The sequence below is a fragment of the Pipistrellus kuhlii genome, unplaced genomic scaffold (genome assembly GCF_014108245.1).
Source record: "Pipistrellus kuhlii isolate mPipKuh1 unplaced genomic scaffold, mPipKuh1.p scaffold_m20_p_8, whole genome shotgun sequence".
Classification (NCBI taxonomy): domain Eukaryota; kingdom Metazoa; phylum Chordata; class Mammalia; order Chiroptera; family Vespertilionidae; genus Pipistrellus; species Pipistrellus kuhlii.
Genome location: NW_023425584.1, coordinates 17,516,540 through 17,660,072, shown reverse-complemented (window position 1 = coordinate 17,660,072; position 143,533 = coordinate 17,516,540). Strand labels below are relative to the sequence as shown.

The 143,533-nt window shown below is 44.2% G+C and overlaps 3 protein-coding genes and 1 long non-coding RNA gene across 9 annotated transcripts; 2 read left to right on the top strand and 2 right to left on the bottom strand.

The window, feature by feature from the left end:
* Positions 1–3,236: 3,236 nt before the first annotated feature.
* On the bottom strand, positions 3,237–18,394 carry ATOX1 (antioxidant 1 copper chaperone). Of its 3 annotated transcripts, none has more exons than XM_045576589.1 (4): positions 18,281–18,394; positions 11,950–12,025; positions 8,990–9,159; positions 3,237–3,794 (listed from the first exon to the last, which is right to left on the bottom strand). In XM_045576589.1, exons 1-3 carry the CDS (start codon positions 18,284–18,286, stop codon positions 9,032–9,034), a joined length of 210 nt encoding a protein of 69 aa, XP_045432545.1. In that variant the 5' UTR covers positions 18,287–18,394; the 3' UTR covers positions 3,237–3,794; positions 8,990–9,031. The 3 variants fall into 3 exon arrangements, with proteins under 3 accessions (XP_045432545.1, XP_036279277.1, XP_036279278.1); XM_036423384.2 differs by lacking the exon at positions 3,237–3,794 and adding an exon at positions 6,311–6,446; XM_036423385.2 differs by lacking the exon at positions 3,237–3,794 and adding an exon at positions 6,311–6,420.
* Positions 18,395–25,103: 6,709 nt separating this feature from the next.
* G3BP1 (G3BP stress granule assembly factor 1) lies at positions 25,104–57,469 on the top strand. 3 transcript variants are annotated; one of them, XM_036423377.2, is made up of 12 exons: positions 25,104–25,258; positions 34,945–35,057; positions 39,170–39,251; positions 41,179–41,352; positions 45,853–45,943; positions 46,793–46,886; positions 48,400–48,601; positions 49,811–49,912; positions 50,117–50,228; positions 50,431–50,559; positions 50,868–50,977; positions 56,350–57,469. In XM_036423377.2, the coding sequence occupies exons 2-12, from the start codon at positions 34,963–34,965 to the stop codon at positions 56,554–56,556; spliced, it is 1,398 nt and encodes a 465-aa protein (XP_036279270.1). In that variant the 5' UTR covers positions 25,104–25,258; positions 34,945–34,962; the 3' UTR covers positions 56,557–57,469. The 3 variants fall into 3 exon arrangements, with proteins under 3 accessions (XP_036279270.1, XP_045432541.1, XP_036279269.1); XM_045576585.1 differs by lacking the exon at positions 25,104–25,258 and adding an exon at positions 25,948–25,966; XM_036423376.2 differs by lacking the exon at positions 25,104–25,258 and adding an exon at positions 26,094–26,328.
* Positions 57,470–58,079: 610 nt separating this feature from the next.
* Positions 58,080–63,501, top strand: LOC123651768. Its single transcript, XR_006740675.1, has 2 exons — positions 58,080–62,814; positions 63,230–63,501. It is a non-coding gene; the product is annotated as an uncharacterized LOC123651768 (long non-coding RNA).
* A 13,410-nt stretch (positions 63,502–76,911) lies between these two features.
* GLRA1 (glycine receptor alpha 1) lies at positions 76,912–138,488 on the bottom strand. Of its 2 annotated transcripts, none has more exons than XM_036423378.2 (9): positions 137,562–138,488; positions 107,185–107,312; positions 102,168–102,235; positions 90,152–90,375; positions 87,243–87,325; positions 85,949–86,086; positions 84,867–85,081; positions 80,659–80,805; positions 76,912–77,383 (listed from the first exon to the last, which is right to left on the bottom strand). In XM_036423378.2, exons 1-9 carry the CDS (start codon positions 137,615–137,617, stop codon positions 77,069–77,071), a joined length of 1,374 nt encoding a protein of 457 aa, XP_036279271.1. In that variant the 5' UTR covers positions 137,618–138,488; the 3' UTR covers positions 76,912–77,068. The 2 variants fall into 2 exon arrangements, with proteins under 2 accessions (XP_036279271.1, XP_036279272.1); XM_036423379.1 differs by having other exon boundaries at positions 76,912–77,359.
* Between the last annotated feature and the right edge of the window lie 5,045 nt (positions 138,489–143,533).

Genomic DNA, 143,533 nt, shown 5'->3' with positions numbered 1-143,533 from the left:
GTGGTAAGAGGGGACATCCTTGTCTGGTACCTGATCTTAGTGGGAACGCTTTTTAGTTTTTCTGAAAATATTCTCTATCAAGTGAGGATGTTGCCCTCTTTTCCAAGTTTACCAAGAGTTTTAACCATGATTGTATGATTCTTCTGGTTTAGCTTATGTAATGGATTACAGTAATTTATTTTCAAATGGTGAACAGCTTTGCATACTGAGAATAAATCCTACTTAGTTGGGTATACAATTCTTTTTAGAGGTTGTTGGATTTGATTTGCTAATTTTTGTTGAGAACTTTTGCGTGTATGTTCACAAGGGACATTGGTCCGTAGTTTTCTTGTAATGTCGGTCTGGTTTTGGTTTTAGGATCATGCTGGCCTCATAGTATGAGTTGGGAAGTATTCCCTCTGCTTCTGGTCTCTAAGAGAGATTGTAGAGAATTGCCATAATTTCTTAAGTGTTTGGTGGAACAATTAGTTAATTTGGATGAATAAGAGGATCAATCTTGGTAGGAAGGTGCTGGGAGCCTGGATTCCACCATCTACTTCTCTCTTTTCACTGAGATACATGTATGGTTTCCACAGAACATACAGGTAGTTTGAAATCACTGACCTAGACTACAGATCAACAGAATTTTCTGTAGAGGTCTGGATGGTAAACATTTTAGGCTTTGGGCCACATGGTGTCTTTGCACCATCAACTGAGCCACTGTAGTGCACAAGCAGGTGCAGATAACACACGCGTGTGAGATGAAAGTGAGCCCTTGAAATATTCAACAAAAGAAGCCAGTTACAAATATCAATACTAGTAAAATAGTTCATGCTTATTGAGATGTCTATGTGCAAGGCCCTGTGTCCAGTGATTTCTGCGCATTATCTGATTTACTTCTCAGAACCACTCTAAGATATAAATGCAATGATCTCCAACTTACTGGTGGGGAAAACAGCAGCTCAGATAGTTTAAATGCCTCACCAGTAAGATCTGGAGCAAGGACCTGAAACCACGCAGTCTAGCACCAGAGCCTGAACTTTGAAACGCTAAGCTGCATTGCCTTTTATGTTTACCTCTATATGTTGCATAAGCCTGAGAAGGATCTGGAAGAACATCCACCAAAAAGCAAAAGGATTTTCTTTGTTGTGTGAAGAATGGGGGAGGGGTGATTTATATAAAAGGTTATAAAATTGTTTATAATTCTTCTGTATCATCAGAAGGTAACTACCCGTGTTTCCCCGAAAATAAGACATCTTCCGAAAATAAGACCTAGCGCATGGAAAGATAAGACATCCCCTGAAAATAAGACCTAGTGCAACTTTGGGAGAAAAAATTAATATAAGACACTATCTTATTTTCAGGGAAACAGGGTACTTCCATTAATAATAACACCAACAAATGAGGTACTAGGTCTTCTTATTTAGAAAGACCTGTCCAGTTCTAACATTCTAGACTTCCTCTAGCACCTGCTGTCTCTGGAGGTATCTGGTCTGAGGAAGAGGTGAGGGTGGGAGGACCTGAGGGGGTCTCGGGCCAGGAAGGGGAGTTTGGAGATCTTAGTGACTCCAGGTTGCTCCTCCTACTTTAGCCTTGACCCCTCCCTCCAGCCCTTCCTACCCTCTCCCTGGCTTCTCTGGCCTCTCTAATTACTAGGAACCTAGAGGGAATCATAGCTTCTGTTGAGACAAAGAAACAAAACAAAACAGAAGTTATACACCCACAAACGGCGACCTCAGTGAAGGCTTTTTCCAACTTGGGCCATGGGAGGGGCAGGGACAGCAGAGCAGGGGTCTGGTCTGATGTTGGGTGCGGCCTTGCTGCGGTCCTTTCTCAAAGTGGCAGGGTTCAGAGACCCCTTCTCAAACAGTAAGAGAGAGTGCGGCCCGGCCTGGGCAGCCTGTGCTGGGTGCTCTGTGCCTGGGAAGCAGGCCTGTCAGGAAGCAGATGAGTGGCCTGCCCAGCTTCCTCTGTCGGTGACCTTGACCCCTGGACTGGTCCGGCTCGTCCATGCTGAGTCAGGAACCGTGTGAGCTGGTCAGTGGGTGCCCAGAACTGCTTGCCCTTTGCCCAGTTTTCTCGGCTCCCACCATCTAAAGAGCCTCGACAAAGAGGCCAGTGATCAGCCTCCAGCTCAGCCCCTGAGGGAGGGCTGAGGAGGGCATTTGGGGATTCCTTGTGGCGTAGAGCAGAGAGGGAGGTGGGAGAGGAAAGGGAAGGCTGTTTGGCCTCCAAGGAACCACCATGGGGAAGGGCTAGACCAGTGGTCGGCAAACTCATTAGCCACCAGAGACAAATATCAACAGTACAACGATGAAAATTTCTTTGGAGAGACAAATTTTTTCAACTTAAACTTCTTCTAACGCCACTTCTTCAAAATAGACTCGCCCAGGCCGTGGTATTTTGTGGAAGAGCCACACTCAAGGGGTCAAAGAGCCGCATGTGGCTTGAGAGCCGCAGTTTGCTGACCCCGGGACTAGGCAGATGCCCCATGTGTCACGACAATCCCAGCCCAGTCGTGAGAAGTACCAGAGAGACGGGTGAGTTCAACACCAGCATCTTCCCTCACAGGGGTGCCCAGGGTAGAGCAAGCTGCTCCTGGCATGCTCTCAGGAGTGGCGTGCAGGTCAAGACTGAGGGCTGCTGAAACCGGTTTGGCTCAGTGGATAGAGCGTCGGCCTGCGGACTGAAAGGTCCCAGGTTCGATTCCAGTCAAGGGCATGTACCTTGGTTGTGGGCACATCCCCAGTAGGGGGTGTGCAAGAGGCAGCTGATCTGATTTTCTCTCATCGATGTTTCTAACTCTCTATCCCTTTCTCTTCCTCTCTAAAAAAAAAAAAAAATCAATAAAAATATATATATTTTAAAAAAAGACTGAGAGCCTCCAGCGGAGGGAGGGCTGTGCACGTTGGGCTGGGTGACCAGCTAGGTCTTCTTCGTCTCTAAGGTTCTGTAATGATAAGGACGATAGCCAAGTCGGGCACCCCTGTGTGCACACGTTCTCTCACTTGAATCTGAGAAGGCCTCGCTGCTATTGTTCCTATTTTACGGTGGAGCAAACAAGACCCTAGACAGGGAAGCAATGTGCCCAATCTCACACGGCTGGTGCCCGGCGGGCCGGGCTGACCCTCAGCCTCCAGAGCTTCATTCCTACCCAGGACACAGTCTGCCTCCCGCGGGGCTCTCCAGTGCTGAGGGATTAGGATGCTTGGAGCCCACAATAAGGAGACCAGTGGGAGATAACGTCCCCACTCCCCGAGGCTTTGATGTTTTATTTCAAGGCTGCCCTGGGCGGTCATGAGCTTCGCAGACCTTCCCCTCGCAGGAAGCAGATGGGAAACGTCCACTCAAACTATGTGGCCACCGCCCCTAACGCATTCTAAAAGCAGCTTGGAGGGACACACCCCAGAAATTACAGACTTGGGCTTTTCAAGAGACTGGCACCAATTAAAGGAGAATGCCACCAGAGGGCCACGTCCCGAACAACAACCGCTCACCTCCCACTAGACGCCCGAGGTTCCATTTTTACTTTTCAGTTTGCCAGGGTTGAACGGATCGAGATTTGAACGTTTCTGTTTTCAAACTTGATGCATGGAATGCCACCATCAAGCTGGAGGCAGGCGATGGCTCTTCAGTCGAGGTAGTCACCTGGGATCGCGATCGTTATGATCCCGGTTTACAGATGAGGAAACTGAGTTGCACAAAGGAATCGGTGACTTTCCCAAGGTCACGTCATTAAGTGGTGAAAACAGACCGAATACAGATGTGCTGACCTCGGAGCATGGCTTAGTGTCTCGGGGCCAGTCCACTGTCTCCTGGGGACCAGAGAGGATGAATGAGATTAATGCGAGGGCTCGAGGGACAAATGTCCTCCAAAGGCAGTTACTGCACAGACATCAAATGTTCCCTCAGGGCTGTTCTGTGGGCTGAGGGACTAGGCGCCTGGCCTGATCCTTGAAGACAGAAAAAACACGTGGACCGAGAGCTTTGCCACAACACAAGCTGGTGGGCCGAGTGCTGTGAGGGCTGAGAGGAAAGATAAATTACTTCCAGTTGTGGAGAGTTTCTCGGAGGCCGTGGCATGTAAGGGAGGGAAAGGAATCTGCACACAGAGACAAGGCTGAGGCCGAGGCGGGAGGCGGACGGAGGGCATCATTCCATACAGTGGGGCAGCGTGAACAAAAGGCAGACACCTGGGAAACACACAAGGGGGCGGGAGATGGGCTGGGTCCGTGCTGGGGGAGCACACATCTGCTCCCACTCCCACCCCTACCCCTGCCGAGGCGCCCGTCCTGCTGTGATCTCACGTGCTCTGCAGACAGCCCGCTGGGCGGCTGCCAGGCGTGGGAGCACCCCCAGCTCCTCTGGGGCCTCTGCTGGGAACTTGGACTCCAAGAGCCAGAGGGAAGGAGCTCCTCCCAAGACCACTCGCCCCAAGAGGCACCAGTGTCTCAACCCTCAGAGTTCCCAACGGGCCAGCTGGCCAGCCAGCCTGAACCGGGTCTCCGGGGGAAGCTGTGAAAATGGAAACTGCCCCAGTTCCTGTTCCCAGAGCCTGCAGGAACAGGCTTCTCCAAGGACGTATAAATCCAGAGGACACTGCCATCCTGTGGCCCAGAAACCCAGACACCAGGAAAGCTGGGAAAGGCCCTGTGCCCCTGAGGGATCACAAAGCTGGAAATGGCGGGGACTGAATTTCATAATGAAACCAAAGTAACGTGGGCATACATTTCAGTCAAAACCAAGTCCCGTTTCTGGCTGCCAGGTTCCCGAGGTGCAGGGGTTGTGTATTGTGCAGATGAGGAAACTGCCTCCTGGAGAGATTAGGTGACTGGGCCAAGGTCACATGTGGCCAAGTACATAGCCAGGTCTTACCACAGGGTCCCAAGTCTCTGCCCAATAAATGGTTAATGGTTAAAGCCGTGATTCTCAACATGTGGTCCCCAAGACCTTCCAGAAGATACAGGAGGTAAAAACCATTTCCATAAGATACCTTCTTCTCTCCTACAATCATACAGTGAAATTTCCAGAATAGACTAGTAAGTGCTGTGCAGTGACCTCATCTTGTCCCAGTCGCTGATGGGATGTGTGCTCATGTTCTCTTGTGTTTCAAAAGCTCCTGTTTTAATTTCTAATATAGCATAGCTCATATATAACCAAGAGCCCTCGGAGAGAATAATTTTGAAGAATATGAATGGGCTTTAGGATAAAAAAGTTTGGCTCAGTAGATAGAGCGTTGGCCTGTGGACTGAGGGGTCCTGGGTTCTAATCCAGCCAAGGGCAAGGGAGGGGGGTGCAGGAGACAGCAGATGGATGTCTCTCTCATTGATGTTTCTAACTCTCTAGCCCTCTCTCTTCCTCTCTGTAAAAAAAATCAATAAAATATATATTAAAAAAAAAAAGTTTGAGAACTGCTGGTTTAAAGAAATATTTCAAAAAAATAAAGTTACCCAAACTGAAATATCCCTTGTTTTGATCTAGATTAGGGGTGTCGAACTCAATCAGAGAAGGGGCCAAAATCTAAAATCCAGCCTAAATCGCGGGCTGAATGGTTTACTGAACAGTCATAAACTGTCATTGTTATGGAAACGCAGCGGAGTGCAGTGATGACAGCGAGGTGCGGGCCACATTGCAAGGCCTGGCGGGACGGATTTGGCCCGCGGGCCTTGTGTTTGACACATGTGATCTAGATGAAACAACTTTATGCTGCGAGGCACTGATTTTTAGGTTGATCCTAATCCTTAGGCTGATTTACATTGTAACTAACATTTCTACAGATTAATGAAACACACAAAAATACATATGTGAGTAGAGAATGGTTACTGAGTGACTTCTAAAGGGCAGGGTCTTCTCTAAGTGATCTATATGTGTTCCTTCATCTAATCTCCACCCACCATCTGCAGGAGATGCTATTATCACATTTTATCCTGTGGACACTGAGGGGCTGAGTGGCCCAGCTGAGGAGTACATATGTTTGGAATCTGTCCCAGGCAGTCTTCACTGCCTCTTCCCCCTTTTTTCTGTATTAAAATTTGACATTCACTTGATAGGACAAAAGATTTTCAAAAAATGGAATCCAAGGAAGCAGTGAAAAGAAATACGATCACCAATCTGACCCAACACCTTCACTTTATACATGAGAAAAAGCGAAGGTCAGAGAGGGTAAGTGACTTGTAAAATATCACACAGCAAAGCATCCAAATCCACTGGGTTTCTTACTTCCAGGGAGGAGCTCTCAGAAGTAAACACTGCAGTTACCTCCTTCATAGCAGCGTGAGCATCACAGCACAGCGTGTAAGCAAGTGACACCAGGACTACATCCGAGACAACATCAACAAAAGCAGTTTGACTTTATTGCAGGGAAGCTAGGGAGGAGCAGAGCAGTGAGGGTCTCCGCAGGAACTCCCAACGTGGGGCAGGATTGCCAGGTTCCAGACCTGTCTGGAAGGCAGGAGAGGAGCAGGGTCCTGGAAAAGACGAGACGTTAGTTGGGACAAGGGCGCCATCTGCTGTGCACGTGGATGCATTGCAGAAGTAGTCAAGTTATGGGAGGGGATGTGGGAAACCAGGTGCTGGACAAGACCCAAAAGCCCAGTGTCTAGCTCTGCTCACTGCTCCTTATCTGTGGTTTCCAGCTTGACTGGAGCCCAGTGACCTTGCTAAGCCAATCACAGCCGAGGCCTCTTCTGGGGACCTCTGGGAGCTGTTGGGACAGCACTCCCTGTCCCGCTTCAACTTACACTGGGAAGGCAATGAACGGCATCTGGGGCAAACAAACCCGCCAAGAGATGGTCACGGTGACTTCATAACCAGCTCTTGTTCCCAAACCTGAAGTCAGTCACTGGGGGCCCTCAAGCAGACTCTCAAGCAGACTCAGACAGACGGGATGCTGCCTGGGTGCGTAGGGCAAAACGCTTGATGGGCGATTCTCACCCAGTGCCATGAACCGAATCTCAGGGAGCCTTCCTGTACTACACACGGTTACTGACCTACGTGGGACCGTATAGGCGGGGGGCGCACAGATGAAATAATAATAGCAGTGACTGGACAATGGCTGGATCTGGGTGATGGGCACATGGGGATTCATTTTTACAACTTTGCTCGTAGGTGTGTGACACTTCTTACAATTTTAAAAATATAATAAAAAATCCAAAATAAATAAGAACTATGAGCATTCCCCAGCCACAGAAAGGAATGAAACACTGACCCATGCTACGCTTGAATAAATCTTGAAAACATGGTGCTAAGTGTAAGAAACAATACACAAAAGGTCACGCATTGTATGATTCCTTTTCTATGACATGTCCAGAATAGGTGAATCCAGAGGTGGAAAGGCTAGTGATTGCCAGGAGCTGGGGTGAGGAGAGGGCAGTGCGGAGAGATTGCTTAATGGGTACAGGGAATTTTTCTGGGGTGATGAAAAACTCTGAATCTAGGGAGATGTGGTGATTATATGACATTATGAATACACTAAATGCTGATGAATGATACACTTGAAAATGGTTAATGGCATGTCATGTGAATTTCACATCAATTTTTAAAAATACTATGAGAATGCCGAAACCGGTTTGGCTCAGTGGAAAGAGAGTCCGCCTGCAGATTGAGGGGTTCCAGGTTCGATTCCAGTCGGGTGCATGTACCTTGGTTGCGGGCACATCCCCAGTGGGGGGTGTGCAGGAAGCAGCTGATTGATGATTCTCTCTCATTGATGTTTCTAACTCTATCCCTCTCTCTTCCACTCTGTAAAAAATCAATAAAATATATTTTTAAAAAAATACTATGAAAAAAAAAACATTAAGCCAAGCATGGTTTACAACTGGCAGGTATTAAAAAATTCACATAATGAACCAGGCCGGGAGGTTCCAATTCAGTGTGGGCACTGGGGCTCCCCGTGTGTTTGACCAGCTCAGGAAGCTTTTGTCTTCCCTCCCTCCGTCCATCCCTCAGCCCCCCACAGAACCTTAAGGATGCAGGGATAACACGACACTGGTCCGCAGCACCTGGAGCTGCCAGTCTCTTTGAGAGATTTCACAGTAACCCCTGCCAGGCAGGAAAGCAGCAGAGAGCTGTGGCCCCGTTTTACAGAAGGGAAGACCGAGTCTCGGCATGTAAGCAGAAGTGTCCAAAGTCACGGTGTGCAATGAGGGTGGGGCTGGAATCAGAATCCTGGGATTCTGACCATTCATCCTGTGCTCATCCTGAATGTGGGTTGTAGCCATCAGCATGAGGTCACTATATTCACAGGACACTGCTCTGGCCCAGATCCCAATGGGCACCTTTAGGAAGGAGGCTGTGCCCTCGGGGACGGACGTGGCCCACCGGTCCGCTGTGGCTGGCCGCCTCTACCTGGGGGGCTCTCCACAGGCCACTTGGGACAATGCCATCAGCCATTACAGATCTCGGGTTGAGGATTCTTGGCTCCCATCCTGCCTCTGCCATTCACCTGGATGGGGCTTTCGTCACGCCACTTCCCTTCTGCTGGCCTCACTTTCCTCAGCCACAGTGAGCGCAGGGATGTGGCAATCACCGCCATTCCCGCAGCCCACGCACTACGTGGGGAGTGACAGCCGGGAGGCTGTGCCGTGTAGGGCTCTGAGGCTGTGGCTGGGCGCAGAGGGCATGCTGGGTGGACCAGTGCTGTCTGCCCTGGTTCCCTAGTGAGGAGCGCTGGCACAGTGCCTCTTACTGGCCTCATGGATTTCAGAAAATCAGCGGGAATATCCACGCCACTGTTCTGCATCCGTCTGCATACCTTCCTGGTGAGCACACAGAGAGCACAAGGCCCAGGGCACCTCTGATGGACAGGCAGCTTATCAAAGCAGAAAGCACGCTGCTCAGGGTCACTGCTACTTAGACCTGGCTGATTGTGAAATGCATCCGTGTCATACAGGCGGCTCTGGGAGACGTGGCCCAGGGCAACCTCTACTCACAGGCGCTGCGAGGGTTCCCTGGACACGTGATGTGCATTAGATAATGAGCTATTCTGGCAGAGTGCCGGGGCCTCACCCACCTGCCCACTCTGGTCCATCCTGTGGGCTGGGGGCCCAGGCCCTCACTCTTTGGGGCCGATGTAGTTAACAGTCTTCCCTGTTTTCTTCAGCGTCTCCAGCAGAGTGTCCACGCTGTGCTCAGAGTCGATGACAACCTTCTTGTTGGGCAGGTCGATCTCAAACTCAACTCCTGCAGGAAGAGGAAGAAAGAGAGTTCAGGCTCTGAAATTCTTACTCACAACCACTCTTCCCCTTTCCGCCAGAGCAGGGGTTGGGGAAACTCCCTGTAAGGCTGCAGTTTGCCAATCCCTGCTCTAGACCAGGGCTTCTTTTAAATGTCTTTTTAACTGCAAAAGTAGTAGAGACAGCCTGACTGGTGTGCTCATTGGTTAGAGCATTGGCCCGGCACCCAAGGGTCATAGGTTCAATTCCTGGTCAAGGGCATGTACTTCGGTTGCAGGTTCACTACCTGTCCCAGTCCAGGTGCATGCACCTGGCAACCAATCAATGTGTCTCCTCAGTCCCCTGCTGAAGGACACTGACATTGCCTCTAGCTCCTCACTGTTACCACAACAGGGTAAACGTAGGTGAACGTGTCTTATAAAACCTTCGAAAGTATTTCTGTCCCGTGCCTTCACAGAATCGAAATCGTTTGCAACCTGGCACGATGGTAACTGCTATTGCAAAACTGCCCTCTTCAAGGGCTTCAAGCCCCCGAGCGGCACATGGGAGTAAGCAGAACGGGTCTTGTTGAGACAACAGAACGCAGAGGGAGGGCCCCTGGCAGGTTCTAGGTGTGGCTTCACCACTGACTTGCTGGGTCCTGCCCAGGATAGTCCTCAGTTTCCCCATCTGTACTGAAGGAGCTGGGTTGGCCAGCCCCAATGGTCTTTTCGAGTTCAGGTATGCTGTTCGTCTGTGATTCCTCAGGGCCCCAACTAACTTGTAACCTTTCTGATCCATCTCAAAAGGCTGCCCAAATGAGGGAAAGTAGTAAAAAGTGGGGAGAAACCTGCCCAAATTCAAGAGCAGATCCCCAAGCCTCGGACAAAGGGCCCTGACCATCACATGGCACAAGGCTGAGTGATTAGGTACAAATTCCTAATGACACTGGGAGGGAGTGCTATAATGTATCCGTGCTCCACTCTGGGCTTTTTCTTTTGGTTCAGAAGTGTCTCCCTCCTCTTTGGAATAAGGTTTGGGGTGTGATAGAGCTGGGAGAAGCCCTGGGACCATCTAACACAGGGGGTTTCAAATCTGCCGCCCCGGTTCCTGGGCAGGTGTCCTCATGTGCAGAGTGGCCCCCTCGTCTCATCCAGGCCGAGCCACTCTGTCTAGGTATAGGGGTGTTGAACTCAATCAGAGACGGGGCCGAAATCTAAAATCCAGCCTAAATCGCGGGCCGAATGGTTTACTGAACAGTCATAAACTGTCATTGTGATGGAAACGCAGCGGAGTGCAGTGATGACAGCGCGGTGCGGGCCACATTGCAAGGCCTGGCGGGACGGATTTGGCCCGCGGGCCTTGTGTTTGACACATGTGGTCTAGGAGGCGCTTCTGAGCAGAAGCTCACTCCGAGAATCCACAGCAAAAGCAGACACAGGCTGACATCCCCATATTGCAGTCGGGGAAACTCAGGCCGGTGGGAGAAGAGGCCAGTCATGTGACAGGTCAGCAGCCAGGTTCTTTCCACCGTTTCTTTCAGATCCTAGTTACCAGGGCTAGAAACCAGCCAGCGACTCACTGGGAATCTGGGCAAGTCCCTTCCCCTTGGGGCACTGGCGTCAACAGCCCCATTCCACAGAAGGAATGCACCGCTCCGAGGACCTGCTGCAAGTGCTGCCCAGAGCCCACCCACGCGGAAGCCCCTTGGGAAGGGGGTGTTATCATCATCTAGCCCAGTGGTCGGCGAACTCATTAGTCCACAGAGCCAAATATCAACAGTACAGTGATTGAAATTTCTCTTGAGAGCCACATTTTTTAAACTTCAACTTCTTCTAACGCCACTTTTTCAAAACAGACTCACCCAGGCCAGTGGTATTTTGTGGAAGAGCCACACTCAAGGAGCCACATGTAGCTCAAGAGCCGCAGTTTGCCGACCATGGATCTAGGGTTTTAAAAGTGAAAATCTTGGAAGAAGGACTGCCACAGCACTACTGGAATTCTGTTCGCAGCTCGGCCATTACTTCCTGGAGCCCCAGGGCCAGCCCTCAGCACTCCCTGGGCCTCAGTTTCCCCAGCTCAGAGTGGAAGGAGCTGAATGAGAACAAAGATTTTCTAAATATGTCCCAAAGAGGTGCTTTAGGAGTTCTACACATGACTTTTTCTAAGTTTACTTTTTAAATTGTTACCATTTAAAAAATCTTAATAGAAACGGGCACTCAAATGTGTCATATGACAAAAGCGATCCCACTGGAGATCACCAACGTACTGACTCATACCGACAGGGCTCCGGAGCAGGACGGAATGGCCAAATCCCAGCTCTGCCACTTACTGGCTACAGGCTGTGTGATCCCAGTCAAGTTACTCAACCTCTCTGAACTTCAGTTCCCTCCTGCTATCACGGAGATAGTCTAAGAAGCTACCTAGCCCTATCCCGTTTGGCTCAGGAGATAGAGCATTGCCTGGATTGCAGTCTTGGTCCCTGTACGAGTCAACTAATCCATGTGTTTCTCTCTCTTTTTGTCTCTTCCCCCTCCCTCCCACTCTCTCTCTTAAAAAAAAAAAAAATCAATGGAAAAATATCCTTGGGTGAGGATTAACCAAATCAAAAAAGAACTGCCTAAATGGTGGTGAGGATTAAATGAAAGCCAGTAAGAAGAGTACCTGGCACATGCTAAGCACCCAATACGTCTGAGTTGTGCTGTTATTATCACCTTCAACCCAAACTCCTCCTGCTCCATGTCTGCAAGCATTTGGACACAATATGAAGTGTACTGGCCACCCCCACCTCAGCCCCAACCAAGGGCCATTCACTCACCTCCTAGCTTGTTGAGGACCCGAGCGACAGCGTTAGAACAGCCTTCACAAGTCATCTCTACACAGAACTCGTGCTTCTGAAATAAACAAAGGGGACCATGAGCCAAGACCTGCAGGCAGACCCACATACCCCACCAGCACGCAGGCCCACTCAAGGGCAAGGACAAGGTCTGGCTGTCGTCAGATTCACCCGTAGCCTGTTTCTGGGCCCCACTCTCTTCAAAATGGAGTAACTAAGGATTTCTGTTATCTCACAGGCTGCTGCACTAGGTGAGATAATCCCTACAGCTCCTTTAGCAGTGTCTGGCACTCAATAGTTCAATCAGCTGGGAAGCTAGTTTAGTGTTGGTTTCTGCCCGAGCTGGTTTGGCTCAGTGGAGAGAGCATTGGCCTGCACACTGAAGGATCCTGGGTTCGATTCCAATCAAGGGCACATGTCCAGGTTGCATGCTTGATCCCCAGTTGGGGGCATACAAGAGGCAGCTAATCAATGCTTCTCTCTCATCATTGATGTTTCTCTTTCTCTTCCCCCCCTCACATCCTCTCTGAAACCAATAAAAAAATATGTATTTTTTTTAATGTTAGTTTCTAGTCTCACCTTCAAAATCCTGATTCTTTTGTATGTATATATATATATATATATATATTATTTGATATTTTACAGAGAGGAAGGGAGAGAGATAGAGAGCTAGAAACATCGACGAGAGAGAAACATCGACCAGCTGCCTCTTGCACACCCCCCATTGGGGATGTACCCGCAACCAAGGTACATGCCCTTGACCGGAATCGAACCCGGGACCCTTCAGTCCGCAGACCGACGCTCTACCACTGAGCCAAACTGGTTTCGGCAAAATCCTGATTCTTGAGGTCTTATACCCAAGGTATGGGCAAGTGGTTTTTTTTTTTTTTTTTTTTTTTTTAATATATTTTATTGATTTTTAACAGAGAGAAAGGGAAAGAGATAGAGAGTTAGAAATGTCAATGAGAGAGAAGCATCGACCAGCTGCCTCCTGCACACCCCCTACCAGGTAGGTGCCCGCAACCAAGGTACATGTCCCTGACCGGAATTGAACCTGGGACCTTTCAGTCCGCAGACCGAGGCTCTACCACTGAGCCAAACCAGTTTCGGAGCAAGTGGGTTTTTAATATCCAAGTCCAGACTAGTACCAGGAATGCTCAGGCCCTTCTCAAGAAGGCAAATAATCCTCTCCACTAATACACACATGATAAAATAAGATAGTTGTCAGAGTGTTGAGTTTGACAGTTGAATAGTAGCCAGCTTCTCAGAGGAAATTAAATTGGCTAATGGAAATAAGCGACTATTCTATAAAAACTGATTTCCGGTCAAGGGCATGTACCTTGCTTGAGGGCACATTCCCCAGTGGGGGGTATGCAAGAGGCAGCTGATTGATGTTCTCTCCCATCCATATTTCTAACTCTCTATCCTCTCTTCCTCTTTGTAAAAAATTAATAAAATATATAAAAAGAAAAAGACTACATTATAAAATTTCCAAAAGCCTCCTATTATTTAAATTAAAAAAGGGGGTGACAGTGGAAAAATAACATGTAAGAAAAAATATCCTGCGAGTAAATTACATCTAGAAAATTTGTACTTTAGAAAATTAACCTTCATTTGAAATGCTAAGAGTAAGATACTCAAGAAAATACACACCATGTCAAAACAAGCCAGAGAAAAATCATTTGGGGGAGAAAAAAAAGAAAAAAAGAAAAAGGATCCCAAGTCAAATTTATAGAAAATATCCCTTTATTAACTCTTGGTCGAGAATATGTTTGTATATTTTCAGAAAACAACTCCAAGACCATCTGGATTCCTGCAACAGAAAGGAATTGACAGGAGTGCTCCAGCCATGAAGAGAGAAGAGAAACAGTTCAGAGATGGAAGACGTTGACAATGCCTCGCCATACTAGCAGTCAGCAGCTGTGTGTCACTGAAGGATGCCCAGGACCAAACCAGAGACGGTTGGACCTACATCACCTCCATTTGTCCACCAACCAGATCTGAAATATCATGGCTGACATGTACCCATAAGGAACTGTTTGACATTGAAATTGGGACTCAGAAGAACTGTTGGCCCAGAAAGGAACTCACTACAGACTGATTCATTTGCCTCTCAGGATAATCATTATGGCTTATTCAGTTTCGGTTCTTACAAGGGTATTTCTTAGAGATCACATGATCTCACACATCTAGAGGAAATAAAGAACAACAGAAACTGATGAACAAAAACAGACCCAGAAAAAGAGAAGCAACGATCAGGCTCTCAAACCTCAGAGGGAAGGTAGGGGAGGGTGGGGGTAAAGGGGAGTGATCAACCAAAGGACTTGTGTGCATGCATATAAGCCTATCCTCCTATTATTTAAATTAAAATGGCCTAAGTGGCCATGGACAACAGGGGGGTGAGGGCATATGTGGGGAGGGGTGTGGGATGGGAATGGGGGGATGAGGACAATTATGTGATACCATAATCAATAAATAAAAAAACAAACAAAACAAAACAAAAAAACACCAACAACAAAAATCCTGATTCTTGAGCTATGGGGCTACCTCAGGACCACCGAATGTGACATGGTTGGACGCCCATCCTCGGAGCCATGCTGGTCTGGTTGTCTTATTTATGCATCGCAGATCAGCTGCATTAGAATCACCAGGGAGCTTGCAAAAACTATAGGTTCTGATGAGCAAGTGTAGGCTGGGGTATGTACAAGGGCAAGGAAGCTTCCCTGGTGATTTTGATATACAGTGACCACTGCTCTCATCCAAACGCCTCATTCTCAGAGGCAGCCCTAATGCCTGAGAAAAGAGTGGGTTTGCATGGGAAGCCAGGCTCCTGGTCTCTTCCTGCAGGCCTGATACCCACAGTCTCCATGATCTCCAACACACTGAGCTCCCAGAAGACAGAGACTTGGTCCACGTCATTGCTGCATCTCCAACAGGGGCACAGCTCGGAGACAGTGCAAGTTTGACGCCAGACCACCACAGCCCGACGGGTATCGCAATAAAGCAAGTTGCAATCTTTGCCTGGAAAGGGAGATGGTCACCTTACTTTACTCAGGAGGAAACTGAGGTCCCAGGGGTTCAACTGCCCACAGTCCTGTGGCAGGCATGTGCTGAGGCTGGGATGTGAACCCAGGCTTTCCTGGCTCCGGGGACATCTTGTTGGTTCTGGACCAGCAATCAGCACTGCCACCTACCATCCCTCCCCCAACTCTGACCCGTGGCAGGAGCTCTGTGAGTGAGCACACCTCATGAGGTAGCATGGGTTTCTGCTGCTGAGGGTCTAAATCATCAGCTACCTGCAGCTTTCTTCTGCAGACTACAGACAGGCCTCCTTCCATCCTCACAGTGCGGCGGCCGAAGCCAGCAGGAGGCTTCTGGGTGGCAAACATTACAGTCCAATGTTCTCCCCCTCCACTTGAAGTGCAAAAGCAAATTTGGGGGTGGTGGAAAAATCTACTTGATGGACAGCATACGACCTTCTTCACAGAGAATCCCAAGACCGGCCCACTGCCCAACACTTGACTTTACGCAGCTCCAGCCCTTCAAAGCCTCTGATCTGTCACCTGAAAATGGGTCCTTTAAAGTCGATGAAAAAATCCAGGAAGCTGTACAACTCTATCACAGGATCTCAGAACTGGGAAGGCGGGACTAGAGTGGGGTCACATGGTCCAGAAGGGATTCTCTCAACTCTCCAAGACAGTTGGGTTTTGAACACCCGGAATACTGGGAGGTTACTACTGGTAATGTTTGAGTGCCTCCTCGGTGCCAAACTTTTGTTCTCTAAGCGCCTTCCGTGAATTACACTGTTTAATCATCACAACAACCCCATGAGTTAATCACTGTAATTATCCCTTCTTGACAAATAAGAAAATGGAAGTTCAGAAGTTTGGCCACTCACTCAGTGTGACAGAGCTAGTGAGTAGCAGGGCCTAGGCCGGACCTAGTCTCCAAAGCCTGAACTCTTAATCACTGTGGTCTTTGTGCTAAAATGAGGTTTGAAATCTGCCTGCCTATAGTTCTACCCTACTTGTTCTAAACACAGGAGCTACCATTTCCTGTGGGCTGGCTATGTCAGTGGCTGTGCCAAACATGTTAGTGGCATTTTTCCAGTTAACACTAACAACAGTCCCGAGAGGTCAGTTTTTGTTGTTATTGTTGTTTGTTGCTTTTTAATATATATATTTTTATTGATTTCAAAGAAGGAGAGGGAGAGAGAGAGAGACAGAAACATCAATTATGAGAGAGAATCATCCATCGGCTGTCTCCTGCACACCTCCCACTGGGGATCAGGCCCACAACCCGGGCATGTGCCTTAGACTGGAATCGAACCTAGGACCCTTCAGTCCGTAGGCTGATGCTCTATCCACCGAGCCAAACCAGCTAGGGTCTGGGACGTCAGTTTTTATCAGATGAGGAAATCAAGGTGCAGCTTAACTGAAGTCATGTGGTTGGCAAGCAGAAGCACAGATTTTTCAAAAAGGTTTTTGAGATTCCAAGTGCCTGGGAAACCTCTCCGGTGACATTCCTCCCCCTCCTTCCTTCAGCTGTTCATTTCGTAACATAGCACCAAGTGCCCTCCACACACGTCATCCCTCTGAAGGGTCTTTTGTTTGTCAAAATCCCCAGAAGTGAGCACAGAACAGTGATCCCCCAGCTGGCCTTCCTCTCACCACCACGCCCCACAAAAACCTGGTGGCCTCCATCACCCGGGTCCCAGGGCGATTAATGCCGTTCTGTAACATTTGCTCAACTGGGAGGGCAGATCCTGTCAGGTTCTTAGTCCCTACTTTGCGTTGCCTGAGGATTTGTCTCAAGGCACCTGCCAAGACCCAAGGGAAATGACACCTGAGATGTTTGTGGCTTGACCCAGGGGGCCTCTGGCTCACCCGCCAGCTTCCCCAAAGCTAGGCTGCTAAGACACAGGGCACCGGTGAGACACCTCTGAGTACTCACTGGGGGCAGAGCTGAAAAGGAGGCACCATGGGGGGGTGGAAGTTCTATACACCACGTGACCCAACCAGGATCTCTAGGATGCAACTGGGAGCAAAGGTTCCTCCCTAGCCAGTGTGACTACTTCTGTCTGCGCATGGCCAGGCCAGAAGAGACGGGAAGTCTGAAGATAAGGGGATTAAGGCTGGCTCCATCCAACTCTCAAGACCTTAAGTAAATTATGCTTTGGTTTTTGTTTTCTTGTATTTGCAAAAGGCTTTAATTCCTTTTTTTTTTTTCCCTTCAAATTATAATAGAAAGTTAGAGGTAATGTAAGTGAGCCAGCTGGGCTTCTAAAACAAGTTACAGAAGCAAAAGAAGGGCCCTTGGAGCTTAGGAGAATGGTAAGGAGGGGGAGGGGGGGTTGCCGGGAGGATGAAGAAAAGGATGGGAAAGGCAGGGAGTGTGCTCTGGAGAGAGGGAAAGTGAGCCAAAAGGCCTTAAATTGATTTTGAAAGAGAGGAAGAAGAGGGAGAGTGAAACATCAATGTGATAGCGATATGTCAATCGGCTACCTGGGATAAGCCTGCAACCGCACGTGCCCTGATCAGTAATGGAACCGGCAATCTTTTGGTGCCAGGGAGTCGCTCAACCTACTACGTAAGCCAAACCAGCCAGGGCATGATCTTAATTTCTTATCTACAAAATGAGGCCGGGAGCAACCAGAAATATGCAGAAAGGCTGACTGGGCTGCACAGACCAACGAAGACCTGCTCATGCCTTCCCAAACTCTGCCAATGGGCAACTGGAGACTTTGGGCAGGTCCCTGAACCTCTCCGGGGCTCATTGGTTCAAGTTCAGCAAGTGGCCGGGGAAAGTCCTGGGTCCATTCAGTGACTCCCTGGACAGAGTGGGCGGGGAAGGGAAGAAAAACACGGACCTCTGAAAACCTACCTAGTCCGAAAGGCAATAGCCACCCTCCTCCCCCCACCGCCCGCCCCTCTCTCCCAGCCCGCTCCCCGGACCGGCGTGTCCAGGTGGAGGGGACCCGGACAGGGACAGGGACCGGGACCAGGTCCGGCTCGCCACCCACTCCCGGGTGAGCTTGGGCTGCTCTTCTCCCGGCACCCCCTCGTCTCTGCAGGGAAGGACTGGGCTTGTAATCGCTGGAGGCCTTGCAGTTTCGATGCTTTGGAGCCTGACTTCAACATAAAAACCCCTTTCAGCATTCGGTTTTCCCGAGCGGCGGCGAAGCAGGGGCTGGTGGGGAGGGCTGGGAAGAGGGGCGATGGCTCTGGCTGCGCCCGAGCCCTGGATGAGCAGCATCTGGCCATGCAGACGTGCAGCCGCGGGCTGCATGGGGCCGGGGCGGGCGGCCACTTACCGGCATGACCGAGGGTGTCGGTGGGCGGCGGCGTGGACGCTTCTCTGGGTTCTGTCCGCTGGCGCTGCTGAGCTTCCGGGCGAGCGTGCTGGGCAGCCGCCCGCAGGCCAGGCCCCGCCCCCGCCCCTCCCCTGGCAGTTAGGCCCCGCCCCACCCTGAGCTACCGGCCCGGTTGGCCCTTCCGCCTCCTTCTGGTGGGCGTGGCTGGGACACCCGCCACTTGTGAGGGAGGCTGCGAGCTGGACTGGCCCCAGCCTCCTGCTGGCCTTTCTTAGAAAGCTTGTTTCCTTTCAGGGTTGTTTTAGGGGCTGGAATATAGGGCCCCTGAGTTAGTGCCCAGGACAGATCCCGGTTTTTCCCTAAAGCCGAGGTCTGCAAACTCATTAGTCAACAGAGCCAAATATCAATAGTACAACGATTGAAATTTCTTTGGAGAGCCAAATTTTTTCAATTTAAACTTCTAATGCCACTTCTTCAAAATAGACTCGCCCAGGCTGTGGTACTTCTGTGGAAGAGCCACATTCAAAGGGCCAGATAGCTGCATGTGGCTCGCGAGCTGCAGTTTGCCAACCACAGCCCTAAAGGGACAGCCTCATGTGTTCACTAAGTCACTATTAAGAGTGAGTCACAATGCAGAAGTGGAAAAGCAGGGAGCCAAGGAAGCGTGTGAAATTGCAGTGTTAACGGAGTCGTGTCATGGGAGCAGGAAAGGCTTACTCAGACTGGAGTGTGGGTGGTGGGGGCCTGGGAGGAGTAGGGGGTTCTGGAAGAGAGCAGACTTGTGCAGGAGGGATATCTGAGCTTAGGAAGAGTGAGTGCACCTTCATCTGGTCTGGGGGTGGAAGAGCCTTTCCCCCACTTCCAAGGTGCTTTCTGCTGGTCTAATAATTGCGTTGTCATGAGGCAGATTAATGAGAGGAAATAACCCAATTTAGTAACATATCAATGTATGGGAACCCAACGTACCTGAGAGAGCCGGAGACCCCATGTCCAAGAGAGTTCTGAGAGACAGGAAATGACGAATCTATGGCATTCTGAGCTAAGGATGAGGTCAAGTACTCAGAGCTTCAAAGGCAAGGAAGGTCATTCTCAGAATAAGAAGAGCAGGAAGAAAAAAAAAAAGAGCAGAAGTTTAGTAATTAGAAATTTGCCCTAACATACAGATAGGTCATAGAAAGTTATTTCTGGTCATAAATCTTATTTTGGGCAAAGTCCCTCATTTAAATTCTTCTAGGTAGTAGGGGGGTGGGGGGACGTGGAGGCACACAAGTTTCTCCTGAGTGTAACAGGGCTCAGTTGTCTTTAGCAGAAAATAATCCACATATCCAAGAGGCTCATCTTGGGGTAACTGATTGTGAGGCCCTACATGATGAAAGTAGATGAGAAATTTGGGAAGGAGGGAGGCAGACAAAATAACAAGTACAAAACTGGGAAGACAAGTGTGAGCATGGTTTGAGAGGTGGAGATATTCAGACTGAGAGGCAGACACAGGGAGATGGGTGTTGTGGGGTTGAACCCTGGGTTCAAAATAAGACCACTGGAGGATGAAGATTAATTAAAAAAGCAGGCAAGGGTTTATTGAAAAACTGGCCAGGATGGCGGCGGGAGCACCACATGCGGGTGGGCCCCACAGGATGGCACTGATCCAGGTGTAGGCAATCCCTTTTAAAGCTTCAAACAACAGGAATTTCCCTTTGTTCTAAATTCTAAAGGCTGGGAACATTGGAATGTGGCCCTATCTTGCCCACAATACAAAAGCAGAACTCAGAGGTTAATCTCTAAAGCTTATCTATAGTTTCTACCCCTGAAGCTACTGAGTCAGTGGGAATCAATCTCCTTAACTACCCTATTGTTTAAGCAAGTAATCGAAGGTCAAAGTCAGATAGCAAGATTAAAATTCAAACAACATTTTTTACCCAAGTATGATTGCTACCATATTTCAATGGGAAAATGAAACAACAGCCATAGGTGAAGGCAGATGGAGGCAGATGCTGTAGGTCACTTCCAGAGAAACAGACATGCCAACATTTCGAACTTCAGACACACACACACACACACACACACATACATACATACATACACATACACACACACAAAACACACACAAAAAAACCTTAGATTGAGCCCTTGCTGGGTAGCCAGTTGGTTAGAGCATCATCTTGATATGCCACAGTTGCAGGTGCAATCCCTGTCAAGGCACGTACAAGAATCAACCATTGCCTGACCAGCACGGCTCAGTGGTTGAGCGTCAACTTATGAACCAGGAGGTCATGGTTGGATTCCAGGTCAGGGCATATGTTGGGGTTGTAGGTTCAATCTCTATTGGGGGGCATGCAGGAGGCGACCAATGGATGATTCTTTCTCATCATTGATGTTTCCATCTCTCTCTTTCTCTTCCTCAATGAAAATATTTCTAAAATTATTTTTTTAAAAGAATCAACCAATGAATAAATATGTATAATAAATCAATCTCTTTCTTTCTCCCATCCTCTCTCTCAAATCAATTAAACATACAACACACACACACACACACACACACACACACACACACACACCAAAAAACCTCAGATTTCTAGCCCTGGTTGGGTAGCTTAGTTGGTTAGAGCACTGTCCCAATACACCAAAGTTGCAGGTTTGATCCCTGGTCAGGGCACATATAAGAATCAACCAATGAATGTATAAACAAGGGGAATAACAAATCAATGATCTTTCGCTCTCTCAATTCAATATATAAAACTTAAAAACAAACAAACAAAAAAAAAACACCCTCAGATTTCTAGGCCTCAGCCTGGTTACATTGCCTCTGAATTTCTAGGCCTACTTTTAGTCCCCCAACCCCCTCCTTTTGGCTTGGGGAACCACTGGATTTAGAAAACTATAATCTTAACACATGAAACCTTTTTGTGATAGTGTGCTGGTTATTATCTCTCAGCTCCAATTCATCCTTTTTGCCTACTCTGTGAAAATGCATCTGGACCATTACATGTTTTTCCTTTGCCCGCTGGCAGGATGTTGAGCTTCCTCAGTCAAGTTTTTGTAGAGACACTGGGAGGGGAAAGGTTTTCCTTCCTGGTCTCTGTAGAGGGCCCCTTGGGAATGCACATGGATAACCTTTAAATTAATGTCAGCTAAGTCCGAGGCGACTGGCGAGGCCGTCCAGGAAACAGCCTCCCAAAATGTTATGAATACAGATTTCTTATCTTTATCCCTGTGCTTTGAATGAGGAACGAATAGGACCTTGACTTACCCAGGACTTGATATGCTAAATCCCAGGAATGAGGGAATGAATAGGACCTGGGCACACCCAAAACTTCTTTGTCCTTAAACCCCCCTCTGGAAATCAATAATAAATGTGCTGTGTTGTCTGTGGTGGGTGTTGAACTGTCCCTCCATCAGAGTGACAGCCTCCACCCGGAACCCAGCTTGATGAATCTACTTCTGCCTCTTGTCTCTTTCTTTCTTTTATTTCTTAATCCCCAGCTCCTCCACTCAGGAACCCATCCTTCTCCCTTTCTGTGCAGGAGAAGCACCCCACCTGCAGTCTCAGTGTGCTCTCCTAGGCGTGTGTGGCTGCCCCAGGCCCAGCTTGAGGGTGGCTTCTCCAGCTCCAGGCTCCTGCTGACTGGGGGACCAGCAGCACCTAGCAGCCAGCAGCCCAAACCCCCTCCCCCCATCGCCAGTACCTACCCCCTGTGTGCTTTCGTAGTAGAGTGCCTCCAGTGAGATGCCTCTTTCTATGAAGAACCTCTTCCAGCATCCTTGCAGGTGGTTTTCCAGCCCACAGCGTGGGTGTCTAGCAAGTTCCACCACCAGGGAGCTCAGTGGACCAAGCCTGGATCTCAACCTAGGGGTGGCGGTGGGGTTAGGTGGGGGGAATTCTTGTAGGGAACGGTTATAGGGTTAAGCCTCAGACTGAACTGCTGGCAAAATCGCAAACAAGTTTGTAAACTGAAGAGCAATTACTTTTCCAGTTCAAATAGTCTGTGGAAGAAAGCAAAGTGTTGGGAAACCCCTAGCATAAAAAGTAGAATGATTGAAGCTACTTAGGTGAGTGTAGGAACAATTAACATGATAAAGAAGGAATTTGAGGCATCTGTCCTGGTGCCCACCACATTAGGTTGTGCCCCAGGGGCTCCAAAAAAAGGGAAGTTACAAGTTACCCAGATATCTCACAGATATGTTATCTTAGAGGAGAAAAGGCAAATGGGCTCAGGAAAGATCTAAGTTGATCTTTGTCAGGGAAAATATCGGCCTAGGACATGACTACCCACTATAACCTGTTTGTAGTTTAAATATTTAATTTCCAAACCATCTTTTGTGGTTATTTTAGGTCTCAGAGTTTGCAAGACTGCCATGCAGGCCTCCCCTGAGCTTGTCAGGTTAGCCTGTGGCTCCTTTTGTTCACACCTCCAAATGGTTAGAAATATGGCAAGCCCCCAAATACGGGGTCCTGGTAGAATACAAAACACTCAGGATACAGGCAGCAAGGCAAACATATTTACTTCTATGTAGAAGGGTGCACACACATGGTCTGGGAGCACGTGCACACCGAGCTGACTGGCTGCTTGGCTTTATAATTCCTGAGGCACATGAACTGTCCTTTGCTCTTGATTGGAGCTCAGGCGTACAGTCTTTCTCAATTGGCTAGTTCAAAGGGAGGGGTTGGCCTTTGCTATTTCAAGATGGCGGCCCCAGGGAAGCTGCAAGCCATGCCAAGTCACCAGGTCCAAAATGGCGCCTGTCATTGACAGAACAGAAGACTTGTTTATTCTCACAAAATGAAATTAAGAATAGCCTTAACCCTTATCACAGACCACTTGGGTTAATTGACCAACCTGTGAATTTAAAGTTGCGCCAATTTGCTCTCATTAGTGTTTTAATTTGGAGGGTCATCTTGTAAAATACAAATTTCTTAGTCCAACTTTTAAAAAATATTTTAATTTTTTACAGAGAGGAAGGGAGAGGGATAGAGAGCTATTAACATTGATGCGAAACATCAACCAGCTGCCTCCTGCACACACACACACACACCCCCCCCCCACCGGGGATGTGCCCACAACCGAGGTACATGCCCTTGACCGGAATCAATCCCGGGACCCTTCAGTCCGCAGGCCTACTCTCTATCCAACTGAGCCAAACCGGTTTCAGCCTTAGTTCAACTTTAAGAAACATTTCAGTAGCTCTCCACTGCTTTCAGAATAAGGTTCAAATTCCTGAGCATGGCTAACATGACCCAGGAGGCCCCTTCCTCCAGAAAACCTTCTCTCCTCTGGGCTGAGTTGCCTCCAGGTGTCTTCCTAGCCTCAAGACACCTGTCCCCGGTCTGGGGGGGCGCCGGGCCCAGCACAGCACCCTGGTCTGTTGAAAGGGGCGACAGCATCTAGATAGCCCTGACTACAGCCCTTGCAGCTCAATAAATGCTGAAGGAGCGAGGCCGCTGCTGGAGTGAGGCCTGGGATGGAGTGGGGTGGGGGCAGAGGGGCGCTCTCACTTTGCTTCAGGCCCCCGTTGGGGAGCGAACTGGGACGCGAACGGATGCCACCCAGTGGCTGCCCGCGCCCCTTTCTCCCCAGAGTCGCTCCACACGCTTCCCTTGCACGCATCTCTGCAAAACTCGTCGGGAGCCCCCTCCCGCGGGGTCACGTGCCTGCAAGGAGAACGGCCCCAGGCGTGGCTTTGTGTTTCCATAGAAAATGCGCTTGGTAACCGACAGAGGGCCTGGCGGCGCACTCAGAGCCGTGGACCGGACCGGCACAGCCCGAGCGCCGCTCAGCCGCGGAACCGTGTGGGCAAGTCTTGGGGTGTCCACATGGGAGTTTGACAAATTACCTTTTAAAGACGGAATGGCCTGGGGAAAGGAGCACTCCCCCCTCCCCAGAGATTAGAAAACCGAATGACAATGGCCGTGAAGCACAGGGCGTTGCATTGGAAGCCCAAGCGGATCGGAGTTTGCAAACCACCGCACCGCGGCCACAGCAGAGGGGAAACCTCGGCCAACACGGCGCCTTCGGACCCGACCCAACGGCCGGGCTGAATTGCGTGTTCTCCAGCTCAACAGCAGCCTTTACGCGCGACTTTTTTTTTTTTTTTTTTTTTTTACTTCTTTCGCGGGAGTAACTTTCTCCTTGGCTTTCCCTAAATAGTTGTCCGCGCTAGTTGGGGGGGGGGGGGGGAAGAAGCCAGCAAGTGCCCTTCGGCATGGAAATAAAAAGTTGTCCTCAGAAGAAACAAACAAGGAGAAAGTTTACCACTTGGTTTCCCTGGTACCGATTAGCCGAAAAGGAGGGAGAGGGGCTGCAGGGGCCGGATCTAACAAGGGAGGGAAAGAAGGAAAAAGGAACCCGCCCCACACTGGGGAGGCTCAGAACCGCCCCTGGAGGCACGGCGGCCCCAGGGCTAGGTCTCCTTGATGAGTCCAACCTCCCCGTGTCAATCAGCTCTTTCTTGCGTTGCGATTGGCCGAGGCCTTCCCTGGTTCCCACCTCCTAGTTGCTTGGGGTTTACTTCCCCAAAGTACACGGGCCCCACCTTGTGGAGCAACCGCTCATGCGATGGAAAACGGATCTCCGCCCAGGGTGAGACGTTCCAACGAATGGTAGCGGCCCCAAGCATTTATTGGCCATTGTGGGCATCGGTCAATAAACGTCCCACCCTCCTTCCCACCTTCCCTTTAAGTAATTGGTCCTTCTCTGTGCCAATCCGTTACTAGGGAAACGAGATCCGCACAGTCTCATAGGCATGAGTCAAAGCCAATCAAGAGTCACGCCTTCACTCCGAGTCGATATCCAATGGCTGCTCGAGGAGCCCAGAGGACGCAGTCAGGATTGGTCGCCAGCCGCCGCAACAAGTTAGGCTGCGTGCGCCATTATATAGACCCGGCGACGGAGCACGCGTGTGCGGACGCAGTTGCGTGAGGGCTTTTTCTCCTTCCTCCGAGCGGTGGAGCAAAGCTTGTTCCTCTCCGTCTCAGCCGCGCAGGTACGCCGGGGTATGGGCGGCGCTGGGCGGCTCGAGGTCGAGGAAGAGCGGCAGAGGCTGTGAGAGGGAGGAGAAGAAGACGGAGCGTCGCCGGTGTGAGGCGCGCCCCCCCTTTCAACGGCCGCAGGCGGGCGCACGGGCGCGCGGAGGCTCTCCGCCCCTCCGCCCCCCCCCCTCCCCGGGCCGGCGCGCGTGGCCGGGTTCGCCGCGTGCGCGTGCCGCGCCCAACTGCCACGCGGGGCGAGAGCCAGCCGCGGCCGCCGCCCGGGGTCCCGGGGCGATCTCCAGGGTTCGCCCGCCTTTCCCGCCCGCCTCCCCACGCGCCCGCTGGTCTTCCCTCCGCTGGCGAGGGGGCTCCGGCGTGGCCTGGGCCGGAGGAGGCGGCTTTCATTCGGGGCTGGGAGCGTCACGAAAGTGCGATAAGAGGATTTTGCGACCGGGAAGCAGAAGTGCTGCTGCTGTTGGGCTTTCCAGGGACTTCAGGAGGAGCTGTGGGTAGCTGTGGGTGCATGCATGGGTCATGAGCGTTAATAACGAATTCTTTCCAAACCCTTATTGTGTGCCAGGCACGGTGTCGAGCCAATTGTGTGCCTCTCATTGACCCCCCATAGCCTGGGGAGGTAGGTCCGATGATTTTCCTCATGTTACAGCAGACTCAGAGGACCAGGACCCGCCGTGTGTGACATGGTCCGAGGCATGCAGGCGACGGTAAGGGGCAGGTGCTTGTTTGCACCCAAGGTTGCCTGACTCCCTAGTCCCCGAGCCTATTTTAAATATTTCTTTTATTTTAGCGCCCCATGTGACCCCAGGGCACCTTGGCCCCCTAGGGCATCGGTAGTCCCCTGCGGGCAGCATCCGCCCCGAAAAGCCGCCCTGCTGCTGCGGAGGCTGCGGCGGCTGCATTTGTCCTGGAGCCGCTCCTGGGCTTCCAGGGAGACCAGGGTTGGACGTGGGCTGAAGACAAAGGAAGAGAGAGAGAGCGTTTGGGCTTCCTTTCTGTTTGTATTCGCGTAGGTAGCCGCTGGGTGTGCTGCCCTAAAAGCGCCTGGGAAAAGTATCCGATGAAACGAGTAAGTGCAAGGGAACGTGTACAGTGTTCCTCAGAGTCTGATTTGAAACTCACAGTGTGATGATGGGAAATTCCCGCCAGCAGGAAGTTAGGCAGACTTTTGAGAGGGACCTTCGAGAACATCGCTTAACTTCCTCGTTCTTTATCATTGAAGAAAATGAGGGTCAGAACCATGAGATGAGGTTCAGACCTCGCCAGCATGTGTGGGTTAACACTTGAAGTAGGAATGGGAAGGAGGGTGCTCAGTTACAGTGTAAGTTGACCTTTGCGGAGCTTATGCTGGGTAAGAGGTGAGTGGGAAAACTTCACCTCTGTTGGTAGTTGGGGTCTTTTGTGGATAGCAGCTTATCCCCATTCAGTTCATTATTTAGCATTTACTCTTAGGCTCCTGTGTATATGCAGACATAGACGACACTTTCAAAGACTTGAGTGAATCTTTTTCTAGTAAAGTTATATTTTAGTTTTTTGAAAGCCAGTATACTCCCTGTCTTCATGAAATAATAAATGTTCCTGTGTTGCAGGTCCAAGTCATTACACCACAGATGTCTCTACTTGAGATAAAAGTACAGTAAAAGATTTGAGACTTAATCCATTTGAATTTTGATTGGGATGGCTTTCAACTTTTTTTTTTAAGAATGTGCCTATTTTGAGTATATGGACACTACTGTGTTTTCCCGAAAATAGGACATCATCCGAAAATAAGACCTAGCGCAACTTTGGGAGAAAAAATTAATATAAGACACTGTCTTATTTTCGGGGAAACAAGGTATTTACGATTGATCTTGATTTGTTTTTTTTTGCAGTCAGCAAGAACACATAATTTAATCCTTGTAAGTAAATTTTAAAACTATCAGGAAGCTTAATATTTGTAAGTGTGTCCATTTACCCAATACTTCCCATGTTTCTTAACAGAAAGTAGCAAATATAGGATGGAAATTTTGTATTGAAAAGCTGTAGGTGTGTTGGTGTTGCCATAAATAACAGATTGCCTTAGAATATAACTTTGTTTTACTTGGAACTTGCTTTCCTGTAGCAGTGCCACTTACCTGCGGTTAGACACCCGTTAACTATTGAATTAGCATTTTAAGTTAGCAAATGTTAAAACACTATAATGATCTGCATTTAAACTGACTTTGAGTCCAGCTAATTTTATTATTGCTTGAGGTAAGACACATCAATGAAATTATCTTATGCATTAATTGAGGAAATTGTTACTTTCCCCTCCAAATTCTTTTTTTAAGGAAAAAAACAACAACAACCCTGTTCTTGGCCTCAGGCAAATGTTATTAGTTAGTTGAGCAAGAATATGGAAACTGGTATTTCCCAAATTGGTAGACCAGTATGTATTCATTTATCAAGAACAAGTGATTTTTGAAGAAAAATTGTAATTATATAAGACTTAGGCCGAGACTGGTTTGGCTCCTTGGATAGAGTGTCGGCCTGCAGACTAAAAGATCCTAGGTTCGATTCTGGTCAAGGGCATGTACCATGGTTGCGGGCACATCCCCAGTAGGGGGTGCACAAGAGGCAGCTGATCGATGAATCTCATCGATGTTTCTAACTCTATCCCTCTCTCTTCCTCTCTGTAAAAAAATAAATAAAATATATTAAAAAAAAAACATAAACGACTTAGGTGCCACCTTGATAACCAGCCAAGTCAAAGGTTACTTTTGATATTGTTAAACCCTTTAAATATAAACTTTTGTGTCTTTTATTTTTTTATTATTTATTTATTTAAAAAATATATTTTATTGAGTTTTTACAGAGAGGAAGAGAGAGGGATAGAAAAACATGGATCAGCTGCCTCCTGCACACCCCCCACTGGAGATGTGCCAGCAACCAAGGTACAGGTCCTTGACCAGAATCGAACCTGGGACTTTTTAGTCCGCATGCTGACGATCTACCCACTGAGCCAAACCAGTTTCGGCTGTGCCTCTTAACTGGTAGCAAAGTAGGCAGTTCTTTGTTCTTTATTTAATTCAGTTTGCAGTTCTCAGCTGACAGTTTGCTAAGGAACATCAGGAGATGTGGAAATGTTGGTGACCTACTTTGCAGCAGTTTTTTGTAATTTACATTTTATTTTACTTGTTTTAGTACTTTGAATAGAGAATAAAGGGCAGAGGTTAGCTTTAAATTTATTGATTTCAGAGAGGAAGAGCGAGGGAGAGAGAAGAAACATAAATGAAGAGAGAGAATCGTCGATCAGCTGCCTCCTGCACATCTCCCACTGAAGATGGAGCCTGCAACTTGGGCATGTGTCTTGACCAGAATTGAAACCCGGGACCCTTCATTCCGCAGGTCGATGCTCTATCCACTGAGCCAAATCAGCTAGGGTTTTTGAATTGCATATGGCTTTTAGGATGGATAAGGAAACGTTTTATTAAAAGATGAAATTTAAGCCGAAACCTGTTTGGCTCAGTGGATAGAGCATCCGCCTGTGGACTGAAAGGTGTCCCGGGTTCAATTCCGGTCAGGGGCATGTACCTTGGTTGTGGGCACATCCCTAGTGGTGGGTGTGCAAGAGGCAGCTGATAGATGATTCTCTCTCATTGATGTTTTTAACTATCCCTCTCTTCCGCTCTTTAAAAAATCAATAAAATATAGATTTAAAAAGATGAAATTTAATATAAAGCCTGAATTTGTGACCTAATAAATTTTTTCTTTTTGCCAGTTTAATAAAATGAATCACTTGACCTTTCAGCAAAGATATATTTTTTAAAGGTAATATTTCAGAATTTATATATGTGCATTGTATGTTCATTTAGTTGTGCTTTAAGACTGCTTTGGAGCTCTGGCTGGTGTGGCTCAGTTGGTTAGGCGTTACCCTGTGCACTGAAGGGTTGCCATTTCCATTCCTGGTGAGAATACATGCTCCAGTTTCAGCTCTATCCGACAGGAGGCAGCTGATTGATGTTTTGCCCTCATATTGATGTTTCTCTCTAAATATCAATAAAAAAAAATCTTTAAGAGCCCTGGTTTGGCTGGTTTGGCCCAGTGGATAGAGGGTTGGCTTGTGGACTGTTTTTCTCAAGGGAAATATTCCTGATGACTATGATGAGTAAACATTGTTTCAGAAATACTAATTTTATTCAGCAAACTAATTTTCCTAGCATAAGAATAAATTATTTAGCAGTGTTTAACAGAAAAGTAAAACTTAATGTGTGTGCATATATATATATATATGTGTATATATATATGTGTATATATATATATATATATATATATATTTTTTTTTTTTTTTTTAAGAGTGCAAGGGAGTGGTAGAGACAGAGACATGACGGGCTCAATTGAAACTGGGACCCTTCAGTCTGCAGATTGATGCTCCACCCACTGAGCCAAACCTGCTAGGGCTAATGTTAATTTTTTTTAAAGACAGAAATTTTTATACCTAACATGGTTAAACATACCTAAAACTACTGTAGTTCTAAGATGCATGTTTTAAAAGTTAAGATATTAAGATATGTACTTGATTTAGGTTTAGATTTAAAGTTTGACTGAACAGTTATATTCTGTGGGGACACAGACAAGACTTCCTACATAGCATTAGTATGGGTGGACCACTGCAGTCTTAAAGTCACCCTAAAAGTTTCTTAAAAGGTCAAGTTTTACATTAAATGTTTGGGCTTCTGTATTTCAGGGTACATTACTAAAATTCTTCTCATAGGACATATGCATTTTTATTTTCCTAGCAGAATACATAAGTAGTCTTATAAGTGACAGAAAAGGATGGGATATAGAAATGCTTTCTTTTATCATAGTTAATAATTATAATACTAATAGTACTGAAAGCTAACATTCAGTACTTACTGTCTTCCAGACAATTTTTATAATTAGGATTTTAATTTAACAGATGAAAAAACTGAGGGGCACAGATAGCAAGTTACTAGCCCATGAGCACAGCTAGTGAATGGAGTTGAGGATTTTCCCCAGTGAAAGCATTAAAGAAAATTTGGGGGTACCTTTGGTTGTATTTTCAATACTCATTTACTATTTTTAAAAGAGCACTCAATTTCCAAGTTTTGTCATATTTTACTTCTCTTAATCATTTCTAAGTGGTCAGTTTTGTCTTTAGTTCTTGGGGTAAAGAACTATTCCCTTTTCCTAACCGAGCACCTTTTTAGAAAATATATATATTTTTAATATATTTTATTGATTTTTTACAGAGAGGAAGGGAAAGAAATAGAGAGCTAGAAACGTCGATGAGAGAGAAACATCGACCAGCTGCCTCTTGCACACACCCAACCGGGGATGTGCCCGCAACCAATGTCCATGCCCTTGCCCAGAATCGAACCTGGGACCTTTCAGTCCGCAGACCGACGCTTTACCACTGAGCCAAACCGGCATCAGCTTTAGAAAATATTTCTAAGGAAAATTTCAGAAAAATATTTTAAGGGAAAATATAATATTTAAAAAATATATATTTCCTTTTCCTTTTCATTGAGTATAATTTTGAGATATCATGACATTCACAAATACTGGGAATATTAAAACTTAGATATAAAATTAGTAGAAAGTGAACTTCCTTTAGTGAAAAATGAATGCTACTCTTTTATTCCCAAGTCCTGTTTCTTTCATCTCTGATCTTCCTAGTCTATAATGATTTCAGTTTATATCCTTCTTAGTAATATTATTTAATTTATTTATTTATATTTTATTTTATTGTTTAAAGTATTACAAATAGCTGAAACCAGTTTGGCTCAGTGGTGGAGCGTCGGTCCGCGGACTGAAAGGTCCTAGGTTCTATTCCAGTCAGGGGCATGTACGTGGGTGTGTGCAAGAGGCAGCTGGTCGATGTTTCTCTCTCATTGACGTTTCTCTCCCTTCCTCTCTGTAAAAAATCAATAAAATATATTTAAAAAAATCTTTTTAAAAAGTTCTTTAAAGTATTACAAATAGTAGTACATATAACCTTGTCCTGGCCTCCCCTGCACATGCCTTCACTCCACCACCCAGTGTCTTGTGTCCATTGGTTATGCTTATATGCATGCAAATAAGTCCTTCGGTTGATCTCTAACCTTCCCCGCCACCCCCAACACTCCCCAGCCTTCCAGCTATAATTTGACAGTCTGTTCCATGCTTCTCTGCCTCTGTATCTATCTTTTTATTCATTAAGTTATAATGTTTATCATCCATAAATGAGTGAGATCCTGTGGTATTTTTTTTTTCACTGCCTGGCTTATTTCACTAAGCATAATGCTCTCCTCCTTTCCATCCATTACTGCTGCAAATGTTAAGAATTCCTTTTTTATAGCAGTCTAGTATTCCATTGTATAGATGTACCATAGTTTTCTAATGCACTCATCTGCTGATGGGCACTTAGGCTGTTTCCAAATCTTAGCCCTTGTAAATTGTGATGCTATGAACATATGGGTGTATGTATTCTTTTTGATTGGTGTTTCTCTTTTCTTGGGATATATTCCTAGAAGTGGGATTACTGGGTCATATGGTAGTTCCATTTTTGCGGAAACGCTACACTGTTTTCCACAATGGGTACACCAGTCTGCATTCCCATCAGAGTGAAGGAGGGTTTCTTTTTCTCCACATCCTCTCCAGTACTGGTGATTTGTTGATTTGTTGATGATAGTCATTCTGACAGGTGTGAAGTGGTACTTCCTTGTTGTTTTGATTTATATGTCTTGGATAATTAATGACTTTGAGCATGTTTCATGTTTCTCTTGGCTTTTTGAATGTCCTCTTTCAAAAAGTGTCTATTAAGGTCCTTTGCCCATTTTTTGATTGGATTGTTTATTTTCCTTTTGTTAAGTTGTATGAGTTCCCTGTCAATATTGGAGATTAAACCCTTATTGGAAATAACACTGGCCAATGTGTTTTCCCATGCAGTGGGCTTTCTTACTGTTTTGTTGATGGTTTCTTTCTTTTTTTTCCACTTTAAAAAAATATTTTATTGATTTTTTTACAGAGAGGAAGGTAGAGAGATAGAGATCTAGAGAGAGAAACACCCACCAGCCGCCTCTTGCACACCCCCCATCGGGTATATGCCTGCAACCAACGTACATGCCCTTGACCGGAATCGAACCCGACACCTCAGTCCGCAGAACAACCTCTACCACTGAGCCAAACCGGTTTCGGCAGCCTTTGATATTTTAATTTTGAAATCAGCCCCTTTTTTGAACAGTGAAGCAATATAGTTGCTTTCTACTAAAATATATATTTTAGTCACATGGACATAATTTTCCTCCAGTTTTATTGAGAAATAATTGCCAAGAATATTATTTTTAAATACTGCTAGTTTCCCTTGGGTTCATTGTTCAATGTTTATTATAGAAGTGCTTAAAGGAGAGACTTCAAGAGCCAAAGCTTTCATTTTAATGGGACCACAACTGCCCTCTCCTGCAGGCCTGGTCCCTCCCAACTACCTTTTCCTGCTGGCTATCTTGTGGTGGCCATCTTGGGTCCACAGGGGGGCTGCCATCTTGTATGTTGGAGTGATGGTCAATTTGAATATTACCTCTATATTATATAGGATTGTTCTTGTTAATTCTCACCTGAGGATATTTTTTCATTGATATATATATTTTTTTTTAAGCAAAAATGGAAGAGAGAGGGAAGGACAGGAACATTGATATGAGAGAAGCATCCATTGGTTGCCTTCTGCAGGACTCCTGACCAGGACCAGGGCGGAGCCTACAACCAAGGAATTTGCCCTTGATGGAATTGAACCCAGGACCCTTTGGTCTGCAGGTTGATGCTCTATTAACTGAGCCAAACCAGCTAGTGTGAGAAGCTAAGACCTTTTAAGAAAGGAAAATTTACATAAGAACTCTAATATATAAAGTGTAGTCATTCTGATCTAATTAAGTAATGGGAAGTCTTAGAACTCAGAAATTATAGCTAGGTGACTATTAAGAACCTTTAATATCCAACTGTAATCTGTAAGTACTGAAGAATCTAGGATCAGTAAAAACATCTGGAATTATCTTTTTCTGGACCAAAACCCAGGGGAAAAAATACAACAATTTCACATTCTGCCTCAGGTTAGTCTACTTTAAGTTTATTATTTTAAGATTTGGGATCCAGATTCTTGTTACTGATAACCTCATAAACATGCCTGCAGGCAAACTACTCTTCAGTATGACTGGGAAGCTATTTCACAGTGGCTGTAATTTGGGGAAAATGCAGAACAGGCCTTCAACTAATTTCTTACATTTTTGTGAAACAAGTAAGTGGGACAGATTTAAGAATAATAAGGATGAGGACATCTGTAATGTCAACACTAAAAATAAAGTTTAAAAAAAAGGAAAAGAAAAAAAAAATGAGGAAATGGAGTGGGTGAGGATAAATATATCTCCACAAACTGCTTATTCATGAATTGACAAACCAAACTCAGTCCACTTTGCCTATCTTTTTTTATTTAGGTTTTTTATTTTTAATGTATTATATATAAATTTCAGAGAGAAAGGGAGAGGAAGAGAGACAGAAACATCAATGATGAGATGGAAACTTTGATTGGCTGCCTCTTGCACGCCCCCCCCCCCTGCCGCCCCACTGGGGACTGAGCCTTTCAGTTCCCAGACCGGCGCTCTCTACCACTGAGCCAAACCGGTTTCGGCTTGAAATTTTTTTTTTCAATAACAGTTTACTTTCAATATTACTTTGTATTAGTTTCAGATGTACAGTAGAATGATTAGAAAATAATATCCTTAAAGTTCTTTTAAAATAATAACTGACAATAATTGAGGACTTAGTATCTGTCATGTGCCTTTCTTAATGCTCAAAGGTACTAACTTTAAATCATAATGATAATTTTGAGGTGATAGGGATTATTTTGTTGAGTAAAAACATCTTAACTTTTTTTACCCACATTATTTTTAGATTATTTTTGGTCCCATTATAGAATAAATTGAGCATATTTAGAATTTGTTTTTAAAGATACCAAATATTTCTCTGACTTAGTTTGATTAAAAATGTGATAGTAGGTGCCCATATATCTTAAGCTGTATTTGTTTGATTTTATCATCCTCAAATGAAATAGTTCCATAAATAAGAATATGTTTTTATTTTATAACTCAAATACTCTGGATTAAATTAATTTGGAAAATTGCGGTAGGATGGAAATATGTGTCTTTGAGTTTCTTATATTCAGTTAAAAAATTGAATATTGGGAATAATGATGAATTATATATATTAATTTTTTTTACAGAGAGGAAGGGAGAGGGATAGAGAGTTAGAAACATCAATGGGAGAGATAAAACATCGATCAGCTGCCTCCTGCACACCCCTTATTGGAGATGTGCCCTCAACCAAAATACATGCCTTAGACCAAACCGAACCTGGGACCCTGGGACCCTTCAGTCTGTAGGCCAATACTCTATCCACTGAGCCAAACTGCTTAGGGCAATGAATTCTTTATAGTGATTTTTCCCCCCTTCCCAGTATTTCTCTGATTACAATAAATTTCAATGTATAAAATATCACCTGGTCTGTGTGTTGTTTTTATAATACCGGTAATTATTTCTTTTTAAAACCAAGAATTTCTGAAGTAATCTTGTCTTTACTTTTGAGTTGGTTTTAGCTAAATGATTATCTTCTCCCCTGCTACTTTTTCCTTTTGTACTTGACCTTTCCGGTTGAACAAATTTAACTGTTTTTTTTCCAGGTTGAATTGACCAAAGCAATGGTTATGGAGAAGCCTAGTCCCCTGCTGGTCGGGCGGGAATTCGTGAGACAGTATTACACTCTGCTGAACCAGGCCCCAGACATGCTGCACAGGTAAAAGTTCTTCAAATGCTGTATTTCAGTATGTGGTTATTTACCCTCGAAATTCTCTTATTCACCTGTAGGGTTGTTGCATAATAGTGCTTTCTTTTCATTGAACTTATTGGGGTGATATGGGTTAATGAAATTATATGGGTTTCAGGTATATAATTCTACAATGCATCATCTGTATATTGTATTGTGTGCTTATCATCCCAAGTCAGAATGTCTAATGGTGCTTTTTATATAAGTGCCAATAAATTGTGGTTGTTAAAATGATACCATTTTAAATAGGATATATAAATATTACTAGAGGCCCGGTGCATGGATTTGTGCACCAGTGGGGTCCTTGGCATAGCCTGCGGGCATTAACCAAAATGGGCAGTTTAGTGCCACCTCTTGCAGTTCCTCCCCCCGGCCAGCAATCACCCCCCATGGCCCCAATTGGGGTGCCAGCCGGCCAACCTCCTATGACCCCTCTGCCCCCTGTCCAATCAACCTCCTGCAGTTCCTCCCCCTACCTAGACCCCCCATAGACTTTGATCATCAGTCAGGCTGAGGGACCCCACCTGTGCATAATTTGTGCACCAGGCCCCTAGCATATTGATAATTTTTTAATCGTCATCCAAGGATATTTTTTTCCATTTATTTCTAGAGAGAGTGAAATAAGGGAGGCGGGGTACTAGAGAGAGATAGAAACAACTTGAAAGAGACATATCAATTGGTTGCTTCTTAGTGTTGCTATGCTTTTAAAAATTAGGGCCTCTTTTTAGTGGAAATAATACATACTTATAAATCAAAACATGAAATAAACATGGAAGTAAAACCATGCTAATAATTTTAAGGATTTAAAAAAATTCATATATTTTATTGATTTTTCAGAGAGAGGAAGGGAGAGGGACAGAGAGTTAGAAACATTGATGAGAGAGAATCATCGATCAGCTGCCTCTTGCACACTCCCTACTAGGGATGTGCCCACAACCAAGGTACATGCCCTTGACCGGAATCGAACCTGGGACCTCTGTCCATTGAGCCAAACCAGTTTCAGCTTATTTATTTATTTATTTATTATTTATTTATTTATTTATTTATTTATTTTAAATATATTTTATTGATTTTGTACAGAGAGGAAGGGAGAGAGATAGTTAGAAACATCGATGAGAGAGTCATCGATTAGCTGCCTCTTGCACACCCCCTACTGGGGATATGCCCGCAACCAAGGTACATGCCTTTGACTGGAATCGAACCCAGGACCTTTCAGTCCCCAAGCTGACACTCTATCCATTGAGCCAAACTGGTTTTGACTCAACACTTTTATTTATTTATTTATTTATTTATTTTTAAATAAATCTTTATTCAGATTACTACAAATGTGATCCTCTTTCCCCCCTCAATTGCTCCCCTTCACCAGGTTCCCACCCCACCCTCTGTCCTTTCCCCATCCCCCATTGTCCTCATCCATAGGTGCACCCCCACTCCCCTTTTCCCGCACCTCCACTCCCCTTTTCCCTGAGAATTGTCAGTCCACTCCCCTTCCATACCTCTGATTCTATTATATTCACCAGTTAATATTGTTCATCAGATTTTTGAATTCCCTTGGTTTTTAGATTCACTTGTTGATAGCTACGTATTTGTTGATCATAATTTTTATCTTTATCTTCTTCCTCTTCCTAAATAACCTCCTTCAGCAATTCATATAATTCTGGTTTGGTGGTGATGAACTCTTAGCTTTTTTTTATTTGTGAAGCTCTTTATCTGTCCTTTGATTCTGAGTGATAGCTTTGCTGGGTAGATTATTTTTGGCTGTAGGTTCTTGTTATTCATCACCTTGAATATTTCTTGCCATTCCCGTCTGGCCTGCATGGTTTCTTTTGAGAAATCAGCTGACAATCTTATGGGTGCTCCTTTATAGGTCACTACCTGCTTTTCTCTTGCTGCTTTTAATATTCTCTCTTTGTCTTTTGCTCTTGGAATTTTAATTATGATATGTCTTGGTGTGGTCCTCCTTGGATTCCTTTTGTTTGGGGTTCTGTGGGCTTCCTGGACCTGTAAGTCTATTTCTTTCCCCAGGTGGGGGAAGTTTTCTGTCACTATTTCTTCTAGTACTCTTTCGGTATCTTGCTCTCTCTCTTCTGGAATCCCCATAATTCTGATGTTGGTTCGCTTGAAATTGTCCCAGAGGTTTCTTACACTATCTTCAACTTTCTGGATTCTTTTATCTTCTCCCTTCTGCAGAGGAGTGTCCTCTGGCTCTTTGTGTTCTAAATCTTTGTCTTGATTCTTGCGATCTTCCAGTCTGTTTTTAGGACTTTGTATAGTATTTTTTATTTCATACAGTGTTTTCTTCATTTCTTGTTGATCCCTTATTATTTCTAGTTGCTCCCTTTACATATCCTCATAGGTCTCATTTATTTTATCGGCCTTTTTTAGGATATTGTTGAATAACCTTATAACTGTAGTTTTGAACTCAATGTCCAATCTTTTCTTTTCCTCCATCTCCTTCCTTTGTGTCCTTCTTGTCTGCATTTTAGTTGTTTCCCTGATTTGATAGAATAGCTTTGTGTGCGAGGTGTTCTGGTAGAGCCCAGTAGCACAGCCTTCCCAGTTACCTGCAGTGGACAGTCTTGGTGTAGCCCTTTGTGGGCTGTGAGGATCAGCAGTGACTCAGCTAGGAGGGTTTCCCTACTCTGCTTGAATAGGGCGGGGTCTCGGGGTGGCGCAGACAATCTTTGGTTCCCTGTCAGTCTCGCCTTAGAAAAGTCCTTCACAGTTCCTGAGGTTCAGCGTGCCTTCTCTCTCCTTCCCAGATGGCAGAGCCTCCTCTCAGCCAGCTGTCTGGCGCTTCAGGGCAATGCCTCCCCTGTTTTTCAGTTCTAAATTCAAATTTGTTGTGGTAGGCTGCATTCGGGTGTCTACCCTATGCCGCCATCTTGGTTTCTCCTATTTATTTATTTTTAATGTTTTTAGAGACAGAGGAAAGGAAAGGGAGATAGAAACATCAATGAGAGCTAACATCAATTGGCTGCCTCTTGCATGCCCCTCGCAGGAGATCAAGCCCAAAACCCGGGTATGTGCCCTCACCAAGAATCAAATTGTCAACCACTCTTGGTACATGGGTCCACCCTCAATCACTGAGCAATACTGGCTGGGCCTTTTGTTGTGTTTTAGGTCAAAATTTCATTCTGTACCCTTAGAAGTTAGGTAAATTTGAATTTAAGAAGCAGGAGTTGAAAGAAACTAACCAAGAACATTCATATATTTCTTATCAATATTGATATTGATTGATTCTAAGACATCCTTTTTTTCACATTTTATTTCTGAGATAGGAACAGTGGCTTACCAGCAGTGAATTGATTTCACTGGCTGACATGCAACTTTTTAAATAACTAACAATTATAAGGTATACTTGGGGTCTTGTGGGCTCAGATCTTTCCCCTTTAGGGGGTGGGGGAGGTAGAGTCAAGATGTAGAATGGCACATGATGGACTCATTTGTGAAAAATTATTTATATATAAAGTACAGATATTAAGAAATCCTTATAGGGTGGTTAACCGTGGGATGACTTTCCTGATCCAGTATAGTATTGTAATGAGACACAGCAGTCAAGGATAGAGAAAAATAAAAAAGCTATGGAAATTAAAATCTACAACTTGTAGTGCATCAGCAAACATTACTAAAAACTACTAAAACACACTTGCATGATGAGTTTAATGGGAATTTCTCACCTGCATTCTTGGATATAAAAGGACTATCCAAGTCTAGGGAGAGTATAGATGTCCTCATCTATTTAAAAACTGCCTAATTTCTTCTTGAGTGAAAGCAGGGACTTTTGTTTTAAGTGCCTTTCCTGACATTAACTCCAAGATCCTTCTCAACATGATCATCCTACTCTGAAACCTGGAAGGTGTGACTTGTAATATAAGTGTTCACCTCATTGAACAAATTCATTCCCATTCAGCAGTGTTTACTGACATGGAGGGGATGGATCTATGATTGTATACAAAAATGAAAAAGAAAGCACATTCTTGCTTCCAAGAATCTGCCGCTGAGGCAGTTAGGTACCAAACATGAAAAATTATTACCTGTTCTTAGGAAGATGACAAGTAAATTATATTTCTGTTTGACAGGTTTTATGGAAAGAACTCTTCTTATGTCCACGGGGGATTGGATTCAAATGGAAAGCCAGCAGATGCAGTCTATGGACAGAAAGTAAGAATGCCAAGCTTTATGTAGGTGGTTTAGCAGCTAGAAAATAATCCCTAAAATTGAAGTAGATGCATGCTTAATAGATTTGCTGATAATGAGAGATCAAATATGTCGTTTTAAAAAAATTGAGGTATTTAATAATTGTTTGGTTAATACAGTAGTTATTGAAATGCTTATGATGTCACATTGCTCATTTTGTATTATATATTGTGAAGTTTTTTAACCTGTTAACCAGGGAGTTCCCTTTTTAATGACCTGTAATGGGCGCATACTCTTTCATTAGGACGTGTCAGTATGTCATGCCCGGAGGATGTAATTTCATATTATTTTTTTAAATTTATACTTAATGAAAATAAATAAATATATATATATATATATATATATATATATATATATATATATATATTTGTTTATTTATATATATAAAGCACAAAGGGAAATACAAAATTACAAAGAAAAATAGAAAAGAATACCGACAAAAATAAATGGGCACGTCGAATTAAAAAATTATAAATTTTACAAACAAAGATAAAGATTACAAAAAGATAGCCGAAACCGGTTTGGCTCAGTGGATAGAGCGTCGGCCTGCGGACCTAAAGGTCCCGGGTTCGATTCCGGTCAAGGGCATGTACTTTGGTTGCCGGCACATCCCCAGTGGGGGGTGTGCAAGAGGCAGCTGATCGATGTTTCTCTCTCATCTCATCGATATTTCTAACTCTCTATCCCTCTCCTTCCTCTCTGTAAAAAAGTCAATAAAATATTAAAAAAAAAAGATATATACCGTTCCTCTAGGGGCGCAACATATATTTCAAAGACGTATTCATATGTCTTACCTGTTCCCGATATTGTTTACGTTTGACGTATTTATAGGTCCCCCTTGGTTAACAGGTTAATATATGAGATGATTGGTTTTAGCATGGGGTCATCTATTATAAACTTTACATATTTTTTAAAACTATTTTTATTGATTTTAGAGAGGAAGGGATGGAGGGAGAGAGAGAGAAACATCAGTGATGAGAAAGAATCATTGATTGCCTTCTGCATGCTCCTCACTGGGCAACTGGGCATGTGCCCTTAACCAGACTCAAACCTAGGACCCTTTAGTCCCCAGGCTTATGCTCTATCCACTGAGCTAAACTGGCAAGGGCTGTAAATATTTTTAGGTTTGTTCAAGACAATAATTCAGAAGGCTGGGTGGTCACGAGGAATCTATATAATCTATATACTCAAAGCCTAAGTGACCTTTATGGCAGAATGACTGGTTGCTTTGTTGCATATTGACCACCAGGGGGCAGATGCTCAACGCAGGAGCTGCCCCTTGGCGGTCAGCCCCCACTCAGCCAGAAAATGGGTTTTATGGCGCTCTGTGGTGGTGTGGGGAGCCTCTCCCACTTCTGCAGCAGTGCTAAGAAGCAGCGAGCCGAGAGGTAAGGAGTGAAGGGTCCTGGACTGTAAGGGGGCTCAGGCCAGGCTGAGGGACCCCCTCTTCCTTCTTCACCTCTCCCCAATGCAAGCATTTTGTGTACTGGGCCTCTAAGATACTATATTAAAGCAAATTATGGGGGAGCATTTGACATCTTGCTGCCTGGCATATGTCATCAGTTTGGCTCAAGCTGTTACATATAAAAAAAAGACAAATCAGAATAGGGCCTGTATAGTTTGTAATTTTAAAAAAAGTATATATCTTATTGAGATAGAGAGGAAGGAAGAGGGATAGAGAGTTAGAAACATCGATGAGAGAGAAATATGGATCAGCTGCCTCCTAACCTGGGACCCTTAAGTCCTCAGGCCAAAGCTCTATCCAATGAACCAAACCGGCTGGTTTGTAATTTAAACATGTAAATTTTCTTTACTTGCGTTATGTGGGAAATTTTTTGATGTTGGAGATTGTGTAAGTTTTAAGGCATTAACCTATGCTTTCATTCCTTAGGAAATCCATAGGAAAGTGATGTCACAAAACTTCACCAATTGCCACACTAAGATTCGCCATGTTGATGCTCATGCCACTTTGAATGATGGTGTAGTGGTCCAGGTGATGGGATTGCTCTCCAATAACAACCAGGCTTTGAGGAGATTCATGCAGACATTTGTCCTTGCTCCTGAGGTATGAAAAAAGAAAGTGAATGCTTGTGCATCTCTTAAAAAAAGTTCATTTTGAAGTTTTCAATTTAAAGAAGAGTTATAAGAACAGTATAATAACTCCTACATACTTCTTCTTACCTAGAGCCACTGTCAATACTTGTCCGTACATTTGGAATTCTTTTTTCTATTAACCTATCATTTTATATTCTAAACCATTTGATAGTAAGTTAGAAATATGCCTAGTCATCTTCAAATACTTAAGTGAAAATTTCATAACCATAGTATAGTTATCAAATTCATGAAATATTAATGTAATATAGTTATTAATCTATAGTCCATATTTAAATTTTGGTTATCTTCCCAATAATGTCCTTTTTATAATCCTCATCCACCTCCTCGACCCAAGATTGAGTATAGGAATGCACATTTTATATAGCTTTGATGTCTCTTTAGTTTACTTTTTTTTTTTTTTTTTTCAAATATATTTTATTGATTTTTTTAACAGAGAGGAAGGGAGAGGTAGAGAAATAGACTTAGACATCAATGAGAGAGAAACACCAATCAGTCGCCTCCTGCACACTCCCCATCGGGGATGTGCCACAACCAAGGTACATGCCCTTGACCGGAATCGAACCTGGGACTTTTCAGTCTGCAGGTTGATGCTCTATCCACGGTTTCGGCTCTTTAGTTTACTTTTTTATTTTTTGTTTTTTGGTGGCATTGACATTTTGGAAGAGTATGATCAAGTTACTTTGTAAAATGCCTCAGTTTGAATTGTCTGATACTTGTGATTAGATTAAAGTTAAACACATAGGTTCTTTATTGCCTCATATTAGGGAGGCTCTTGATTTCCTTTAATCCTCTTAGTGATGTTAACTTTTGCCACTTAAGGCAATGGTCAACAGGTTTCACCACTCAGATGATTTACTTTGCTCATTTATAAATAAACTAGGGACCCGGTGTATGAAATTTGTGCATGAGTGATGGGATATTCCTCAGCCCGGCCTGCACCCTCTCTAATCTGGGACCCCTTGAAGGACGTCCTGCTGGTTTACAGGGATCGGGCCTAAACCGACAGTTGGACATCCCTCTCACAATCCAGGACTGCTGGTTCCAGCCGCTCACCTGCCTTCCTGTCTGATTGTCCCTAACCACTCTGTTACCCATAACCACTCTACCTGCCAGCCTGCTTGCTCCCAGCTGCCCCCTGCCACTAGCCTGCTCACCCCCATCTTCCCTTCCCAGTGGCCTGCTCACCCCCAACTACTCCCCTGCTGGCCTGCTCACTCCACAAACTGCCCACCCCCCACTGATGGCCTGCTTACCCCTAATTTGCTCCCCTGGGTGTCTGCTGAAGCCCAATGGCCCCTGCTGTCCTATCACCCTGCTGGCCTGATATCTCTCTCTCTGTGTGTCTCTCTCTCTCTCTCTCTCTCTCTCTCTCTCACACACACACACACACACACACACACACACACACACACACACACTGCGACCCAAGGTCCCAGCCCCTCCTTCTCCTCCCCCCCTCCCCCCAGCACCTCCTTGAGCAGAGGCCAGGGCCAGCTGGAAGCAAGTATCTAGGATATATTTATCTTCTATAATTGAAACTTTGTAGCCTTGAGCTGAGGCCAGGGCTGGCCAGGTTGGGAAGCTTGGCTTCCTCCATTGCCAGGGCAACCCAATCCCCTGCTTGCTTCAGCTCTGTGGCTGGCTGCCACCTTGGTTGGGTTAATTTGCATACTTGCTCCTGATTGACTGGTGGGTGTGGCTTGTGGGTATAGCAGAGTGATAGTTACTTTGCTTGTTTCTCTTTTATTAGTGTAGATTGTGCATGGTTTTTTGAGACTGCAAATATCTCTTTTAAAAATATTTTTTTTCATTTCAGAAAGGAAGGTGGCGGGGGGAATATCAGTGATGAGAATCATTGATTGGCTGCCTTCTGCAGCATAGCACCCACCCACCCCCGGCCCCCCTGCACTAGGTTTAGAGCCCGTAACCCAGGCATGAACTCTTGACCAGAATCGAACCCAGGACCCTTCAGTCCCCAGCCCAATGCTCTGTTCACTGAGCCAAACCAGTTAGGGCCAAATACCCTGTTCTTCATCAAACTTATATACTAGGTTTTTGGTTTTTTTCTTTTCTTTTTAATAAATTTTAATTGTTCATATTATTATTTTATTTATTTATTTTTTAAATTTAAAAAAAATATATATTTTATTGATTTTGTACAGAGAGGAAGGGAGAGAGAGAGAGTCAGAAACATTGATGAGAGAGAGTCATTGATCAGCTGCCTCTTGCACACCCCCTACTGGGGATATGCCCACAACCAAAGTACATGCCCTTGACCAGAATTGAACCCGGGACCTTTCAGTCCCCAAGCCTATGCTCTATCCATTGAGCCAAACCCTATCCATTGAGCCAAACCGGTCCCGGCTATTGTTCATATTATTACAAATGTTCCCCTCCCCCCTCATTGCTCTCCTCCACCAGGTTCCCGCCCCACCCTCTGCTCTTTTCCCACCCCCCATTGTCCTCATCCATAGGTGCACAGTTTATGTTGTCTCTTCCCACATCCCCCTCTCCCCTTTACCCCAAGAATCGTCAGTTCACTCCCCTTCCATAGTTCACGCCCCTTCCATACCTCTCATTCTATTATATTGAACAGTTAATATTGTTCATCAGATTTTTTTTTTTTAAATTTCCTTGGTTTTTAGATTCACTTGTTGATAGTTACGTATTTGTTGTTCATAATTTTTTCTTTATTTCTATTCCGAAAGAACTCCCTTCAGCAATTCATATAATTCTGGTTTGGTGGTGATGAACTCCTTTAGCTTTTTTTTATTAGTGAAGCTCTTTATCTGGCCTTCGATTCTGAGTGATAGCTTTGCTGGGTAGATTACCTTTGGCTGTAGGTTCTTACTATTCATCACCTTGAATATTTCTTGCCATTCCCGTCTGGCCTGCATGGTTTCTGTTGAGAAATCAGTGACAATCTTATGGGTGCTCCTTTATAGGTAACTACCTGCTTTTCTCTTGCTGCTTTTAATATTCTCTCTTTGTCTTTTGCTCTTGACATTTTAATTATGATTTTCTTGGTGTGGTCCTCTTTGGATTCCTTTTGTTTGGAGTTCTGTGTGCTTCCTGGACTTGTAAGTCTAATTCTTTCACCAGTGGGGGAAGTTTTCTGTCACTATTTCTTGCAGTATGTTTTCGATATCTTGCTCTCTCTCATCTTCTGGGACCCCCATAATTCTGATGTTGGTTTGCTTGAAGTTGTCCCAGAGGTTTCTTACATTATTTTCAATTTTCTGGATTCTCTTGCCTCCTTGCTTCTGCAGAGGAGTGTCTTCTGGCTCTTTATGTTCCAAATCTTTGACTTGATTCTTGCGATCTTCCATTCTATTTTTAGGACTCTGTATAATATTTTTTATTTCAGACAATATTCTTTATTTCTTGTTGATCCGTTATCATTTATTGTTGATTCTTTGTTAATTCTAGTTGACCCCTGAATTATTTTATGTTCAAACAGTAAAATAATAGGGGGCTCTCTCTCTCTCTCTCCTTTCCTCTCTGTAAAAAATCAGTAAAATATATTAAAAAAAAGAAAAGGAAAAAAAAGCGAACGTCTATGTCATTTAATACTGAAAGCTCTAAGGTATATGATTTTATAGATGAGGAAACAGTCTTAGAGGTTGAATAGTAGTTGACATAGTTGAATTTAGACTCAAGTATCTTAATCTATTGTAGTAGGCAAACTTTTTCAGCTACCCCACTCGTGAGTGCTTGTATCAATAGTCTTGGGTATAGAATTAGGGAATTTAAAATATCTGCTGAAGTTGGCAATAGGTATTTGTTGTTCAAGAAATGATTTGAGATGAGGGCTGTGGCATCTTAACATCCTTAAAGCTTTATCACATTTTGGGCATCCAACTGTTGGTATGTAAAGCAAACCATATATTTGAGGCTCTAGCACTTGGGTGCATGCCAGGCGCCTTTCCCTTCCCCTTCTCCACTCCCCCCACTCTTCCCCCATTTCCCCCCAGGCACATTACCTTTGCCTTTCTCTCTCCTAAGCTCTAAGGGCTCTTCCTGCCTCTGTAACTTGATTCCTGAGCTTATGCAGCCCAGCTGGTTCACTTCTAGTACCTATGTAGCTTTCTAAATAAACTTTTTCTTATAATTAAAAAAATTAAAACAGCAAGCCATGTATTTGAGTGTTGTTTTTAGCAGCCATAATGTAGAATAGGGTTTTACAACCTTGGCACAGTTAATATTTTAGGCCAATAAGTCTTTGTTGTGGCTGGCTGTTCTGTGCATTGAAGGATGCTTAGCAGCATCCCTGTCTTCTATTCAGTTGTCAGTTGCACTCCCCATGTGAGAACGGAAATGCCTGCAGGTATTATTGCCAAGTAGGTCCTTGGCGGGGCAATAATGCCTTTAGTTGAGAACTGCCAGTGTAGGGAGATTTGGTTTTTTAAAAGTCTGCTGTGTAAGTAAAAACTTTTTGTTGGTGTTGCAGGGCTCTGTTGCAAATAAGTTCTATGTTCACAACGATATCTTCAGATACCAAGATGAGGTCTTTGGTGGCTTTGTCACTGAACCTCAGGAGGGTAAGTTACTTGCCTAAATTTTTTTGATGGCATTAATTGACCTGAAAGAATATGGGTTTCATAAATGTTTTCATTATACTCTGTATTTTTTATTAACAACTTGTAATTGTCAAGATGTTTGAATATTGGTAGAAGTCAGAAGTAGACAGGCTATTATAGCAAAAACAAGTAGCATTTTTTTTTTTTGTCACACTTTCCACAGAACATGGAAGTCCAAATGATACCTGCATTGTAATGAGATGCATTATAAGAATGGAACCTTAAGTTTAGGGAATCCAGATCTTTTAGAATGGACAGTAAACATGCCTGCCTTTGTATCTGGAAGGAGACACTTTTCTGAAGTTATGAGCTCTGTAAATGTTCTTAACAGATAGTATGGAACAAAGGATAGCCATTGCCTCAATTCTAAGATGTGTAGAGACACAAGAGACATATGGAGAATTGTCTCATAATTTCTGTATGGCTGAGAGGATTCTAAGTGCTTTATATTTATTATGTAATCCTATAGCCTTTTAGATAAGTATTTTAGGCACTGTTGTTCCCATTTAATAGATTAGGGCACTGCAATAAAGACAGGTAATTTTCCCGATGGCATATTGCTGCTTTGGTGGTACAGTCTGTATTGGATTACTGGCAATATGACTTCAGATTCCATATTCTTAACCCGACACTACAGTGTCCTTAAAACCTATGCTATGATTTTACTAAATTGCCTTATTTTCTTGACTTTTTAAATATATATCTGCTTTTCTTAAGTCTCCCTTTTTTTATTATGATGAACATTGTGCAAGAGAATTTATTTGTGAATTAAGTAAGCACAAAGTGCTTCACATTTCTTTTCTCACTTAGAATCTGAGGAAGAAGTAGAGGAACCTGAAGAAAGACAGCAAACACCAGAAGTGGTACCTGATGATGGTGGAACTTTCTATGATCAGGCTGTCAGGTAAGGAAAACCTTTTCTGTCCAGAGCTGCTTGAGAATTGGGGTTGTTTGGTCTTTCCCTTTGTTAGAGGGCAGTCATGTAATCTCAGAATTACCTCAGAAAATAGTGATAATTTCCCAAAAGAAAGGTTTTACTTTTGGTACCTTTGAGCTTCCAAAAGTCTATAATGTGTTCAATATACTTTGCATTATGAGGACTATTTAAATAGTATCTACCAGTTGCTTTTTGGCTTAGTTTTTTTCTGGGCAGAAGTATAAAAGAGTTGGATACATCCTAGCAAGCCACTGCATTAATTGCTTTGGGGAAGAGGATGGCTATAAAGTTACTAGGACTTGTTTAGAGATTAGGCATAAATAGAAATTCAGACATGATTTGTAGCAGTAAAGAATATCAATAATTAACTGAGACAATAAATGTGCTACTGTATCTTATGTGTTTTTTTTAAATCTGCAACCAGAACAGAAATGTGTTCGATAGGAATAGAAATTACTACAATATTTATGTGTTCCCACGTGATACCAGTAATGTTAATATTCAGTGCTTAAAGGATATTTTCATATGTTTCTTAAGGTGCACTGATGAACTTATCACAGTACTCACCTGTGTTGCTGGTTGAAAATGACTTATTCTACCACAAACCTACTGAGTTAGAATTTCAGGGGAGAAAACACCTACAGCTTTAACAAACTAATTTATGTGAAAGTTAAAGAACTATTATTCTGAATCATAACTAATGCCTTTTTTTTTTTTTTAACCTATTTTATTATGAGAAGTTGTATTTGTGTGGTAAAATCACATAACAAAATTTACCTTCTTAACCATTTTAAGTGTAATGTATAGTAGTGTTAACTATATGCACATGGTTGTACAACACATTTCTGGGAACTTTTCATCCTATAAAACAAATTATCTATTGAACAGCTCAACTACCCTTGCTCTCTCCTCATAACCTATTAGAGTTGTGTGATTGGAAAATTGCAATACTAGTTTTAATCCATTTTGATGCATTTGCTTATGAGAATTGAGCCAATCTAATTGTAGTTAAGGTTTGCTCATTGAGTGCTTTTCTGTTTGTTGTTTTTAAAAATAAATATTTTAATTTCAGAGGGGAAGGGAGAGGGAGGGAGGGAGGGAGGGAGGGAGGGAGGGAGGGAGAGAGAGAGAGAGAGAGAGAGAGAGAGAGAGAGAGATATCAGTTATGAGAGAGAATTATTGATTGGCTGCTTTCTGCACACCCCTTCCCACCCCCACCCCAGCCTCTGGGGATTGAGCCTGCAACTTGGGAATTGAACTGTGACCTCCTGATTCATAGGTTGACACTCAACCACGGGAGCCACACTGGCCGGATTCATTGAGTGTTTTTCTTAAAAAATTTGCCTCAATACTCAGACATGAATTTCTTACTTTTTTTTTTTTTTTGGTTCAGGTCTCTATAGTTAGTTAATAAATACTTGGGAATTTTTTGCTAAATCCGTGTAGTAAGAATGATAGTTCTCAAATTTTTCTGTGAAAGCAATGACTTGGAAGAACATTTAGAGGAACCTGTTGCTGAACCTGAGCCTGATCCTGAACCAGAACCGGAGCAAGAACCTGTATCTGAAATCCAAGAGGAGAAGTGTGAGCCAGTATTGGAGGAAACTGCTCCTGAGGATGCTCAGAAGAGTTCTTCCCCAGCACCCACAGACATCGCTCAGACAGCGCAGGAAGACTTGAGGGTGTGTAGCATGTCTTTATTTTTTCCCCTCATTTACTTTATAAATCTCTGTCTTGTTATGCTTGGTTGACTTCTGTATGTGCATTTTCATATTGGTGGCTCAGGGAAATTTCTTACACATTGAGCCATGCTTTAGATAAGAGATATATATTGCTTTATAAAAAATTCAAAAGTAGCCAAAACTGGTTTGGCTCAGTGGTAGAGCGTCGGTCTGCGGACTGAAAGGTCCCGGGTTCAATTCCAGTCAAGGGCATGTACGTTGGCTGTGGGCACATCCCCAGTAGGGGATGTGCAAGAGCGGGTGGTCGATGTTTGTCTCGCATCGACATTTCTGGCTCTCTAGCTCTCCTCCTTCCTCTCTGTAAAAAATGAATAAAATATATTTAAAAAAAAAATCAAAAGTAACTTTTCTTTCCCATCTAAGGAATCTTGAGTACTTTTTGTACCAGAAATTTCAGGTGTTATTTTATCACCATATCAACAACCCCTCATCTTTTTAACACTTCATCTTTTAAATTGCAGTTTATTATAATAAACAAGTAGTTATGTATCTTAAAAAAAAAATCTAACAATAGATTTTCCTCCCCCATTTTTGATGAAATATAATTGAGTATACTTTATGGTAGGAGTAGAAGCAAACTGTTGAAATGTAACTACTTTTCTGATGAGAAACCTGATTTCAAAATATTGAAACTTTTCAGTAACTCCTGCCACATCAGGATGATGATAACAACTCCTAGAACCTTTGCATTTGGTACTCTGTGAAGAAATCTGTTTTTAGTGCCTTGCAGGTAGAAAGTAGGTTGGTTGGATTGAGAATGAATGATCATTTGTTAGGTGGCTGTTGTATTAATTCTGGAGAGAGAGAAAATGAATGATATTTTGGACTAGGGTTATGGCAATGGAAATGGAAAGAAGATAATTAGAAAGAAATGAGTTAAATAACAGGATTTGGTGATTTTTATATGGATAGAAAAAGGGTTTAAGATAATTCTAAAATTGATAACATTGGATCAGTGTTTGTATCATAGCATTTCTAAGAAATTTTAGTACTAAATTTGTGAATGGGGAAGGTAATCTCAAGATACTTATAAACTACCCTGCCTATGAAAATATGACTCCTATGATGTACAAGAAATCAAGAACTAATGGCTTTTATATTGCTTTAATATATGGTATAATTAGCTGGTATTGGTGTTTGTTATTTTAGACATTTTCTTGGGCATCTGTGACCAGTAAGAACCTTCCACCCAGTGGTGCTGTTCCGGTTACTGGGATACCACCTCATGTTGTTAAAGTACCAGCTTCACAGGTAAATTTCTAATTCAGCTTGCATATTAAGGCGAATCTATTTTAAGACCAGAGGAGAAGGGTAAAAGATAGTTTTTAATGATTTTTGTGTGTGAGAGAGAATTGTCATATTCTAGTTTAAACCTTATTGTTAGCTAAGAAACCTCACAAGAAAAAAATAAGCATGCTTTGTTTTTACACAAAAGTTAACTTACAAATGTTTCAGCCTCGCCCAGAGTCTAAGCCTGAATCTCAGATTCCACCGCAGAGGCCTCAGAGGGATCAAAGAGTTCGAGAACAACGGATAAATATCCCTCCCCAGAGGGGACCTAGACCAAGTAAGAGCTCAGAAGGATGACTTTCTAGTTTGGGGGATTTTGATGTGGGTACCTTGTTTTTTTTTTTTTTTTGGGTGGTGGGGTGGGTGGGTGTTGTACTCAATATTTTCTTAGATTTAAAATATTACCTGAGAGTTGAAAACACTTGTATGGTATAGTTACTGAAAGGTGTCTTCCCTTGTTGCTTTTGTTTTCTCTTAAGTCCGTGAGGCTGGTGAGCAAGGTGATGTTGAACCCCGAAGAATCGTGAGACACCCTGACAGTCACCAACTCTTCATTGGCAATCTGCCTCATGAGGTCGACAAATCAGAGCTTAAAGATTTCTTTCAAAGTAAGTGATTGAGTTTTAAACACTAGATTCATCTAAGGCAGCATTGCTCAATAGAAATAGAAGATGAGCCATATATGTAATTATTTAACACAAAGTAAGCTGTCATTTCAACATATAAAAATATGTAAGAGATAGTATACATTTTTCTATTCTCAGTCTTCAGAGTCATATGTTTTTACCCTTAATACATGTCTTATTTTGAACAAGCCACATTTCATGTACTCTGTAGACATGTCATATTGATAGTGTGTGTGTATTTAAAAGAAATGTCCTAATAGGTTATTTGAGAATTTGTATTTCACTTTCAGATTATGGGAATGTGGTGGAGCTGCGCATTAACAGTGGTGGGAAATTACCCAATTTTGGTTTTGTTGTGTTTGATGATTCTGAGCCTGTCCAAAAGGTTCTTAGCAACAGGGTAAGCATCATTTTTTGTTTGTTTATAAGCATGTGTATTGGCTCTTGGAATATTTATACTTATAACTATGTCTGATATGTAAAATGCAATTTATTCCAACACGTTTGTGTAATATATTCTATGGTGTTCAACCCTTCGTATCAGAGGAACTGCCTGAGAGTTTAGAAAAACAAAGCTTCTGTCTAAATAACTTAGTTTTTCAATAAGTGAATGATGAGAATAATTCCAAATTCACTGAGTTATACAAATTCCTTTTCTTGGTGGTGGCTTCTGGTGTAGAACATGAAATGCAATGTTGCATTTAGCTAAGATAGCTTAAGAGCCTGTTTGCCCTGGGTAGTCTTGGAATAAAACTGCTGCTTGGTTATAAGTAGGAGGAGCTTTGCCTTTTATTGTATAAATTGTCTTGGTTTGGAGTCACATTACCTGAAACCACTTTTACTAAAATTCTGTTAGTCTGCCCTAGCCAGTTTGACTCAGTGGATAGATTGTCAGGCTGCGGACTGAAGGGTTCCTCAGTTTATTTCCCTGTTAGGGCCCATGCCAGTATTGTGGGCTCAATACCCAGTGTGGGGTGTGCAGGAGGTAGCTGTTTTCTCATTAATGTTTCTCCCTCTCTCCCTCTTTTCCTCTCTGAAATCAATAAAAAAATATTTTTTAAAAAAATCACTGTCTAATTACAGAGGGATTTGTAGAAACCAAATTGTCTGTATAGTTCTAAAGAACTTTTCCCTTCCCCTACATCTTTCATTAGTAGCAAAAAATACTTCTTGTAGCACTAGTAGTACCCTGTTTCCCTGAAAATAAGAAGTGTCTTATATTAATTTTTTCTCCCAAAGTTGCTCTAGGTCTTATTTTCAGGGGATGTCTTATCTTTCCATGCGCTAGGTCTTATTTTCGGAGGGTGTCTTATTTTCGGGGAAACACGGTAGTAGAGAAGAACAAAGATAATTGTTAACTTTCTGAGATGGGTATGGGAACTTATAAACATCACTTTTTAAAATTTGAGGTAAAATTCACAAAGCAAAATTAGTCTTACTTAAAAAATATTTTTATTGATTTTTAGAGAGAGAGAAAAGTAGAGGAAGAGCGAGAAAGAGAAACATCAATGTTTGAAAGGAACATTGATCAGCTGCTTCCTGAAGGCCCCCTCCTGGGGATCCAGCCAACAGCCAGGCATGTGCTCTGATGGTGAATCGAACCACCAACCTTCAAATCATCAACCTTTTGGTGCACGGAGCAATGTTGAACCACCTGAGCCACACTGGCTCATCTTAGTTTTATCTTTATTTACTTATTTTTAAATATATTTTTATTGATTTCAGAGATGAAGGGAAAGGGAGATAGAAACATCAGTGATGAGAGGGAATCATGGATTGGCTTCCTCCTGCATGCCCCACACTGGGAATCAATCTCACAACCGGGGCAGTACCCCTGACTGGAATTGAACCTGGGACCCCTCAGTCCACAGGCCAATGCTCTATCCACTGAGCCAAACCAGCTAAGGCTTATTTGTTTCTTTTAAAAAATTATTGCTATTATAATTGACATTCAATATGAGGTGTGCAGCATAGTGGTTAGACATTTATATAATTTACAAGGTACCCCCTATAACTTTATTATAGTACAGTAACATTTTTTAACACCTATTTACTTTCAAAACATCTTCATCAGCTCTAGCTAGTTTGGCTTAATGGGTTGAGCGTCAGCCTGTGGACTGAAGGGTGTCTGGTTTGAGTCCCGTTAAGGGCACATGCTCATGTTGCAGGCTCTATCCCTAGTAGAGGGTGTGCAGGAGGCAGCCAGTCAGATTCTCATCATTGATGTTTATCTCTCATCCTCTTCCTTCCTCTCTGAAATTAAAAAAAGGGAAGAAATCAGATAAAAACATACACACAAAAACAAAAAAGTTCAATCATTTTCATCAATAGTAAGTCCCTTACCCATTAAGCAGTCTCTTCGCTTATCCTCTCTACCTAGCCTCTGGCAACCTAAAATCTGCTTTCAATCTCTGCAAGTTAAAACTACAAGTTTTATTAACCATGTAATAGGAATGTTGTACATCATTTCCCAGAGGTTCTCCAGAATGTTAATGGCTATATGCTGCAAAGTTTGAAGTAGTCATAATATTGTGTGAGCCTTAACCTCTAGGTGTGCATTATCTTGAGTGCCAGTGAGATGTGTACATTGAATCTACTATTTTGTGAAGCATCTCCTGCATAACTTTGAGAAGTGAGAAAACTAGCTTATTATCTCAAGGCCACAGAATATTGAACCTATCTTGTTTCCCTGAAAATAAGACATCCTCTGAAAATAAGACCTAGCGCAACTTTGGGAGAAAAAATTAATATAAGACACTGTCTTATTTTCGGGGAAACAGGGTAGAAATCTCCAGTAGGCTTTGTGGCTAAATCCATCATCGAGCATACAATAGGTCTAGTGGTGCAGCCTTTAATTCTTTGTTTCCTTACAGCAGGGGTGGGGAACATTTGGCTCGTGGGCCGTATAAGGCTCGCAAAATTATTTGGTTTGGCTCTGCCAAGACATTAGGGGTGAGTTAATTAAATTTTTGACTAAATATAGCAGCCTGATTTATAAGTTGGTAATTTTAAAAAATATATATTTTATTGATATTTTGCAGAGAGGAAGGGAGAGAGCTAGAAAGGTCGATGAGAGAGAAACATCGACCAGCTGCCTCTTGCACACCCCCTATGTACATGCCCTTGACCGGAATCAAACCTGGGACCTTTCAGTCCGCAGACCGATGCTCTACCACTGAGCCAAACCGGTTTCGGCTATAAGTTGGTAATTTTGTATGGCCTGTGAACGATGTTATAAATACTCAACTGGCCTTTAGCAGAAAAACGATTCCTCACCCCCGCCTTGCAGGGTATGATATTCCCAGTGGGCCAAAGGATGTCAGACTTGATAACTGGCTTTCTAGTTAATTGCCCAAGATAGGGATTTGTTTCTTTTAATGAATGTGTTTAAGCCTGGGTATCTTTATGTATAAGAATAGTTTATTTAAATTGTCTCAGGAAAGGGTCGTATATCTGATACCTTTTCATTCAGATTGCTTCTACCCTATAACTCCCAGCGATGTTTTCCATAACTATGTTTCAAAATATTCCAGCGCAAACCTCTGTCCCTTTAATCTTTCAGACTTTAATAAGATTTTATTTTCCCATTGTATCTAGAAGGTTGCCTGGAACCAGTGCTTCAGATTGCGTGTGAAGTGTTTTATATAAAAGTATTTGTTATTTATCTTAAGTGTTAAAATATAAATGTACAAATATAAATATATGTTTAATCAGAATTTAAAGTATAAATTAGAATTCAGAAAAGCCTTTTTTTAACTTTATACTTTCAGATTATGCCTTTGTAGTTTGGGAACTTCAACTGTGTCTTGATTTTTCCCTCATCTTACTGTATTGGTAGATATCCCTTCAGTAATTTTTTATGAGTATAGAAGTAGCTTATATAAGCCTCATGACCATGATAATTGACATGCTCTTGTGTAGCATAGTGGTTCAAAGCTTATACTTTCCAGTCCGGACGGCTTCGTTTACAGTCCTCTCCCATCACTCACTAATGCTGTGGCCCATGAGGTGAGGGTTTCTCAACTTTCCTGGCCCTTAGTTTGCTGGCCCCTAAAATAGGTATAACAACAATCCTTCGAGTGTTGTGACGGTCAAATGAGAGAATACATGTGAAGTATGTAGAACACATCTGCAGAGCAAGTACTGTTAGATATTTATTTTTAAAAATATTTCAGCAAATAGGATTGCTAATGAAATGTGTATATTGAATTCATTAGAATCTGGAGTAACACTTTGTTCCTTCTTTAGCTCTATTAAGTGAAAAGGAAAGCCAAAGTCTTAGCGTGTATATATTTCTTTTTTCCTTTTAATAAGATAATGTTACCTTTATTGTCCTCAGTATTTTCAAAATTCTAAGGCAAATAGCATTTTGTGAAAATTTTATATAAAAGGCTAAGTGTTGGTCAGTCCTATGGGTAACTCTGACGCATTGACTCTGAGGGCACAGACACTCAACACAGGAGCTGCCATAATGTACACTGGCCATTTAAAAATAAGAGACACCAAGGACCTGTGCCGGACAAACCCAACACTTGGCTTCCCCCAATGGGACACAGGCCTACCACCACCCTGGAGTGACACCCCACCAAATTGCAGCCAACGCTGCTAAGACCTCATGGCGCCAAATGCGGCCCACAGCCCAGCCCAGCCTGGAAACGGTGGCTATGGTAACATAAGTAATATAGCAGTACCCGGCTTCCTCTCCCTAGAGATTAGCCTCCTTGGAGTTTCTTCAGCCCAGGAGACTTGCTTTATAGCTGGGTGCAAACATTTTACAGTTTAACCAAATGTTTGTAAAGCGTTTTCCCATGCCACATCTCATTTGATCCTTAACAGAAGTCCTAGAATAGTTAGGTAGGAGACTTGGTAGAATCCTATTTTCTTTTCTTTCTTTAAAAAAAAAAAAAAAAAAAAAAAAAATATATATATATATATATACACACACACACACACACACACACACACATACACACACATATTTTTTTAATTGATATTTTACAGAGAGGAGGAGAGAGGGATAGAGAGTTAGAAACATCCGATGAGAGAGAATCATCGATCAGCTGCCTCTTGCACACCCCCCACTGGGGATGTGCCCACCACCAAGGTACATGCACTTACCAGAATCGAATCCGGGACCTTTCAGTCTGCAGGCCAATGCTCTTTCCACTGGGCCAAACCGGCTTCGGCCCTATTTTCTTTTTATTAGCAAGACACGAATATTAAATATTAAATATTAGATATTAAATATTTAATATTAGATATTAAATATTTCTCCTAATTAATTTCTTCTAATTAATTTCCTTTCAGTGTGCACTAATCCGTGTTTGGGGACACTAGTATTTAAATAAAATTAATGCTTTTGAGATGTTTATGTATTTTGTATAAACATGTGCAGCACAATCTTCCACATTTGGTAATGGGGTTTTCTTCTCTTAAGCCTTGAAATTCATAGCGAAGATGAAATATTCTACTTATGTAATTCTTTGGGAAAATAAGATCTACTTTAATAAAGTACAATTAAAGAGTTACTTGTGCTCCTATGCTGTTTAAATGGACATTTTTGAACTTGCCTGCATACTCCTGCATATCAGATCACCTTTCTTTGTTTTTGTTAATGGGAACATTATGTATTCTGAATTTAAAAGTAAAACTAAACTGTGAGGATGTAGGTGATTTGTAAGCTGCTGGTTCTGTATAATAGCTTTGTTTTAACCTTGCCAGTTGGTCGCTGGTCAGCACTGTGTGTAAGTCTTCTCACCTTGACTCTTACAGCCCATCATGTTCAGGGGTGAAGTCCGTCTGAATGTGGAAGAGAAGAAGAATCGAGCTGCCCGGGAAGGAGACCGACGAGATAACCGCCTGCGGGGACCTGGAGGCCCTCGAGGTGGGCTGGGTGGCGGAATGAGAGGCCCTCCCCGAGGAGGCATGGTGCAGAAACCAGGATTTGGAATGGGAAGGGGAATTGCTCCAAGGCAGTGAAGTGCTCTTCACTGATTGATCTTCACGCAGCAGTACAAACCCTGTTCCTGCAGAATGGTGATTTCTTCAACCATCCTTTGGTATCTTGCAGTATGACCCTGGTCTCTTATAAACTGCTTAAGTTTGTACAATTTTACTTTTTGTGTTAATGGTGTGTGTGCCCTCCCTTTCTCTTTTCTCTCCTCACCTATTATTCCTTCACTTCCAATTTTGTGGAATGATATTTTAGGAAAAATGGATTTTTAAAGAAGAAAAGAAAAAAAAGACTGAATTTTCTTGCTTTACTTTGCATATACAGACTGGATTTTTTTTTTTTTTTTTTTTAAACAGCCATTTCCCCAAAGGAATGTGTTGCTTATTACTGACATTTGGTATGTTTCATTCGTGGGATATTTCTTACTTATTTTCTACATGTTTCAAAAGCCTTTGAGAAATACAGGATTTGATAAACATTTTGAAGGCAGGAAAACCCCCAAAATTGTTTCCTTTGAGAGTCATGACTACCTTCTGGTGTGGAGAAACTGCCATTGGAAAATTTAACAATTTTGATTCTCTCTGATATGGATAAAAACTGAATAAAAGATGTTAGTGAAGTTTTTTCTTTTGATATGTGATCACAAAACAATTATAAAATCCACTCTTCTTACTGTTGAAATTTAAATTGTGAGATACGTTTTAAATGTCTAGAATGCAACTGATGTACTCTTCTTAAATTATTAGGGGTTATTTTGGAGTAGAATTTATTTTTATGTTTAATTTGTATTTGTTAACAACAGAAAAAAAGACAACACCCTCCCGCCACAATCCGAATAACACAAAACCAGAGCAAAACTGTTGTGCCTTCTATTATCTTTGATTCCGGTCTTGGCAATTGTTGAAAGAAAAATGATAATAATAAAAAATCTAGATTTTTTTTTTCAGGTTCACAGAGTATGTTGGGAATTGTGGAACCCCTCTTTCACTGTGCGTCTTCTGTTCACTTGTTATGCTGTAGTCTGAAATTGAGTCTCAAACTGGAATGCCTTGAGAATGGGTGCTTCTGTAGAGGTTCTTTGACCTAAATAGCTCGGCATTTTATTTTGGTATCCAGAATTCTAATAAGCCCACAAGAAGGAATGTAATTTTCATATTGGACTTTCTGATATGCTTGAGTGTCTGCTAGTCTTTTTCCTTTAAATCAGCCACTTGGTAAATTTTCTATTTTGTTACTGGTTCTCTTTTATCGATGGACATGCAATAGGTGTTTATTTGAAATGGCCAATTTTTATTAAAATATTTCTGGAAGAAAATTTAATCTGGCAATGTAGATTAATACTCGTTTTACATAGTATGCTGAATGCAATGTATGATTTGGGTGAAGGTTTTGTTTACACATATGTGAAGGAAGCCTTTGTGTAGTATCATGTCATTGTTACTACCATGTTTCCCCGAAAATAAGACATCCCCTAAAAATAAGACCTAGCGGCAACTTTGGGAGAAAAAAATAATATAAGACACTGTCTTATTTTCGAGGAAACAGGGTAGTTGAAGGGCAAGAAGGCTGTCAAATTTAACTTATTTTCTTTTTAACCGTATTCATCTTTAGGACTGTTGCTTGAGGATAGTGTGAGTAGGAATGTTTGTTTTTCTGTTACTGGGAAACTAGGCTTGCTGAAGGGTGTAGTCTTAAACTAAAATGAAATTTGATGTTATCAGTTGGTCCTCTATAGCTCAAATATTTGAAAATTGGCAGCATCTCCTTCATATAAAGAAACTTACATAACTGAATCACATGACTGTTTTGGTGTTCAGTTTAAATGATTATTTGGTAACCACTTCATTTGGCCTAGCCAGTGATAATTAGGAGAAATTCAGCTTATACTCCTGTAGCTTATATTAAGCTTGTGAAAAGAAAACAAACTTAGCCTGAGTTATTTTTGCAGTAAGTATAAAGGATAAATTATGGATAACCTATAAATCATTTTTCACGAGTGAATACTAAACCATGCATTTCAAAACAGGAGTTCTTTTTACTCAGGTTTAAGGGTACTAACTAGATGCAGTGATATCCAATTTGGGGCTGTTATATCCTAGAGGACATTGGAAATGTGTGAGATTTTGAAAGGTGTTGGAGGGGAACACTGCGTTTGGCATTTAGTGGGTAGAGATCAACAATGCCACATGTTCTGTAAAAATGAAGCAACTGCATTAAAAACAGTTTCTACTTCTATAAATGTGTGATGGGCAGAGCAGTGGATTACAGCTAGAGTTGAAGACTCATTCCTTTGCAATAAAGCTTCAGATAAATAATAAAAATAAACGAATTAGCAAATAGATAGCTCTTTCAGCAATTATAGTAACATTTATTATAAGTTATGTAATTTTCCTTCATTTGTACCAAATGTGGTTTAAAAAGTTTTTGGAGAAGGTAGCATTATGCTGGATGCTGCTTGTAACTTGTTGCAGGGAGTTATTGTATAATCACAGAAAACGAAAGTTCACTTCAGTAACTTCAGCTCATTAGAATTTGGGCGATTTTGAATAGCACAGGACTTTTATATATAGTATTTAGCATCATATTTTAACACTATAAAAATCCTGGTATCTTTGTTTCCATTATTACTGATTTAATAAACATGATACTGTAGAAATATATATATTCGCACAGGTAGAAAGTGAAAATAAAATAAAGCAAGATTTTTCTATAGGCAGCATTGGCTCATATTCAACCTTTTCACATTTTAAAATACAATTTTTTATTTCTAGGAATGGCCCAGTGTCTAGTTCTTTTCTACTGAGCTTAACACCCTTCACTTATCTAGTATCTTACTAGGTATAAGATTAGTTCAGTGTGCATCTTGGTTTTTTAAGACTTGTTGAAAATAAATACACTTGGGTCTTAAAAAAAAGTACTTTTATTTGCTTTTATGGTGAGGTTGGTCTTGACTTGTGTATGCCTGTGTTCTCAACTTTTTGAGCTTTTGCTGGGGAGCAGTGAAAAGAATAATTCAAAAATAATTATTTGAGTAGGCTACTGCACAGTATTAGTTGGTTTGCACTTTAGGTTGGAAAAATAATTTTCACTACTCTGGATTAGGTACTATTTTCCTCAAAGTAATAGATAAAGGAGAAATGGCATCAGAGCAGCTATGTGACTAGGCCTCCAAACCATGTAGCAAGGAGCAGATTGACCTCCGAAACTGATGCTTTTTCTCAAAAACCCAAATGCCTACATATCTACATTTGAATGACATATTAAGATACAGGATATGACCATATAGAAACCAGGGTCTATAAAACATAACAAGGTTAGCATTTCTGTTCTTCATTTCCTTAGGCTAAATAACATAATTAAATGATTTGTATAGGGCTTCTTTTGATTTACAGACATTTGGTAATAATAATGACTTTTTAGATTAATTTCTTACCTGATTTGATAATACATTTAGTACAGTCTTGAAATCTGTAAGTGAATAATATTTTTATCAGAGCATAATCCAGGTGAGTTTTTTGCAGTTATGTTTTGTGCTTATAACTGCCATCCTCTGATACTTTCTTCATCCTTTTATTTGAAAATCCTTGTATAGTGTAATGAGTTAGTGGAAAATGAGGCACTTTATAGAAAACAATTTGTTAGAATCTATATGGAAATAATCTTCCTATGAGGTTTAAAATTGTAGACCATTGTTTATGCTGAGTGGCTTATTTCTTTTATGTAAATGGTTGCATTTGTCAAACCTACTGATCTAAAGATCTTTTATATTGAAGTTTTATTTTTGTGCTACTTAAAATAATTTCTGCAGGAACTACGTACAGTTAAGCAATCTTGAACTTTGAAAAAGAAGCAACTTCAACATTTATTTGAATATAAGGTTCTAGCTAACTGCCTAATTATTAAAAATGGACATTAGATAATCATGGTAGTCTTTCACAAATGTTTAAAAACCTTAGGAATGAATGTTAGCAACTTAGCAATGTCTTGTGTGGGATGAGGTTGTAGATTTAACTTGATGATCAAGCAAAATGTTGGCTATTTGGTACTAGATAATTAGGTAAGGATTTCTGCTTTAAATTTCCTCTTGGGATTTGCATTTGTATACTGTGATATTGAAGTTCTGGGGACCATAAACAGGCTTATAAATTCTTACTAAAGGGAAAATGGTGGCACCTGTTAGATAAAACTTTCACTTATATTCTTTTTAGTGACTATGTATCTAGCTCAGAATAATGCTGAAATTAGACCACTTTGCTTGTGCTTTCATGAAACAGTCTCTCATCGTGACCTGAATGAATAAAGAGTTGATTAGAGGTGGCCTAAAAGCACTAGTTTTATTTTAGTTTTGATTTACGCTAAAGTATGGCTTAGAATAAAGGTTGTTCGCTTTTTGATTATGTGACTTATTTTGAAAACCTTGGGCAGTCTTTTCTCCAATTTCCACTTGAACCTGGTAGCTTTTTTTTTTAGTTCCCTGGGAAAAGAAAATAGTATTGGAAGTCAGTTCCACTATTCCATAAACCATGTGACCTGGCCAACTAGAAATTCATATGTTTTGCACTTTGAAGTGTGGCCTATGCCACAGATGCCAAGGGACTTGCATCTACCCATTGTGTCTTTTCTTAAAAAAATAAAATTAAGGGATGTTTACCAAAAGTTTACTATTGAATTATTTTAACAAAATATTTTTTTGTAAACCCGCTTTGGGAAGTTTGCTATACTTTTTGGTGTTAATTTCAGGGATGATCATATCTTATTTAATCTGGATACAAGCAATTTTATTGTTATAATTAACCATTTTGGTTACTGGAACTTTCCCCAAGCTTTTTAGAATCACCTATTTTACTTTGGATTTTATTTAAATTCTTAAATGTCTTTCTGAAGATTGTGTATGTATACTGATTTGGCCCTTTTGAATGAAGACATACTGAGAAGCTGGCATAAGGGAGTAGGGAGAAGAAAAGGACTTCATTTAAAGAGTCAGTGCATACTTAGATTGTAGAACAACTCTTGTTAAAAGTAAATTAATATAGGTAGTTGTTAGATTTTGAAGATGATTCAGGTGCAGGTGGAACTTAGCTGTTGGTATAGGAATCATTTTGTGATTTATAAGAAAAAAACCATAATTTTTAAATGAGAAACAATTGAATGTTTCCTGACAAGATTTCTTCTCATTCTGATTATTAGCACAAGAAACAGAAGAGCTCCTAGAATTCACTGAATTATAGAAAGCTGGAAAGGACTAAAATGATTTGTATAACACCTTCATTTTTCCAAAGATCTAGGTACTCGGAGAATTGATTATTGGTACCGATTCCCAGATTGCCTTGTAGAAGTAACATGGAGGGGATTGCTAGTCCTCCCTAGGCTGGCTGAAAGTCTGGATATGGGAGAAAGGGGAAGAAGCCACATTTTACATGCTCACTCAGTTGCTCCTCTGTAGCTCAGTTTTCATACCGAGGTTTACTCCATTTCCTTAGAACTCTCTTAATGCCTGTTGAAGGACATTAACATGTGTTCCCCTCAGGGATGGGTTTACTACTAGCTGTCAGAAAGCTATTGGGTATCCTAATGTGTTAATAGCTGAAACTCAGCTGTAATTTTCTCCTAAATCTGTCAGCATTTTACATTCTGTACATTGTGGTGCTTTTTCACCTTGTATTGTTATAACTGTAAGCTCCTAAGGGGCAGCAATTTGGTCTTAGGCAGGTACCCTGTTCAGTGCCTGGCAGTGCCATGTGTGTATCAGGGTCCTAATCTTCCTTTCCAGTGATTTCTCCCATTCTTCGTGGAAGTGATGCTCCAGCCATCCTGAACTACTCCTGGCTCCCCTGAGAGGCCAGGCATTGCAACTCCATGGCTTCAAGTTCCTCTCTCTTCCCTGAAGATACACTTGCATCTGCTTTCCCCTGTCCAGATCCCTTGTCATGGAAGTCATTTTTTTGAAGATCCAGTTCAAGAACTAATTGTTCTTTTTCCTCGAGAGAGAGAAAATGTGCAACAGGAGCGGGGAACCTTTATTTGGTGGTTGATCTGGCCAGAATTTGAAATGAGGAACAACAAACTCATTCCCATCTTCTTTCCTTCCACATTGTCTCTCTTGTTTGACAGTCCCTATCTTCATTTTTAAAAGATATGTTCCTAGAGCACTTTATACCTTTCTCCTAGCTGAAAACTTAAGCCTTCAACCTGGAATTAGAATGACCTGTATCAGTTTTACTACATCATTAGACCACGGCTCCGAGAGAACAGACTGGGAAATTAATTCCTGCACTCCACCGAAGGTACAGTGATGAGGAAAGAGGCATTTAATGATGACTCATTAAGTTGAATGAATTAATGTATTTCGGTTTTCCTTTTCAAAAGGAAGGTATGCTTAGAGCCAGGGCTTAATTGAATAAATTTTAGGCACTATGACATTTCATAGTGGAGGGGATTGTTGGGAAATTTTAAGGGTGGGGGGAGGGGAGACAGGAGGGAGGAAGCCCCTTGTCATTTTGAGGTACTTCCATCCTTGGCTTGACTTAAGTGCCCATTATATCTCAGGCATTTTGTTTGTATGTAGAAGAATTTTATGTGCCAAATTTAATCCCCCCCCGCGCCCCCACGAACCTACTCCATTGTTCTTTCAGTTCATGTCATCACCCATGCCCCAAATCTAAGTTGTCTGCTTCCCTTTTTCTTGCTCCCTACATTCAGTGTCCAGCTAAGTCCTATCAGTTCTACCTCAGCAGTCTTTCACATCTCTTTTTCCACACTGGGATAATTTCAGTGGCCTAGCTTCCTTGACCTCTTTTTACCCCAGCCTACTGATACCCCATGCTAGATTCATCTTGCTGAAACAGCTCTATGGTCCCATGTATGTGTTCTATCTCCCCTGCTAGACTGTAAGCTCCTGATGGGCAGGATCTGTGTCTGAGTCATTTGTATCTCCCTAGTGCACATATCAATAAATATTTCTTGAATTAATATAAAGCCTGTTGTAAGTGAAATGATGATTTCTAGATCATATGTAGGTTTTCTGGGGTAATTGCAAGACTTTAAAAGTTCTCTAAAATAAAAGTTGGTTGAATAATAACTATCGATTAACACAAAGAAAATTTCAGAAAACTTTTAATTTTTTTTTCATTGGAATCAGCATGGATATGTGTTTATGGATGGTTCAATAAATATATTTTTATATACATGTATCACAGAAATTTTACATTCCATATTCAAACTGCAGAAATAGACTTTTTTTTTTTTACAAGCCAAAAAAATAATTGCCATAACTTTTATGACTTCATGCAAAAAAGGGAGGAAGTAAGGGGCAAAGGGGAATAGGTTAAGAGTCCTGTAAGAAGTAAAAATTTTACATTAAGGAAGCGATTGCTTAACACGCTGCTTAAGGTGGTAGCCAAACAAATCCTTAACTGCAGCATTAAGGCCATACCAAGTTTATACATATATACAAAGAAATTTCCATATAAAAGACATACTGTCACATTTTCTTATGGGAAAGGATGAGGAGTTTTGTAATTCTGACCCAGTTTTCCAGGCCAAGTAATTAAGACTTCCCTAGGCTATTTCTTAGAACTCTCTTTTACTTTGGCTAGCTGTCAGTTACTACTCTGTGGGCTTATGACTTTTGTAGTCTCTTGTGGAAGTATGATCTTGAACCTTTTCCATCATAGGTGATCAAGCATCTTGTAACTTAACTAATTCACACTGCCCAGTGCAGCATGTATTTTACATCTCCCAAAAGTATGGGGATCACAGGATTGTAACTTCAGTTGTCTTACCTGTAGCATTCTCCATAGCCTGTCACCTGAAGAATTGGGTGCCCTTCTGTTCTTTGGGGTTAAAAGTTTTGAATAGCTATAGTATAATGAAGTGTGAGGTTTCAGGTAACATACCCTGGAGCTCTTGAAAGTTATTACTGAACTTTTACCCCACCCCTTAACACATTTCAGTTGGCAGCTACCTTTTTGGAAAGAAAGATGTAAAGTCACTTGCAGAATAGTTCTGCCTAAATATCAAATCAGGTAGCTGTTAAGACAAAGGGTAGGTCTTTTGTGCGGATACCTAAATTAATGTGTCCTTTGGAGATGACTGAAGTTACGCAGGAGCCATTTGCTTTGGTGAGATGAGATCGGACGCTGGTTCTATTGGCAGAAACTGGCCTATTGTAGTGGGTAATCTTGAATAAAAAAAATAAAACTGATAAGTCATGTAAGTAAAATACCCTTTTCCCCAGTGAATGAGTAAGTTTTTATTTGATAATTTCTTTCTCACTTTGGACTTTTAAGTCAATCTAATAACTGCTTTCTCATTAATGTCTTAGCTGTAGCCCTGTTCATCCTGTTTCTAGGTATGCCTCCTGTGTGTTCACAGCTATGGCTGCAAGTTAATTTGGTGCCCTCTCATGGGTTCCCTGGTCCAATCAAGTTTGAGAATGAGGTCTCTGGAAATGGCCTTCCTGGGAGAGAGGACCAAACAATTTGTGATTTGGAAGCAGTTTAGTGTGTCTGAACACTTAGAAAGTGAGCAGTCACTGTCTTTCAATCATTCACCAGCCTCTCTCTGCCCAAATGACACTAGTTCTTTACATTGAAGTAATTTTCAGTTCTAGAGAAGTGATTTTAGCCAATAGGTTGATCATGACAATGAGATCCAGACGAGGAGACCTGGAACCCTTTGACAACCTTATTAGAGGACTTAAAAGTATTAAGGGTTTTATCTTGGTCACTTTGTGGTTCACTTTGTACATATCAATATAATTACAGAAAGGACAGATGGGTATTCTGTCCAGTTTTTCAAACTTGGGAGGCAGCTGAGGTCCTTGCTTTGTTTGGTCTTGAAATTAGAACTTACCTGCATAGTTTTCTTGGGTTCTTTTTGAGATCTTTGCACTATTGTTTGTCTAATATGCACAAGAATCACATTGGTAGGCATTTCATCTGTCCAATAGACCAGCAGGATGCACTCCTTTGGTATGTAACTATTGTTAGTGCTGAAAATACTATAATGGATTAAGTCTTGGAAAATAGAACTATTAAAATATGAAATAGTATGACAAATTCATGGTATAAATTTTAAGCTTTGAGATGCATTTTGGGAACACCCACTTTTAAAACTTCTTACTATATTTTGGCTAACTGGCATGCTCAGAGCATGGTACACATACCTTTGAATGAGGTAGAAATACCTAATGTGGAAAAAATTTGATTTTAGCAAATTACTTATTTGATATGTAAGTACCATTTTTAAAAAAAGATTTGGGCCGATCATTTACTAGGGTGGGTAATTCTAATCTCTCCCCTCACAGTATTCTTTCTAATGAGTTAAACCAAGAAAGGCAACTCTTTCTGAAAGAAACTTCATTTTACATACTAGCAATGACTTGATTAAAAACCAGTTACATTTGTCTTTTAAAAAATTCATATTTGGCTCTTTTCCTCTTCACACCTTTTTTTCCTCTGAACATATCTTCATGCTTTGACTAGGGAGAGACACTCTAGGTTGTGAGAAGTCATTTTAGATGCAGCTGAAAATAAAAAGGGTATGCTAGGCTATATTTTCCTCCAGGTCAGCTCTGTTTTCTAATTCAGAGCAACAAAAGGTAATAGTATTTGCACCACAAGCTCCATGCACTAAGTACTGGCTGGCTGGCTGGCTGGCTAGCTGACAAAAGGAAGCTCCAGAAGAAAGTTTTTGAGTCACAATAGATTAGCATCTCAGAATATAATCAGGACTTGATTGTACTCTATTATCTCCTCTCCAGTGCCTACTGAGCACAACCTAAGAGCTTCCTATATGTTGGGGTGCCTTAATGCCCTTAAAGATGTGACTTTCTAGTGGGTACTCTGTCTACTTCTAAGATGAAGGAAAAGGTAAGTTCCCCCAAATAAGTATAGGAGAATCTGAATGAGGCTGGAAGTGTCAGCTGATGGGAAGGAGATAGAATGAACTCTCAGCCCCTGTGCTGTGCCCCAGGTCTGTCAGAACTTTAAAGTTGTTTCGATGTACTTCATGCTTTATCTGTGCCTACCATTCACTACACTTGAACCAAACGGATAATCACTATACCGATAATCACTATACCTTGTATGTGCCCTAGTTGTTTTTTTTTGTTTTGTTTTTTGTTTTGTTTTTACCTCCATGTTTTTTACTCCTGCTATTCCCTCTGTTCTTTAAGGTGCTATTGCTCAAATGAGACCTCAGGTCTTGAAAGGCTCCATGATCTGTCTTCAGCATTCCTCATTAGTGATTATTTTGGAAGTTCTATTGTCCCCTCCTACATTGTAAGAAAAGAGGCTTTCATTCTGATGCCCTGCTTTTACACTGCAGTTCTTGCCACAGCCATTTCAGAAACAGCAGGTAGATGGGTGATAGACAGGAGTAGGGAAGTTAGTCCTGGCTATGACATGAACTATGGAGACCTCCTCCCTGAGCTTCCACTTCTGACGTGCACCCTGAGAGGCTGAGCTGCTTTCTCCATGCTGAGACATTTTGAAAAATATCAAGGCAATTAATTACAAAGCAGTTACCTACATACCCAGTGACCCTGACGAGGTCACTCAATAGGCCATTCAGAGTGCCCTTTGTCTCACCAGCATGCAGAGCTATGCAGGACTGGCCCTGGCCTTCAAAGCAGTGGCCTATCTATTCTGGCATTACTGCTGAAGCTCATGTCCTGTTCTGCCAGAGGCCAAGCTTCTGGATGCAGGCCGAGAGACATGGATAGGCCAACCCAGTCCTGGGAACTGTAGCAAGCAGAGGCCTTGTCCTGTGAACTGGTCTGGCCTAGTTTGTGCACATCAAGCTACCTAAGGGATTGTTAGGTCAGAAGCAAAAGGATAGACAAACAGCAGCTACTACTTAAAATAAAAAAATAAAGTTCTGACCCAAGAAATAGATGTGAGAGGAACATGGATTGGTTGCCTCCACGCACCTTGACCAGGACCAGGGCCAGGGAGGAGCCTGCAACTGAGGTACATGCTCTTGACTGGAATCGAACCTGGGACCCTTTGGTCCACAGACTGACACTCTACCACAGCCAAACTGACGAGGGCCTGCCACCACTTTTAATACTCATTTCAATGGCATCTCATACAGAGGTGCTCCCTCTTTACCTGAACACTTGCTTGGGGGAAGTAGTTACTCATATTTAAAAAGATGAAACCACAATTATATAAACCCAGATAGTAAACTGCTATGGGAAATAGGAGTCTGAGCTCACCTATCCTGTTTTCCAAGAGAGGTTCCTGTGAGACCCAGTTTCTCACCTCCGAATTCTTCCTCTGGTCTCTATTACCACATCTTCCTTTCCAACTCATATCCAGATCACATCTTCACTAAATAAGTTCTTCTCTCTGGTTCCTGTGCCTTGCCATGTTTGTAAGAGGTGCCTCTTCTTAGTTGAGTGATGTTTTATTTATTTTTTAAAATATATTTTATTGATTTTTTTACAGAGAGGAAGGGAGAGAGCTAGAGAGCTAGAAATGTCAATGAGAGAGAAACATCGACCAGCTGCCTCCTGCACACCCCCACTGGGGATGTGCCCACAACCCAGGTACATGCCCTTGACTGGAACTGAACTTGGGACCTTTCAGTCCGCAGACCGACGCTCTACCACTGAGCCAAACCGGTTTTGGCTGAGTGATGTTTTAAAGGGATTCCAGATATAAGGAGGTCCTCCAGAAAAGGTTTAGTCCTTACTCTTGATTTCGGGCAAATCTAGGCCATTCCAGGCATACACTGATCTCTCATGCAGGACTGTTAACAGAGTGTGTTCTCACTGTCCTCCAAATGCCATCGATAGCCACCTGCCTGCTGCTCACCCCGCTTGGGTTTTTTCATAACTAGCTTAGGTTCTTCCATAACTAGCCCCACATCATGTGCCAGACACTGGATTAGTAGGTGCTCAAAGTTTATGTTGCTTATGACCAAGTTCTGAGAAGATGAAGACTGAGGATTGTCTCGTTAGGTTCTTGATCTAAAAGATGATGCATTTCCATTCTAGTACAAGATAGTATTCCTTGGTATTTAACAGATTATAGGAGTTAAGTTTTTGTATACTTGAAAGTACCCAGGCCAAAGGCTCCATTTTTATTATAAGATTCAGTTAAAATGGACTAATCTCATGTATTCTGCTTTTTAATGACAAATTACATCAATTATTTTTATAGTCAACAATTTGGGAGCTAGGTGGGTGACTGAGGTCACGGGGTGAAATCACTTGTTGACAGTCAAAAAACAAAGTGGAAGATGTAAACCTGTCAAGGCTATTTCCAAATCTTAGCTTCCCATTGTTTTTAGAATCATGTCCAAACTCTGCAAGGCTTCGACTTGGGTTGGTAAAAGGAAGTTTTGGAGCCTACTGTCCTCAACTGTAAAATGAGAATAAGATCAGGGCCATTGTGGAAATTTTGTTATTTAATTTAAAGACACACAGGAAGTGTTCAATAACAGTATTGTGATAGTTCCGGTTTCTTCACAATCCATTACTACTCTGGTTGTGAGTGGCAAATATTCGCGGAGCTTAATATGGTGCCTTCTGTTCAGTGGGTGCTCACATGTCTGGGTAAAAGGGATGCAGGTGCTTGATCAATGTAACCAGGACTAGAATTTAGGTCTCTAAAGCGTGCCCAGGCGTGGCAGCGAGCATGGAGTGTAGGGTCCTCGAGTTGGTCATGAGATGTCAGGGTGGTAGACTTGGCCTTTTGGAGCCTATCTCAGTAAAGAAAGCTCTTTGATGACCTGGCAAACAGGAAGAAGTGATGAGAGTCATAGTGATTGAGATCCTGAGAATGCTTTCCAGTTTGCAATGTAAGGGGTGGAATTAGCAGTCATTATGTCATTTTACCCGGACATTGGACCTGTGATGTGGAGATTACTGTCCCGGAACACATAAAGAAACTGAAAGTCAGAGAGGTAATGGTCTTGTTCAGGATAGTGTGCCTTTGGTAGCTGCACCTCCAAGCTAGTGCTCTTCCCAACATACAAGGGAACCTGGAATGGATTTAGAGGAAAGCTGAGAGGATGAGATGTAGAGTGGAGCCACTTCTCGCAGTCCTCCTTTTTTGTAATTAAAAAACAACTAGAGAAGTGGCCTTTTGAAAAACTTCACAGCTGGGAAAATCCTTCAAGCTTGACTACTGTTTTACAGATAGGAAAATTGAGGCCCGAGGAAACCGGAGAAAATGTGGAAGCATTTTAGATGACTATATTAACACCTGGAATGCACAGTTACCATTTTGCTATATTTGTTTTATTGAAACAGCTATCCCTTTTAGAGGGCTCTTTTATTTTATTTACTTTTTGAGGTCTTTTAAAAACTATACCTGATTTGAATCTTTTTCAGGGGCAAAGGAGTGGCTAGCTATATGGTGACGGCAGGAAACGGTTTACAGTATGGTTTTCATATTATGGAAAATATGAAATTCTTTATACAGTGTTAATTTTAAGTCTTAATTTTTAACATTGGGAACAAGAAAAAAGTTTGTCTGCAACATCCTCATTAATTCCAGGGCCAGATGAAGGGAGACTGAGGGACATTTGTCATGTCACCCTATAGACTTTTTACAGAGATTCCGTTGAAATACAGCATAAACACATCCCTGTTGGGAAAGACAGGAGCAGTGTTTTCTGATGACAGTGTTTGTTGGAGCAACGGGAGTGTGGAAGCAATTTCAGGGTTGCTAGGCTGAGGTTTTGTTTGGGGGTGAGGAGTGGAGACAGCTGGAGTGGAGAGCGCTGGCCCAACTCCAGCCACACCTATAATATTTTTTCTTTTTATTAGTGTAGCCTAATTAATGGTATGAATTTAGATTGGCCCTCCCCTCCCCCAATGGTCTGGAGCAGTACCATTTTTTTCTGCCTACAACTACACCTATATTAACAGGGGAAATATTCTTTAATCTTGCTGGAAGTTTCTGGTTATATTTAAATTATGTCTGTTTGAGGGCTGGGGTCAGGCTGGGAGGAGACTGGAGTCATTGCAGTCACTTCCTGAGGGCAGTTTCAGAGGCTCTGCTCTGACACACTTCTCTTTGATTCTTCCAGAGGCTCTGGCAGAGCGGATTCACACAGGTGCCCTGGAAAGTGGGCCTCAGCCGCCACAGGACATGCCTGCTAAAATGCCCGGTGCAATGTCCTGGTGTTTGATGGCATTCGCAGGTGAGAAGCTAGTCTGAGAGGCAAGTCCTGGGTGCTGGGAAATACCTTGACTGATAGCAGGGAAGTGAAGACTAATCTCCTTGAGGGCCAAGACCCCTGTCTCAGCCTTTCCCTACCTGTCCTCAGAAGGCCTGGGAGGGGCTCGCAGTGTGACATTGAATTGGGGAAACAGTGAAGCATTTTATAACACGCCCTTTCCATGAAAGTATCTAGAGTTTGGCTTCGAAAATTCTTCAACCCCCTCTTTTTATTTTATTTTTTGTTAATCCTCAACCAAGGATATTTTTTCCACTGATTTTTAGAGAGTGGAAGGGACAGGGAGAAACAGAGAAACGATGTGAGAGACAAACAGAGAGAGAAACATCGATGTGAGAGACACACTGGATTGGGCCTGCAACTGAGGTACATGCCCTTGACCAGAATCGGACCTGGCACCCTTCAGTCCGCAGGCCAATGGTCTATCCGCTGAGCCGAACCGGCTAGGGCCAACCCCCTCTTTTTATAGGGCAGTAAGCTAGCCAAGAAAGGTGAGCCCAAGGTAGCGCCAGAACGAGGACCCTTTCCCACTGAACTCTATCTACCTTGGGCGGCAGATGTCTTTAAATAGGACACTGGGTTTCTAAGGTTGCATAAGAAAGCAGCTGGATCTGAAAAATGCGGGCAGGCCAGGAACAAGGCAATGCAGGTGACTGTGAAGCAGCCCAGGTGTGGGGATGGGGACCTCATTATGCCTGGAACCTGCATGTAGCCAGCAAGGACCTTTCATCCTCAGACTAGTTAGCTGGTTCTGCTCTGTAGCTGGTTATCAGCCTTATGTAAAATATCATTTTTGTTGCTGGGCTCTCTGCAGGGTATATTTTTGGCTCTCCATTCTCTATACTCTGACTTCTTGACCCAGTGTTCCCGTGGAGATTTTCAGAGCAGTGAAATTGCAAACTGCATGGGCTAGAGGAGGGAATACAAATCGTAGCCTTAAAACAAATGAGACAGGAGCTCCTGGCCCATTCTTATCCCCACAGAAATAAACCAGCATCCTCTGCAGAGGCCAGTCTCAAAATGAAATGTGCAGACTGATGAGACAGAGGAGATGCAGACAGAGGGAGGCGGTGGGAGGAGGGGAGCAACGGAGGAAGAAGTAATGGTTTGGATGCTGAAAAAGCCTTAATGATCCTAAAAATTATTGGGCAATAATTTCTACTGTGGAATTCATTTTGCTGTTCCAAAGAATGATAAAGCACCTTAATTATCGCTTTAAATAACCACACAGCTCCATCAAAACAGCATGACATAGCACCCACGTATGAGCAAACCCATCTCCTGCCATTGCTGTCTTTACAGCTTGAGAAATCCTTAAGGAAGCAACAGGATGAAAAATTGATAGAAGCATCATCTAGCCTGGGCCCTCATGATTCTAGGCCACTCGGGCCTGGGAGGGATGTTTGCAGGGCACCCTTGAATGCCTTGGTATCCTCAGATCTTCAGCGTGGACAGTTAGAAAAAAGTCAGTGCTTTCATTCTCTTACTATTGGGCTAGGGTGGAGAGGTAGCATTTCAGGATTTTTAAAAGTTATTTAAAAGCTATTTTTAAAAGTGATTTCTAGACTTGAACTAAAAGAAGAGAGAAGGGAAAATAGAAGAGAAACACACATTGATTGGTTGCCTTCTGCACATGCTGTGACAACCCTTCAGTCCACAGGCCAACTATATCCTCTGAGTCAAACCGACTAGGACTTTAAAAGTTTAAATCCATAGGGTTTAAGGTGTTCTACCCATTGGAATTTCAGGATACTGTGAGACCAAAACCTTTCCAACATGCGCTCTTCCTTACACTGATACAAATTGATAAAAGTAAGCCAGCTCAACCAAGCAAGGCCTAGTTCTTTTATTTCTCTCTTTGGCCAGGATGAGCTCCTGTTTCTAGCTTCATGGAGCTGCAGGAAAAGAAGAGGTCCTTAATTCAAACTTCTAGAGTGGGTTTCTAAGAGAAGGGGCTTAGTGGAGCGAAAAGAGCTAAACTATATCTTAAAAATTCCTTTCCTGCTTGTCTGTTTAGAGAATTTCTGGTCTGGTTGGTTTATGAATTAACAATGCTTTATATCATGGGTAGAGAGCCAATCACCCCTTCTCAACAGACCTCACCAGCCCCTCAGAGAAGCTTTCTGGTTAATCCGAGAAACGGAGCCCAGAGAGAAAGCTCCATCTTCCCACCGCCTTGCGGAGTGGGGTAGAGTGTGCAGCAGGTGCTGGTTGAATAAATCAGCTTCCTGAGGGGTGCTCATTGTCCAGGTTTGGGCTTCCAGCTGGACTGGGGAATGGCAGCAAATCCCAGATTTCCAACCAGTCCTGAAGTTGGCATGATTGCACCACTACCAAGCCCTCTGCTTGCCAGCTGTTCCTACTAAGGAGGCAGTTCCTGCAGACACAATGACAACTCCCTTCAGTGTTGCAATTAACTAAGGAATCTAATTTTCACAAAAGACCCACTTGTCAGTGATTGTATCACCTTAGCTGGGGCACCAATCTACTTGGCAACCTAACATTATAGAGCCTCATAAAGCCACCTCTTTTTAATGATGCTCATGAAAAGGGGGACTTTGAAAGAAAGGAACCATTCCTGCCATATTTACTTTCTCCCCAGTATATATATAAAAAAAAGCCTATGAAAAATACTGGTGAGCTTTGTAGGGACATACATTTCTTATTTATCAAAAGCTTAAAAGAAGAAATAATTTGGATCAAATGACCTTTTGTCTTTCTAGACTTGAACTAAAATTAGAGTTATAGTTAAGGTGTTTCTCATGAGCATGCACACTCAATTTTCTTTCTATTTACAGCTAAGAGCGGACTTTTGAATGTTTAAAAGGACCAGAGGGTGGCAGAGCTGAGCCATTTATTTTGGCTGCTCTTGAAACAAATGAGATACATTATAAACGAATAGGTGGGAAGTTACTGGTATTAATCTGTCTGCTTAATTGCTATCGCCTAAATTTGGCTCCCAGGAATAGCTGCAGTTTTGGGGGTGGGTGAAAGCAACTCCTCTGTGCCTGTATAAATTCTCCCTTGGCGCATAAATACTGATCTGTACATGTAAAGAGCTTGAAAATCAGTGAACCACTCATTGTACCTAAATCAGTTTCCCCCTCACAGTGGCACTTGGCAGGTGTAGTGCTAAGCCACGGTATCCTCAGAAAGTATTGTCCTATATGATGGAGCCACCTAAAAGGTATTTGGCCTAAATTATCTAGTTTGAGTTTCTATAATGATGAAGTCTATGTAGTTTATTGCTAAATCCTTAGCGACATTATACACTAATGAGAATGTCTTCTTGAGCATGCGCCCTGCCCTGCCTAGTTCATGATGCTAGTTTTGACTTTATAATGGTTGATATTTACCCCACCACGGTTCCCCTTTGGTAAAGCAGAGCAAGAGGAAAAATGAGTCTGTCAATTTTTCAAAGGAGGGCAATAAGAATTGTGTGGGTCCACATATGTGTGCACATACATGTGTGTGTGCACTGGGGAGGTTCAGAAATCAGGGTGACATCAAACTGTTTGCTGAATGAATGTCCTGAAGACTGGCTCAAGCACAGTTAGAGCAAGGAGAGAGTTAGAGGCCACTATACCACTCTCCCCACATGCATTTAGAGAAAGCAAAGCTAAGTCATTTACCCCTCGTCACCCAGCAGGTTAGAGGCAGGCTTAGAATTCAGGTTCCTTTCACTCACATTTGTTTTTTGTGAGGGATGCCATGTTTGGAATAATCTGAGAGATTCCAGTGACATCCCAGCTCTGTGTCCTAAGGAGATCATTCTGTTGTCTGTTGGATACTTTCTGCTAGAACTGGCAGCTCCCAGTGGGCAAGTTGGATATGGGCAGAAGGTCAAGGCCCCAGCCGAGGTTGGGCAAGTGGCCCTGCGATTTCTGTCTCAGGGAGATTCCGGACACGTCATCCAGGGATCCCAGTCTGAAATCTGTGGGTTCTGCTGTTTGGGTGGAGGCAGAATGTCTCAACAATTGGCACTGTCTCTAGTCCCCGACAGGGCCTGGCGCCTTCGTTGCCTGACTCACCCAGACTTCAGGCTTTCTGAATTCAGATGAGCAATGAGTAAAGTAGGCAGAAGGGCCTCTTTATTATTTTTTTCATTAGAAAATATTTTTTCTTTTAAATAAAGTTCTAAGTGAAAGGGGCTAATAGTCTCTTCAAAGACTCATGAATGGAGCTTTTCCTGCTCCCTTAAATAAAGTGAATATCGTGCTAAATGAAAGGTGCTAATAGCAGTTCAAAGGCAGATATTCTGGTCTTGAACTGGTGGTGGTCCCAATCCCTCTATTTAACTTTTCCTCCACAGACACAAGTTTGTGGTGGGAAAGGATGGTCTTGGATGAGAGACTCCCCCACATGGCTCCCCTCTGTCAGTGCTTCTCAGAAAAGGATTCTAGGTTTTGCCCACATCACCCGGGGCTGGAACACAGTTCAGCTCTGGTCTGCATAGCCCGAGAAGGGGAGGCACGACTCACTGGCCTGGAAAGCCCCTGTAAACAGCTTTGTCCTCAAGCCCCAGAGCCAAATCCCTTTTTGGCTGCATAGTGCATCTCTTTTACTTAAGTCCTTCTAGATCCTTGTCTTGGTCTCTGCAGGCATCAGCGGTTGTGCCTCAGGGAACAGGAGAAGAGTCCCTACGGGAAGGTGCTTTAGGGAGGGGTTAGGCTCCCAGTGTCTCATCTGGGGCCTGCCCCGGGTTGGGGACACTCTAGACACAAGCGAAACCCCAAGCCGCAGTACAAACTGATTGTCCGCTCCGTCTCACCATCGACTGACTTTGAGCCAAAGCTAAGACACTAAAGTGCAAAGAAAGAAGTGGAATCGGGTAGTGGGGAGAAGGCCAAGCCCAAGGTGCCAGAACTTCAGGCCTGGTGGGGTTGGCAGAGAGGGGTGGAGGCTGCTGGAGACAGCCCCTCTTTCCTCTGCAGCCCCCCTCGAGGCTGCCATCTGGGGGCAGCTGGGCCCTTCTGCTGGACTCCCTCACAATCCATGTTCTAGTCTCTCTCCTTTCTTTCTGGGTTCTCTACCTATTCGGGGATAGGTCTGGCATGTCAGACTTAGAAGGAAAGAGAAATAGCTGTCCAATTTTCCTAAATGTTAAAGCTAAACAAAGCACCGAAAAAGAAAAAAAAAAAAAGACTTATAAAAATATAATGGGTCCTCCCCCCACACTCCCACATTATTTGCGGTACATGAAATGTCAAAAATATAATGATCAGACTTTCTACACAGTCCCATTTCTTCCCACCCGTATATATGTATACTGTAGCAGCTTCAGTACCCACCTCTCCTTCTTAAAACTTCACTCTGCAGAACCACCTGTCATAATTCATTCATTCCACTGACCCCACCTTCCCAATTATACAGCCATTCCCTATTCCAAAGAGGCTTTCCAAAAAAATAGACATTTGAAAAAGTGCATTTGTTCACACTCGAGTCTACTCACATTATTTCTTGAGATTATTACTTTTTTTTTTAACCATAAAAAAGATTGCATATTGGCAATATAATGAGAAGACCATGGTGGCATTTCTGGGTGGCGGCGGACAGTAAGGGGACGGGTGCTGGAGCATAGAAGCGAGAGGGCGCGACCCTTAGCCTGAGGACTGCGCAGGGTTATCTGGAGTCTCCATCCTCGCGCCTCTGACACATCCCATCTCTTCATCACTCCCTTCTGCGCCCCACCTCTGCCCATGTCCACTGCCCACGCCCCGGCCACACGGCCCTGTGGAAGCAGAGGCGGAAGCTTTGGCATGTGTCCGCCAGGGTGGGCGTGAAGACAGGCATGGCGTTTGGAGGGGCGCGAAGCAGCCACACACCAGAGCAAGCTTATTTGTGACTGTTTCCACTCGGGCGGGGAAATGGTCCATCACTTCCGTGACTTTAACGATTTAAGCAGTTATTAGGCTGATAGGTTAAGAAACATCATTTGTTCGTGTGGTTTTGCATTAATAGTAAGCATGAATATATATATATATCATATATTACATTGCTTTCCTTCTGCTCTGGGGCAGGCTGCACTCTCCTTTCAAACAGCAAAACTGCACAGCCCATCAAGCCCATGGACCGCCCCCTCTCCCCCCGCCCCTCTGCACCCTTCCCTTCCTCCCCCCCTCAGTTCCTATGTTAGAAAACCCCTCCCCTCAGCTCCCCGTGGTTAAATAGAGAGTGCCACGTTCTAAGACTTATGTATCACTGCCTCTTGCTATTGCACACGGTGCAGAGAGAGAGTGGGAGTCGTGTATGCGTGCCCCGCCCTCTCCCGCCTCTTCTTCGCCTTTCAGGTGCCTGTGCTGGTCCCACCACCCGCTCCCAGCCTCCCCTGTCCCGGACCGGTCACTGGTTGTGGACGTCCTCCCTGCGGACGATCTTGTAGATGATCCAGTAGAACATGTTGAAGATGAGGAAGGCCATGGGAAAGCCGATGCGCGATATCTTGTCGATCTTCTTGGCTCTCTGGATGAAGAGTTTCCGCATCTCCTCCGGGGACTTGGACGGCGCAGGAGCCGGGTTGGTGGTGTTATTGTTGTTGGCGCCCTTGACCGAGATGCCATCCTTGGCCTGTAGACAGGCGGGGCCCATCCCATAGGCAGAGAAGTTGAAGCGGCCCTCTCCGGCCTCATCCTCCTGGAATAGATTCATCATGGGGTTCTACTTAAAATAAGACAGGGGCTGGGCACCCTCCCTGCAAGGCACTCCCCTGGGGCCAGGCCACGCCGTCTGCACCCCTCCTCCCCCCGCTGCACTGCTCCAGGACTCTGAGGCTTTCTGGCTGGCGGGGGGAGTTACGCCTTATAGAGGGGCGCCGCTCACGTGTCTTAAACAGATGCAAACCAGGGGATGGAAAGGGGGCATAGGGTCCTGAGACCCGAGTTCACCTGTCAGCTCTGTTACCTTCTAACGTAGGACCATAGGCAAGTCTCTTTCTTCTGTGAGTCTCAGGGTTTGTTTTATTGCATTTTTACCTACCAGTGGGGCTAAGAGTCATCTCACTACCTCAAAGGTTCTTCTGCCCATCAGAGGTCAGAGATGAGTACACACTCTGGATGCTGCTTTATTGGAAATCCAGGGGACAATTTGGAGAGATCCCCTGCTTTGCTTCTGTTGCCTCTTTGCCCTCCTCCCCCATCCCATCCCCAGTTAACATCTTCTGGTGTGTGGGTGGGGGCAAGGGGGCAAATTCTCCAGGAGGGAGCTGTGGGCCTCATCTGTATTTCTTAAGCCGGGAAGCCACAGTTTCTTAAAATTTCCATGTCCCCCATACCCCTGGCGGCTGTGGCTCTGGGCCTGTATCAGGTTTTCATTCAAGGCCCTTCATTGTTTGGCTCCCACTTACCTTTCCAGACTTTTCTCTCCCTGTGCACACTTGCCAGCATTGTGGCACTTCCTGAGTCATCCCTGTGCACCCCACCTCCCTTAGGCTCACACCAACAAGCCTGCTGCCTGTCCTTCTCATCTCTCCCTTCCTGAGCTAAGTCATCTTGCCTGGACCAGAATCATGGAGTCCCACTGTCTGCTCTCATGGCGTGTAGCTTTGTGTCCTTTCTATGTGAGCTTTGAGGGAGGACCCTGTCTGCCTCTCCAGTCTCATCTGTGCCATTGTCTCTCGGGCGTCCTGTGCTCCACTCGCCCTGAAACATCTCCATGGGATCGGAAATGCCACACTCACTCTCTAATTCCGGGCCCCTGCCCCATCTGTCCTCTCTGGCCAGGGCACACTCCCACCTCCAGTCCTGCTTCCAACTCCTTCTCTTCCACTGAATTAATTCTTACTCAGAAGCTTTCCCTGAGCCCAGCAATAAGCTAGGAGTCCCTGCATGTTCTCCATAAGGTCCCTGAAAGCTGCCTCTCCCCACTCCTGGAAGCTCTTAACATGTTGTATTACTTGATTGATGGCTACCTCTCTCATTAGACTGTAAGCTCCGTGAACTCAGAGTAAAGTCTATCACATTCATTAACCCCTAAACACTGAGTGAACATATGAACAGGGGATGATCACTTAGCTCAGAAATGGAGAGACGAGAAGGATAAGGGCAGCAAGCATGTTGATAGTGAGCCCAAGGCAGGGAGTTGGGGACGCACAGGGGCAATAGAGAAAGGGCATAAATAATACATGAGAAGATGTCAGCGTAGGTAAAGGTCAGTCCTCGCCACCTCCCACAACCACATCAAAATTACAACTAAATTACAGAACAACCATCATTCAGAACCACCTGAAAGCTGGCTGACTGGATGTCCAACTAGAAAAGTAAAAAGGCATGTTGAGACTGGTAGGAGGGACTGAGACATGGAATGGGCTGGTCCAGCATCCACGTGTACCATTGTTTTTCTTTAAACTGAGGGAGATCATCCCCTCAGAGGCCACTGTGAGAAGCAAGGAGTCCCAGGCCCACACCAGATCCCCCACTGAAGGTCCCAGAGCTGGGAAGAAAAGTCTCTGTAACTTCAGGCTGTAAAAATGAGCGGGGATTGTGGCTGAGGGACGTGGAGGTTTCCTGAGACCCAGGTGTTTCTCTTAAAGGGAAAGGCATGAACTTACTTAACTCACTTCCTATGAGCTTCAACGCCAGGAGGCATTGGGAGATGTAGACACATACAGGGAGGAACTGGATTGTCTGGCATTGGGGCAGGAACTTGGGGGCAGCTCACAGGGGTCATTGTTCCTATGCTGGGACTTCCTCTGCCCAGGGCTGATTAGAAATCATATCTGAGTCCCCATCAACCTGGAACACACTGTTTGTTCTGCCCTGCTGGTTCCCTGAGACCCCACTCCATCCAATTTGAAGCCCCACCCAAGCTGTATGCAGCAACTTTTCCATATGAATGGCTTATCTTGGCTCAGGCTTCAGACTTTGCTAATATCTCTCAAACAAGCTACATTTGGTGTGGGCATGCCCCAAACATCAATAAAAGGCCCAAGCACTAGCTTGTTTTGCTTCACAGCTAGGCCTCAGCTGGGCACTTCCAAACCTGATACAGATAGGAGGAATCTCCAGATCTCTCTGTAGCTCCTGTCAGGTAGCCTCAGGCAGTGGCTGACTTTGCACCTTCTGGGATGCTCCAGAGCCAGTGCACCTGATAGACAGCTTCAGACCACACCAGATTATAACTCTACACATCCACAAGCTACACTCAAGGGGCAGACCCAGTGAGCACCAAAGCCCCACTGAAACAATCCTGCTCCATAGGGGTGTCTCCTGCACAGCAGCTCTCCCACCGTAGTCACAGCTGGTCCTCACAGCCAATTGGCCTGGAGGTCAAATCCTCCCAGTGACACCAACAGCAATCAAATGTGAAGATGAGGTTGGAGAGAAGAGTGGGTTCTCTGATCCTCCTGGGGAGGTAACTATGGATCAGGTGTGGGGCCAGTTTGCTCCCACAGGCTGCACGCTCCCCAGTGGCATTTGGTGGCGGGTGACTTTTCAGAGATGGCCTGCCAAATATTCCTTTATTTAGTCCCTTAGTGAGAGAATCTGCTCATGGGAGGATCTTTCCTGATGGCTCTTTCTTGGAGGTAGGAAGCAGAAGCCTGGGATGTGGACATTCTACTCTAAGATCTCCCCTCTGGAACCATGCCCACTGAAATAGTGCAGTCCTGCAGGAAACACCAATTAGCATTTCGCAGCCTGCCATGCTTTAGGTTTTTAGCTAGTCATTATCTTGGTGCCATCAGCATTTGCTCCATCAGTTCTGTCTTTGGGTGCAACCTGATAATTTCTGCAGTGTTTTCACGGTTGAAAGAGTGACTGCCCATAGACCCAATTAGGGCCTTATTTATAGGAGAGGAAGCCAGGACTTCTATGACTTTAATTCCTGTTTCATGCCTGCCTTTTCCACCGAGAAGGATGGTCCAGCAACACAAGTATCACAAGACAAGGCTGCCACCAGCTGTCCCTCCTCCCTCGGGCAGTGACCCAAAGGCCTACCTTGTGGTGTCTTCGCTTCCTCCTGAACCGGAGCAGCTCCTTGTGCTGCCGAGACACGAAGTTGACAGCAGCATACTCAAGCAAGGCGGAGAACACGAAGAGCAGGCACACCGCCATCCAAATGTCAATGGCTTTCACATAGGACACCTGAGGTGGGGAAGAGGGGGGAGGACACAAGGGAGTGAGGGCAGAGGAGGGTGGAATATTGAGTGTGGTGCAATGTTTTTTGCTGCTCAGTAACTCCTCTCGTCCCCCACTGCTGTCCTCTCCTTAGCTGGGATATTAGGGTGGAGGTTACAGAAGAAAGAAAGAAAAGAAAAACACATCAAGTAGACTGGGCAGGATATTGGGCACAATGGAACACGGTGCCTGGAAGAGTACTGGCGAGAGGAGGACGGTGGGCCCAGCATTATTATTCAGTGGAACAGAATGCTGTGTTTAGTCTCAGGGAGAAGGAACGGGATGCCACAACTAATGTCAAAGTGAAGAATGACAGCAAATTGTGCAATAAGAGTTTCAAAAACTCGCTCCTCCATCAAAGCAACAAGAGAACCAGCAAAAATGGTCACAATAAACTTTTTGCAGAACTCTGGTAATTAGCCATTAGACCAACAGCAATCCTGTGGGCATTTATTTAAGGAAGACAACTGAATCTCAGAACAGCAAGCTTTGGAGTATTTTAAAAAGCAGTTTCATTGAGATATAATTTATATACTGCACAATACACACATTTAAAGTGTTCAATTCCATGATTTTTTTTATACATTCACGGATACTGTGCAACCATCAGCACAGTCCATTTCAGAACTTTATCACCTCAAAAAAACAAAACAAAAAACCTAGTAACTTTTAGCTGTCATCTCCCTATTGCCCCAATTCCCTTACCCCCAGTCCTAAGCAACTAGTAATCCATTCTGTCTCTATAAATTTCCCTGTTCTGGACATTTCATATGAATGGAATAATATGTGACCTTTTATGACTAATTTCTTTCACTTAGCATAACATTTTCAAAATTTATCCATATTGTAACATGTATTAGTATCTCATTTAAAAATATATATTTATTGATTTCAGAGAGGAAGGGAGAGGGAGAGAGAGAAACATTAATGATGAGAGACAATCATTGATCATTGGCCTCCTGCATGCCCCACACTGGGGATCAAGCCTGGAACCTGGGCATGTGCCCTGAGTGGGAATTGAACCATGATCCCCTGGTTCATAGGTCTACACTCAACCACTAAACCATGCCAGCCGGGCAGTATTTCATTTTTAATGGCCAAATAATATTCCATTGTTTTAATATACCGCATTTTGTTGATCTATTCATCAGCTGGTGGGCATTTGGGTTGTTTCTACCTTTTGACTATTATGGATAATGCCACTACAAACATCTGTGTACAAATTTTTGTGTGGACATATGTTTTAATTTCCCTTGGGGCTTTGTGGCATTTTAAATTGGCCCATTTCCATCCCCTTCCCTCAGCTCCATGCCAGCCTTGAAAACCAATGTCCTGGCAGCCACTGATGGGGCAGAGCAGAGTTGGAGCTTGTGTAAAGCTCCATCTCCAGAGGACTGTCATTATTGGACCTAATGGGGGGCGGGCAGGGCTCACTGAAAATTGCTGGCCCAGTCTGAACAGCCTTTCCCTGGGGGCACTTGATGAAAACAGTGACAACTGTTAAGCATCAGATAATTATTGAGGCAAACAATAGGTTGATCAAAAAGCTTAAACAGAAAAGCTAGGGGTGAGATGTCCATAGGGGGCTTGAATTTGTGTTATTCCTAATTCCATAATAATTATTCAATTAATGTTAATTTTTTTAGATGCCATAATATCATTGTGATCCCTATTCTTTATTGTCATAATGTGGGTAGCTTTCAAATACTTGAGCAAAAACTGTGCATCTTTCTACCTACTTCCCTTGCCCACCTACCTATCTATATATAGAGGGACAGAGATGAAGGCAATGAGGCAAAATGCTAACAATTGGAATGCAGGTAAAGGGTGTTATGGTGCTCATTGTGTGTTATTTCAGTGTTTCTGTATCAAAACAGAATGTCAAGTGGCATTAATTGAACTTTATGCTGCACATTGCACTTAGCATGAGGGAGCAGAAGGTGGTGTCTGGCATTGGGAGCAGTGCAGGATGTTGCTTCTAGTGTTGGATGGATAAAGCAGAATGTGTCTCCAACGACAGCGGGAATGTAGGCGGAGGCAGTGCCTAGCGTTAGAAGAGAGCACAGAAAAATGGGCACTTGGCATTCACTGTGAAGGGAGCAGAACCTCGGTTCTCAAGCACAGGGGGACGGAGGAGTATGTGTTATTTGGCACTAAGAGTAAATGAAATAGAACATTATGTCTGATGTTACAAGTGAAATAAGGGGAATTTGAGCTCTAGTGTTAATAGTGAAGGGAACAGAATGGTATATTTACAGTGAGGGCAACTGGAGGAGAGTTAGTGTCTGTTGTCAGTAATGAATGAAGCGGAATGCTGTGTCCGGCCTTGGAAGAATGGAGCAGAATGTGGTGTCTGGCCTAGAATGAATGAAGCAGAATATGTACCTGGCATTACTAGTAAATGGAGTGGAATCTGTGGTCTAGGGTTAATAGTGAATGGAATAGCATACTACTTAAGAGTTAATAGTGAATGTATTAGGAAGTGGTATTTAACATTAGAGATATAAGTATCAGCTTAAGGTATGTAGAGAGGGTTAACATATCAGGCATAACACATGAGGCTGCTACCTTACAAAGGACCTGCTTGCAAGGCTGGCCCTTGGAGGACATTTGGGAAGTTGGATTTGGGGGTTGTTCCCACTTTCCCTAACTAATAAGGGTGCTTGGACTGCTTGTGCAAACAACATGGTTTATGCTGAACATCTGTTTTCCTTCTGGGGATCTTGAATTTTGTTATGTTCTAGGCACCCAGCATCCAGTAAAAACCTTCAATAATGAATCTTTAAAGAAAAATAAGTTTTTTTATTGATTTTAGGGAGAGGAAGGGAAAGGGAGAGAGAGAAACATCAATGAGGAGAATCATCCATAAGCTGCCTCCTTCACGCTCCCTACTGAGAATTGAGCCCACAACCTGGGCATGTGCCCCAACTGGGAATTGAACTCTGACCTCCTGGTTCATGGGTCGAAGCTCAACCTCTGAGCCACACCGGCCTTGCCCAATAATGAATCTTAAATGAATCTCTAAACTTTCTGTCTCTCTGGGAAGAAACATTTCACACTTGTGCTGCCTTTTGTTGCTGGGGTAAGAGTGTGCTCTCTGTGGTCCCTTGTGGGAGGGAGGGGGAGAGCAAGGAAGCCTGTCCATGGATTCCTCCAGATTCTGCACATGTCACTTTCCTTGTCATCTAGCTGTGCATCCTGGATATACCACTGTAAGATGTCTTAGCCTTGAGTACAACTATATGCTGAGTCTTTGAGTCCTATCAAGTCTCTGAACATGGGGGTGATATTGGAGACTCCCAATACAGAGTATCTACATTAATGGTGAAAGGGGTGGAATGTTGTACACAGCACTGAAAGTGAGTGGAGGAGTTGAGTGTTCATAGTAAATGAAGCAGAATGTGTGTCTAATGTTAGTAGAGAATGGACTAAAAGGTGTCGTGATTGTATTGAAAATAATGCTTCCTGTCAAAACCGGTTTGGCTCAGTGGATAGAGTGTCGGCCTGCAGACTGAAAGGTTCCAGGTTCGAATCCAGTCAAGGGCATCTACCTTGGTTGTGGGCACATCCCCAGTAGGGGTGTGCAGGAGACAGCTGATCAATGTTTCTAATTCTCTATCCCTTTCCTTTCCTTTCCTTTCTGTTAAAAAAAAAAAAATCAATAAAATATATTAAAAAAAAAGATAACTACCATAGACTCTCCTTTAAAAAAAAAAGTTTCCTTCCTCCCTTCCCTCCTTCCTTCCTTCCTCCCTCCCTCCCTCCCTCCCTCCCTCCCTCCCTCCCTCCCTTCCTTCCTTCCTTCCTTCCTTCCTTCCTTCCTTCCTTCCTTCCTTTGGTGTTTGTTTTGAACATAATGTTAAATCTGGAGGAAGGATTTGGTGAATCAGAGTGCTGGACCTTGCCAAGTGTGGTAGATGAAGAAATAGTGACTAATTCCTCGTGCTGTCCTTATTGCAGGCAGGGGAGGGAGATGAGTGTCCTCCTACCTGTCCAGGTGCTCTGTGCGCATGGGCAGTGGCACTTACCTTGGGCAGGGATGCTCGGGAGCCAGAGCTCTGGGTGGTCATGGTGAGCACGGTGGTGATGCCCAGGCCCACACGGGCTGGGGCAGCATCCATGTTGATCCAGAAGGAAATCCAGGAGAGGATGACAATGAGCAGGCTGGGAATGTACATCTGGATCAGGTAGTAGCCCATCTGTCGCTCCAGGTGGAACCGAGCCTCAATGCAGGTGAATTTACCTGCAAGAAATGGTAATGAGAAGGCAAAGTAGCCTAGTGGATAGGAACAACACTTTGAGGTCAGAACAATCTTGTCTATGGAAAATTGGGGATGATGATGAAGATGACAATAATAATAATAATAATAATAATAATAAAATACCTACCTCACATGTTTACTCATATGGTAACTGTGATGAGAGAATGAGATGGTGCCTATAAAGAACTTAGCACAGTCCTCACACATCATTAGTGCTCGGGAATGTCAGTTGCGATCATCCTCATCCTCACTATTTTGTTGCAAAGAGTGGGCCTAAGTGGACCATTCTCTTTCCTTCTGCCAGTTTTCTTCCCAAAACATGACTGGATCCTGTTATTTCCCTTTGTAAAAACCTTTCTTTCCTTCCTTCTCTCCTCATACAAGAAGATCCCCATTACCTGCAGGGAAAGTTCAAACTCTTTAGTCTGTCCTTCACAATGGTGCTCTGCCTGCTTTTCCACCCCATGTCCCTCCTTTCTTCACCTTAATCGGGACTACCTACACTCCATCCCTTGCCTTGAGCAATTCCTCTGACACAGAGGTCCTCCCAATACTGGCTCTTCCTTCTGCCTTAGGAATTGGGTCCATTTTGAGTTAGGTGCCCTGCTGCCTGGAATAAAGACTAACTTTCTTTGTGATGAGCTGGGGACTAAGTTTAAGTTACTTTTACCCTAGGACTCACAGGAAGAAAGGGTCGGAGCCACTTTAATAAATATATAACCACTAGGAATAAACACAGAGCTCTGTCCATCATGTTGAAGCAATGACTGAATGGATGTTTGCGATGATCTCTGGCCCTGGTGGGGGCGGGGAGGTGGGACCTGCGGAGGGTGGCCCCTCACACCTACCTGTGTTGTAATGCTTGGTGCAGTATCTCAAGTCCTTCTCCTCCTTCAGGATAAACTGGGGCAGAGTTAGTCCATCTGCCACCTGCACAGCTCCCTGCTCCTGCCACTCAAAGATGAGGTCATTCATGGTATAGCCAACTGGGATGGGATCAGAAGAAGAAGGAGCAGTCACCACCTAGAAGCACTTATTTGAGGTGTGTCTGGCTTTAGGGTTAGAGAGAGGCACCAGGCACTTGAGGGAACTCATGAAACCATATTGCTTCTCCCCCCTCCTTCTCCACCTAGGAAGTTAAAACTGGTTTAATTGTTTATATTTACCCCAAACCCTTCTCTTTCTCTCCCTATAACTCCCAGCACCCTACCTTAGCGTGTCCTGTTGCCCCTCCCCCTTACCTCCTGGTCAAGTTCAGTTGACATCTGCTATTCCTGCCTGTATACCATCCTTGCAGCTTCCTCTTTTGCTCACAGCAGACTTTCCTCAGGGGAATGACTACGGGGTGTTTTTGTGGTGGGACTATCATTTGGGGCCAAAGAGTGAGATGCTGACTCAACTAGGCCTTTGCCCCAGGATTTTGGCCCTTGGGTGAGGTCTCAGGAGGCTCAGAGGTTGGCTGGTGCTGATTGTCTTCAGAGGTGTTGCTCTGAGGGGAGGGCCCATTATAATAGTTCCTGCTGCCTAAATGCTCTGCCCCAGTTTCCGTGCTTCTGGTTTCTCCTACAAGTCCATGAGGAACCTCCATATCTTTCCATTTAATTCTACCTTTAAAATGCATCTGATTGCTCTCTGGGTTTACAGTCAAAGAATCCAGCTACCTACCCCAGCTGTGAAAATCCTGGTTCACGTGATCTCCATAAAACCTTTCCCAATACCGTGCCTTCTTCCCAATCAGAAGGAGGCCCGCTTTCAGCCACGAGGCCACCCTCTTTTCTACTTCTAATAGAACGCCTACCACTCGCTGCCCTGTGTTAGCCAGTCATCTGTCTCCCTGTAAGTTCAAGGACCATGTCTTATTCCAGCTATTTCCCCAGGACTACTGGGGAGCATGTTCATGAATGACAGGAGACAGTGCCTCTTTGGACAATGCTGCTGGCTCCAGAGCTGGGCCTCTGACAATATAAGGGGAGTTATATTTCTGAAGCATTCTCTCAGAGCCAAGCTCCTCATCTGGCCTTTTGAGCTATTGCAGTAACCTCCTGGGGCCAGCAGCTGGGAGCAGCTGTGTGAGGATTTCGGCCAGCCCTGTGGGTAGAGGGGAGACTGGTTCTTTCTAGAGGCCTCACGTGAGGGACTCACAGCTTTCTAGTTGCATGATACATGTCTGGACGTCCATGGGGAAATTCTTCAAGTCCATGGGGCAGGCCAGCGTCAGGGTGATTCTGGGGAGAGAAGGGAGTCGAATGATGCTGGGTCCACAGACCAGGGAAATTGTGCCTCCATGCTAGTTACTACCAGAAGCCACTTAACTTGGAGAGGTCAAGGGGTCAAGGAGGTCAGGGAACCAACATATGTATATTTCCACACTTCAGATATGTAAATGGGGCAGAGAGATGAAGGTCACAGAGTCAATAGAACATCTGTGTTTCTTTGGAGTCTGTCTGGCTCCTCGGGGCCTGCCGTTAGCAAGGTGCCCGAAGACCTGGAGGCTGGGGGCTCCCCCAGCCCTGCTCTTCTGCAGAGGCCTTGGGTCTGGACAGGGTCTGAATGATCCTCTGAGCAGCACCAGGTCTCAGGCATCCCCAGGTACACTGGCAGCAGGTGCTGCCCATGGTTCCTGACTCTCCCCACTTCATACCCTATGCTCATCAAAAGTTATTTCAAAAGATCCCTAAACAGTTGGTGTCCAAACACAGCTGGCTCACATCTGTGGGCTCCTGCTGGTGTCAGCTGGGAAGTGGTGGGCATCCCTGGCTTCTGGGCTAGCTGCTTATTCTGGGTTATTCAACCCTTGCAGAGGGCAGTCGCCTTAGACCCAGAGGAAGCCCCCTTAGCAGAGCCCGCGGTCTGCTGCTCCTGCTGGGATTCGGGCTTTTCTGCTTTAATGGCTTTGCCAACATCTGAGCACCTGCTGCAGGAGACGGAGAAGAAAGAGACTTAGATCATCAGGCCAACTCCCTCATTTGACAGGTGAGGTGCGCAGGAGGGAAGGTAGGGAGGGGCTCGTGTAAGGTCACACAGCAAGCCAATGGCTCAGGCAGGATTTAACCAGGTCTGCCATCCTTGGGATGCTGAGCGTGAATGCTGGCTGGCTGGCTTCCCAGCACTGCTGACCTGAAAGGCACCGAGTTGGAGGTGATCACTCAGTGCTGGCACCCTGGTGGCACGTGGTGAGGCACCAGGCCCTGTGTGAACCTCTGCCCTCCAGCTCACACCCATAGCTCCCATGTGGGTCCCTTCAAGCACAAAGTAGAAGCAAGAGGGGGAAAAGGAGAGGGGAAAGAGAGAAGGAGATGAGAGAGAGAAGGAAAGAGGAGAAGGAAAGTGAATGCAGTTGATTTCTGAAGCTGAAACCTCCAAGATGGGGCAGCTGTCACACTGGGTTAATTTCCTGAAGTTGAATGACCTTGGGAATAGCACTTTCTGCTGATTTGTTCCTCTGTCATGCTGCACTGGGGCCTAGCTTCCCAGAGACATGAAACTAGCCTGGCAGCAGCAAGAGCCAGGCAGGGTGACCCTCCCTGACCGCCAGCCAGCCACGGCCTTGGTACCATTTGCTGAGCCCATCCAGACTGGAAGGGTGGTGGGTTGGAGTGTGCTCCCAGGTTTGGAAGGCATCTGCCTCTGGTTCCTCCCAGCCTGCCCCTCTGTGGTGATACTTTCCCTGCAGAGATTTCTAAGTCCGTTCTCCCAGACAGTCTGCTTTTTGGCCACATCTGAGGATTGGGACCTGTGCAGCCTCTCCTGTGAGACTGGACATTTAAAGTTCACCTTCCAGCCCAGTGGTTGAGCATTGACCTAGGAACCAGGAGATCATGGTTCAATTCCCAGTCAGGGCACGTGCCCAGGTTGTGAGCTGGATCCCTAGTAGGGGATGCACAGGAGGCAGCCGATAGATGGTTCTCTCTCATCATTGATGTTTCTCTCTCTATCTCCCTTCCTCTCTGAAGTCAATACAAATAAAAAAAAATTTTTTTTAAAAGCTCACCTTCTAATGGAAATGAAAAGGTTTAGTCCCCTGAGGAATGGGAGGATGAGGAGGCAGAGTCATTTAGGATCAGTGCTCCGTTTAAGCCCTTTCAAATAAAAACATCTTCATTCAGCAAATATTTGAGTGCCCACTGAATGCCACGACCCGGTTCTGAATAGACATCAGATTATCTGTGGGAACTTTGCTAAGTACTCAACTTTCAGGTCCTCACTTGTCTAATCTGCAAAATGGGCACAATAAAACCTACTGCATTGGGTTGTGAGGAGGATTAGAAATCATCTGTGTAAAGTTACCCAACTAGTAAGTACATTTCAGTGAATGGCGATCTGTAAGAATCACATGGACATTAGTCGTTTTCTTCATGTCTTGGGGACAAGATTGGGAATTAGGTGGGGAGGGGCGGCAGGGGACTCTGAAAGCTTGCCTCTGACCAGTATCTGCAGGAAGCTGGGGAAGGGGGCCCAGCTTCCTGGACCCACTACAAGGTAAGGAGGATGGGAAGCATTTCCAGAAGGGATGGAGCAGCCCTAACTGGTCCCGGTGAGCAGTGCCACTGACCTGCAAGAGGTTGCTGAAGTTTTTCAGGTTTTATGCCTTTGCTCCTGCTATTTTTAAACATTTTGGTAAGAACATTTAACATGAGATCAACCCTCTTAACAAGTGTAGAAGCATTCAATATAGTATTGTTAACTATGGCACCGTGTTGTCCAGCGGTTCTCTAGAACGTATGCATCCTGTGTAGCTGCATGCTCCTGCTATCCATAGTTGCCTTTGAATTCTCTTTTTCTTTATCGAAATTCTGGGTAAGGGTAGGGGTCTAACTTCTCTTGGATGCTTCCTGGATCTCCCTGGTTAGAATAAACCACTCGCCCCTAGGACTTTGCCCGGTATTTTATTCTCACTTGCTGAGTGAACGTTGTGGGCTGGCTCTGCCCATCTGGCAAAGGTGTCAGGTAGCCAGGGCCTCTTCACCTGTTTGACCCGCCTCTTCTGTCTGCTCCAGAAGACAATGGGGCAGGGCAGTGCTGAGGATGGAGGCGACGAGCTGTGGGCTCACCTGATGCTGTAGAGGACATTCCCACTGCGGGAGATCCGGAGCAGCTTGTTGTCCGTGGTGATCTCGTGGAAGTGGGCCCCCTTCTCGTTGGCGAAGAACAGGTCTGGTTTCCAGATGGAGTCCAACATGGACGGGTCCAAGTCCAGAGAGTCGTCGGGGTATTCGTTGTAGGCCAGCCGGGGGTCGTTCCACTGCTGTCGCAGGAAGATGTTGACTCTGTAGTCCTGCAGCCAGGGGGAAAAGGGTTAGGTCCTGGGTGGCAGCCCTCTGAGGCCCATGTGCTTCTAGCCTGTGTCCCCCAAACCCGCTAGAGGACATCAAGTCCATGCATCAGGTAAAAAAATCCCAGAACGTTCTCTAACTGCCCCATCGAGTATATTCAACTTGAGCTGAGATTCTTTAAATGTTATTCTTTCTTTTCTGAAGTTAAAAAAATATAAAGTTCAGGCTGATATAATAAGTGCCTGTTTTCATCCTGTTAGGTAAGAGATAAAGTTGAAGTCCTCCTTTTATCATCAGCCTGTCAGTGTAATAATTCTCATGTGCACTCTGGTTCGAGAGCTGCTAGTCTAGACAGACTGAGGAGACAAGAGGAAAGCCTAAAAGCTGATGCCTGGAACTAAAGTCCTCAGTTCCCATTCACAACCCGAGAAGCAGTTAGTGGTAGGGTTACGTCTCCAAGGCTGGGAACTGGGTAATGAAATGAAGAAATAGTTGCAAAGAAAAGTTTTAAAAAGTGAGGCATTATACACCTGGGTCCCAAGACTATCATGACACTGCAAGTAGAATTTAGGGTACATCTGAGTTTTCCCAAGAACAAGACCATAGTTCTCTCTATTGGATTCCCACAAGAGTTGAAAGTCCTCCAAGATGAATAACCTCTGGTCAAATCCAACTTTAAATGCTTTCCTTCGAGACCTGAGCTCCACTCATGAGCACCCACTGCCGATCTGTCCCGGGAGGCGCCGGTGAATGAGATGTGCTGCGTCTCCTTTGCAGTGCTGCTGCTATACTGATCACTCAATCTGTCCTCAGCCGGGGTGAACTGAAACAAACCCTCCCCACCTCCCAAGTTCTCCCCAGCACAGGCCTCATTCCGTTCGCCTACAGAAACATCAATAGCTTTATAAATGTTCCCAGGTATTTTACAGGATTGTTCTATAATTTAATGGAAGCCTCTCCCTCCAGTCCCATAGAAAATGACATTTAGTCTCATAATCTTATGTCTTATATGTCCCGTGGTGGAGGGATTCCTTCAGGCCAGACCTGGGTGTTGACAGTCAGAGACAGCTCCCGGTGTGACTCCCTCTGACCAGGGGGTTAGAAACAGCTCTCTCTCTCTCTTTTGGATTTAACAGGAGAGAGAGAGAGAGAGAGAGAGAGAGATAGAGAGAAATATAGAGAGAAAGAGAGAGAGAGAGAGAGAGAGAGAGAGAGAGAGAGAGAGAGAAATATAGAGAGAAAGAGAGAGAGAGAGAGAGAGAGAGAGAGAGAGAGAGAGAGAGAGAGAGAGAGAGAGAGAGGAACACCTATCAGAGTAAACATACTGTGAATGGTTAGGCAGAAAAAGCCTTCAGCCCCCAAACCCCAGCTGTGCTTTTGGTGTCCTTGCCAGTGACATGTCAAGTCTGTTTACGTGGCTGGAAGGAAGAAAAGAAAGTAGCATTTCTTAAAACGATCTGTTAGGCACAGGCGCTGTTCTAGATACTGTCACACGTTTAATCATCAAAAAACTCTTGCAAGTTAGACATCCAGGTTCCCATGGTGAGCAGGGAAAGGAGGATTAGAAGGGCTGAGAAACTCGTCCCAGGCCAGGCCCAAGTGGCAGCGCTGGGCTCTGCATCCGCAGTGTCTGACCCTCCACGCGCACGTCCCACGGGGTGGAGAGCCAGCTCTGTGCCGGGCTCTGCGCCTCCCATCCTCACAGCCTAGTGGATCCTGCCTGCTCAGCTTAGCCTCACCTCCTGCAGGAGCCTTCCTGCCCTCAGGCTTTCCTGTTCGCTTCCTTTTCTGATCTCCCAGCAAAACGGAATCTCCCGAAATGTTTAATTTAGCACGTCCTCACTCTGTGTGTTTTATCTCCTCTCCTTGATTGGCAACAATTTGAAGGGATGGACTTGAGCTTCTATTTCTCCCCCACCAGCCCACCTACTCACCCAGTCATTTCCTAAAATCACACAGCAATTCAGGAAAGGACCGGGATTAGACCTGAATTGCTTCTCTGGGTCTCACTGTTAAAAAAGGAGTTAGGCTAGCTGTTTTCTTAACAACCCTTCCAAATCTAATAGCTAATTGTTATTAGTTTTTTTTTTTTTTTTTGTGTGTGTGTGTGTGTGTGTGTGTGTGTGTGTGTGTGTGTGTAGTAAGAACGTTTAACTGAACTTCTAGTAAATGCCAGGCACGGAGAATATACCGAGAACAAGAAAGACATACCGTGTTTCCCCGAAAATAAGACATCCTCCGAAAATAAGACCTACTTACAGGTTTCCTTCTGAGTGAAATATAAGGCATCCTCCCCAAAATAAGGCCTCCCCCCCCCCCCCAGGCTAAACATGAGAGATTTGGTCCACTGATTCTGAAAGAAATGGAGTCACAAGAAATTCACCAGGAAATTCAGGAATTGGATTGTTATGATGATGTTCCAGAAGATGATGACATGATTGTCATTGAATAAATGAGTAAATTCTTGATACTGTAGGATTCACAGTTTGTCTGGTTTATGTTGACAACTACCGTACTACCGCATCGTATACAGGTAATAAATTTCCTTTATTTTCATTTAACAATAAATGTGTACCGTAATCTTCTTCATGGAAAAATAAGACATTCCCTGAAAATAAGACCTAGCACATCTTTGGGAGCAAAAATTAATATAAGATATTGTCTTATTTTTGGGGAAACAGGGTATTTACGCAGACACAGAGCCTACAGTGTAATGTCTTCACCTCACTGAGGTAAGGGCTCTGGTGGGGATTAAGTACAGGATGCTAGGAAGAGAGAGGAGACAGCCTCCCCATCTGGACTTAGGGGTGAAGGGCAGGGAAGGCTCCAGGAAGACATGGTATTTAAGGTGAGACCAGATATAGTTGAGCCTAAGAGGAAGGGCATTTAGGGTAGTTGGACCTGCTAGAGACAAAGCAAGAGTGCAGTACTCTGGAAGAACAGCAAGTGAATGGGGGGGAGGAGCGGGGAGGGTGAAGGGGGGAAGGGAAGCAGGCAGGGCTCAGGAGCCATCTGGAGGACTTTGAACTTCATCCTGGGAGCAATGAAGCAATGATGAATTTTAACTATGGAGGGACATTATTTATGTTTTCATTTTATTGCTGATATTTCATTTTTATTTTTAATAGGAAAAGGACTGTACTTATTGATTGTATACATTTATCAAACTGGCATATAGTGGATACTTTAACATACTACACATCATTTAATACTCATGATATAATTAAAAACTAGCTTATTATTTCCATTTTGCAGTTCTTATTCCTATTTTACAGTTGAAGGCATTCAGGCTCAGAATAATTAAGTAATTTTTGTGAATTCATGAAGGAAATAAGTGGCTGGATTCTAAGCCAGATGCTTGCTGTTAGACTTTATAAATGCATCATGCATTTCTCTTAGTCTAAGTATATGTATGCAAAACATATAACACCCTTTCATGGACAGGAATAGTCTCTATTTTGTTATTACTGATATTTAAAAAATATTTACTCTTTCTTATTCCAAAAGTAATGCATGCTGATTGTAAAAATATAAATAGATACCACCTAAAAGAAGAAAGAAAAAAAAAAAACCCTATAGGGTCTCATTATGAAATGACGAATGAAAGGCACGAGCTGAGATCTGGAGAAGGTATCTGGGTGTCCTCAGCAGCCACACTTCCCCTCAGCAGCTGCCATTGACTTCTCCCGTCTCATTGGTGAACAGCAGTGGGAAATGCAGTTTGGGCGAGATCAATGTCATTGGTGCAATAGCCTGAAAGCTAACTGCTGTTTTGCTCACTTAGCCCTGTGCTCACATGGGTTGGTGTTTGACGTGGTGGGGGCAGGGGGACAGTCCATATTCAGGTCCATGGACTGAGAGGAACATTTGAATTCTCCACCTGAGAACCTCGAGCTCCACCCCCAGTAATGGTTTCTAGATTTCACACTCTCATCTAAGTCTGAGTTGGGAGGGATTGATTTCCTGAGCTCTAGCCCAACAATCTTTAGCACTGGTTCACCTTTCTTGCCTCTGAGATTCCCAGATGGTCTGATTTCTGGAAACTGGGCCATTGCCGTGCTTGTAAGACCAAGGTGAAGCATTAACTAGTTCATTCTGACATTCACCAAATATTTATCCAGGGCTTTCTGTGTACCCTCTCTCCATTGTGTCTAATTTTGGTTGGATTTGTGTCCCCCTAACCCCGTTGTATCTAATTTCAGATTTCAACCCTTCCCAGTAAATTCCTCTAAACTCAGCATTGTTGTGAAGTAGCATGCACAAGGTATTTTAGTAGGAAAGAGCTAAGAGCCTGATGAGTGTGTTGGTGGGAAGGGGATGGAGAAGCCATTGCCATCAGAGCCAAGAGATATCACCCAACAGGTAGACAAAGAACAAGATTCTTACACCTGCTTAAGTCTCAGCAAGCACCTCAACCCTCAAAGGGACGTCTCTTCTGTAACTCAATTCAACTCTATAGACATTATGCCCTGAGGGAAAACAGTGAGGGTGGAGGCACATGGTCTTGATTTCTATCCTCACTGACCTAGAAGTATCTAGCAGGCCAAGCAAGATATGGACACAAACATCTACCATGAAAAACTGAAAGTAATAAGGGTCATTGAGAGCAATACCTAACAAATGGCTATTAGGTATTGCTCTCAAGACATGGAGATTACTTCCAGCCAGGATGGGTGAATCTGGAAGAGCTTTTGGAGAGAAGGTGGCATTGGAAAGGACCCTATAAGTCTATTCCATCCCTCTGAAGTTAGCTTCTCTAGATCTGGTATTGTTCTGAGATGTGACCAGTACCTGGTTTCTGCTGGAAAGGAGGCCAGTGATGTGTGAGGAGGTAATTCAAGGTACACAGAGGCTAAAGAACTATTTCTAACATCACACAGTTGTAAGTGGCAACTCTGGGATTTGAACCCAAAATGTTAATGTCAGAGCCCAAGTACTTAACCACTAGACTACGCTACCCTGGATCTCCCAGAATTGCACTGAGCAACCATTTGATGATGCCTCAGTGCCATTGGATACTGCCTTTGGCTGCTGTTATGTACCTTTGGATTTGTAGAGACCCACAATCAGCAGGTAGGACAAAAAACCTCTGTCCCAGGTTCAGCAGTTCATGGGTACTTCTACCCTTTCCTGAGCTGTCCCTCCAATTTGACCCATTGTCTGCTCTACACTGGAGTCCAGTGCTGGCCACTCCCCAAATCCTGACTCATTGCCTCTTTGGCTCTAGGTGCCTGCTCTGAGCCCTGAACTCTCCTAAGTCACCAGCTTGCCTGTGCATTCTCATTTGTATCTCACACAATCAGAGCTACATTTGTTGTAAAGAACTGTAGATGGTTTGGACCAGTGGAGCTGAGCATCTTTGTTTGTCTCTAGGGGATCACTAAAGCCCAGCGTGAGTTTAATAATTACGTGAACATGCTAATAGCAGCTACTTTTATTGGGCATCTAACACTTGCCAGAACTTTATATACATTCTATCCTTAAACCTTTCATAAATCCAACACACTGGGTATTATTACACTCATTTTACAGGGCAGGAAATGGAAATTCAGAGAGGTTAGAGGTTAAGCATCTTGCTCAAAGTTCCATAGCTAGTAGGCGCTAGAGCAAAGGTATGAATCCAGGAGTGGATAGGAGACAGACATAGTGCATTGTGTCCTACTGAACTCATGAGATAGGTTGGCTCATGCATATCCTGATAGTGTTAGATGGGGAACTTTGCACTGGCCTGTTAAGCAGTGAGACGGATTCATAACTAGTTGCCAAAGGTGGCAAATTGAGTGGCGGATGCTATCCTGGAAAGAGGACAGTGTTGGCAGTCAGGTACCAGAGTAAGATACTAACAAATGTGGAAATATTGAAAACAAGATTGCTCTCTGAGAGTTAAACTAACAGCAGAGATGAGCGTGCAGGAAAGGAATTGGGCGAGGCTCAGCATCCATCACAGGGACCTCTGTGCAGTCCATGATTGAGGACTGGCATGTGCTGTGATTTAGTAAGTGGAACCTTAATTGATTTGATTATGTCTTGTTTAGAGGACTGTTTTACACACACGTGGGAGACATTTATAGGTAGAATAAGAAAGGAGGAGCAGGAACCTGGCAGCAGCACCTGGGGAATAGGACCCCTCTGGGGCATACCAGCTTTGTTGTCACCGGAAGGAGGGTGTATGTGTGGCGAGGCGAGGATGGTATCTTAGACCTCTCTCTAAAACAGCCTGGTGAGCGTTCATTCAAGACTGTTTTTTTCCTCCAGGTCCAGGTACATCAAAACAACTTTTGATTGGCTCCCCTAATATTCAGAGAGTGGCCAGGGAGGGCATTCATGGAGGACAAGAGCATTCCTTTGATTCGAATGGGAAGATCTGTCATAAATGAAAAGGACCTGGCAGTCTCACTTACCTACTTCAGTCTTTTGTGGGCTTGAGTGTCATGAGTCAGCCTTGCTGAGTCTGATCTGAGGGAGAGCCCCTGGGTTGTCGTAAATGCATGCTGGTGATGCCTCCCTTGGTGCTGTCGGGAGAGAGTCACCCTGCAGAGACTACCAAGTCTGCCTGTGGTTTCGCTTTCTGCCTGGGACAGACGCTGGTGGCATTTCTGAGAGCTCTCTCTGTGGCTTTCTCTTAGTCTCCAGTTTACCAAGGCTTTGCGGAGTATTGAACCATATCAAGCTGGATGACATTTAATATAATTTTCCTTGGAATCCCCCAACCCATGAGTATAAGAAGTGACCTAGCATTAGCTGTGTAGAAAGACTGAGGGTGTCATGGAAAAAGCAGCCATAAGAAGGGATCTCATCCACAATAGCACCCAACCCCACAGACTAACCAGGAATAAACCTAGCAAGCAAGGTATGAGATGTATGTATTTAAAAAACAACAACTCTTCAACTTTACTGAAAAGAATAAGGGAATACCTACATAAATGGAGAGACACACCATGTTTATAAAACATACTAAAGATGTCACTTCTTCCCAAATTAATCTATAAACTCGGTCTCAAAAATTGGAGGCAATTTTTATAGGCTTTGACAGGCAGATTCCAAAGTTCATGTGGGAGAGAAAATGGGCTGAAAAAGTCAAGAAGACCTTAAAATAGAACAACAGAGGACTATCTCTACCAGGCATAGAAATATAATGTGAAGCCTAGTAATGAAAGTAGTGTGGCATTGGTGCAGAAAGAGACAAACAGAGCAATGGGGCAATAAACAGAGGCTAGAAACAGACTAGGTATATATGGGGATTTATTTATTTATTTATTTTTATATGGGGATTTACTTTATGAAAAAGAGCATTTGAAATCAGTGGAGGAATAATGGCAACTTAAGAATGATATTGGAAATATTACTATATAATCAGAGAAAAGTAAACCACCACCGAATACTTTACAGAAACCTAAACTAAACCAAATGGATTAAGGAGGTACATGTTAAAAAATAATCTATAATATTGTTCAAACTGCCCAATAAACATATGCAAAGATGCTCAAATTCACCAAGAATCTGAAGTGAAAATTAAAAATGACTATGAAGTACCATTAAAAAAACTTATCTGATAAAATAAAAAAATAAATGGCGATATCTTGGGTTGGCAAAGGTAAAGAGAAATGAACACTGTTGGGAGGACAGTAAATTATTAAAACTTATTTGGAAGTTACCTGGGCAATAATATCTGTCAAAATAACAAAACGAAGTGCATGCTTTTTTGATCAAGTAATTCCACCTCTGAGGAAATGGGCAAAGAGCTATACACAAGAAAATTCATTTGTAATATATATCCTAAGGAAATGGGCAAAGAGCTATACACAAGAAAATTCATTTGTAATAATGAAAAGCTACATAAGCCTGTAGTCCATCAGAAAAAGGGTGGTTAAATACCATGAAATGATGTTCAGAGCATGGAATTTTGCAGGTAGGCCATAAAGTCTGCAAACATAGATTAAAGTCATTTTGTCATATACTGAATATAATAATACTAGTAATTACCTATTATGTTTCCAAATTTGGTGGTGTGTGGAGAGTTAGAAATGAAGTATACCAACATGTAGTGAGGTAACATGATGGAGGTAAAAACACCAATTGTACTGCTCCATCCTATTTCTACAGAGATGTGTGTGTCTCCACAATGTATGCACAGTCAAGGGGAGGCCTAGTCGGGTGCACACTGGGTTGTTTGTCTGCATTCCTACTTCTCTCTTTTATTGGACTTATTTCAAAGTTTGTGGTAATAACAACAACCATGTGCCAAATTTTTGCTGTCTATAAGCATACTCTGGATAGGCGGTCACTATTCCCCAGGGTCCTGGCCAGTGTATCTGGCTCTGAGCCAAGCCAGTCTGACCCTTGGTAAGAGGCTACAGCTTATAACCTGATAATGGAAATACTGGGATTCATGCCCAGAGGACACCAATACACACACACACACACACACACACACACACACACACAAACACTCGCCCTCTCATTTGTTTATATTGATACATCGTTCCACATGAATTGAGCGATATACATGTGCATACTCTCATGCACACCTGCACATGTGTATAGACAGACTCACACTCACATGTAAATTCTCTTTTACTTATTCACATGTATTTGTATGTATATTCACATGCACATGCACAGACACACACATAAATGCTGCCTCATGCTGATGCATACTTCACTACGTGCTCACATATTTGCAAATATCCACACACAATTACATAACGAAAATGGTACCATTCATGTACACTCACTCTTAAATCCTTTCTCATATTTTTACATATATACATACACAGATACATGCACATTCATACTTATACATAGTCACATGTACATTTATAACCAGAAATACACATACTTATTCCTATGGATGGCCATACAATTTCCCTTTGGGATTACATGTGCAAATACATTCAACCAGCATATACATATGCACATGCCTATGTGTACATTTGTACAAACAATCCCACAATACCCTCATGTGCATACATACTACTCAGACACATAGAGGCTGAAGTGTATACTCATAGTATGCGTGTCCAGACAAGCTGGTGGTTCCTGGAAGGTTCTAGCTCCAGATCTTGCTCTTGGAGACTGCCAGAGGGAAACTCTCAATCAGGAGCCCCTTCCCACCTCTCCCTCATTCACTCCTGTTCCAATTTCTTCCTTTGTCTTGCTGTTTAGACTTAAAGAGAGTCCCTGGAAAGGTCAGGTGAAGGACAGGCAGCCTCAGCCCTCCACTGGTCTGGAATGGATCAAGATCTTTGCTGCTTTGCTGGCTGCCTGTGTCTGCTCTCAGGTCTGGTGAACAAGGCCAGACCCTGGGAAGCAGACAGTCAAGCTCGGGGACGCCAGCTGTTTATAGAGCTGCTGGCACTCCTGCTGCTCCTGCAGAGCAGATACAACCTGGGGAGGTCCTGGCACAGGATATGTCCACATTACCGGGGATCCAGGTTGCACAATCTGCTCTTCACGTGATTGGAGAGGTAGAGCCATGGCCTGAAACTGGGCCTAAACATGTCTGTTCAATAACTTTCCTTTCGGCATGGACTGAAGGGTCCCTGGTTAGATACCTGTCCAGGGCACATACCTTGGTTGCAGGCTTGATCCCTGGTCCTGGTAGGGGTGCGTGAAGGAAGCAATCAATATATGTGTCTCTCTCACATTGATGTTTCTCTTTCTGTCTCTCCTCCTTCCTTTCACTCTCTTTAAAAATCAATGAAAAAATATCCTTAGGTGAGGATTTTTTAAAAAAGTTTCTTTTCAGCTCTAACACTCTATGACCAAACCTTTCTGATCCTCAGTTTCCTTATCTGCAAAATGGAAATAACATTTGCTGCCTCAGGGGGGCTGTTGTGAGTCTAAAGGAGAGGGTATGTGCAGAAGTGCTCCGCATACTCCTAGCACACAGCGGAGTTTAATGTGTGGTTGTTGCTGTTGTATTCGGAGTGATAAGGAAAGAGGTTCGAGAGGGAAAGTGGCCCACATGGTTTGGTTGGTGGGAGCTGGGGGAGAAAGAGCTGAAGGGAGGGTCACCCTTGGCTGCTGCAGAGAGTACCCATTCCATGCTCTGTAACCTAGTGACCTTGCTCAAGTGATGTCACCACTAGTCATCAGATTCCCTTTCTGTAAAACAAAGAACTGACTTAGACGGTTTCTTAAGTTTTTTTTTTTTTTTTTTTTTTTTTTTTGCTAGTTCTGAGATTTTTAGATTTTTTTTTCTCCCCCTAAATTGTCTACAAAGCAAATGAAATACATATAGATCATTAAGAACCCAGTATGGGGAAAATGGCAGTACTGTGAATGTACAAGCTGGAGAATGGCAAAACCTTCCTAATTTGGATTAACTTTAATAAGTGAGGGGAACCTGTCACCTGGACCTCTCCTGAGGAAGCACTTCATTGCCAGTCCTGCATTTCCTGTCTAAGATCGTTTATCTCCCTGCAGGGGGCTTTGTTAGTTATCTCCCTTAGAAAAGTTGAGAGCTCTTTGCAGTAATATGAACAAGACTCATTGGAAGCCTGAAGTAGCCTAGTCACAGGTGGATGTCCAGAATGGATGCTTTAGAGGAGTCTATAGTACTTGGTTACTGGCTTTTCTTACTCTGCTCATAAAGAGGTGACTTTATTTTAATCCTCACCTGAAGATGTGCTTATTGATTTTATTTTTCCATTGATTTTTCAAGAGAGTGGAAAGGAGGGACACATGGACACACACACACACACACACACACACACACACACACAGAGAGAGAGAGAGAGAGAGAGAGAGAGAGAGAGAGAGAGAGAGAGAGAGAGAGAGAGAGAGAGAGAGAGAAAGAGAGGAGAGAGAAACATCAACAGACAATTGATGTGAGACAGACACATTAGTTGGTTGCCTCCTGTATGCACTCCAACCAGGGCTGGGATTGAGCCTGATACCCAGGTACATGCCCTTGACCAGAATCAAACCTGACACCCTTTATTCCTTGGGTTGATGCTCTATACACCGAGTCAAACTGGCTAGGGCTATTTATTGATTTTAGAAAGAGAGAAAGGAAGAGGGAGAGAGAAACATTGATGTGGGACAACACTCCAACCAACTAAGCCACCAGCCAGGGCATAAAAAGATGACTATAAATAGCCTTTGCTATTTTCTCACAAGTTAAATCACTGTCTTCAAAACAAGCACAATGGATTATTTTTGTTTTTAAGGACTGAGAAAAAATCTAAAGTATATTGTACCTATTTATAGTTATAAATGTAACATTTACTCCTTGTAGAAATTTGAAAAATATAGAAATGCTTAAAGAAGAAAATAAAATTATCCATCAATCTATGATACAGGGATAATTGCTTTTAACATTTTAGTATTTTTACTTCTAGCCTTTTTTTAATCTAGTATAATTTATTTTAAACTTTCTACTATGGGACTTTTTAAGTACATACAAAAGTAGAGAGTAGAGTAGAATCAACCCACCATATCCATTTCAGCTTCTATACCCAGTCCTTTGCTATTCCGCAGTTGCACTTGAACTTTACAAGTAGGTCTTTACGTTTTCATCTAAAACTTTAGCCCATTGCTATGATGTTGTTTTCGCAATACTGGGTGTTTGGCATGTGCAGGCCCTGCTGGCTCTTTGGCCATTGTCAGGTATATGTGCTCACCTAAAACATGGTATAGGGCAGTAAAAATGTTCAGTCGCTATACCACCGGAAACCCGCAAGCATACCAGATTCCTCACCTCCTTGGGAAGCCCAATGCAGAGGGGAACTATTTCAGGGAGAGAGAGATGCCCCACAGGAAATGGAAGCTTGTGTTTTGACTCACTCACCATAGTCGTCTCAGCAATGGAACCAAAGCTGTTGATGAAAATGTTGCAGCTCACATTCACCGGGGGACCTGCCAATCAAGAGAGATACCTGCTTTAGATCCATAGTCATGAAGAAACCCACAGGACAGGACCCTGCCTGAAACACTGACCTCAGGGATGGACACCCCTCGGTGAGGTGCCCCTTGCTGTTCTCCAACCCACCCCCCAGCACCTGGGACTCCCAGCCACACCGCTCTGCCAGATTTCCTGGCCCCTGAGTGAGCACCAGGTACAGAGTACCAGCGTCTGAGCTGGGATGTACTTTCATTAACACAGGATGATTCACCTTCCTGCCATATGGTTGAAATCCCTTCCCCAAACCCCACCGGCCGCCTTCTAATTTGTGGCTGAAATGTATTTGCTGCTACAACATTTGGAGGCCATCTTGGGAATCACAAGGAACAGTGAGTTCCTTGCCTTGAACTTATGAACCAAGAATGATTGCCTGAAAAGGCGTTGATGGGAATTACCAGCTGAGAAATCCAGAGAGAACCTCAAGGGAAGTTCATAAGTCTTTGTTAAATACTTTCTAGGCAGGCTTTTTGAATCCTGCTGCAAAAGACAGGAGAGAAGTGGAGGAATATTTGCTTTTTGAAATCATATTTCTAGAGGGACCTCTGTTTAGTTGAAGCTAAATATCTTAATTTTATGCTATTAATTATAGCACTTAGCATTTATTGAGCATTACAGGTTTTGCTGCTGGGCTGGCTTTACTAACATGGATCTTCTTCTATCCTCTCAGTAACTCCATGAGGAGGCATGGTTATTACCTCCATTTTACAGATGAGTAAACAGAGGCTCAGAGAGGTTATTTGTCCTAAACCATACAGTTAGTAAATGGACAACTCAGAGTTTGAATTCAGATTTTGTCTAATTCGAAAGCGAATGGTCTTAAAGGCTGTACTTGTAAAAATGAGATTGAGAGAAAAGAAGTGGCATGCTCAAGGTCACATAGTGGGAGAATCCAGGATTTTAAGCACTGGGCATCCACATGAGCTGACAAGAGGGCCAGCCTAAATAATCAGAAAGAAATGTGAGACCGTGGGTAAGTGTGACATAAGCAGTAGGTTCCTGGGTACAATAGAAGTTCTGGCCCTAACCAAATTGGCTCAGTGGATAGAGTGTCAGCCTGCTGACTGAAGGGTCCCAGGTTTGATTCTGGCCAAGGGCATATGCCTGGATTGTGGGCTCAGTCCCCAGTAGGGGGCATGCAGTAGGCAGCCGGTCAATGATTCTCTCTCATCATTGGTGTTTCTATATCTCTCTCTCTTTCTTCCTCTCTGAAATCTATATCTTTATTGATTTCAGAGACTGCAGTATTAGGGAAGATCTCATGAAGATGATGACCTTGAGCTGATCTTGAAGGTGGGTAAGACTTAGATTATAGGTCATAATCCTGCACATGAAGATTGCAATGTGCAATCTGTGAAATTTTCAGGTCCACTTTCTTGTTGCTCCCCATGAGGGCCTGAGGTAGGCAAGGCAAACTTACGGTCCCTGCTGTTCAGGTGGAGCACAGAGAGTCTTAGCAACTCACTTGGGCTGATTTAGCCAGCAAGTGGTAGAACCAAGACTTGATTGAACCCAAGTTTCTGATTGTGGAAAGAAGGAGGCAGATATCCTTGTGTCCTGTTACCATGTTTTCTCTGTCCCCCTTAAAATGTAGCCCAAGTATTTCACCTAAGGTCAACCATGATTTCCCTCTTTTCAGAAGTCTTGGTGTAGAGTAGAGGTATCAAACTCAATCAGAGAAGGGGCCAAAATCTAAAATCCAGCCTAAATCGCGGGCCAAATGGTTTACTGAACAGTCATAAACTGTCATTGTGATGGAAACGCAGCGGAGTGCAGTGATGACAGCGCGGTGCGGGCCACATTGCAAGGCCTGGCGGGACGGATTTGGCCTTGTGTTTGACACATGTGGTGTAGAGGGTGGGACTCAGTCTCGTGGTGAGAATCCAGGTTTTTTTCTCCAGGGGAGTGTAAGGATCCAGGGGGTTTTGGACACAGCTCCAGTGCTCATTGGCTGCTTCACCTCAGGCCTGCCCCTTCCTAGTTCTGGGTTGCAGTTTCCCCATTAATTTGGGAGAATAATTCCTTATCTGGGAAGTCACTCTGTGCCCCAGCGGTTTGGAATTCCCTATGGAAGCTAGTCATTCAACTTACAAGGTTATAAGATTTCAGGGCTGGGAGGTTTCTTAAAGGTCATCCGAACTGATGTGCAGCAGGCTGTTGGAGGTAGCATCACCAGGAGAACTAGTTAAACTGCAGATTCTTCAGCCCAACCCCAGGCCCAGGGAAGCCAAATCTCTGGAGATTAGCCCAGAATCCATATTGTAATGAGCTCCCTGGGTGACTCTCATGCACAGCCAGGTTTAGGAACCTGCTATGCCAGCTACCCTCTCAAAGCTCAGAGCTCGAACACCTCCCGTAGTGGGAACTCATTTTGTCTTGAGTGGTTCGTTCCGTGGTGATAGCTCTGTCTGCTAAAAAATGTCTCTTATGCTGAGTGGACATCTGCCTCCTTGTCACTTCCACCTAAACAAAGGCCCATTAGATTTTTTTTTTTTCTCATTTAGACTCAGACCCAGGTTTTTCTCTCATTTAGCCTCATGCCATTAAGATGCCCCAAAGAGTTACTGCCTGTGCCTTGAATCACGTGCACAGACTTCCCACCCAGCCCCTGCAGTGTCTGGTGCTGTGATTCCCCTATAAAGTAGGTCCTGATTCATGTGTGCGAGAAGGCGCCTGCCCAGAGGACCCCATGGGGAGGTGAAAGTCATTGACATACATCTGAAATGAAATTATCCTCAAGAAAATTACAATCTGGCTGCCTTCGGCAGCAGGATAATGTATATATTTCATTAAATATTAAAGTTTAATTTTGCTTTTGTGTACGTGTTTGCATCAGGCTGTGCCCCTGATCCTGGGAACCATTGTCCGACACAGAGCCGTGGAGGAGATGCAGACTATCAGAGCCGGAGGGGCTGCGGCTGCTGGATCATTTCACAGATGTGGAAACAGAGGCCCTGCAAGTGACTCAGTCTGGGTCACACGCATCAGGTAAGTAGCGGGCGTCCTAGAACCCAGTATTCTCGCTCTTTTAATTCTTATTACAATTTGCATTGCCATTGTGTTCTGTGGACTGAGCCTGCTGTTCCATGTCTTCCCTGTCTTCAGGAGAGTCAGGAGCAGGCAACATTTCTGGTGCTTGAAAAAAACTGTGGAGCTGTTAATCACTGGGTTTTCAAACAATGCAGGCCTCTTCCTGTTGTGTTGGGTTCACAGAGGCCTTCTCAGGAGCTCTGTAGTTTGTGTGGGGCTTTGGGGAATCTTATTGGTGTCTGAGTGGAAGTATGAAGGGACCGCGGGGGTCAGGGGCTGGAGGTCCCCTCCTCATGCCATTGTTTCAACCCTAAACACCAGGGAGAGAGAGAAACCTTGTTTCCAGCTCCAGCCTGGGTTCTGGGAAGCTGTACCTTGCTCAGAGCCCTACTCGAAGGGGACTGAAGGGGCTAGGGATGACATAGTGTTGGGAGATGAAGATGATCTAAGTCTGTAGATTTTTGGGCCCAAGTGTTTGGAGGAAGGTTTTCAGAGAGGGGAGAGGATGGACCCTGATTCACTGGGTGACATTTTTATTTCTTAAAGATATTCACTGCTAAGTAAGTAAGCCAGTAAATAAAAGAAAAAATGACTAGCATTAGATAAAGAACTGAGTAAGAGTAGCTAGCTGGGTTAAAGTCCCAAAGTCTTGACAGCATGGCTCAGGAGTCATTTAACTGCTCTAAGCCTTAGTCTATTTGCTTGTTGATTCATTCATTCATTCATTCATTCATTCATTCATTCATTCATTCACAAAAGGTTTATTGAGGGCCTTTTATGTGCCAGGTACAAAGGATAGCTAACACCTGAACCCGGGATGCATGCACATTCAATAAAGGAGTCCCTCCTTTCTCAGGAGAGCAAGACCATGGCACTCAGTATGGAGTGCTGAGAGTGTCCACTAGGGGGCGTAGTGGACTGGAATTCCTGATGGTGGGTTCTCCAATGTGTTTGGTTTGGACAACGGCGTTTCTAAAATTTGCGACTTAGCTGTTTGTAAACTGGCTACCCACAAGGCATGTTTGGCTCACAACAAACATATTCTGTTTGAATGTACGTATTTTAGGAATCAGGGAACTTTGCATAAATCTCCATTTTTGGCTCTTCTTGGAATACTGGGTGACCTGGCAACACGGGGCCTACATTCCTGCTGGGTAACTGGGCTGGGGCTGAGGAGAGGCTGTCCCCTTTAGAGGGCCGCACCTCTCTTTCTCCATAGTCTCCACCACTCCCTATTGCCTTATTCCTGGCTCCCCTCACTCACTGAAATTACCTACCTAATTCCTGTAGGCATTTGAAATTGTGACTCTGGTTTGGACTAGAAAGTTCCAGAAATTATTTGTTAATCCCTGGTACCTTTCCAGGAGGTGAATTTCAGTTGGAAGCCTCTTATCTAAAAGAAGTAGAAGCGGACCGCTAGGGGAGAAGCAGAGTGGTCTTGGTCATTGTGCTCTCTGCTCCTCCCTTTGGAAGGACATGGTGGGAGCCCCAGAGCTCCCACAGACAGACAGCTTCATCGCTGCAGAGATGAGGAAACTGAGGCCCTGAGAGAGGAAGAGGGTTATCCGAGTTCAGAGAGTGAGTTTGTGCCTGAACCAACCATGACCCCGTTTCTTTACATGCCACGTTTATCTATCTGTCTGTTATACCAGAGGTAGCAGGTATACACAGACTCCTGGCAGCCAGAGGGCTGTTACTTCTGAGTGTGGTTTGTATGGGTGTGGTTGGGGAGCAGTCCGAACTGATTAATAGTGTCTGCCTAGGGCAGAGAGGAGGCCTGGGCTCCTGCCATGTATGTACCATCCAATCCCATGCTGCTTGCTTCTGAATCCAGGAAAACAGGTACGTGGGGATCTGGAAGGAAAGTTTTCTCTACCTTTAAAATTGGGCCTGATCCTGGCATCATATCCAGAGGTTCTCCCCATGAGCTTATCCAGGAAGTCCGAGGGAGACATGGACTTGGGCGCAGAGCGAGCGGCATCAACCTCCTTAGAAGCAGCAAGGCTAAGAAAGGAGAGAGGAGAGCAGAGGGTTAACGATGGCCCTTTCTCATGCTTGGTCAGATCCCAGATTGGCCCACCCCTTGTTTACCCGAGAAATAGGTAATACGGGTCCTTAATGAGGGAAGACCCAGGCTAAATTGTTTATCCAGCCCAAATATCAGCTGGCGTGGGATCCTGGCAGGCAGCCAAGTGTCTGACCGCTGCTGAGATGCTGCAGCCTCTTCTAAGACTGCAGGCCTGGGGATTAGAGCAATCACACTTGGCTGCAGGTCTCCCCGAGAGAGAGGAGAGGAGATTGAAGGGCTAACCTCCCAGGAGGCCCAACCCTGTGTTTTGGGTGCCTGCACAACAGCCCCCCTTTCCCCCATGGGTTCATGGAACAGCGAAAGAATCTTAGAGATCAAGTAGTCCCAAATTTCCCCAAAGTTTCTTTTCAGAATCGGTCACCAAATGAAAAAAAAGGAAAGTTGCCCAAGTCAAGTGCATTTGGGAACACAAATTAACCAGGCATCTTTACCCGAGGTCTTCTCAGAGCCTTTAACTAGTTTAGATGCTCTACATACGGGACTAGTATCTCATGAAACACACACTTTAGAAAATCTCAGTTGGGAAAATGAAGGCACAGCTGGTGGAAGTGACCGACGCCCCCATTCCCACTCAACAAAATGCTTTTAGGCTCTTTAAAAAAAATAAAAAAATAAAAAATATATATATATATATATATATATATATATATATATATATATATATATATTTTATTGATTTTGTACAGAGAGGAAGGGAGAGAGAGAGTTAGAAACATCGATGAGAGAGAATCATTGATCAGCTGCCTCCTGCACACCCCCCACTGGGGACATGCCCACAACCAAGGCACATGCCCTTGACCGGAATCGAACTCGGGGCTCTTCAGTCCCCAAGCCGACGATACTTTTAAGCTCTTATTCATACCATAGCAAGAATTACTAAGGACAGTGGCCCCCCACCTGCCGCTCTCAATCAGAGGCACTCAGATTTCTAGAGGAGTCAAAATTGGCAGCTGCAGGGTTGGAGGATAACCATTTGTGCAACTGAGCTTTTCTAGTCTTGAAATGCCACCAGGAGACCCCAGGCTAGGCACCCTGTCCTATGTGCCGAGAGGCTGGTACCTTGAGGGAGTGCAGGCATAGAGACGTGTGCCTGTGTGTTGCCAACTAGGACATCAGCTCCCTGAAGATTTGCTCTTGTTCATACCCGGCCACTTTTCTGACCTCATCCATCCTGATTGTTTCAGTGAGCGCCTCTTACAGAGGACTCTCACATGGATGTCTCCATGCCAGCTTCTCTCTGGAGCCCTCTGTCCTCATCTGCAGACACCTGCAGGGCATGTCCATCCAGATGTCCTGTCTGTGCCTCCAGTTCCTCTCCCACCCTGAATGCCACAGGTTTCTTCCTAAACTTGCTTCTCTAGACTGCAGTGTCCCTGGAGGCCCCAATAGCTCCCCCATCCTCTAGGCGTAGAAGTGACCCAGCCATCTTACTTCATTGCCCCCCTCTCCTCACACAACCCTCGCTTAGCAGGTCCTGGCCATTCTACCTCACAGTATAGTTACTTGTGTTTGTGTCTTAAGATCAGGAGTCATGGTGCTTTTATTTAGTGTTTGTTTGTTCTTTTAATCTCCTACTGTGTCCACAATGATGTTTCAAACACATAATTGGTGCTCAGTAATTGCACAGTGAGTGACTGAATAATTTGCTACTTTAATCAAATATCCTGGCAAGTAGTGTATTCGTAAATTTGCATACGTGGATCAATAATTTTAAAATGATTAGACTATTATACTCATTAATAAAAAAATACTGAAAGCAATGCTTGGCATTCCTTTGAAGATTCAGAAGGCATTCCAGCATGATGTAGACACTCTTTCTTAATAATCTGGAGGTCCCTTATTTATTGACTGAAGAGCTAGTTTTGATTGACAGGACAAATGCGTTTTACTGTTTTCATGTGTGTGACTATGAATATTTGTGACTTTGTGTGAAGCAGATATGTTTTCAGGTGTGATGTGTATGCATCAGTTGTGTGGGTGAGGATGGATGGGTGAAAAGTAGAGTGTGCATGGGGGTGTTTGGGATGGATAGTGGATCCTGTTATATAAATTTGTATGTGCAAAAATGTGAATACCTGGGGTCATGGTGAAGTATGCTGTTAAGTGTGACATTTAGTGTGGGCACGTGTACATGGAGTGTAGGGTGTGAATGTATAATATGCCTTTGTGGATATATGTATCTGGTGTATATATTGCATGTGTTTGTTTCTCACATGCATTGTGAGATGTAAAATAGAATAGTGCAAAAAAAGAGTGAAAAGTATGGGTGATTTGGAATCAGTGATGTCTCTTACTAGCTGTGTGATCTTGGGGAAGTTAGTTAACCTCTCTGAACTTCAATTGCCTCATATGTCATTTTAGTTTTACACAAGGAGTAACTGAGGTAGCATAGGGAAAAAACAACAGCACCTAGTTCTTGGAACAGAGCAGACATTCAGTATATTTATTGTCTTGCTCTTGACTTGCTGTGTGTATGATTGTGTGATAGTGTGTGTGTGTGTGTTTGAAGTAGTTTGGATCTCATCTGGGGACTTCTTTGGGTCCCACTGCTTTCAGCTGCACCACAGACCCCATGTGGCTGGGAAGTCCTGCCAGGTACCTTCCACGGCCCACATCCCCAGCCTCTTCTCCATTCAGCACCAGACTCACAGCCGCTCTGTGGTTCTGGTGTGAGCAGAGGGGACCACAAGCAGGCAGCTGTTGATTTACGACTTTTCTGTGGCTATAATTCACTTCTAGAACCTCTCCAGGAGTGGCAGTTATGAAGCTTTCATAAGCTCCTGTTCTCTGTCCAGCCCCTCCTCTCAGATAATAAGATTTGAGAACATAGTACTCCCTCCCAGCAGTTACTCCCTCCACAGATGATCCCATGGCCCTTAGGCCTCTTTCATAAACTTGAATCCTATTAGGTGGCACAGTGAGAGAATGAATCCACCCCAAATTATCACTCACCATTTGCTATTAGCAAAATGTGCCATTTAATACCTGAATCCTCCCCAGTTACCTGAGCTTGAGTGTCTGCAAGGTACTTGCAGCCTGGTCACCTGGTACTGACTCACTAAAAACCCTGGTGGGGTGAGGTGAACTGGAGGGGATGCAGACTCTGAGAAGTTAGGTGACTGGCCTCAGGTCACACAGCTCTTTAATGAGAGAAGGAATTAGAGCACAGATTCTCAAGTGTTGACTCATCCAGTGCTACTGTGCACAGGATAGCCTTTTATAAATAGTGAAGAGGATAAATCATGGTAGCCACCATTATTACTATTTGTTTTTGAAGCTTGTTATATTCTGTTACATCCAAGAAAATCAAAACATGTGTCTGACTTCTAGCAGTCCTATATACACAACTCTGGATTTATCACACCTAAAAATGGAGGAGAAGTTTCTGTGAATTACCAAACGAGCCTCTGTTTTGCCAAGTGATTGACAGAAGTCTTTGAAACTTTGGGTTCTCCAGTCCATACCCTCCCATGTCTCATGTACCAGTGGTTTCTAAATTGTCTGTTTCTTTTAAACCTACTGTTGTAAAAAAAGGGGACTTTATATTACACCACTCACAAATGAACAACTAGTATTACTTAGCATCATATAAATAGCCATGGTAGTGAATACAATGAAAACAAAAGAAGTTTAAAATTTGATGTAAATGCTGTTGATTGCCAACAGGACTACCCTAAGTCTCACAGGGAAACCATCGAGTGTTGGAAAGGTGTTAGAGATGTATTAACACATAACTGAGATTTTCTCCTTGAGATAATGAGAAGAACTGAAAGAAAACTGGTTCAGTAATAATTCACCGATACTGTGTGTGAACCACCTAAAATCCTTGCCCATCTCTTACTGCCCCGTCCGAAATGTCCCCAATTCTTTGTGAATTACAAAGGCTCCGTTTTAAGGTCAAAATAGCCATACCTCTCCACTTGACAGTCATTGCACCTTTCTGTCTGTATTTAGATACTGTGCACAGAATTAGTCAAGGTCCCCATTGTAAACCTGTGCTCTGTGCACCTGTGCAGAGTAAACAGGCATTAACGGGTCCTTGCTGCACAGTTGGAACCACTACCTGTGCTGAACGCAAACATCTGCTGACAGACTCAGCTATTGGACAGAGAAGCTGGGGATGGAGCTGAGCCATGAAACATGTGATTGTTAGGATCTGCTGACCCTGTACAAGTATTTGGAAGTGATGCAAATTGTTTCAGGGATTACTGCAATGCAATGTAGTGAATCAGACTTAGTTTAGACAGATTTGATTAATAGTAATTTCCAGAAAGTCAGTGAGGTCTTCTGGGACCCAGTGTTCTGCCCCTTGCAGAGAAGGCTTATGATGGTGGCTGACTGGATGGAGGTAACTATCTGTCACCATTCAGTTAGGGGATTTATCACCCTTGGAAACTTAGGTACTTAAAAGGACCTCTGATTTAAAAAAAAATGTTTTTATTGATGAAAGAGAGAAAAACATGTATCAGTTGCTTCTTGCACATCCCCTCCTGGGGATCAAGCTTGGAATCAGGCATATGCTCAAACCTGGAAGTGAACTGGTGACCTTTTGGTGCATGGAACGATAACCAACTGAACCACACCAGCCCAGCAAGGACCTCCTGTGAGTCATTTTCCCTTTTGCTTTCAGTTTCCCAAGCTATAAAATGAGGGGTTTAGAATAATCTCTAAAAGTCCTACTGGCCCTAAATCATCATTTTATTAGTCTACAATATTCTTTCTTTTTTACACATCTGGTCTTGGGATTTGAATTTGTCAGAACTCCTTTGTGGGAATGTGAGCGTATTAGTTTCTTGGTTCTTCTGCATCCAGTCTCAAGAGTTCTCCCCAGTGGACTAACTCATTTTTCAGGGATTTGTTGGAAGAAAGGCCAGATCAATGCTTAGATTCTCATTCTTCAGTTGCAACATCAGTTGGAAATAGGGAATCAATATGAAGCTGTCAATCTGAATTTCAAATGAGCTGGGGTTAGCAATGACACTGGGATCACACCCTGCATGGCACCACACCCCCAAGAACCACCTGGGTTAGCAGAGACGGTCCCTCCAGAAGATTCTATCTCTGCAGTTCGCCATGGGCAGAGAAGTGAGGAGCTCGGGGGTGGGAAAGGAGAGGAAAGGCAAGACAGAGTGTAAGAGGCTGAGGGTAATCAAGGGAGGGTCAGGCAGGGCTGGGGAGGAAGTGCCAACTTAGAAGGGAAGGGAGATGGGGGTGGGAGGAGGAAGAGGCAAGTGAGGTGTTTGTGGTATGGTGGAGTACAGAGGTCAGGCACCCAAATGCACTTGGTGGAAGTATGGGGGTTTCCAAGAGGCATGTGGAGAAAGTGGCTTTTTACAGTAAAACTTAAAAGTTGGCATGACATATAAGTACAACCAATGGACATAAAGCTCTGGGGAGGGAGGGGATGGGTGGGAGGGAGGGAGGGGGGAAAATAAAATAAAATTAAAATTAAAAATAAATAAATAAATAAAATTGCAAAAAAAAAAAAGTTGGCATGGAAGAAATAGGGAGGAAGAGTGTTTTGGGTAGAAGGAACATAGCACGCATAAAGTCTAGAGGTGAAAGAGGGCTTGGAGAATGGAAACTTTAGTGTGTGTAGGAGAGAAGAAAGTAGGGAGAGAAGGAAAGAGAGAGAGAGAGAACAAGGATAAGAGGTGAGGATGGAACACTGTGTCTGAGTGGTTGGAAGTAGTAGGGCTTGAACCCAGTTCTCTGCCTTACCATGGGTCTGAAAGTTCAGGGAAGATTATCCCTCCTTAATCCCTTTGCAGTAAAAATAACCCATCCAACTTCTTAGTTGTTTCTGGTTAAAGTGAATTGTGGCCTGGCCAAGCTTGGGAAATGGGCCCTATAAAAACACCTCCAAAGACACCTTGCATGCAACTTGCCCTCTGACTTGTGCTAGAATGTCTGTTTCCTGTGCTTTGGTAGAGAGGTAGTCCAATGACTACCTGGTCAACTAGTCAAGGTCATTTGAAGGTCAGCCCTATGTTTACATGGGCCTTTACTCAATACACAGTTATGAAGGTCACTGTAGAATAGAGCAGAACTCATTAAAGTGGGGGCTGAGAAACCCAGAGGTAGTCTTGGCTGTATTTCTAGCTTTCTGTGTGGTCTTGGGCTAATTCTTTTTCCCGGATAGTCCTCAGTTTCTTCTCCTGTGAAAATGTAGTTCAGGATTAGGTCAGGCGCAGGGGACAGTTTTACCTTGCGTGCCCACTCCATTCTGGCAGTGGCTGCCCAGAGAATGGAGTCCAACCCAGCAGGGAAGGGTAGCAGGATGGTCACCACTGTCTGCCAAGGGACTGCATTGCAGAGTGGAGGCTTGTCTCATCTCTTGCTCTCTTGCTTAAAAAGCCTCTGATCCTTTACCCACTGCATGCATGAGGCACCATGGGAAAGACACAGATTAGTATGTTTCTGCCTCCATGTGGGCAAAGTTTGAGTCTGTCTTGTTCTGTGCCTGGCATGCAGCGGCAATCAATCATCATTTATTGATGAATAGCCTCTGCCCTCTAATTGTGTATAGTCCAGCAGGTAGAATAGATGAGGCACAGAAACAATTATAAGAAGTTGCTACCCAGCCTTTGGGGCATAATTGGACTGCCAAGGTGGTTCAGAGGAGGGAGGCGGGGATAGATCAGCTAATTTTCCCGTGTTTTATTAATAAGTCTTTGTGCACGTTTAAAAAGACCCAACATTTGGCAATATTCCTGTTGTATATTTGGGAGAGAAAGCTTGCTTCTGCCCATGGGCTGTCCTGGGGCAAGGTGGTGGGAAGGCTTGGTAACTTAGGCTCCTGGGGTGGGTGGGGCTGAGTGAAGCTAGCACTCAGGGACCCAACCAGCATCCTGTTCCTGGCTCTGACACCGAGTGACTTTTGGGTTTGGGGCAGCACGATCTCTGTTAGGTGCCCTCAGCTTTTCCTGTAGGGTTGGAAGTATTTAGTTGCATCCTTAGGTCAACATCTGGCTTCTCTGGGCCAGCTGTGCAATTTGGATTTTATCTGATTGCAGGAAGGGGCTTACACTGACGTGGGAGTGCCTGACATTTTATTACTCTCATTCCATGATCTGCTAAGCACCCCTGGGAATGTCACAGTTGTCATGCTCTGAGCCCAATCCTCCCAGGGACCAAGATACTCTCCCCACTTCCTCACTCGCCTCTCACCTCCACAGCTCTATCTGCCTCCTATAAAGAACTTTTACCTAGGTAAAAATCACATGCTTGTTAAAATAAAATCTTGGATCTTTGCATCTGGTTCTTCCTTTGCCCCCAGGGAAGTGTGATTCTCCAGGGATCTCTCTCCCTCCTTACCACTCCTTCCAGTTGTCCCTCTGGCTAGCTTTCCACCCCCTAACTCTCCTGCTTTAGTTGCTGTTCCCCACCAAGCAAGACCAGCATCAGGGTGAGGAGAATGAGGTGTCTAGCAAAATTTAAGGAGGCAGTCACTCTCAGGGTTGCGTAAGTGGAAGCTCTGTGCTTGCAAGGCCCCGAGAAGGAATGCCACCTTAAATGCTGTGGCCTGGTTCACTTGCTTCACCCCATTCCTGCTACAAAATCATAGACCCTCAAACCCAATCATGGAGGGTAGAGTTTACTATAGATAATCCCATGTGTTCATCTGGAGAGGGAGTTTCTGCTTCTCACAGCCTCTCATGTTATTTCCAAAAAGCTTAGCTTTTATTTTCTTGTTTGGTGGCAAAAAACACCATTATGTATCTTATCATTTTGTCCTGCCAAACAGCAGGAGAGGTAGGGACGTCTGTCCCCATTTTACAATAAAATTGAAACTGAAGATGCGTGTCTTGAGGTAGCTCTGGCATACCACATGGCTTTGGTTAAGTCATGTCGATGTTTTCTCTTTTCTCACATCTCCTTTCCCTGTGTGCGTGTTTCAAGGCTGGAATCGTGGCAGTCCTTGGCTCAGCAGTTAGCTCTCTGACCTTCCTTCCCCTTGGCATTGAGGCGATCAGGTGTCATGTAGACAAGACCCCGAAAGAATGATTTTTGCAAGCTTCTTTCCAGGCTCTTAATAAATATGGTTTTCATGAAGCACAGAGCCTGGCACATGCTCAGGGATCAATAAGTATTTGTTAAATGGGTGACATACACCTTGTATTTCAGAGGAGGTTGAACTTAGCCGTGCAGGGGCTTGGCATTGGTGATGTGATTTGACTGGGGTAAAGAGCCCCACGTTCTGCCCCTTTTGCCAGTCTCTGGGGGAAATACCGGATGTCCTCTGGGAAAATCCAAGGCAGGAGAACAAGAAATGAAGCCATCCCTTTGCTTTTAGGAGCATCCATAGCCTCTCACAGAATGACTCAGGCTAGTGGGTGGGGTCAAACCTATGTCTGCAATAAACCTTACATCCCTCCTCATCGAGGTCGCTACTTATAATTCTATAATGACCATCTCACTTGGCCCCGGCCATCCCTATATGTCTCAGTTGGGGACATTTTTCGGTGCCTCTGACTCTCTTGGCTTAAGCCTGTGGACATCATGTGGACATCAGATGAGAATAGGGGGGAACCTTTTTTCTGCCAAGGGCCGTTTAGATATTTATGACATCATTCGAGGGCCGTACAAAATTATCAGCTTAAAAATTAGCCTGTTGCCGAAACCGGTTTGGCTCAGTGGATAGAGCATCAGCCTGCAGAGTGAAAGGTCCTAGGTTCGATTCCGGTCAAGGGCATGTACCTTGGTTGTGGGCACATTCCCAGTAGGGGGTGTGCAAGAGGCAGCTGATAGATGATTCTCTCTCATGATGTTTCTAACTCTCTATCCTCTCTCTTCCTCTCTGTAAAAAATCAATAAAAATATATTTAAAAAAATTAGCCTGCTGTATTTGGTCAAACATTTAATTAACTCATCCCTAATGCCTTGCCAAGGCCAGGCCAAATGATTTCGCGGGCCTCATAGGCCGGATGTTCCCCAGCCCTGTTACAAAGCGAGGAGTCCAGCGGGATTCTTCAGAGGCTTGGATGCTGAAGAGCAGGCCTGTGGGGGCTACTCTGCTGGAGCCAAAGCTCTCAGCAGGCCCCGCGCCATCAGCATGCATCCCACGAGCTGGACAGGAGAGCAAATGGCTCTCATTACCTTCAGTGCCGCCTTCTTTTTAATCAGATAAATCTCCCTGGGAAAGTGCCTCTTTACAGAGAATGGAGCTCAGGGCTTCTGGACAAAAAGTTTGGGGGAAAAAGATTGCATTAATCAGCAGGGATTGGTTATTTGAGGTTGCAGAGACTTGGGAGTATAAATATTGAGAAGTAATAATAGGATGAAAACAGATACAGACATGATATTAGCTAATGATAGCCATAGCTGCCATTCCCTTAATATTAACTGTGTGCTGGGTACTTTAGATATGTTACTCACTTAATCTTCCCAACATTCCTATGAAGATGACATTGTTGCCTCCATATTACAGGTGAGGACGGCGACACCTGCGTTTTTAGAGGTTTAGCTGAGGTCGCACAGCTTGTGAATGGCAGAGCTCCCCGGGCAGCTGGTCTCTAAAACCCTCACTATTAACCACTGTGCTCTATTGACTCTTCCAAGTGCTAGTGATTTACAAAGTCCCTCTGAGGAGCCGCACTAGTTCACAATAGAAACGTTGGCACGGCTCTTCAGAGCTGCAAGTGAGAGTTCAGGGCCTCCGGGAACTGGAAATTATGGGCTGAGAGAACAATGCTGTGGCGCCTTCAGTGTATATGGCACTTCCAAATCCATCACTGGATATGATCCTCATACCATCCCCATGGCAGCATCTCCATGGACTGCTGCTGACACCGAGGCTCACCTGAAAGGTTAAGAGACCTGCTCAGGGTCTCGGATGGCAGGGCCAGAATGTGACCAAGGTCTCCAGATCTGCTCTGGGGCATCTTCTGCTTGACTATGGTATCTTCAAGTCATTCCCAAACGACTGGAAGGGGGAGGGTGAACCCTTCTTGATTATTCATTAAATTGTCTCTCGGAATTGCTCTGCAGTCAGTTTGCCTTTCACTTTATTTTTCTCCATCTCAGCTCACTCATCTTTAAAATACAACCTGCCTTTACCAATTGTAGGCCTTTTTGTTAAAGAGAGAAACATTGATTTGTTGTTCCACTTGTTTATTCATTCCTTGGTTGATTCTTGTATGTGCCCTGACTGGGGATATAACCCAGTCATATGGTATATTGGGATGATGTTCTAACCAATTGAGATACCTGGCCAGCACCTTGTAGATGTTGTTTGAATGGCAAAAGTTCATGGTGCTTTTACAGATGCTGTGGAAATAAATTCTTTTTATTCTCAGAAAAAAGAGTTTATTTCCATTCACTAGGCATGTTAAGACAATCCTCATTTCACTGGAGATAGTATTAATGAATTATTTCATTTATTTACTTATTTATCCAGAATAATCATGGATGCCTACTTTATGTCAGAGATCAAATTAGGTGATTGAACAGAATATAAGTGATAAAATAAAACCTGCTAGCCCCTCATTGAGTGGTTACACAGTACCAGGCATTATATAATACTAAGAGCTTTATCTGCAATAGTTAATCCTGAACGTAATCCTATGGGTTGGGTATCTGATGAAGAAACTGAGGGTCATAGAGGTTAAGTAACATATCTAGTTACCCCTGACCCCACAGAATTCTCTCTTAATTGTATCAGTAATAGAATATGATATAACCCTTGCTTTCCACAAGCTCCCAAACTAATAGAGAAAAACCTATGTGAAGACAAGTAAGGGCTTGAATCCAGACTCTTTAAAAAAAAACCAACATATCTTTTCCCCTCCCAAGTCTATACTAGTTCAAATCTATAGTGAAAAATAAGCCAGCTTGCAATGAACTCATAGGAAATGCATCAGCAAAAAGGGGTTGTTTATCCCAGAGAAAACATGTTTTCATAAAGTGAAGACCATGTATGTGGTCTTCAAGGATCCAAGAGACTGATTCAAAGGAGAATGCTGAGAAAATAAATCATCCTCACTGGGCACTGAGGACAAATGGTTTTAGATTATATTAATAGAAAGAGCCACTTGGATTAAAATCTAAAGCTGCCTTTAAGAAACTGACTGACTAGCCCTGGCTGGGCAGCTCAGTTGGTGGGAGCCTCATCCTGTACACAGGGAATCAAGCACCAAAGGTTGCGCATTCGATTCCCAGTCAGGGCACATACCCAGGTTGCAGGTTTGATTCCTGGTTGGAGTGCATACAGGAGGCGACCTACTGACGTTTCTCTCTCACATCAGTGTTTTTTTTCTCTCCCTCTGTCTCCCTTCTTGCACCTCTCTAAAATCAAAATAAAAAATAAATAAACTGAGCGACTAATCTTTAGAAACAGAACACTTAACTGTGAGCTGAGAGGGTTTAGCTGAAGTGGGTATTTGCATGTAAATACAGAATTTACGGAAGCTTGGGGCTCTAATCAAGCTCTAAATAGCCTGGTCCTCTGTTGATTCCCTGAGTCCTCAAGACAGAGAGCTGCAGCTCTGCTCAGTGGGGTGGAACTTCTTTGTCTCACTCAGCAGGTTCCAAAGTCGTGGGGAAGAAGTAGGAAGAAGAGTGTTGGAATTATGGGACCTGATCATCGTGTGCATTTAAAAAAAAAAAAAGACATTTATTGAGCACCTGCTATAAATGAATGACTGAATTATGACTGCAATGTCAGTAGGGATGATCCTCTTCATTTTATAGATGAGGGAAACAGACTTAGAGATAAACTAGCAGTAATAGCAATCGCTACCAATGATTGATCTCTAGGTGCCAAGAACCGAGCTTTTCCACACGTGCTTACTAATCCACCTGACAACTCTGTGAAGTAGGTACCATTGTCTTGTTTATTTTTCAGATGAGGAAACTGATACCTGAAGAGGTTAAATGCCTAATCAAGGCACTTGGGTGGCAGATTGGATACATGAATCTAAATGAGGTAGAATTTGGCATAAGGTTTGGAGCAGCTGTTCAAATGTGCTAGAACAGCTCACTCAACTCGAACATACATTGTTTTAAGTTCCTGCTGCTCTGTAGTTTAGTGTAAGCTTCTGCAAGAAGTATTTACAGAGGAGAATGTAGGGAAGACGTATGAGTGAAACCTGTGGGACTTAATGAGATGAAAGGATGGTCAGGGAAAAATAAGGAGCTATGGCCAGTGTCCCTTCCTAGTTTCAGGATGAGAGGGGGCAAAAGGACCACAGGGGTTACTGCTCAGTCTTTCTTTCCCTTCTGTGGTTTCCTTCCTTTCTCCCCTACACTTCAGGATTCTCTGACAGGGGCCACCTCTTTGTAGCTCACAGGGGGACCAAAGCGGGGCCCCAAATTCCATGGCCTCCTGCTTCTTGTTGCACGTCACAGAGGCAGAGAGACACAGCCCAGGGCACAGGACAAGCTGTGTGTGTGGAGTCCACTTCTGCCTGTTCTGATCCTGTCTTGTGTGACCTTGAGCAAGTCCTTTCCTATCCATAAAGCACCAGTTTCTATATCCATTGAGTGTAGACACCTCCTGTTCTAACTTATAAATTACTATTTGACATCATGTTGGAGAAAGTATAAGACACTACAATTAAAAACATTTCTAGACTGAAACAGGGGCATGGACTCCCATCAAATCCAGCCTCTGACGTTGACCAGCTGTGAGGCCTTGGACAGGTTACTAACCCTGCCTGTCTTTGTTTCTGCATCTGTTACATGGGGACAAGGGTAGCTGTGGCTCATAGGATTGCAGTCAAGAATAAACCATTCTTTTGCAGTGCTTATATTGGTGCCTGGCAAATAGTAAATGTTCAATGTGACTTTTATTGATTGAGAGAGAATTGGTTGATCTAGGCTGCATGATGGGGGTTGAGTCTATGGGCTTCTAGAGGCTTCTCTGTGCTTTGTGCTAGAATCTTCAAGGACCACCCCCTCTCCCACCTGGAGGAATCACCCCGCTGTGCTCCGAGTAAGTAGTAAATTAATAGCATTGCTTTGGCATTTCAATCAATAGGATTAAGGTGATCTGATGGCGACAGAGCAGTAATTGCTGCTGCACAGATGGAGACGGTCCAGTGGCAAAGTCTGCGCTTCACAAGCTGGCTGGCCGCCCTCAGATTCTTTCAACCCCCCCAAAAAATAACGCTTCCCTCTGCAATGAGAGCAATAAATGCACATTGGAAAAATACAACCAGATTCAAGGAAAAATATAACACCCACCTGGAAATTTCATTATCTCAGTACCTACTGTTAACATGCTAGTAAATCTCTTCTAATTTTTTTCCTTCTTCTAAAGGTTATAATCAGTCTCCTTCCCCCTTTTTCCCGAAGATTCTACATGAGCATTTTTCTCTTGTTATTAAACCTTTAGAAACACAATTATAAATGACTGCCTATGCCAGTGTGAGGCCGTAATAGTATTCATTTAGCTGTTTCTACCATGATGGGCATTTATATCATTTTCAATTTTTAGCTATTATAAATTATGGTGTGAAAAGCCCCTTGGTCATAAACTTCTGCTCATGTCCTAGGAACAAAATTTTGCTGAGTCAAAAGGTATGAGTATTTGTAAGGCAGAAAAGCTCTGTCTGTGTAAAGGAGCGCCCCCCATCCCAGCCCTCGGCTCCTCACTGCAACTTAATTCTTCCTGAGGCTGGGGCTGGCTGAAGAAGAATTCTTCTTATTGTACATAGTCCCGCATAGGGCACTGCATTTCTATTATTATTATTATTATTATTATTATTTTGCCCTGCCTATGTCTTCTGTTTGTATCAAACGAGAGGTAGGGTAGTATGAAGACTCAAATCTATTCTGCCACACGCAAGTCATTTAACTTCTTTGAACCTCTGTATCATAAAGCAAAGGTAATAACGGCGCTCCTAGGATTGTTGGGGTGAATGGAGCAAATGTGTGTCGAGTGCCCATACAATGCCAGGCACATAGAGACCACTTTGTATGTTAGCCATTATTACAAATAAAAATGCAAGTTCCTGTTCATCAGATTCAAATATTCCTCACTATAGTTTTGTGCCTGTAGTGAAGGTTACACACCCAGCAATTCTGAAGAACTTAGAAACATCTAAAGACTCAGAGTCAGGTATGGCAGGAAACATTGCATATGGCTGTACTTCAAATCTTGGCTAATTGTTTCTGTTCCACCCTCAGTCCTGCATTTTAAGAGGGACATTAACGGGCTGGAGCAGGTCCAGAAAGGAACAACTGGGCTGGTAAACAAACTTGAAATTGACCTGTAAGGAATAATGAAAGACTCCCTGACTGTTTGGCTCAGAGAAGACAGATTCTTTTTCACAAATCCCTGTTGGGGAAGAGGGATTCAATTGAATAAAATAATGTTCTTGAGTATTTACCATTTGCCAGACACTGAGCTAAGCCTTAGCAAATACTACTTATTTTTTCCACCCTCCAAACGGCTTTATGAGGTACCAATTTATATGCGTATTGAACAGATAAGGTGATCGAGGCACGGATGAAAGAAGTGGCTTGGCTGAAGGTTAGATGGCTTGTTGGTGGTAGAGTAGGAACAGAACCAGCTCTTTCTGAGTCCATGGTTTAGGTGCCTTCTACAGCTCACTGATTCCTTCTATGGGACCAGGGACAGTGGATGGGGCATTCAAAGACAGAGGCGGCTTCCTAATGCATGTGAGGAAAGACTATTTTGACCATTTGATCTACCCAGTAATAGCAGAGGCTGCCTTCTGGAGTTGGTGAGTTTCTTGTCACTGGAAGTATTCATGTACATTGTACAGACTGAACTCTCAGTAGCGCGCTATATTCATGGACCGGGTAAGGAAGAGGCTGGGATGGTGACCTTACTACTTATTTGTATGACCTTGAAAGTTGCTTAACCTCTCTGAGCCTCAGTTTTTTCACCTGCAAACTAGAATACTTAATTCTAATTTTAGAATTGTTGGGAAGGGGAAAACATTCAGATACATTGTTTAGCCAAGAACCTGGTATTCAGAAGTGGGTCACCATATGCTAAGTGAACAGTTACCTATGGTCTTGCATTGGTGCTTGTGCTGTTCACTTGTAGAGTGGCAGTCTCTATTCCCTACTTCAATTATAGATTTGGAGACGTCACCTGTAGAGTTGGTGTCCACCTCTCTTCTGCAGAGGCAGGTGACTGCCAGGTTCTGCCCCCTCAGACAGGACTTTGAAAGAGGGGCAGTGCAGTATAAACAAAAGGATGTTTACACTGAAATGGCAAGCAACGGAATAGATATTATTGGGAGAGAGATTAGCGCCAGTTCACCCTATTGACCAGTGATCAGTTGGATTTGGCAAGTGCACTGTGTGCCCAGCACTATGCCATGGGGATTAAGTATAACCAGGTGTTGGAGGCACTGTCTTTGTGGCCAAGGGCCTTGAGGCCTGGGATGGCTCAGACACTATGAAAAGATTGGAGAAGAGGACTGTCATTCTGTGCTAAGGCCTTTGGCAATGGGCGGTTAGGGAAGGGATGCTTAGAGGCAGGAAGGAGGCTGGAGAAGAGGACCTTGGGAGACTTTCTGTCCTGGGATTTTCTTTGTCTGATGGGTCCCAGGATTGAGTCCTCCCAGGCACTGGCCACTGTGCAGAAATGTCACAGGGGTAGCTCCCTTATGCATATTTCTCTAGTCTTTTCCCCAGGACATCTCCCAGGGCCAGGAATATGCCAATCATTGTTGTCCATGTTCAGGTCGGGAGGAGAGGAGCTGTCCCCCTTCCTAGATGAGAACAGGGCAGCATCCTCCCTCCCCGCAGGCCCCTGTTCTTCAGACATTAGCCTCTGCTTCTCCCAACGTCAGCCCTGGCTCTTGCCAGTGGGCACATGAAGTTGGCTGCCTGAGGATGAATCTCTTGTTGTTAATTCTTGATGTGAGAGTCCTTTCTTCTGCGCTTTCAATGAGTTAAACAGACTCCGACTGGGGAATGCCTGCCTTTCTTTCTCTCCTGGTTTCCTCCTCCCATCATTCCTCCTTAGCATTTGCTTCTGCCCACCTGCGTTTCTCTCCCTTTCTGTTCCTCTAACCCCTTCTCCTCCCCCCGCCCCCATTTGCTTTTAATCCTAAAATAATGGTGCTAAGAGAGATCTTGAAAACCATCTAGTACAGCCCCCACCCCCCCTTTTACAGGTGAGAATGCTGAGAGAGAGAGAGAGAGAGAGAGAGAGAGAGAGAGAGCAGTGAAGCCCCAAGCTGCCTCTTTATTTCTCTGTGTGCCCCTCTTCCTCTCCCTCTTTGTTTTTCTGCCTTTTTATTTCTTATTCTCTCTTGAAAATATGTCCCATCCATTACTTGTTCTAAAGCCCCCTATCTGCAGTATAACCTGGCCTTCCATCACTAGTGACATTTCACTTCCAGTGCAATGATGTCAGTGAGACAGCAACTCCCATTTACTCAGAAAATCCTTCCCAACACACCAGCCTCAGCCTCTGGGCTTGTTTCTACTTGTTTAATCAAGCAGGAACTGGTTCCGATCGCTCCAAATGTGTTTTTCTCTCTACCTGTACAATTAAGGTGGGCTCTGAGTTTGATTGTGTGTCCACGCCCTCTGATATCCTTAAAAAAAAAAAATCTATTTTCAACTTTCAAAAGTAATATATACATTGTTGTAAAGCATTCAAGCATTACTGAAATAGTTAATGTAGGAAATAAAAGCCCCCCATAGTCTCAGTCTCAAGAGATAATAACAACTATAAACAGTTTTGTGTTCATTTCTCTGGACCCCCCCCCCCCCTCCAATATGAGAACAATAAAACATTTAAAAAATAAAAATGGGATCCTACTATACATTCTGTTTTGCTACTTGCTCTCTCTCCCCCCCCCCCCCCCCCCCAAACTCTCATCCTGGATATTTTGACTCTTCTGCATGGAATGAGGCCATTTGCCCCTGGCACTTATTGGCGGTGAGACTTCAGATGGATCACTGCTCCTCCAGGGTTTCTGTCTCCTCATCAGTAAAAAAGGGACAGCCCCCCCCCCCCCCCCCCCCCCCCCCACCTGCCATCTCCTGTGATTGAGGCACAATTGAAAGTGTAGGTGCCCTGGGCCCACTCCGGTGGACCATCCTCTGTCCCATTATCCTGTTTTACTGGGTTTATAGCACTGACCGTAGCCTGAAATTCTGTACTTTCACAAGTCATTCATTGGTTTATACCCCCTTACTTGTCTGTCCCAGGACTTAGCTGGCATATAGTAATATTTTTTGGGTTATGAACAAATTATCCATTCTTGGCTGGGCTTCCAATTGATGAAATACCCTCTGGGGGAGAACAGAGCAGAGCAGGACAGGGCTGAGCTTGGGTAATGGTAGGACAGCTGGTCCACCCAGTGCCCTTGAGCTCCACCTCACCCGGCTTGCTTGTTCTGCCAGCCCTTTCCCTCTGCCTGCATCATCCTCTCTTGGCATTCTTTGCCACCTGGTGAATTAGTCATTCTTTATGGCCCAGTTGAAGTGTCCTGACTCCTATGAAATGGTCTCCAACTCTGGACTGTCTCCCACCTCCAGGCAGTTAGTCAGACTGTTCTTAATGCTCCCACAATGCTTTGCGCCTATCCCTCTTGAATAATAGTGATCCCAGCTTTCCTGCTTTGCACAATTGCTATGTGCCACATGCAGTGCAAACACTCTAGGTGCCTTCTTACATTTTATTCCTAGGGCCATCTGTCAGAGAGGGATCATCACCATTGCCATTTTACAGATGAGGAAAACTGAGGCTAAGGAGTCTTAAAAACAGTCTTGCTCCAAGGCATTCAGCTAGTAAGTTGTATAACCAGGATGCTAGAACATATCTGGCTGATTCCCAAGCTGCAGTTGTTAACTGCTGGGCCCTTTGTGGGCCAGCTTAATTGAAGAATTATACAACAATAGCTGGGAAGACCCACCGTCTTTATATGGTCCAATCTTATTTTAGGGATGGGAAGACTGACTCAGTTACAAAGTCAGAGTGGGGCTTGTGCGGGGGAGGAAATCTCCTTCTAGTCTCCAGGCTGCCCAGTTTGAGGCAGCATGGGGGTTACATCTTTTACTGAAATCTTGCCACCCTGATTTTTAGGAAGTACAGTATAGCTTTTTATATTTTAAGGCACATTCCACAAATTCCTTTAAGTCCCCTTTGTCCAGGCATGATGCAATCTTTTCTTGGCTCCTATGAAGGGTTTTTCTTTTTTACTAGATGGTTTAGGTCCCACAAAGAAAACTATGTCCCCTGAGATCCACCCTCTCCGTAGACCAGGCAGTGGTGGTGGGCAGTCTTGTCTGAGGTGGCTCAGGTGGTTTGAGAGCCCCAGAACTGGGACAGCTCAGCCAGACAGCAGGATAAGGCTGAACAACTCACTGCAGCGGCCACCGAGCCAGCACCAAGCTGCCATGACTAGCTCACTCACACTGTGACTCATTTCTTGGAGCAAAAAGGGGTCACGGTGAGATGCAGCAGTGCTTTGGGGTTGGCTGGTGGGAAGCCTTCTGATCCTGGGCTTCTGCAGAGCCAATGAGAGGAGAGCGGGAGCAGGCGTGTGGGGACAAAGCCATTCCATGGAACAAGCACTGAATATCTAGTATACACCAGCCACAGGGAGGGTACTACCCACAAGGGGGAAGTGGAACAAGCGGGAAATTCTGGGTAGCACCCCTTGTCCTCTTGTTGGCCTTTCACACGCACCAAGAAATTCATTAAGCTCCCAGCCATGGAAGGGTGTATGATCCCATAGGAAGGTTAGAAGGGCACCTAAATGTATGCAAACCAAGTGCCAAGGGTGACTGCATTTCCCAAGGGGTTTAGGAAGGAGAGTCCACTCCCGGTTTGGGGTATGGATGGTGGCCACCCAGAGGATTCCTCATGGAGAAAGTGATGCTAGGGGTGGATCCTGAGGCTGGGATCACAGAGAAGTGAAGAGGTGGCTACCATTTGTAAAGGGCTTGCACTCAGCTGCGGGGAGAGGGAGAGGCTCCAAAGGTGACTTTATCTATCAGTGAGGTTGTTATTTCCATTTTTTAAAGAGGAGGAACATGAAGCTCAGAAAGGTTGAGCAAACTGCCAAGACAATAGATAGTGGAAATGACAGAGGCAAGACTCAAAATTCAATGAGCTTGAATCCAGAGGGCGGAAGTGAGGAGAGCGGCTTGTCTAGAGTTACAAAGGCACAGACCACAGTGTGAGAAAAGCACAGATTAGAGAATACTGGGCCTGTTTCAGAGACCAGTGAGACTTCGGGCTGGAATTTGGTCAAGGAGCTGGAAATGGAAGGGAGGGGGACTGGATTGTGGCAAGCCGAGGGTTGTGTCATGCTGAAACTGGTGTTCTCGGCTGAAGGCAGCACCAATGCAAAAAGGAATGAGATGGCTGCTTATGTATGATGACAAGGTACTGACGAGTGAGAAGAGAGAAGTTGCAGAACATGGTGTTTAGTATAATCCTGTTTTTGTAAAACAAAAACAGCTTACTAGTGTAGCAAAGCAGATGAGGGCTTCCTGAAGCCAGACTGCTTGGGTCTCAGTCTGTCACGCTGTTCCCAAGCGGGCAGCCCCAGGAAAACTATTCCAGCTCTCCGTTTCCACATCCGCAACCTCATCCATGCAGTGGATGAGCAATAGTATCTGCTTTATAGGTTTGTTCCGAGAATTACATGGCTTAATACACATTCAGCTTTTAGAAAGATGTCAGGCACAGAGTAAGCACTCATGTTTTTGTCATCATTATGTTATTAAAACCATTTGCAAAAGATGAATATCCAACTGTATAAGTGATTTACCCCAGGGAGTAAGATTTCTCTGTATTTCAGTTCTAAGTGTATCTCCCCTATGTGGTTTAAATATCTTACAGCAAACATGTGTAATGTTCATTATGTAAGCAAACAAACCAGCAAGTTTATTTCAAGAGCTGATATTAGGAGACATATGTGTGTGTTGTGCTTTTTCTTCTACTAGCAATACACCTGCGGGGACACATTTAGCGCTGTCGCTGGTGTCACTCGGAGAACTGTTGGAGACAGGTGTCTGCGGCAGCCCTGTTTGGCTTCCCATAGGCCCCGTGACACTCATGGTTGGAAAGGTGAGCTAGCCCAGTCCTCACTGCCTCTCCCCACTTTGCTCTGGGCTGAGTGTGGCTTCCTGGCCTTGGGGTATTACAAAAAGCCCTGTGGGTCTGCCTTGGGCGTGGCAGATCCAGAGTTTGTGGTGGAACCCTCCCCCCTCCCCCGCCTACCCCCTATGCTAGAGATTGGGTGGCCTCTCCAACCTCCCTTAGTGAAGATGAAGAGACACTGGGTACACACAGTCCTATGTGTTTGGGGGTTAGAGCATGAGGCCTGAAAAGGTCTTTGGTCTAAGTACTAGGGACCAGCAATTAAAAAAAAAATTGAAACAGGCCAGAGATTATGCTGTCTTGATCTCTCAACTCAGTCAGAAATTCTCTCCCATAATCCTTGACAGCTTTTTCAATCGAGTGAATTTGGTCCCAAGGCAGGTGGGACAGAGAAGAAAGGGTGGGCTGCAGTAACACGTCTCTACCCTTAGACAGAGGTCTAACCATGGACCTCTGTGATGGGTGGACATTAGTGCCATCTTCCTCCTGTGTGCAGGATGGAGACTGGACACTCACCTCTATCTGCAGATGTGCATTAACTTTATGGTTATCTAGAACCACCTGCAAACTACTAGGCCTTGATTATCTGGAGAGGCCAGTTCTGCCTCCATCTCCCTCTTCCAGTCAGTCCTGCCCTCCTCTCTCTGGTTCATTCTTGGAGTAGCAGTGGCAGTGCAGTGATTAAAAGAACGTTTTCTGTTTTAAATCCTGGCTCTGCCTCTTACTAGTTGTCTTGCCTTGGGCAAATGACATAACCTCTTTATGCTTCATTTGTGTCACCTGTAAAATGGGAATACAATAGTATTTATGTCCAAGGACTTTTGTGGGATGATGAGATGAGGCCTATGGTTGTTAGCACAGTACCTAGCATTCAGTAAACACTCAGTAAATAGCAATGGTTGTCATTAGCAAGTTGCTGCGCTCAAGGCTGAGATGGAGCATTAGGAGGGAGGGAGGGAGGGGACAGTTCATGAAGAAAGGAGTATCTGCCTGCAGCATCTGTTAACATCGAAGGTGCGCATGCTCTGTGCCCCAGGAAGTCCATCTCTTGTTCTTGTTATCTGCCTGGCAAAAGGCACACGTGCTCACAAAAATGTAGGTGCCCTGTGATCATTGCAGCACCGATTGTGGTGGAAAAGTTAAAAAACTGTAAATGCCCATCAATAGCAGGGTGGCTGGGAAACAATGGGCGATCCATAACCGAGGCCTTGCGGTCATTAAATGAATGAGCTGGAGCCAGTGCCTCCACGGGGAGGCTTCCCAGGACGTGCTGACCCCTGAATAAGACAGACTGCAGGATTACATGGGTAATCTGATCTCATGACATACATGGTCATGTATGCATTTTTCAGTAGATAGTATATGTAGCTCAATAAACTTTAATAGATTTCAACCTGTGTGGATAACTACTGAAATACATATACCATCATTCCATGTGTGATTAAAAAAATAAAATGATCAAGTAGGACAATCCTTAAAGCAGTAAAAGCTGGGATGACCTGGAGATCATTATCAAAGGAGATCTGGGGCTTACATCTGGTTTCAGAACAACAACAACAAAAGAATTTGTGCATATGCTGTACAATTAAAAATGATCAAGAGCAGAGAAAGAAATACCCATCTGGCTAAGAGTCGGGAGAAAATGACTCCGTCAAACCAAAGCCCTGATGGGAGAGCCCAGCTCTTCTCTCATAGGCTGTCCTACCCCTGCGGCCCCAAAGGGTGAGGGCTGTGAGCCTGATGTCTACCCCAGCTCCAAGGGCTGCAGCTTTGGGAGGAATCTATGAAGAGGGATAGGTATACGGCACGTAGGGCTGGGGAGGTGTGTGTATTCCACCCTTAAGGGGAAAGAGGCAGTGTGGTCGTCTAGGAGGAAGGAGATCTGTATTTGAATCCTGGCTGTCCCCTGAGATCAACAGTGTGGTCTTAGGCAAGACACTTTTCTTCTCTAAGCCTCAGTTTTCTGAGCTCTAAAATGGTACCCACTGTTTTGTATCTATTTTTAAAGGTGATTGGGAAGCTTACCTGGCGCCATGGATGTGAAACTCTCTATAGATGGTAAAGTGCTCTTGTACGAGCGACTGCACGGCTGCCTGGCAGTCAAGATTGCCGCGTTCCCCCGCAGCTGGGGAGCATTGCAGAACCGAGCGCACAGCCATGAACACGCAGCTCTCAGAGGCCGGAGATGCCAGCAGCTATTCTATTCGGTGTGTAGGACACTAACATGCTTTTGTGGGAAGGATGATAGGTCAAAGAGGTAGAGGACAAGGAAGGACATGGGTCTGAGGTCAGACGGACAGATGGTAGATGGGCAGCAGGCTCTGCACACCTGGGAGTGCTCAGTGAGTCTGTAGTTCTGCAAGGTTGATAGTACAGTCTGTGCAGAAGACTGTCCCCTTGGTCACCTTGATCTACCTCTCCCATGGGTCGTCACAGACTCTCGTGGCTGGGTCCCAGCGTTCGAAGCCCATTCTCTAGGTGCCCCTCTCCTACCCGGGGGTGCACAGTGGGAGTCCCAGGCTGTGGGAATGGGAGCATTTGGGGCTCTAGGGCTTCAGGGGTGGGAACAGCTGCCTGAGGAGCCCTTGTCACCGTGCATGTTCGTGCTTCTGAGGGAGGACAGTGTGTTGAAGGGAGGAACGTGCAGTCGCAGAGTCCAGGCCACATGAGCTTTACAGACGACAGACATGAATGAGCTGGCGGGGGGGGGGGGGGGGGGGGGCGTTGTTCACTATTGCGAAGGGCTCTGGGAGCTCTGCCATCCCCTCTATAACCTTGAGGAAGTCATTTTTCCTCCCCTCATCTCCAACATAAGACGGTTGGTCCATGTCTGGGGCCCCCAGTTAGGTGACTTGGAGCCTTGCTAAGCAAACCTTTGGTCACCAGGAACATCAGCATCATGGGGATGGGGGTAGGTAGGGGGGCTGTTAGACTCTCAGGCCCCACCCAGACTCCTGAGTCCAACTCAGCATCTTCATGGCATCCCCAGGTGACTCTCACACACACACTGAAGTTTGAAAAGCACTGCTTTAGAGACTCTTGTTAACATTACAGGTTTCTGGGTCCCGACCCCGAGAGCTTCTGTTTCGGTCAGCTAGTATGACGGTGGGAACCTGCATTCTACTGTCTCTCACCGCTAACTTGAGAGCTGCTGCCTCCACGATTCTGACGGTACTTAAGACACTGAAGGCAAGTGTGATTCTCTGGGGTGAGTGGGTGGGAGATTGAGGACGGACCTTGTGGGGAAGGGGGCAGAGCCTGGCTTTCCAGGTGCCCGTGGGCTGCCCATTATATGAGGCAGGAGAGAGCACTGTCCATTTCGCAGCTGGGATTAATGCCGGTCGGCGGCTCCCTGTTAAGACGGTAAACTCATTTAGCAACGAACCCTGAAAAACAGCCAAATTCAAAGACGGAGAGTGGTAATCTAATTGCACTGAATTAGCCTCGGGAAACTTGGACAATATCAACTTCAGAAAGCCACAAAGGGATCCTTTCTAAGGAGTTTCAAAAGCATTGGGGCCTCAGCTCCCCTCAGAAGGGCTTGCATTACAAAGCACAGGCATAAGCCCCCCTCCCCCCGCATCTCTGCGCATTGTTCCTTCCAATGTGCTTCTGAATGAATCTGCTGGCCAGCCGTATGGTGTTTTCAGTTGTGTATCAGGCTTACCAGGGAGGTGGTTCAGGAGAGACAGCAGGAGTTCAGGGCTGAGCGACCTTCAGCGCACAGACCATCAGTCCTGTGAGCACCAGCCATGCCTGGGGACTTGTCCGTGGAGCAGTACATTTGTTGGTAGTCCTGGCTCTGATATTCTCTTATTCGGAGCTCATTCTCACTGCGTAAAACCAAGCTCTTACATAATGAAGGTGATTTCCCGTTAATAATCCACTGTCCTATTGTGTGCTTGTGGCCATTGCCCCCTCTATTCATTATTTAATTAATTATAAAGAAGAAATAGGACCCAGGTGGTGTGCCTCAGTGGTTGAGTCTCAGAGGTCATAGTTCGATTCCTGGTCAGGGCATATGCCCAGGTTGCGGGGCTCAATCCCTAGTGGGGGCAGGGGCGGTGCAGAAGGCAGCCTATTGGTGATTCTCTCTCATCACTGATGTTTCTATCTCTCTCCCTCCCTATCTGAAATCAATAAAAATATATTTTAAAAAAAGAAGAAAAAGATATGGGTAAATGTGTGTTTAAGGCACGTCAGAGAGCTTACAAAGATCAGATGTTAATTTGGGAATCAGGAAAGGAGGGAACAACGTAAGTGTATTGAAGATTTGCCTCTGACCTGCATTTTATTTAGTTTTCTGGAGCAAATTACAAATCTCAACCCACAGAAGCAAGTTACATTTCTTCTGCGTCCCTCCTGGAAGGAGGACATCGGTCTCTGCTCGCATACCTGCACTGCAGGGACCCTCACTACCACCCAGGCAGCCCCGTTCGCCATGTGACAGATCTGCCAGAAAGTTTGAAATTGCATTGACTCAGAATGTACATATGTGCATTAAAAAAATTAATCTATCAATTCACCCCAGTTCTTCTCTTGGAGCAATTAAGAATAAATCAAATCTAATGTTTTCTAAATGGGGTCCCTGCATACCTAGGGGGTTCATGAAATAGTAATGAGGACTCAACATCCATTTCAAACATTTCAGAGTCTAACAGATTGCATATTTACATCTGGCAAGGCTCTATGGACTAACTAAAAACATCACTTATCTTAAATTTTGTTTTTTTCTTAGGTCAACTCAGTGTGGCGACATTGCTTATTGTATGATCCTCGTACTTCTGGCAGTTATGGGTGCCTTTGATTCATAAAGACAAGGACAATAAGTTAATTATGAATGGGGTTTGGTAAACAAAAAGCTTAAAACGTAGTCTTGATGTGGGAGAAAAAAACCCAAGCAGAATCACTGATAAAAATACAGAACACTTTGGTCTTTTTCTTAGACCATGCTTGTCATCTCTGAGGATAGTGATCAGGAATCATGATTTCTCATCAAAAGAAGCAATTTCTGAGGAAACTGACATATTTATGGGACCTGTCAATAATGGTGTCCAGGTTGAGATAACTATCCAGAGAGGGAAGTTGTTAGTGAGATCCTCAATTCTTTCAGAACTATGAGCCTGAATAGAATTCAATGTTACTTTTTCTTATAATAATTGAAATATGCTGATAGCTGTGCCCCAAACTGTTCTATAATGTAGGAGATGGGGAGAATATAATTTTTTGGCTGACACAGCTAAAAAGTATTTCAGACAGAGTGATTTGTCAATTCCCCTTTTTTTTGTGGCTAGGGAAACTGAGGCTGGAAGGTCATGGGACCCTCTCAAGGTCATGCCACTAGCTAAATTCTGGATTCCAGATCTCCTCCCTTTGGGCCAAGGCCGCTTTGCCCAAAGCAGCAGAAAACCTGCAGGAATAGTGTCAAGATGGCCAGGCAGGAGACAGTGCCATCCATCTTAAATATCATTCTGGCTTCTGTCAGCTGATGAAGGAAATAAAGTTAATGATGCCCACATGAATGCGCTGTCGCAGGACGTGCGCAGGCTGTGGGAGGGGAGCTCTGCGGGTCCTCTGGAGAAGGAGGTAGGGCTTTGATGTAGCCTTACAGAGAGCAGTGTCTCCCTTTCCTGCAGGGACAGGGGCTGTGGCATCTGCTACCTCTGTCTCCCCTGCAGAGTGCCTCGTTTCAGACTGGACACACGAGCACATGATAAATAAGTGCCTGGTCAAGAAATGAAGGCAGTGTGAGCACTGAGGCAGATTCAAACTGAGCCTGTGTGGGCACGGCCTCTGTCTCATAAAGACCTGAGATGAGGCTGCAGGGAACTGAGAGGTGTCGAAGTCAGTCATTTGGTAAGAAAATGAGAGTCCCCGCAAGGGAAAGAGACTTGTCAAAGCCATGCTGCAGGCTGGGAACAGAACTGGCTCTGGGGATGGGAGGGGGGCTCGCAAATCATAGCCTATCTGCTCTTCCCATTGTACCCCATGGATGCAACCTCCTTCACAAGGTGGTCTCCACAATGAATTCCCTGAAGGCCCCCTGAAAGGTCACATGGGCTTTATAGACGACAGACATGAACAAGGCGGGGGGGGGGGGGGGGGGGATGTGCACTATTGCGCGTGTGTGCCGATCCATAACTCCACTTACCAGTCTAGGGTCCCACTGGTAGTGGGGCCAAGTCCCATGGGGACTTAAGACATGATGTTTTCTCTTTCTCATGGTTACTAAGCCCCCAAAAGGGGGTAGAGTGACATTTTGATGGGCCCTACTGCAAACTTGCCCCAGGGGCTTAGGCAAAAGTCCTTGACCCATTTTAGGAGCTCCTAGGCACTCTCTGCAGTGCCCCCACTACCACGGATGAGATTTCAGGAGGCTCCCGCTGTGCTACCCAGAGGGAAAGATCCAGGTGGTCCTCTTCCCCCTTGGCAAGTTCGGAGATCAGGAAGCCAGAGGGGCCACTTTGATGGGAAGCTCATTTATCTTTCAACTGGGTGGTTTTCCAGCACTGAGATCTGACCAAAAATCTATTTGCCATGTTTCTTTTCACCCCAGTGTGCTAGAAACATCTTCCCTTCAAGGTTTTGGTGACCTTTCTTAGCCAATGAGCGCCGTATTCAGTCCTATGCAAGGAAGCATTTGCTGGGACGGCAGGTGGAATTGGCACATAAAGAAGAGCTGTCATCATTTGGGAAAGCCTCCCATGGCTTAGACTTAGTTTATCTCCTCTGCCTTTATTCCCTTCTCAAGCACAAGCTAGGGCTCTCTTTGCTTCACTGCGATGCTTTAAGTGTTTCATGAGGGGTATTTTCTTCCTTCCTTATTCTAATTAGTACATCAGAGCAACAGATTAAACAGTTGTCACTGTATAGCAGTGGTCTTCAACTGCAGCCAAGTTGGTCCCCACCCCTGGATTTTTGGCAGTGTCTGAGAGCTTTTTGATGGTCAAGGCTGGGGAGGAGGTGCTATGGTGCTAAGGAAGCTGCTAAACATCTTACGATGCACCAGACAGCCCTCATAACAAAGAATTATCCAGTTCAAAAATGCCAACAGTGCTGAGATTGTGAGACATGGTTATTTACCTTGGGGTCTATTTGAGTAGGTGAGAAAATTGTGGGGTTGTCCCGGTACCTTCCCACCCATAAGCCACTATAAGGGTTCTGGGAGTCAAAGCCAGTTCCATTAACTCAAAAGGAATAGATTTCTACTATAAAACAACACATTTTCTGGATGCAAAGCCCCATTCCCATTGATAAAAATAAAGAGAAAAAATTTTGGTTATTGCATCCTAGAATGGCACTTCTGGAATTTTAGACACACAGGCTTTTCAAATATCAGAGCAGGAACTTCAGCCAAATCACCTCATTTTAATAATGGGGACACAGCTGATGAGCACCGCAGTGCTGCCTGCTTGTCTCCAAGGACCCTAGTCTCTCTCCCCCTCAACTCCTTCTAAGGCCTCGATTGTTCTCTGTGTTGGCACTTGAGGAGATTTCTGCCTCATGCACTCTGATTGTTGTTTTGTTGGTTTTGCTGTCATTATTGCCATTTTGCTGGTTATGTGCTGATGCAGCAGCATTTCTGTTATCCAGGGTCTTTCCTTCTCTAGCCCCCAGATTTCCCTACAAGGTGAGCAGCTGGCATCATTCAATATAAGGAGTACCTGGGCGCCTGAGATTATTGGATTGTCTTATTTCAACACAGTGCCTGTCCTTTGGGGGGAGAAGGGATTATTCACATGGAACCTTCTAGGGAGCTGCCAGTCTCCATTTACCCCCACATCATTCTATCGAACCCCCAGATTTTAATGCTTCCTTATTTTCACCTAAAATTTAGAAAATGAGGAAGTTAGAAATGAAAATGCCAATTAGACAAAGATAATACTTTTCCTCCTTGCAACTCCCTCCCCTTCTCTCCCCCCGCACCTCTCTGAAAAATTGCTGGGGGAATTTTCCTAGTTCAGTTCCCATTTTTATTATTTTATGTCTCAGAACATTTCTGAAGCAATAATGACTCCTCAATGTTGCCATTTCTGTATTTTGAAAGTACAATGGTACAAATCCCTTTCCAGCCCTTCAGTCATGACTCTTTCCTTATAAACACATGGAGTTATATCCCATACCCATGGTAGCTCATGTATGTCTTGACACATGCAGGGAAGGAGATGTAGAGTGATGCTTCCTGATAGGCCACCATCACTTTACTTAAAGTCTTAACATGGCGCGTTCACAACGTTATCAAACAATTACAATGCAAGCCTTTTAAACTGTGTTTTCCTTTTGTGAAAGACAACGTCTGGAAGAATAAAATCAACCATACATACTGTTCACCAAGAAAAAAGAGTTGGGGGTGGGTGATGTGCTTGGTTTTATTAATTTGCTCTTTAATCTTTCTGGTTCAGTTCTGTCTTCTTAAGCAAAACAGAGAATCAATTTGCATACAAATGTGACCAAGTACTTCACTTCCATAGCATTTTACAGTTCTACTATGTATATAGGGGAGAAAGGATTTGATATTGTTAAATTAAGAGGGTACTTTCTGCCCTTTCCCCATAAAGTAGCTGCATTTCACAGGGCCCTCGATTGTTGCACTTTTAAAATTCTATCTGACTCTTTGACTATTTGCATTCTGAGCTATGGGCAGGACTGTGGCCTATCAAAGAATGATTTGAACCAGGGATTAGAAGCTTTAGCATTGGGTAGCTCAGAGAAGGAGAAGGGCCTTCTTTTCATCTCAAGAGAAAGACATGAAGAGAGGCTTACATATAGATTCTTAAAATATAGGGGGTGCTGTCATTCAAATGAATTTATTAAATAATAAAGCATCCGACAGATTAGTCAAACCAACAATTCATATGCAGAGCTCTCTAAAATGTAATAAAACAAAACAAAATCACCCCAAGAATTACTTGCTGATTTATGGTAAGAGAGAATAATATTTGATGGTTACTTATTTTAAAAAGGAAACTAGAGTAGGTTTTTCAAATTACTGTTAACCTAATGCCATGGTAAGACATGAGAGGCAGGCATCTAAAATGAGGAAGATTAATGATCCCTGCAGGACATGGAAGAAGAATAATTTTTTTCAATTCATGTAAATGGAATTTATCATAACCATCTCTGAAGATGGCATGATTCACTCACTCTCAAAAGGACTATCTATTTCACTGCTTCCTGAAAAGGCGATTTTTCACTTTTTGCTTGTATTAACATAAGAATGCTAAGCCTGTAGGCAAAAAATTTTAACCTGGGATACAATGGGTAGGGGAACTCAGCTATTTAGTCAGGAGTAGATATAAATTAAAAAAACAAAACACAGACAGGAATTGCTAATCAGGCCAGGATCTTCAGCTAACAAAGTAGAGTTTGGAAAGATGAGTTGGGGAGAGGAGAGAGTCAAAGTTTCGAAAGGGAAATGTTTCCCAGGATCTGGTTCTAAATCAATCCACTGTACACCCAAGTTTAGGGCTTTACAACCTGAGGTCGTAACACTATTTTTTCCAAGCACGAAGCCTTAGTAACATTCACCCACACCCCGCAGAAAACGGAAGAGAGAGAGAGAGAGAGAGAGAGAGAGAGAGAGAGAGAGAGAGAGAGAGAGAGAGGGAGAGAGAGAGAATGAAATTTTCTGTGTCCAGTGAGTTCGAGTGCAACCTTCCCCGTCACCACTAGTTGTCACTTGGTTCCCCCAGACAGGAGAACTGAGATTTTCGGCACTGCGGTTAGAGAGAATGCAGTCCTAATTAAACTGAGTAACTCCTAAAGCTTCTCCTTAAAAGTCCCCAGCTGAGTGAGAGCCAAATGCAGGGAGCCAGGGGGGCCAGTGAAGGGGTGGGGGTGTAGCAGGCGGGAGGACAAACAAATCACAAGGAACAGGTAAACAGCTGCCAGAGCAACGGCTGTCTCAGACCTAACCACGCACAAGCCAGACACCCTGCGGGCGGGGTGGGGGGGGGGGTGGGGGTAGCGGCGCATGGAAGAACCCCATTGCAACCAGTACGGCATCCCCTTCCTCCCCCCTCCCCACAAATAAGGGAATCACAGACAGAGTCAGCCTCCGTGCTCCTTTCCCCCATTTTCATCTGAGCGATGTGGTCAGTAGAAAATTGCATACCTGAAGAATACAATGGTCTCCCAAAGGTAGAGTCGAAGAGTATTGAAGCTGTACATTTTCAGGTCCTTGTGCTTTGTAGTCCACGCGTTATGGGGCCAAAAAATGTTTCAAATTGGTATTTACAAAACCAGCGAGCGCTATTGAAAAAATAATCCGGGTGCCGAGGGGAGGTGGGAAACGGGCGCGGAGGGAAAGCCCCAGGGGAAATTGGAGAGAGGGGGCTGTAGGTACCACGGAAAGCCGCCGCCGCCGCAGCGAAGCGTTTCAGCACCACGGAGAGCGTCCAGCCCTGATTTACGAGAGTGCGAAGAGTATTGCTGCTCCTTAAAGTCCAGCGTGTCTGTTGGCTCCCTGTGGCGCTGGGGAGGCACGTTTGGGGGTGGGTATATTTTCTTTTTTACCCGTTTTTCTGCTTAAATGGCCAGCTTCATGCAAGAAAAAAAATACCTTCTGTGGACATCAGAGCGCTGGCCGCGGACGGTCAGATGGAGCAAGCATCTTGAGCAGAGAGTAGGGCTTAATGCTGAGGGGGTTAGGGGCGAGGGGAAGCGATTGACGGTGCTGCCTTCAGTTAAATCCCAGAGATTGTACCAGGCTGGCGCATCGTGACCGAGTCCCGGAATCTCGTTCCCCTGCCTGCGTGTCCGTCTGCTGTCGCCTTGCGATTCCTGTTCTCTGGCCCCAGACGAATAAGTTATGATCACTGCAGGAAAGGTGTCCCATTGCTCGGGGCTGCAGATGTGAGGGAGCTCAGGGCAAGTTTCGGGGGCTGCCAGGGTCCATGGCGACTCCTCGGGGCTCAGGAACCTTAGGCTTCAGATGCATCCTGGTTTTCTGAGCTTGCCCATCTTCCTTGTGCCAGGACTCCTTCAGATCTTCAGACTTTCTTACTGCATTAATTTAACAAACTGGCGGCGTCAGGGATTGGAAGGGGGAAGGAGGGGGGGGGGGCAGGCAATGGCGATGGGAGGGGGTGGAGAGAGAAAAAAGGGGGGAAAACTCCTTAGTATCTTCAAACCCTCCCACTCGAGAAGCTCATTGGCCAACGGCTGCAAAAACCAGATCTTTCCCCAGTGTTTGGCCAATCGCGTGTTAGACTCTGGGTTGAGTTTAACGCTTTGAGTGCTGGAAGAGATTCCATCTCCCCTCTCCTTTTCAGGGGGACGGTGGGGTAGAGGAGGTTATGGAGTTAATCTCTTCAGGTCTCTCAAAAACAATGTCCTGTTTTTTATTTTTATTTTTATTTTTTTTTTATTTTTTTTAAGAATGTAGTTGTATGTGAATAAAACAAATCCACAGGCCCCAGTTCAGACATGTGTCTGGGCTCATTTTGTCATCTTAAATGGGAAGAATTGAACCAGGTCCTTGAGTTTCTTTAAAGCTCTGAAGTTATAATATTTGACCCCAGGAAAAAAGAGAGAGAGAGAGAGAGAGAGAGAGAGAGAGAGAGAGAGAGAGAGAGAGAGAGAGAGAGAGAGAGGAGAGAGAGAGAGAGAGAGAGAGAGAGGTTTCGAAAAGAAGCCTCGTCGATAAAAGAAGGCACCCCCCCCCCCCCTTCATTCCCCAGGACCATGGCAGCAGGAAAATTCCCTGAGCAATTTTCAGGATCAAGAGAGAGCAGTCCTGGCCTCACTGCTCGCACCCTTTTGGAAGACAAGGAAGATATGCTGTCTCCCAACTAGACAGGAGACAGTTTCATTTACATCTTACAAGCTGGGGAACCAGAGCCACAGAGAGCTGTGGCTTCCTCCAAAATAATGGTGGGGCCAAACAGTACGTACAATGCTTACCACTCCCATCCCTTTGCTTTTCCTTCCTCCTGCTGCTGTTTTCCCACCTTATTGGAGTCTCAGAAACCAGCTATACATTTCACTCTAGAGCTCAGCTGGGGAGGTGGAGTTAATCAGATTTTCTCCAAGCTACCGGGCTCTAATGGATTGCTGGCCTCTAAGGGTTTTCTGGCTGATTTGAATGGGCTGGGACTGTGGGGTCTCTCCCTCCCATCCTTCCGAGCCTCCTTCTTATTCAGTAGCTCTAGGAACTCCTTCTTTTGAATTTTTGGAGGCTGGTTCTCTCTAGAATAATTCATAACAGTTCAGCTCCCTCCAAGTCCAGGCCTTCTCCCCAGGAAAACAAACAAACAAAACAAAACAAAACAAAAACACAACCAGGAAAGCTTTGTTTACCAGCCTCCTCCCGCCCCTAGGGTGATAGCACGCCCCACATCCCTCCCTTTTTTATTGGTTCCCACACACCAGAAAGTAATGAGCTACTTAGAATTTCCATGAGGTTCTGAGTAGTGACTGGAAAGAAAATTTTGCTTGGAAGGTGGGTATTCATGTAAGTCTGATACAAATTTATATCATGTATCTATCGATCACTAACCTTTATTAGTATGCCTTCTATGTACCAGGTATTATTTTGCACTTCACATAATCTCATTTACTTTTACAGTAGTACCTTGAGGTAAACATTATCTTCGTGAATGTGTTTGTGTACTTGTGGTTTTACATTTGTGAGAATGCTTGGGCTAGACAAGCATGTATATTTCTGTGTACATAAATTTATTTGTGATTTGCAAAATGCCTAATTCTGAAGTGAATGTTAAGTGCATATGTGCATTTGTGTTTGAAAATGGGTGTCTGTCCACAGAAGCATAAAGGTAGGTGTATAGTTGTTTGTATGGAAAATACAGTAATTAATAAATAATAATACCAGAATAAACTCTGTTTCACATACTCACAACTGTGGGGCATTGTACCCCTTGAGGTACCAAAACAAATTGTGAGCTGGCAACTTTGTCCTTGCTTCTCATCTGGTTAGGAAGCACCTCTGCAGGCAGATGAGAATACAGTGTGTAGAAGTTACTTTTTCTTTTTTTTCTCCTTCAAGGGTTGCGGGATGTGTGTGTGTGTGTGTGTGTGTGTGTGTGTGTGTGTGTGTTGTATGTGTGGTGTTGCTCTTTGTGGATGTGAATGTCTCTGAGGTTGTGGTCTCTGCAGGAGGTGAGAGTAATTATTGCCTTAGAATAATTATATCTAGTAGGCTGCTACTTTTATGGAATCAGTACACATGAATTGAGCATGTGCCAAACATCAAGAATAAGACAATATGTAAGAGAAATAGTACCTGGAACGTGCAAACACTTCAGAGGTTCCATGGGAAAAGCTCCTCATGGTTATGAATGTACATTTTTTACTCCATATCTCACATATTTCTTTTGCCTGTAAAGAGTACACCCAGATCTTCCTGTCTTGTGTAGGTCACTATTGAAAATAAACAACTGTGGGATTGGAGGTCAGGACTTAAGTTCTCATTGTATCTCTGCCTCAAAAAGTCTGGATGATGTGGGATAAATGACCAAACTTTCCGGGCCTAAGCCAAATGAGGACAGTACTCTTTGCACCCCATGAAGCTGCATAAAAGAAATGGTGGTTCAGGCCTCATCTTATTGTGAAACTATCATGCTATGAAATAGAAACCCAAATGGAAGGGAATGGACTGTTTTCTGCTGCTGATCCATTTCTATTGGCAAGTATTCTGTGTAGCTTAATTCCAATATTGGACTGGTCCCTCATCGTCCTAGTAGCCAGATTTGAATCCTCCTATGTAGAAATAAATTTTGACACACACACTGAGACTTATTTTATCATTAGAGGAGATTCAATCTTTTATTAATTCAACAGATATTTAGTGAGCATTTACTGTGTTAGGCACTGCTCTAGGCAGCAGGCCAAAGAAGGTAAAGATCCCTATTCTAATGGCATGTATTTTCTAGTGGCAGGAGACATAAGATAAGTAAGTAAATTATGCTGCATTAGGCAATCATAAAGATGGAAAAGAAGAAGCACAGTAAAGGGGCACAAAGCACAGTGTGACATGAAGGGGCAGTTTTATATAGGGAGGTCAGATCAGGGAATGGCTTCCAAAAAGGAGATATTTGAACACAAGACTGAAGGAAGTCAGGGAATGAGTCATGTAAACCTCAGGGAGGGAAGGGTGAGCTCCCCAGGATGTGGAAAAACAAATGCAAAGGCTCTGAGAGGGAGGTGTGCTGAGAGTATGCAAGACACATCAAGGAGACCAGTATGCCCAGTAGAGTGAATGAAGGAAGAGTCCCAGGATAGAGAAGTAGTTTGGGGATAGATCCTCTACTACCTCCAAGGCATAAACTTTGGGTTTTATTCTGAATGTGGGGATGTGAGCAGAGGAGTAACAAGATCTGACTTAACATTTTAACAAGATTAGGCTGGCTGCTGTATTTAAAATAAAAATAAAAAGAGGGGAGGGCCCTGCTGCGTGGCTCAGTGGTTGACTGTTAATCCATGAACCAAGAGGTCACTGGTTCAATTCCCAGTCAGGGCACATGCCTGTATTGTGGGCTTGATCCACATGTAGGAGACATCCAATCAATGTTTTTCTCTCATCGATGTTTCTATCTCTCTATCCTTCTCCCTTCCTCTTTCTCTCAGATTAATAAAAATATATTTTAAAAAAGTAGGGAAGGGAAGGGGCAAATGAAAGCAGGGAGATGGATTAGTTAGGAGCTACTGGGAAAAACCTATGCAAGAGACTTTTAGAGTCTGCTCTTGCTCAACCACTGAGCACACTGGCCAGGATTGTTCAATACTTTTATTTACAGAAGAAGAAAATTATATCAAGACAGGATAAGTGACTTACCCCTTAGACTAGTAGCGGCATTGGGACAAAAATACAGGTGCCCTGATTAGAACTAAGGAGTCTTTCCACTATTTTTTGCTTCAACTCAGATGAAAGCATGCAAGAGAAGGTCAAGGAACTCTCTGAGAGAAGGGACTCTACCTGGTTTGTTACAGATATATATATATGTGTGTGTATGTATATATGGAACATGGCACAGGGCCTGGCACATAGGAGGTACTCAAGTAGATATTTCCTGCAAGGATAAATGGCCAAATAAGTGAAAGAAGAAAAAAGATTCATGAGGGGCCTGAAGAGAGGAAAAGAAGAAAAAGGAATAGTGTTAATTGAGTGAGATTGTGTTGTCCCCAGCCATCCAATGAAATCAACCAAATGCCAAGCCTCTGACCCTAGTGACATTCATAGATGAGAGTGCTGGATGCTTCAACACTAGGTTGACAGGCTTCAATGATGCTTTGTAAAGAGAGATGGATATTTGGAGCAACTGAGTAGCTTGCCTAATTGTGCTGAAGAATTATGGGTCTGAAAACAGGACTATGGAATAGCTTTTCCTCAAGGGAGCTGGATGCTTACCACCAGGCTCTCCTAACACAACTTAGAGATGCACTTTCTATATATATATTTTTTAAATTATTATTGCAGCCCTGGCCAGTTTTGCTTATTGATTAGAGCGTTGCCCCACAGACTGAAGGGTTGTGGGTTTGATTCTCGGTCAAGGGCACATACCTCAGTTGCAGATTGCTGGCCCTGGTTGGGGCGTGTGCAGGAGGCAACCAATGTGAGATCTCTCTCACACTGATGATTCTCTCTCTCTCTCTCTCTCTCTCTCTCTCTCTCTCTCTCTCTCTCTCTCTCCCTCCCTCCCTCCCTCCCTCCCTCCCTCCCTCCCTCCCTCCCTCCCTCCCTCCCTCCTTTTACTCTCTCTAAAATAAATCAATGGAAAAAATACCCTCCAATGAGGATAAAAAATTATTATTGCAAAGTTAGTCTGCTCTTTGTGCTTTAAAGAAGGGACCTCAGAACTATTTGAGAAATCTCAGTGGTACAGATTTTTCATTCATTAGAAGTAGATGCATTACATACTGTTAGACCTTCCCTTCCATTTTACTGATTAGTTACACAGGGGCCAAGAAAGTGGCATGACTGGCTTAAGATATCACCACAAAGCTGAATCTAGAACTCAAGACTCCTGTCTCTCAAGTCATGGGCCTAACCCTTTGCTTAGGGGCCTGAAATAAAAGATGAGGATGTGGGATCAGTGAGGAAAGAAAGTTCTGTATAAAGCTTGTTGG

Bases quoted from the DNA above. Each gene is read 5' to 3' on its own strand.
- ATOX1 (XM_045576589.1), bottom strand. The intron at 9,160-11,949 runs GTGAGTGAATGG...CTCTTCCTGCAG, and splicing joins GGTCCTCAACAAGCTAGGAG to GAGTTGAGTTTGAGATCGAC.
- G3BP1 (XM_045576585.1), top strand. The intron at 49,913-50,116 runs GTAAATTTCTAA...CAAATGTTTCAG, and splicing joins TTAAAGTACCAGCTTCACAG to CCTCGCCCAGAGTCTAAGCC. The intron at 50,560-50,867 runs GTAAGTGATTGA...TTTCACTTTCAG, and splicing joins GCTTAAAGATTTCTTTCAAA to ATTATGGGAATGTGGTGGAG.
- GLRA1 (XM_036423378.2), bottom strand. From the start codon at position 137,617: ATGTACAGCTTCAATACTCTTCGACTCTACCTTTGGGAGACCATTGTA. The intron at 102,236-107,184 runs GTAGAGAAAACT...CTTGATTGGCAG, and splicing joins GATCAGGCCCAATTTTAAAG to GTCCCCCGGTGAATGTGAGC. The intron at 77,384-80,658 runs GTAGGCCTTTGG...TATTTTAAGTAG, and splicing joins GGAAGCGAAGACACCACAAG to AACCCCATGATGAATCTATT.